This window comes from Silurus aristotelis (assembly GCF_946808225.1).
Source record: "Silurus aristotelis genome assembly, chromosome: 22".
Classification (NCBI taxonomy): domain Eukaryota; kingdom Metazoa; phylum Chordata; class Actinopteri; order Siluriformes; family Siluridae; genus Silurus; species Silurus aristotelis.
The window spans coordinates 15,887,164-16,031,342 of NC_139595.1; the positions used below are offsets into that span (position 1 = coordinate 15,887,164).

Sequence of the window (144,179 nt, forward strand, 5' to 3'; positions counted from 1 at the left end):
CTGCTGTCAGTGATTTATTTACACTGTCAACCTGCTCACACAGCATAACACACTCAATGCTTAGAAAGAGAACTGTGTACATGTGTGTGTGTGTGTGTGTGTGTGTGTGTGTGTGTGTTTGTGTGTGTGTGTGTATAAGTTGGGGGAATGTTATTTTTATATCTCTGTGAGGTCCAGGGTCCTAACAAGGAGTGAGATTATTGGACCACCTGACAGATTTGACCCTGTACCTGAAACTTATTTACCAGGAATTTACTTGTTTGTTTGTGTGTGTTAAACAAATTCTATTAAAAAAAGCTAGATTTTTTATTTTCGTTGCCAAAGTTATTGTTTGGTTTATTATTACGTAGCAGAAATTTGAATAATGTCACAAGGATAGAAAAAAGGTTTGTGTGTGTGTGGGCATGTGTAAAATGGATGGCATGCCAGCTTTAATTAGCAATCTCAGCACTGTATGATGTAAATATCACATACACATCATAATTAAAATAATACAACAAACTGATTAAGCTAATTAGACCAGCTAACAGACACACACACAAGAAAGCTCAGATCTCTGTCCTGTGTGTGTGTGTGTGTGTGTGTGTGTGTGTGTGTGTGTGTGGTCTGTAGTTTTTCATGAAAAAAAGGGAGTATAATCTCCTTAGCGAATGAAATACAGCTTGAAAAAAAGTCCCATTAAGTGACCCACATTCTTCTGATCTCCTCGTGTATAAGTGCATGTATAAGTGTGTGTGTGTGTGTGTGTGTGTGTGTGTGTGTGTGTGTGTTTGTGTGTGTGTGTGCGTGCGTGCGTGCGTGTGTGTATATGTGTACAAAACTTTAACGAAAAGTCCAGCTGTGGTTTCTCCTATAATTATTCCTATGCTGTTGGTCTCTCATCACACAAAATCTTCATCTTCAAAATCTCATCGTCTCCAAACCTTGTACACTTTAAAAGGACCTCACAGAGTGCACAAAAAAATCCCCCACACACTCTGACGTAGAAAAGCCCCCACTGACACACATCACTGGAAGACCGCACACACTCAACCCGACAAGCAGCAAGGAACCAGAGTTGTATTAAATGTCATAACCTGAGAATTTGTATCTACATTTACATCACATTTATTTGCTTAAAAATTAGATTGTCATTCATTCATTTTTATTCATCTTCGGGGGTTGCAATGGATCCTGGAAATAACAAGCATGAGGCAGGAATGCGCTTTGTGTGGGACAATATACAGTACATACATATATATAAAAAAGGATTTTAAATTAAATATTAAATACTTAAATTACAACATTCTCAAGTTTGTCAACCTCGTTTTTTATGATCCCATAGGGGTGGCAGGAACTTTTTTTTTCCTATTCTATGCATTTTCTATTTATTTTTGCAAAAATAATTTAAACATGGCTATTTATTCCATTCGGATCATTACACAAAGCTATTACAGCACCCTTAAAATGTAGCAGCCTTCCTTTACTGCTTTCATTTTGGACACTCCTTTGAAAAGGAAAAAAAAATGCAAAATATAAACCCCTTTTATCACTGATCTGGAAATAAGCAAAGAATGAAAAAGATAACAAAAGATCTCATCTCTAAGACACAAATAGTTTGTATGGAGTTGCTTTTTCTTTGACACGTGGAAAGAAATCAAAGAAAAACAACTCCATACAAATAATTTGTTGCGGACGTCTTGCAAACGGTTTTTGAACAAAGCAACAACAAAAAAATCAGTTTTCTCCCATTCAGTGATGATGAGCTTCACACAGTTGATAGACAGAAATATGTTGAATTTTACATAAAAAAAAAAAATCAAAAGTTCAAGTTTTATAATTGCACATAAAAACCATAGAATTTAAGTTTTTATACACTACAGCAAACGAAAACAAACAAATGGTGGCACAAGGACGTCTCAGGAGTGCATTTGTTTCATTTTTTCACATTTTTCTGACGAACAATTTCCTCTTAAGCCTATTAAAAGCTCCATATTTTGCATTATATGCTTTTAATTTGCCCAGGAATGTACACAGATGATGCTTATCAGGGCTGATAAAATGACAATCTCATAAACTGTTGTATGGCATCAAGCATCTCTATGGAACATACAGTATAAAACCAACACCACAGTTATCTACTGCAATTTAGATTTTTTAACGAACAAAAAAATTATTTTTAAAGCAGTAGAAACAAGTAAACACCCCAACTGTCTATTGCTTCTGAAATCAGCCATGAAAAAAACCACAAATGACAGTTATCCAGCCAATATCTGTAATTTACTTTCAAATTCACTATATCAAATAATGTTTGTAGACACCTGACCATAAGATCTGCATGTGCTTTTGAAACATCCCATTCCACATTTCATCTCCATTTAATAATAACCTCCACTTGATTTTGGAGTGTGCTTGAGATTTGTGCTCATCCAGTGTTTGTACAGTCAGCTACTGATGTAGGTGTGGCGAGGAGACCTGGAGTTCAGACGAAGTTCCAATTCATCCCAAAGTTATTTAAAATGCTTGAAGTCAGAGCTTCATCCACTCCAACCCATGTAAACCATATGATCATTAAGCTGGATTTGTGCACAGGGGCACTGTCTTGCTGAAACTGGTTTTGATCTCATAGTTCAAAACTGTGGAACTGTGGAAAACGGTCGGAGACTCACTTTGAGTCTCAGATCGAGGTACCTGTGAGGTTCCTCACAGTTAAGATTGTGTTCCAATTGGCTATCTCCTCTCTCAAGAGGAAGCCCTCTCTGTGGCCCCTTTCCTGGAGTTCACTTTAGGCTTGGCCAGCGCATTCCTCTACTCTAGATCAGGGTATGTTCCTAAAGTACCCATGGGGTAGTCGATCCTGCATATAATCCAATGCTAAGAATAAACTCAGTTAAACAAATTTGCTGAACCAAGTCAAGTAAAAGGATCTTTTATGCTACCTGATTTTAACTTGTATGCCTGAGCAACAAAGAAAGTTTTCCAAAATATGGACATATAAACTTAATCAAAAACACTTTCATAATTGGATTTGTGAGGATTAATGCACACATTAATAATAACGAATAAGAACTATTTCTTCTTCCCCTGCACAAGTCCCAATTTGCAGTTGTACAATAATTCTGGAAATTGTTCCACTTTTGAAGTGTGCTTTTAGAGATTTGTGCTCATTCATCTTACAAGAGTGTTAGTAAAGTTAGGTACTGATGTAGGTGAGGTGAGAAGATGTTCAGTAGGGTTGAAATCTGTTGAAAGCTATATAGCAGGCCACTCAATATCTTCCACTCCATCCCATGTAAAAAAAAAAAAATGTTCATGGAGCTGGCTTTGTGTACATAGGAACTGTCAATAGGAACAGGTTTGGGTCTCCTAGTTCAAGTGAAGAAAAAATGTAATGCTATCACATTCAAAAACAATCCTATACAATTCTGTTCCTCCAACTTTGCAGTAGGGACTACATATGACTGGAAATGTCAGGTGTCCCAATTGTCTTGTAGATAGATAGATAGATAGATAGATAGATAGATAGATAGATAGATAGATAGATAGATAGATAGATAGATAGATAGATAGATAGATAGATAGATAGATAGATAGATAGATAGATAGATAGATAGATAGATAGATAGATAGATAGATAGATATTTTACTGCACAATATAATTGCAGTGAAATTAAATTGTTACAATTTTATTTTAATTAAAATTTTATTAAAATAATTATTGTAATTTTTACATACAAGATTTGTCACAACAATGAAATGTCTTGCAAATATCTGAAATAGTACAATGACATAAAACATGTGGTTTTTCCATAAGGCCATGCAGACTTTTATTTAACTTTTTTCCATGTTGTTGTAAATGTAGTTTTGTGAAATTTAGGATTTTATTATTGTAGGTTTTTTTGCACAGTTAAAATAATGATGCATTGCATACTAGCAAGGTTTTGGGCTTCAGTTTCATTAGCGTGTGTTTAATCTGATTTGAACAGCCTCGCCGTGTGAGTGTGTATTTGATTCGGTGTAATTTAGCGTAACATGTCTGCGCTTAGTCCCTAAATTAACGCAAAGTCCCGCAGTGCAGTACTGCGGCGCTGTGTTCAGTCGTGTTCACTGAACCTCCTCTACGGATGCTTCTACTCTGCCGGAGTTCATTTAGTTTATTTACGTCTTAATGGAAAAACAGTGTCTATGTTTCATGGTCGGTAAGAGGGCCATCACCTGTATGAACCCTTTTTGATGGAGCTCCTTTGCCTCACTGTATGATTGTCCCTTTAAGACCCATTTATCAAGCTAACAATCTTATGATTAGCTTGTAGTGTTTTCATATGCTTTGCTAAATGAATTTTACTTCTGATTCGAACCAAACTTTCCTGTACATGCCAATTCTATACGGTAAAAAGCACTGTTTTGATACACGGTTATGCATTCGAAATTATTTCCTTCGTACTACCAAACATGAACTCCTGCGCTTCCCCTTCCAGCATCCTGAACCTAGCAAAGAGGTGGAGGAAGGGAGGACACAGGACAAACAGAGGGAATCGTGGGTAATTACTGTGTCCAATAATAGCCGCCGCGGTGGTCCAGGCTGCTGGGTGTGTGTATGATGAGAGCATGCATCAGGCGGCGTAATGGAGAGTAAAATGAGGCAGCAGCACCTATTAATCACCGCTGAGGAAGGGAAGTGTAATTAGACGAGGAAATTCAGGGGAAAAATCAGGGAAGGAAATAAAAGCCGGTGTGTATTTCACATCCAGTGGGTCTAATAACTCCTCGCCTCAACCCTCACACACACACTGGCGGAAGTCCACTTAACGACATGCTTAAAGAGACGGATCGCTGTATTTATCTCCTTGTTTATTTATTTAGTTGCTCAGTGGAATGTGGCTTCTGTTCGTCTTCATATCCGCTTCACTGAATGTCATCAGAAAGGGAGAAACTGTGACACGAGGCGACGTGTGTAAATCCACTCTGACGCTCACGTCCGTTAAACTCGGCGGCATTCTGTACATCAGCAGAGCTGCCAGAAAAGAACGACAGAAAAAAACAGAAAGAAGACCCAGCAAGAATGGAAAAAACAAGTGTCAAGAAGGGCCACCACTATAATGCCTCTGAACCTCAAGATACTCTAAATCATTCATCTACAAAATGGTCTTTTTTTCCCGACACTCAGTAGTACCTTCATTTATTTTGTTTATGATTCATAAATGAAAATGTGAACACAAAAGGCTTTTTTGGGAGCAGACTGAAACAGGATATTCAAATTATAGATAAAAAGATTCTCATATTTGTCTCAAATAGTTTCTATTTAAAAGGCAGATATGAAATTATGTAATCTGATTCTTATCTTGTTGCTATTCAGTGGTGTAAAAAATATCAAAGATATGAGAAACCTTGACCCTCTGTTCAACTATATCTATGTTTCAATAGATTTTTACTCCTATACTATATATAGATTTTTACTCCTTTACTATATTTTAATTGACAATGAGCGTTACCAATTACATTTTGCACCTCTGCTGAAGATGTCATTAACTACTCGCATCTGCTGCCTGTGAGGACATTTCAGTCCAAAAAGCTCTCAAATAAATTCCAAAAACTTTGAGAAGCAGCTTTTGTTAAACAAAAATATTGTCCCTCTCTGAGACTGAGAAGTGCATAAAATCTATTGGTTTTATTGTGTGACCTGATACTATAATTGTATTTCTTAATCGAAGATCCCTTTTTAAACTTTTAAATTTTTTTACTACGTTGTGTTTTTTTGTCCGATTTGTTTGATCTTTGTGTCATTTTGCGTGTTGAAGAAGCTTGATGCAGTGTTGAGGTGTAGTTTTAACTAAACCTCGACTGTTTTTGGCTTTTTGCTAAAATGTGTTTTGATGTTGAGGACTAGTGCGTCTTTGAGCCTATATTCAATATGAGACAAATACTCAAGTACTGTTCAAATCAGATACTCTAAGACGTTTACTCAAGTCATATTGAAATTGGTGACTATTAGCTTGTAATGGAGTGAGTTTTGCAGTAATGTATATATATATATATATATATATATATATATATACACACATTAACTCACTTATGAGTTGCAGGGCTGTTTCTTCTCCTTCTTTCAGCTTTTCCCATTAGGGGTCGCCACAGCGGATCATCCGTCTCCATACCCCCCTGTCCTCTACATTTGCCTCTTTCACCCCAACCCCCTGCATGTCTTCACTCACCACACCCATAAAACTCTTTTTGGTCTTCCTCTTTTCCTCCTTCATGGTTGCTCCATCCTCAGCATTCTCCTACCAATATTCCCCATGTCCCTCCTCTGCACATGTCCAAACCATCTCAATCTCACCTCCCTCACCTTGTCTCCAAAACGTCCTACATGCGCTGTCCCTTCCAATGAAAATATCAACATCTTTAACTCTGCTACCTCCAGCTCCAACTCCTGTCTTTTACTCAATGCCACTCTTTACACCTAGAATAAATATGCATAGCAGTGCATTTCTGCTTGAACACAATCAGCCTGGAAGTGGAACTTGTCTGTCCTACAGGCTGTTTTCTGATTCCAGCACCTGGAAAATCCTTCAAATGTAAATTATTTTCTCCTTTTATAATTACATTACTTTTTTACCCTTTACCAATCAATTTTTTGTTGCTATTAGCTAAACAGTAAGTGTGGATTCACCTCTATGGCTTTCCGGACTGCATCGGAAATTATTAAAAACAAGACAAAAAAAAGCCCTTTCATGTGATCATGTGCGTTTTGGTACTGTTCACATACTGTCTGGTTTGTCTCAACTACCAAATCAGATATTAGATGACCACAGAGGACAGACGGGATTGCTGAGAAGATTATCGGTGGTCCTCTTTCCACTCTTTATGAACTGTATGCCACCAGAGTGTGGAAACTGAGCATTCAGAATCAGCATGGACATCACACCCCCGGCTCACCAAATCTTTAAATTGCTGCCCTCTGGTCAGCGCTACCAAGCAAAAAGCACCAGATCTTCAAGGTATAAGAATAATATTTTCCCTCTAAACCATATATGATAAGCGTTCAGGTGCAATATATAATATATATTTTTTTATAATTATTATTTCTTACATTGCATGCAAGTTCACAATTACTATGCAGTAAATCTGTATTTTTTGAATTAACATTTCATTTACTGGAGTAGAATATTAAAGAAAAGTTTCACAGAGTTGACTCAATTGGAAATGACGCTCCTGCCTGATTTTAAACAAAACAAAACATTGTAAATAATTATATTATTGTCGAAAAAGTGTCTCTTTTTGATGTGTTAGCGAGAACAGCGTTGTGTCAGGAGACTCTCAGTCAGATGTCAGATTTTTCGTTCGGAATTTTGTTTGTGATTTGGTGATGACTTTGGAGACCTACTAAACTGAATGGTAGAGTAAAGCCCATACTCTGTGTGAAAGTGTGTGTGTTTGTGTGTGTGTGTGTGTGTGTGTGTGTGTGTGTGTGTGTGTGTGTGTGTGTGTGTGTGTGTGTGTGTGTGTGTGTGTGTGTTTGGAAGCTCTTATCTGTTTAGAAACTTTGATCACGTAAATGTAGGAAATCTACCCTCAGGCTTACACACTACCACAAGCCAACACACACAGATCATCAGAGAGCAAAACACACTTTTTACGCTGATGACACTGAATGAAGGCATTGAAGGCTTGTGTGTCACTTTTTTTATCTTTATGGCAGCAATGCACACATACAACCCCCCACCCTTGACTGAGAGTGAGAGTGAGAGACAGAGTGGGAGACAGAGAGAGAGAGAGAGAGAGAGAGAGAGAGAGAGAGAGAGAGAGAGAGAGAGAGAGAACATAAGATAACATTACAGAAGCAGCAAGTTCCATCCAGTCGTTTTATTAGGAATCCTATTATTCTCTTTTATGAAAAAAGTAAAAAAAATGTTTAATAAAATAATGCAAAATTAAACATACAGTTAATGGTGCGGTTTATTTCTCTATTTGTTTACCTGTCTTTCTCTGCTATATGGTACTTGGTTCTTTCGTAATGTTATGTTATGTCTCTCTCTCTCTCTCTCTCTCTCTCTCTCTCTCTCTCTCTCTCTCTCTCTCTCTCTCTCTCTCTCTCGCTCTCTTTCTTTTCTCTTTCTCTTTCTTTGTGACTCAGGATGTGTGTATATGCTGCTATAAAGATAAAAGGTGACACACATGCCTTCAGTCAGTGCCATGTGTTTAAGATAATATATATCGTACCTATAAAATTATATATATATATATATATATATATATATATATATATATATATATATATATATATATATATATATATAATAACAGATGTATTCAGGAGAATACACAGAAAATGGATCAGAGATCGCACATTTAATTCTCCAGATTTCATAATAATAATTCTGATACAAATATTAAATAATGTATTCAATAGTCAACTACTATTACTAAAACTGATGCTAATAATAATGGCATTAATTAGAGATTTTGTCACACCAGTCTGATATCCAAAATCTATATCAGTCTAAAACCAGCAAAAATGGTACATGGGATATTGGAGGAAATATTTGTGTACCTTTATTTTGTTTACATATAATTTAACATTATGTTATTTATAATTTTTTATATATATATTTGTATTTATTTATATTTATTTAATATTATTATTTATATGATTATGTAATCAAATTTATTCATTTTAGATTAAATAAATGATTTATTTTATGTATTTGATTCTAATGAATTTTATGTAATCTAATGTATCATTAATATACTTATTATTATTATCCTCACTTCAGAGTGATTTAAAAAATGGCATTGAAGTCTTTATTTAAAAATACCTCACCAGGTCATGGATTAAAAATATCATGTCTAAAAGGTTAGTTTTAGATGTAATACAATTAAAAACACACTGACTGTATTTGTTTTTTTATTAAGTGGATAATTTGAGTATTACAGGAAAAGTTCCTTAGTCTGAAGACTGTTAGTAACTTAGTTGTTCAGACATCTAGGGAACGTTTGCTCCACAGCTTACATGCCAGAACAGAGAACAGACTTTACTGAAGCATCATTAAAAATACATGTGTACTCTTACTCAGGATGTAATCTTGAGAAGTTGCCTGAATAATAATAATAATAATAATAATAATAATAATAATAATAATAATAATAATAATAATAATAATAAGAAGAAGAAGAAGAAGAAGAAGAAGGAATTATAATGATGAAAGAGACAGAGACAAAGCAACAGCAACTGCTTCAGCAACTAATCAAAACTCAAAGAAACACCAAAGTTCCATTAATAGAGACAGACAGGTAAGGAGACAGACAGACAGACAGACAGACAGACAGACAGACAGACAGACAGACAGACAGACAGACAGACAGACAGGGGCAGTTACTGTGTACATTTAATTTTGTATCTTTACATTTTTTCCTAAAATGTATTCATTTGAAACATCTTTTTGCAATTTTCCATCCATATTTGCATTAGTATGTATTTACTGTGCATGTGTGCTACTCCGAAATTTGCAGATGTCTTAATTGACTTAAGGATGTAAATTTTCCAGTGATTTACAGCAATGCAACATCCAAAAGCAGAATGTAAGAAACTATAGCTTTTTTTTTTCTTTTTTTTTACAACAAGTAACAACAACAACAATAATAGTAATAATAATAACTATTTACAACAACTACTATTAATACAAATAAAAGTATTTTGTGTACAATTGTTAATATTGCTAATGGTAATAATTAATGATGGCTACATGGTAAAAAAAAAAAAAAGAAGAATTACTAAAAATCACTGCATACCCAACGGTACTTTTTACTACCACTACTACTACTAATAATAATAATAAAATTAATAATAATATCATCATCTTTGTCATCATCAATCATCATAATCATTATACTACTACTACTAATATATTCATTATCATCATAATCATGTTACTACAACTACTAATTATCATCATCATAATCATTATATTACTACTACTACTAATAATAATACTCACCATCACCATTAACATCATCATCATCATCAATCATAATCATCGGATGCTGGGATGCAAAGTATATAGTGAGTAAGTTCTATATCACAATGAATGTGTGTTATATCATTATTTTCTATATTGTGTTTTATATCACCCTCAATGTGTGTGCTTGACAAGGACTGTCAATGCTGATTGACATGTGCGTGTGTGCGTTCGTGTAGGTGTGTGTGTGTGTGTGTGTGTGCGCCATTGTGAATGCACGAGTGATGTTTCCTCTCCCCTTGTCTTCACATTGCCACACGATGCCATCTGCTTTACATTTGTTCAACAAAGATTCATTGTGTTGTAGGACACTGATCCAAACACACACACACACACACACACACACACACACACACACACACACACACACACTTTGTGTCTCTCCTGTCAAGAGATGACGAGAGAGCTTGAGTTAGGAGGTGACGAACGCCAATTACTCTCAACGCAAGCACACACACACACACAGCTTACACAACCTCACACGCCATTAAAGTTCGAATTATACACGCTTTTATGTGTGTCAATGTGGATGAACTGATTGTGGTTTGTTGAATGATGTGAGATTTTAAGAGGTAGGTGTGCATGTATTTGTGTGTGTGTATGTGTGTGTGTGTGTGTGTGTGTGTGTGTGTGTGTGTGTGTGAGTGTCTGAGAGTGTGTTAGTGTGTGTGTGCGTAACGCTGTGTGTAAGACGGGTATAAGACAAGAGAGACACAAGCTCCTCTGGCAAAAATAAACAAACAGCAGTGTCGTATGAGACACAGCACTGATGGAATGTCAGCTCCACATACACACTGTGATATGATGTGTGTGGTAAGATTCGGCATGATGGTGGCAGCTCCACTGTCGCTCTGTATAGGGGGTGGCGGGGGTGGGGGTCGAGGATGAACACACAACTCGGTTCATCTGCAGGGGAGCATGGCCTTGTAGACCTCAACTGAGTAAGAGTCTGAGCTAAGTATAATGGAATGACACATAACTTCTTGAAGCACACAGGGAGCAACGTCTCTCGGATATGGTACAACAGTGTATCTGATATAATCTGGTACAGTTACGAAATTGTGTGACATAACAACCATGTTTATTGAGTATTACATAAGATATAGACTTCTTACTTTCAGCAACAAACTTAGCTTTGTTCGCTACGATCAATAGGTATTAGCTAAGCCCAAGACTTCCTACTTTTAACAGCAAACATAGCTTTCAGCCACTCACTCTGACCCTGCTCAATCAAGCCACGGTGCACGTGAAATGCAGATGCCAGAGGTGCAACTGTAGCCGTTGTATGAAATCATAAACCGCACGCAGCCTCGAGTGTGCGCACCAGCTAGCAGGTTTCTTAGTGGCGCAACCCTGGTGCAAAGCGTTCGCCTCGTTTGTCAGGAGTTCACGAAGTTGGAATGTTCTTGGCAAATGCCGCAATAAGCAAGATCCTGGGAGCCAAGGGAGCAAAACGGGTCATGGTCTGAGCAAAGGCATTACTGTCTCTGCTCTGTCAAACACAGTGACAAGCGCAAATCGCACGTGTCTCTGAGCACCTGTATGCAGAAGAGGGCGGAGAGCGTTTTCCTGCTCTGTTACACTCCAAGGCTAGTGGTTCAAAGAGACATAAAAATGAGAAAAAAAGAGAAAACACATTGTTTGCACCACCCTTTATGATGTCGTTGATGTCATATGATAGAGAAGAGTTAGCTAGTGGGATTTAAATACAATAATTGGAACTACAGTGAACTATCAAACCACTTTCTGGTTATCATTATTAATTACTTTGAATGAAGACATCATGCCATTTTCCTCTAATAATTCTACAGAACTGTCATAATTCCTCTCCTGTCTTTCAGCATGTCATTGGACTTCTTTTACATCTAAATTTTGGTTGGTGATCTTTAATGGATTACAAACTTGCATAGGATGTATGCTTATGAAACTCGTGCTACATAAAAATAACTCCATATGAAGCCATGTACAATATCTACTCGAAAAAAGTCTGGTTAGGAGCAAATGGAGTGACATGAAGTAGACATCAGTTCCATTATTTAGGTCAGTGTCAGTAAGCTATTAGGACGTATGGCAGTATTACAACTTTGTCATTTACAACCTAATTTTTCCTAATATATATATATATATGGGATGGTTGATGGATGATGTGATGTTGATGGTTGATGTGATGCGTCGATTTTAAAAAGAGTGAACTGGATAACATATTTAAATCGGAAAAAAACGCTAAACTGTTTGTCTGAACCAAAAATTTAAATGAACTATCTGTACCTTAATGAATTGCATAGCATCGTGTTTTTTACTAATGAATTGTATTTTGTTGAATCACATTGTGTTGAATCAAATAAAAATCGGATCGCATCGTATCGGTAGCTGCTTCATATATATCTTTTATGTATTGTTGGTAAATAGCGTCGGCTTCAATTATGGAGATACACATCCATAATTTATATATATATATATATGTACATATACACACACACACACAAACCTTTGCATCATCACATATGTACAGATACATTTGCAGTGCAGCTTCTTGTGACCTACTGACCTTGAGGGTAGAGCCTTGCCAATTCACCTGCCACTGCAGCGTAAGTGAGGCCAAAGGGTACAGACAAGTCCAAGGGCAAACTCACACTGCCGTTTGCTTTTGCCAAGCACACACACACACACACACACACACACACACACACACACACACACACACACACACACACACACACACACATATACACTTTTAATGCAAAGAAAGTAAAGAAGAAAAGGTGTTCAATGGATAGGAGGAAGGAACTGGGAACTGCAGGTGGTTGGTTGTGCTCTTATCATGAAATTCCCAGATTTCTACTACAGCGAAATTCTCTGGATTTACACCTAAGGTAAAACAGCATCTGGGATTTGGCGTTACATAATCAAATTAAACTATTATGCCAAAGTAACTGGTCAAGTGACCAATACCATATCCTTGAAAGGTGATATCAGTGGCACATTTAAGGGAGGTGGCAACATTTGTTGATGTGTTAGAAACAGGAAAAATGTGCAATCGTAAGGATTTGAGCGAGTTTGATAAGGGCCAAATTGTGATGGCTAGACGACTAAGTCAGAGAATCTCCAAAACTGCAGCTCTTGTGGGGTGTTCCCGGTCTGCAGTGGACTGTATCTATCAAAAATGGTCCAAGGAAAGCACAGTGGTGAACCGGCGAGAAGAAGGTAATGCTGTTGATGCTCGATGGGTCAGGACTGTTTCGGCAGCAAAAGGGGGACCAACACAATATTAGGCAGGAGGTCATGAGGTAATGTCTGATTGGTGACCATTAAGTTATACCTGATCGTATTGTGTCTTATCTACCTCTAGTCGCCCAGGAACTCCACGGTCAGTCGTGTGAAGTCAGGGAGGAGTGGATGGATAGAAATAAATAGATCCCAAACCTTTGGGGGAAAATGGGAGTCTACTTCCACTTTGTTCTATACTTTTTGTGTTTATATTCAATTTCCAGCCATACCAGGGAATACATCAGCAATTACATCCCTATAAATAAACTTAAATAGACTAATTCTTAAATAGCCAAGCAATTCTGGACGCAGTGGAAATCTTTTAAATAGCTAGTTTAATGAGGTTCTGGGTATAGGGATGAATGTGATCTTATTTGGTCCAAGAAAAAGAGTTGGACCCACTCTGCTTTGCCTGCTGGAAGTCAGGCAACAAATATTTGAGTATCTTCCTTTGAGAACATTCTCTGGCTACTTGGGTTCAAGCATCGCTATAGGATCTGCAGGAATCAAAGAAACTTACAGACAAAGACCTGATCCCCTTAATCTATAGTCCACTCCTTAATTCAAATGACCACCTCCAAGTTTTATGCCACAATTTTGTTAGCAGAAATGTGATTGGACAGTATGTGGAAACTGTTGAGCGAAGCAATGTCAGTGCCTATCCTTTTCCCTCCAAATATATTCTTTATGCAAAACTGTCAACAACGCTAGTTGGCACTTGAGTCATTAAAATTAACAAGGCTACATCTTGTAAACAATCTGAATTTGTGTATGAGTTGCTGTGAGACTTTGTGTGTCTCGCTTTTCTGAACGGTGACATTAAGGATCAAATGTTTCACTGACGCACAAACACACACTTACTGAGATTAAAGACATAGTGTGCTCTTCAGTGTGTGTTCCGGGCATCTGAAGCTGTGTGACACTTAGCTGGGATACCTGATGTTTGAAGTCTGATGTTTCTTTGAGCTACAAAAATTTTTTTCCCTGTTGTGTTTGACATAACTGTTGAAGGTTGATATGAAATGTGTGAGTGTGTCTGAGAGGGAAATGGAGAGCGAGTGCGAGAGCGATCGGAGGTTTGTTGTTTGCGTGATGGTGCGTCTCTAAAGATCTGTGACATAAAAAGATCCATTGTCTGATGTTTATATACCCTTACTAGGGAATTTATGGCGTTTTATTTCCTGTTGTGTGTGTGGGATTGCTGTAGGTTCGGATGTTTGATTGCTGCATCTCTGTTCTTTTGTTTCGGTCTCGGCAGACATGTGACATTAGAGATCAAATGTCTGATTTTCGCATGTTTATCTGAAGCACAAATACACACTTACTTGGATTAAAGGCATTTTGAAGGAAGAAGTTTTTCCACCCCTGTTGTGTTTGACAGCACGGTCATGGTTGTTGTTGTTTGAAGGATGTGTATGGTTCCCCAAAGCCATATTTAGTTCTGCGCTTGATTTTTAAATTGTGTGTAATGAAAAAAAAGTTTAAGATTATGACTCGACAGTCGTGGTTTAGCAAGCCATAATCCCATGCTTTCGCTGCTGTGGCCTGGGTTCAAACCAAACCAGGTGGGGGGTGCACAAGCTAGTTTGCTCTTGGTTCTGGATTTCAGCCCAGATGAAAAGGTCTGCATTGTTAAAAGCATCTGGGAAAAAATCTAAAATATGCTAAATGCCCACATCAAAATATCAATAAACAAACATTTGGGATGGTAAGATTCACTGATTCACTTCAGTGGATTGGCAAAAAAGTTAATGATGTGATGGATCGATTAAAATAAGTTTCTAAGTTTCTCAGTTTCTCAATAATGCCCCATAATGCAATAATTAAAAGGGCTCATTGTACCTTATTAGAACCCTCTTTTTCACCAGTTCTCTTCCATGTGTTTCTTAGTTTCGTTTTTTCCTGAAACACACTCCAATTCTATTTTTCAATGTTTAGGACTCGGCTTAAGTTAATGGCTGTTCTGCCCCCTGCAAGGATCGACTATAGTAGTAATACCATGAATGTACGTTAGAATTTTCTCAGTCTTGGACATTGCTGTCTTAAAGAATCCATTTTCCCATCTGTTTGCCTGGATTCAGTATGATCAATATGAACAACAGTGTTAGGTGCAGTTTAGGTTTATGTTTAGTTTAGGCTCCGGTTTATGCTTCGCGCACACATTTCCCAGTTTCCTAGCAACTGTGTAGGTGTGCATTAAAAATTTGTAGGGATCTGCACTCTTTATTTTCATTCAGGTGGCAGATTATGGTCAGAAACAAAAGCTGCTTTATTTACTCCTGATTTTCTGTTGGAATGGAGAGGATTGGTCTGAAAGTGGGCCGGGATTAGTTTTTTCAGGAGTTTGTGAGATTGGGTCAGAATTTGTATGGGAATAAGTGAGAAATGGTCAGGCTTTATGCAGGAGTGGTGCTATTGGTCAAAATTCCTGAGGAAGATGGTGAGATTGGTCAGAGTTTTTCAAAAATCTTTGAAGGTTTTTTGATTTTGTTATGGGAATAGGTAGGATATTGATCAGGCTTTCTGCAGGAGTTTTGGGATTGGTCAAAATTTCTAAGGAAGACATTGGATTGCTCAGAATAAAAAAAATAAAAAAAAGTATTCAGGATTTTTAGACTTTCTATGGAAATAGATAGGAATTGGTCAGTGTTCTGCAGGAATATTACATTGTGGATCTTATTTTTTCAGTATTGCTTGTGATTGGTTTGATTTTAAGGGAAATACAGTTTTGGGAAAAATTTTCTAACAATCCACATAACTATTTTAAAATTATAAGGTAATTGTGTTCAATGTCAAAAACACAAGTTCATGAGTTTCATTAAAAAAGATAGCAGCAGTGTGAGGTTTCATTAGGACACACTACTCTATGAGGTTCTATGTTTAGTTTTTAATTAAGAACCATAACCTAAAAAGTTTAGAACAGATTTACACTGTGTTCTCAGAGACAAACAGAACATATACAGAACTCAGAGGTACAAACAAACAAAAAAAGTGTCTTATTATTATCTTCTCATGGCCTTAGCATATTTCACGTTTGTATTACAAGCTGACGTGCTGCTCAGTGCTCCTATATTTCGAATCTCGATTTTTTTAATCATCAAACTGATCAGATTACGATTCAGAGAGCAAGTGAAAATAAGATATGTGTGAAAGAAAGCTGCGTTGGCCGTTTGCAGAAATTGCTGCAGGTGGAGATAGAAAGCTGCTGAGATGCATCTCTGTATGACTGACAGAGAGCAGCAGTTCATTCCCCTTCCATCACACACTCCTGTCATGTGACATGTTGGTGGCAGAGAGCTGCCAATCAAAAATCAGTGATCATCTCCAAATACGCGCACACACACACACACACACACACACACACACACACACACACACACACACACACACACTTGCAAAGACTGAGGAATAAAACCTGTATTCCTGTATTTACACTACTATAATTGAACAATTACTTTATTAAATATTCATGATGATAATTTAAAAAAATATATCATCATCATCATCATCATCCTTCATTATTAATCATTTATCATCACTATTATTAATGTGTACTATTAATTGCCAGCAAGAAAATGCACAATAACAAGAAATTATAGTATTGAATCTTATTAGATTTACAGTGATATAGATGTTATACAATACATGATACAGTACAGAGAGTCAAGATTTATATTAGTGATTTATTTTAGTTAAAAAATACATTATCAGCATATCAAAAAGGCAAACATATTTACAGACAAATGCAAATATTGTAGTCTTCTTTTTTTTTTTTAACATAAATTACACTGAATTCATGTTGTCCACTTTGGTCACATAAAATGACCTTTGTTATTCAACACCAGGGGGGAGGGGGGGGGGTCTTCACAATAGAATAATGGGGAATAATTACAAATAAAAAAGATTATTAAGCACAATCAGGAAATCATGGAAAAGTTGAACATCTATCTTCGAATATTGTTAGACAAAATCGCTCATAATATCACTCATATCATGATTTTTAATATTTAAAGTTTTATTCTGAAGTTTATTGTACAGCAACATACAGCTAAAAAAAAATCAGAAAGACAAGAAAAGGATAAGAAAGAAAAGAGATATTTGGACTGTAATTAATATAAACATGAACAGTACAGTTCAACATGAAGTGCCAATCACTGACACCTCAACAATACTAAAACTTTAATGAATGGGCATTTATTGTCACTCAGATGAGGATCATGTCCCTTTTTGAGTCTGGTTCCTCTCAAGTTTTCCTCCAGAATTTTCTCGCCGCTGTCACCAACCGCTTGCTCATTAGGGATTAACATACATTAATGGCAGATGTGCCTATCCAGAGACCTACAATTATCTCATTTATATAAATAAGCTTTTGAGGGTTAAGGGTCTTTGCTCAAGGGCCCAGCAGTGGCATCTTTGTTGTGTTTTGAACTCAAGACCAGTAGCTTAACCACTGAGCTACGACCTTCCTAAAAACTTATAAGGGTCAAACTTATAACTTATATCATTTTATTACAATTATTTCTCTGTAAAGCTGCTTAGGAACAATGTCCAAAAAAAAAAAAAAAAAGCGCTATACAAATAAAACAACTGAATTGAATAGTAAGTAACGCTCTATCGGTATTGTTGACTTTGCTGCCTCCTGCTGGTCTTGTGTGGATACTACAGGGTTTGTAAAAGTGCTCTCAGGTGAACTGTATAATTGTCTAATTGAATTATAAAAATAGGTGTATTTAAAGCAGTGTAGCAGATCATTTGTGACATACATCAATTAGTCCACTGCTCTCGCATATTAATTCTATTTGATTTCAATGTTGGATCAACCGGTAACGGACCACACAGTAAGAATTAAAAACCCTTTCATCTTAATTTTATTTTCATTTCATTTCATTGACATTCACATACACATATTGAAAGATTGTTTCAATCGCAGTTTTGTTCTATGCGTCGATAAATAAAGCTGCATTATAATGAGTCAAGCTACATTTTCATTATGTATGAAATTATTCAAGTGAATAATTAAATCATATGATATGTACAGAATTAGGTTGCAAAGGGGCTTTTACTTGGCACATGCACATTAAATTTTAAACTTTCTTCACATATCTTAGCAATGTTAGAATGTTGGGCACATAATACAGGACTTAAGAGTGGTTTAAGGACCAAGAGTGGCAGCTTGGTGATAATGGGGTTTAAGCTCTTGACTTTCGATCAATAACCCAGAAAACTTTACCACTGAGGCACTACTACTACTATGTGTGACCCCCACACACCCACCCCAACCTCTGGCCTATTAAAAATTGTCGTGAAACTGGTCCGTGGTGCAAAAAAAAAATTGTTATAGAGAGCAAAACACTTCATTATTACATAATCAGTTTTGGTTCATTAGTGGGCCTGAGGTCTAGTGTGGTCTAGGATAACCCATCCATGGAGTGTCTATACCAAGGATAATTACACTGATTACATTTACAGCATTTGACAGAATCCTTTGTCCGGTGATGATACACCTGAGGAGTTAGGAATAAAAAGGGGCCTTGCACAGAGGACCAAGAGCTTGGCTGGGATTTTAACTCATGACCTTCTGATCAGAAATCTTAAACTAACAAAAACAGTTTATCTGACTTTAAAAAAAAAAAATTATCCATTGATTGACTTGGATACAATCCTGATCCTCTTTACCCTTATACTGAAGAACTGCTCCCACAATTACTACAAATGTATATATTTTTTAATCAATATATATTTCCCTTTATGATTCAGTCCCAGTCTGGTGTATTAAAGTAACCCGAAACGCGGTATCCCGCGTTATAATGGTCTAAATACGTCTTTTTTTAAGTTCAAAGACTCCAAAATCTGCACAGAGTCTCTCCGAAGCGCGACAGTGACGAGCAGAAGCCGCCATTTTGAATGCGTTCACACTACACCTCGGCCAAAGCTGGAACTATGCCGCGGGGCCGGCCTCGGAAACACCGGGATAACACTGCCAAGGCAGGAGGTAAACCGCACCGCGACACGGCGGATAAAATCTACAGAGCGTTAGCCATCCGAAAACGTCCTCGTTGTACGAGTGAGCCAAGACATTGCGGAGAAAACTGCACTTGAACACCGTGTATATAGTCCCCGGATATGGTATTGCTGGTGTTCGTGTCTTTGTGCGCCAGACTGAGGCGGAATGATATTAATAACAATCCGCTGCTCGGTTCCTCGCTCAGTCGCCCTTCATCCCCCGGTCATGATTCGCCGTTCGTGCTGCGGCACATTCACTCTACACGAATTGATTATATTTATTTATTCATTTCTTTTTCGTGCTATCCTCTCATCTTCAATGTTCAACAACGCCTTTGTTTACGTGGAAACTCGCATTGCTAACGCTAAGCTAGCTGGCTAACTTTAGACTGGTTTTAATACCAGCTGCCGAACTAACTAACTTTTTGTGCTTCCTATTTAGCTTTAAAATAAAAATTGTTTGTGGTCAAAATGGTGGTTTGGAGCAGAATTGTGCTTTTGTTTAGGTTTCAAAATAGTTTAGACGATTAACAAAGTATAAAGGGGTTACAAATCTTTTTCAGGGTAAGATAGCCATTCGTGGTGAAGAAGTCGTCCAGTGACGTCATAAGGTCGTTTTTGCAGGTTTAATGAGGCCAGTATACAGTAATCTAATACATTAGGATACAAAGGCGTTTTCGCCTATAAACTATCTGTGGCCACATTATTGTTTTCAATCGGTCCACAATACGACGCTTTAAAAAACAAAACAAAAGTGAACTTAAAAAACATCTCAGTGTGAACAGAAGGTCAAAAACGTAGAGTAAAACATGGCCTGAGTCGTTAAACTGCAATGAAGATAAAGGTTTTCCTTCCATGCACTTGGAAGGCAATAGAGGGGAGATAATGGATAATAAAAAAAAACTATTAGAATCACCTTTTTTTCAGCCAGGTATCATGGGTTAGATGTACCAGGAATTTGTGATGATGTGCTGGTGCCATAAAATAAAATAAAAAAACTTGGAAAATAGTACAATATAGTAACGCATATGAAATAACAATGTGGCTTTTACAGTAATGTAATGTAACGAGATGATGGTGGGTCCTTGATGGTATTGTTTAGTGAAAAAACAAGTTTTCACGTTCAAGAACACAAACCCATTTAACCTCATCATAACGCATCATACTGTTCAAAACATTCCGCAAAAGTCTATTACTGGCATTTAACCCTTTTGGCCTTCGACTGTGATTGACATCACGCCCAATAATATAGTCCCGCCCCTTACATCTAATTGACAGTTTCAACGCACGGTATCGGAAATGCAAAACCTTGCAAGGTTTTGGAAATTGCGATTCCTTTTAAGTTTTAGCGGGCTACACACAGAGAAAGTGAAAAAACAAACGTGGTATTGCTATTTGAATATGACATGGTCATAACTCGTACAACACAGTTGCGAATAGACTTTGCTTTTCCATTGGAAATTTTAAGTCGAAACGCAAATGGTAGTGCAAGATTTGCGATTGCGTTTGAATTGTGTACGCATACGGAAAATGCAATTGCAAATACAATTTGCAATTTCTTTTGAATTTTGTCTGGAATATCCTTCCATATAAATATATGTACAGCAAATAAATATAACGGCTATAGCAGTGAAAAATATGCAGCTACTGTTAAAAAGGTGCAGCAAATAAATAGATATAGAGAGATATGACATGTTGCATTTTGCCTTTGTGGTATGAAGCTAATGTTCTTTTTATGCACTTGGAATGTAATAAAAGTGAGATTGAATAATAATAATAATAATAATAATAATAATAATAATAATAATAAAAATCAAGTAGGTAATTATGTTCGTTTTTGTTCATTTCGATTGTCGTAAATAACACCTTGGTCCTGGGGGAACGTTGTTTCGTTTTACTGTGTACTGTACTGCAGTGTATATGGTTGAATTGACAATAAAAGCCGACTTGAGATCCTATACAGTACAATAAACAGTGAAATGAGATAACGTTCCCTCAGGACCAAGGTGCTGTAATGCACTGGTCCCCCAAACTTTGTCATGCCCATAACTTAACACTATAAAGTGCATATTAAATGACTAATATACACGTTATATGGATTCTTTATTCATCGAATTATTACATTGAAATAACTCAACTTAACATAATGCAGAATCAGTGCAAGCTTAATTTATCGAAGCATCGAAAAAGAAAACGGCGACTAAACACGGGGAAGTTCATATGGGCAGAAATGGTCATTTAAAAAAAAAAAAACACTGCAGATCGCAAAGGCAAATTTGTTATTCTTTGCTGTAGTGTGTCCCCCTGCTTTAGTGTATTCGGTTTAAATGACAATAAAAGGCTCAAGGGTCTCATGTCAACCTTTATTGTCATTCCAGTCACAAAGTTAGTTTTGTGTAATTGGGTCTTGTGTTACTTTTTTATATTTATGTCTTCTTATATAGCACCTTGTTGCTGGGGGAATATTGTTTTGTTTCACTGTGTCCTGTACTCTAAATGGTTGGAATCAGAGAGACTTGAGATTTTATACAGTGGTGGTCCCCAACCTCCAGGCCAATCAGTACTGGGCTGCACAGAAATAATACATAACTTACATTATTTACATTTTATTTATTATCTGATTCTGAATGGTTTTATTTTGGAAAATGACCGGATTCTCTCCACCACATCTGTCTATGACTCACTCTTGATGCATGTGATGATGCCTCGGTCACATGTCTTACCTCCATCCGCTACCTTCTTAAAGGGGCTCCGGTCGCTAACACATAATACATTACTGCTAAATTGAAACCCCCAAGCGAGCAAAATGAACAAAAAACAAACAGTGGATTCATATTTATTATTATATTTAGAAAAAACAGTTTTTATGCCGGTTGTATTATTTTATTTTGTTGTATTTCTCCACCACACCTTAAAACCCGATCAGTGAAAATATTGTCTGACATTAATCCGGTCTGAGGCGCAAAAAAGGTTTGGCACCGCTGCTCTAAATGGTTGAAATCAGAGATCACAGTGAAACGAACGGTTTATTAGGACCAAGATACTACATATGAGTAAGAATAAACAAAATAACACAAGACACAACTACACAAAACTGACTATGGCTGGAATGATAAAAGCCGACATGAGATCCTTAAGACTATTAAGTCCTATTTCATGTCCATTTATTTGACTTTTGCAGTATTTATATACTGTAATTTCTTGGTGAAGAAATGGATATAGAATTAGATAAAAAATCTATACTTTGTAATAGATCATATTTTCTGACGTTCGCTAGTTTGACACAGTCAGTGTAAAATGAACTTTCATGAATAAACAAAATGACATGAATAGAATAATATTATGGGACATTCCTCTCAATCACAGGGAGCAATCAGTGAATAAAGCTGTGTCAATAAACTAGAAAGGTAATTGGAATAATTTCACACTCTATTCTTTCATTGAAGAAAACACTGCAGATGATTGCTTTAAATAAAATGCCCCCCTTTAAAAAAACAAAAAAACAATCACCATAAGAAAGTTTTGTTAAGTAAAATCCCCATTTTAAAAGTCCCAATAATTAATATAGAAATGATCACGAATAAGAACAGGTGCATTTAATATACTGTATTTCTACTTAACAAACCAAATTCAACAGTGCTGTGGTTTATAAAAATGGGTTATCAAACTTGGGCATATCAATAATGGTAGATAAGTGATTAAAGCATTGGACTTTGTTTCCAAAGGTCATAGGTTAAAATCCCAGCGACACCACTCTGCCCCTCTTGGGCCTCTGAGCCAGACCTTAACCCAATAGCTGTTCATTTATATAAATAAGATAAATGTAACTTGCTCTGTAAAAGGGCATCTGCCAAATTCTGTAAATGTGAAGCATTGTTAGAATTTATCCCTGGAATCGAGCACATTTTCCAGCACATTGTCCTCGACTGGCATTTTACCTTTGTCCCCTTTGTCTCTCTACAGACGTGGCAGAGGAGCTGAGGGTGGAGAATGCAAGCAGTGCTGAACATCGTTGCAGCATCTGCCCTCTTACCTACAGCACAGAGAACCAGCTGCTCAAACACCTCAGAGAGCATGAAGCGAACGACAAGGCAAGATACTAAACTAGCCATGTACAGATATATTGACAAAAGATTGTGGACACCTGACCATAAGACTGCTTTTGGAACATCCCATTCCACATTTGGTCTCCATTTGCTGTTCTAAAAACCTCCACTCTCCTGGGAAGATGTTCCACTAGATTTGTAGTGAGGTTGTGGAGATTTGTGTTCATTGATGTAGGATGAGGTGAGGAGGCCTGGGGTGGACTCAGTGTTCCAATTTATTCCAAAGATGTCCAAACCATGTAAAAGTATATCTTCATGGAGATCATATTGTGCATTGTCATGCTTGAACAGGTTTGGGTCATGTAGTTTAATTAAAGGGAAAAGTCAATGCTATAGTATCCAAAGACCTCCTATACAACTGTGTTTGCAAAAAGAGCCACATTTGGCTGGAAAAATCAGGTGTCCCAATACTTTTTCACACAGGTCATAAACAGAAGCAAACGTCAAATTGTCTATATTTGTGCTGAGTGTGTATTTACTGTATATGCTCTTCTTTGTATTTCTCTTTCACTCTCACTCTGTCTCTCGGCCCGTGTGTTGTAGCCTCACCGTTGCGACAAGTGTTCGCAGTCGTACAACATGGAGTTTAACCTCATGCTGCACAAGTCGACCCATAGCACAGCCGAGCCCACCTGCCCCGTGTGTGAGAAAAAGTTCACCCGTGTCGCCAGTCTCAAATCGCATGTCATGGTGCACGAGAAAGAGGAGGTGAGAAGTAAATGTAATTCGCTATCGTACATAAGTTGCTTTTTCCTGCGTTTGTACTTTACTGAATTATTTCCATTTTTTTTTTACTTTTTACTCAACTCCATTTTGCAAAATCAGTCGTTTCTTTTTATTTATGAGCGGATATGAATGTAACTGGTCAAACAATCAGCAAGCCACCAATCAGGGTCGAGCGCACGCTTTGTTTTAAACTTGTTTCGATTAGAGCTTGGTGTATCTACTGATCACCAGCATACAGTTCAGCGTCAGTTCAGGAAATTGTTTTAAGGGCATTGCGAGGTCTTAAAAAGTTAAGAAAAGTAAAAATCTAGATTTTAGGCTTTAAAAAGTTTTAAATTCGCTGTTCTAGGTCTTAAATCATTTTCGGGGCTCAGATAAGGTTAGTTGCTAACAATGTATTTGTGTGTGTGCTTTTGATGTGGTGATATAGTCCTTAAATTTCATTCTTAATGATCTTAAAAAGGTCTTAAAAAGACTTAAAATTCAAATTATTAAAACCTGCAGAAAACTGAGAGTAAAATTAGAGTCTTTTCACGTAAAATGAGTTGATTAAGCAAATAGTCTTGTGACAAAAATTATAATAGGAACATTATAGTTATAATAAATCATAGTACTTTATACTATGGAACATTTGGATGTTGGATGTACTATGGAACAACTATGGATACTTAAGAACATTTAAAAACAAATACTTTTATACTTATACTCAAATAAAAGTTTAAAGGGAGCAATTTTACTTTTACTGGAGTCGTATTTTAACCAGGCCTCTTTACCACATGGATCTCTATTTTATCTCAACTTTACTACGTCCAACACTGTGTGAGACTTGGTGTCCACTTGGTGTCCATGTCCACTGTCTCGGCACAGTCATGTCAAGTGGGAATTACAGAAAATACACACAACGGTCGCTACCGAAGGTTGAGTTGTAATAAATAGTTGTAATAAATAGAAAATAGATATAAATAGATATATATGTGCGTGTTTGTCAGAATCTGCTGTGCTCGGAGTGCGGCGATGAGTTCGTGCTGCACAACCAGCTTGCCCTGCACCTCGAGGAACACCGGAGAGAACTCACTGGAACCCGAGTTTTTACTTGCAGAACCTGCAGAGCTGAGTTCCCCTCAGCCAGTCAGCTGAAGGAGCACAACCGCACCCATGCAAAAATCAGGTGTGTGTGTGTGTGTGTGTGTGTGTGTGTGTGTGTGTGTGTGTGTGTATTCTGGGAATTTTCAAGACTGGGAACTTTCCATGGTAATTAACGGAAATATATGGAAATAAACTGTAAATGTACATGATTCCTACAACAGGAAAAAATCTTGTGCTTATGACCAAACAAAATTTTATATGTATGTTTGTTTATTTTGTTTATATAAATTTCTCAAAATTTCTAATTAATTCCCATAATTTCCTTGTAAGTATCCAACTTACAATATTTCCAAGATTTCCATAGAAAGTTTCCAAAAATGTTCAACCTCTTTGCAACCCAAGTAGGCATCTATCTACCTGTCTGTCCAACACTGTTAATATATCAATCTTTCTGTGTGTGTTTTTTAATTGTATACATTTTTGTGTACTGTATTATTGTCTGTCTGTCTGTCTGTCTGCTTTTTTGTTTATCTGTCTACCATTTTATCATTTTGACACTTGTCCATCTGTCCTCCTTTCAGTTTATTTAATAGTGTTGTAGTAAGAGTTAAGGTTAAGTAGTGTGTGCGTGTGTGCGTTTGTGTGTGTGTGTGTGTGTGTGTGCGAATGAAAGTAACAGACTAAATGTCTGCCTAATTCAATTCTGCTGTAAAGCTTTTTTTTCTGCTTAACTGAATTTAATATCCATGACTCTCCAGAAAACAAATGAAAAGTAAATGTGTGTTTGTGTGTGTGTGCGCGCATGCTAATCTTTCCAGGCCAGTCTTGAGCAGCTCTCGGAACTACAAGAAGAGCATTGATCGCAGCGGTTTCACCAACACCTGCCATCACTGTGGCAAGACGTTTAAAAAGCCCAGCCAGCTTGTCCGACACATCCGCATTCATACGGGTACCACCCCAACACACACACACACACACACACACACACACACACACACACACACACACACACACACACACACACACACACACACACAAGCAGCATGAGGTCTCACATTAAAGCTGCTATCTATAAACGATGTTATCATGTAATCATAATGGGTTTTCATCGCATCATTCTATACCGTTGTACAACCAGAGGTTTCCCGGAGGTTGTGTGGATTATTATCCATTAAGTGAATTAGTATTATATGCAGGTAAATGGTGAACAGGGAATTGCAAAAACCGTCGGACCCCAAGCACCATGTTGTCACATGAATGCAATTCATTTAATTTCAATAAATTCATCCTTAGTGTTTTTGTTGGACGTTGCTTGTAGCTTATATGATGTTAAGATTTGCTCATATCATATTATATACAATCTATCACATATCATATAGTAAAATTCTGTGCGTGTGTGTTTGTGTGTCTGTGTTTGTTTAGGAGAACGGCCGTTCAAGTGCACACACTGTGGTAAGGCTTTTAACCAGAAGGTGGTGCTGCAGACTCACATGGTGCGCCACACTGGCGAGAAGCCCCACCTCTGCATGCTTTGCCCCGCCTCCTTCTCTCAAAAAGGAAACCTGCAATCTCATGTCCAGCGTGTGCACTCTGAGGTGACTCCTCCGCCTAATCCAGTTTCTTTGTCTGTCTGTAACGCCGTATTTATGTCCCTCTGTGTCTCTGTACCAACAGACACACACACACACACACACACACACACACACACACACACACACACACACACACACACACACACACACAGAGTTTCCATTAACGTCTCCTGCCGAGGATTTTAATGCGTCTCTGAGGGCCACAGGGCGCCGGTCATTCAATTTTGTGACACAATGCACGTTCACATGCAGGCTATGAGGGCATCACAAATGTCCGAGAAGATAACGCTTCCCTGTTGTTAACAAACCAACTAATGGACTAAAGGCAGAAGCAGACAGATAGCAGGGGTATACAAGGCAACACTGGGGTTTTTAAAATGGCAGATATTCAAAAAGAAATGTTTAATTACGAAGGTAATGGCTGTTCAGCTGGTAGAAATATGATAGTAAAAAAAATCTAAACCACAGCAACCAAGGCTGGTGCTTAAAACTTGTAAATGACAGTTTGTGTCTGTGTACCGAAACATTATCAGGTCCGTTTATATTTGGATGTTCTGTCTAGCAGAGTATATGTCCTCTTATATAGTCTGATAGACAGAACTAAACAACTTCAACTAAAATATAATAAACAGAACAGCCTCAAAGCGCAGACTTCCAGCTTCATTTACTGGGTCATTATTTACAAGTATATGTTATTATATCTGAATATTATATATGTCTGAACATTAATCTGTAATTTCAAGTGCAGCCTGGTGTCCTTAAAAGCCAGACACATTGTGCTAATGCACTGTAGAGGTTTTGAAGTGTTTGTCATCTCTATGTGTGTATATTTATATCATCCTAATAGCATTCTTAGCTTTTTCAGTACTACTGGTAAGAAGGGGATTAACTCTACCGGACCTGGAACATTTTTAAACCCGCTATCATTAGAGCAGATGTAAACCCTTTTGTTTTTATCTTTTTTAAATAATTCAATTTGATTAAATTTGATTTGTATAGCAATTTTTGACAATGCATATAGTTTGTGAATATGATAGAATGTGGCATAAATGAGTCTCTATGAAAAACGTAAATGACATGATATGACTAAGAAACCTTGAGAGGATCCAGATTTACAGTTTTTCTCAGTTGAATTGGAGCATTTTCTCAAATCAGCCGTAATATTTGCAAAATAGTAAATGTATTTTGATTAGAGTCCTCAGTTCATTGTTTACAAACAAGATCGTAAAAATGTGTAGCCACGTTGTCGGTATGAAGGCGCACGGGTTCAGTATTTCCTGATGTAAAATACGGTTTGGATCACGATCATTGAAAATGCACAAGGCATTTTTTTCTGTATGGCATCTATGGATTTTAACAGCACAAATGTATTTATTTGATTGCTTGTTTGATTTATATTGATTACAAGAAACCAGACAGGATTCCCACATTTACGATACTGTACTAGTGTTTGTTTGTTTCTTGGTTGTTCATCCAATTTCAGAAATTGTAATTATTTTGCTCTATCGCCAATTAAAGCTTTACGAGATTCACCTTTGACCTATTTCAGAGAACTAGTCGATCATTGGTTGGTCTGATGCCGTTCAATCCAGTTCATTAGTGATATTCAAGACTCATCTGCACAATTTATCAATTCAAGAAACATTTATTAAAAGTAAAGTTGAATAGTAATGTAAGCTTGACAGCTTATGACAACTGATTTAACCATTTTGCATTCAGTGACATATGCAATGAACTGATGCCGAGATGTTTTGGGGGTTAAAACTATTCAGATGAGAACCAGTATAATAATAAAAAAATGCTATTTTGATCAACATGACAAAATATTATAATGTAGGAAAAAGCAGATAATTATACACGATCAGGGGGAGTGGTGGCTCCAGCGGTTATGGCGCTGGGTTGCCGATCGGAAGGTCGGGGGTTCAAGCCCCGGTATCGCCAAGCTGCCACTCTTGGGCCCTTGAGCAAGGCCCTTAACCCTCTATGCTCCAGGGGTCCCTTACGAGGGAAATATCAAGGTCCGTGACGTCGGAGTGACGTGGGGCCGCCTTCCCGTGGGCTCACCACCTGCAGGAGGGACCGTAAGGGACGGTGCTGTGATGATTGGGCAGCAGTCGAAGGCGGGGGCCTGCTTAGACTGCTGCCCCCGCGACCCGAATTACGGATAAGCGGGAGAAAATGAATGAATGAATGAATATACACGATCAATTAAATGAATGTACCGTAGCATTCGCAATTTGTGCAAAGCAACACGACTAAATGATGTGGAGGTTGAACAAGTAGTTTTGAGAATTTAATTTCTGATCTGAGAAACGGTTTAAAGCAACTGAGAAAAACTGTAACACTAAACATTGTCCCAAAGCAGCTTTATATAAATTAGTCTCTATAAAAAAAAGTCCCTGACATAATATGACAAAGAAACCTTAAGAGGACTCAAAAGGGTCCGTTCATTAGTCAGTCATCATTCCAGCATTGTGAAGGATATCAATTGTCCTGTTCACTGAGGGACACTTGAGTCCAAGACTGTTCATGGAAATGGTGGTCCTACTGTAAGCCATTGTAAAAAAAAACCTGTTCATATTATTCACAGTCCTAATCTATCTTCATGATTTTTCAGTTCCTCCACAGGAACCTAAATGAGACAATAAATACATGTTATCTCTTTCCTGAAGATGTGCCAGTTGTGGAAAATTCTTCATTACAAAGCACTCATTCGATAATTTGAGAACTTGATAGCGCGGTGGTCTACAGTAATAAAATTAGCATGCGGTCTAACAGCAATTTTATCTGCTCTGAAAGTTATTTAGAAAAACGAATGTCAGAAAGGTCGAAAGGAAATGCTGTGTACTTCTTAAGCCTGCTATATATCACTGCATTATAGAGCCTGATGGTGAGGTTTCTTCAGATCGTGAGAGCTCTTTCTCATGAACTCTCCTCATCTTTTTGGTTTATTTGATTTAACTCCAATCCTCTCTAGAAGAAGGCGTCTAACTCGCTCAGAGAGTGCGAGTACGGTTTACACCATTCGACTTGAATTTGATTTGCCCTGAAAGTCACGCTCTTGCTGTGGCGTCACGATTCTGATTCGCCTCCCAGAGCCTGAGTTTTAGGCTTTGCGATAATATTCTTATTCAGAAGGTTGAAGGACGTGCACACCGCTGCTTCTCCAGATCGATAAGCAGCAACTGTCTAGTATCTCTTAAATCTCAAGAAGGACCTTGTGTCTCAGAGGGGCTTGAAAAAATATAAATAATATTCAGTCTGGAAGATCCAGTTTCTCCATTTTGTATTTTATTTTTATAAAACTCTCCTCGAATGTATCAGCTCACCTAGCCACGACTATCTTTCACAAAAGATGCTGTGCTCCATCATTGTTGGTTGTTGAAAAATAATCCATTTGTGTTACTTTGAAGTACGTATTGTACAGACATACTTTGTATATGAGAGCGTTAAGACCGAATGAAGAGGTGTTACAGTTTTCCGCAGTTGCTTGGACCAACATTTCCATGAACAGACTTGCACTCAAGTGTCCCTCAGTGAACAGGACAGTTAATATCCTCACTAATGGTGGAATGATGAATGACTAATGAATAGACCCTTTTAAGTCCTCAAAGGTTTGTCATATCATGTCAGGGACTTTTTTTATTGGGAATAATTTATGTAAAGCTGCTTTGGAACAATGTTCATTGTTACAGTTTTTCTCAATTGCTTTGGAGCGTTTCTCAGATCAGAAATAAAATTCTCAAAACGACTTGTTCAACCTCCACATCTTGCAGTCACTTGTACACATCATAATTTTACAGGTTAAAAAGACAGTGGACTTGTGGACAGTGGTGTGTGTGTGTGTGTGTGTGTGTGTGTGTGTGTGTGTGTGTATATGTGTTTAATTGATGTGTTTAATTGATTGTGTACAATTGTCTGCTGTTTCCTACATTATCAATTGTCCAAATATACCGTAAGGACCGTAAGGACCGTAAGGGACAGTGCTGTGAGGATTGGGCAGCAGTCGAAGGCGGGGGCCTGCTTAGATTGCTGCCCCCGCGACCCGAATTACGGATAAGCGGGAGAAAATGAATGAATGAATGAATGGTTCTCACCTGAATAGTCTTAACCCCCAAAACATCTAGTCATCGAATGCAAAATGGTTAAACCAGTTGTCATAATCTGTCAAGCTAAAATTTCTGTTAAAATTTTTGTTTGTAAATTTGTCTTGAAATCATAAATTGTGCACAATCTCAAATTCACTAATGAAGGAAAGTGTATGCCAGATCAAACCATTATCAACTCAATCTCTAAAATAAGTCAAATTTAAAACTAAAGAGCTTTCAATTGGTGACAGAGCAAAACACAGAATAACAATAAAAATAAAAGAAATGAACATCCAGCAAACGAACAAACAAGAACAGTACAGTAAAAGTGTGAATCCTGTCCGGTCTCTTGCAATCGATATTCCACCTACAGTAATGTGTCCATTTGTGCTGTTGATCTAAATTCATAGATGCCAAACAGAAGAAATTCAGCCTTGTGCATTTTCAATCATTGTAATCCAAACATCAGGAAATACCAAAACCGTGCGCCATCATACTGACAACATGACTAAACATTTTCTTTGTGAACAATGACAAAAAGGACTTGAGATGTTTATTGACACAAATACTTACATTTGAGATTTACATACATTTTGAGAAAAGGACATCGTTTGGTTCGCAAATATTATCAAATCAATATTATCAAATAAAATTTTATCAAATCAAATTTGATTTGTCACATACACATACATACAGGGTACGACATGCAGTGAAATGCTTTGTACGGCTGTCCGGCATGAGGGAATAGGATGGGATGAAGAAATAAAACAAAGAAAAAGAAGGCAGATAAATAAAGACAATAAACTATGTAAAATATAAAATATATAAAGATAAAGCTATATATAGGAAAAATTGTATATACAGGGTATGTTTATGGATACAAGGTATGCTAATGTACAGTAAATAGTAATTACATAAGGTGGTTGATGTGATTGTGCTTTAAGTGAACGTGTGCGGTATGGTGTGGTATAAAGTGAACGTGTGCGGTGTGGTGTGGTATAAAGTGCACTGTGCTGTGCAAGAGTCAAGAAATTCGGCTATGAAAGATTCAAGAAATTCTTTAAAGCAACTGCGAAAAACTGTAAAGTGTTTAACATTGGTGGGACAAAGTTTTTTTACTCTCTTTCTTTTCACTATAAACTAATTTTTTTCTGTATGTTGTAGACTGCAGGTGTCCCTGTGTATCCATGTATGGATTGTAGCTGTGTGTATAAAAAGCTAGGCAGCCTGAATGCTCACATCAGTAAAATGCACATCTCAATCATGGAGGTGGAGGAGACGCCCAGCGCACAGGTAAACACCTACTCAAATAAAGACAGGGTCATTATAAGTTATACGCACCCAAGTGTGTTTATTGACTCTTCACTCACATCCTGTTTCCTGAAGGAGGTGCAGGAACCAGCGCAGACAGGAGGTGGGACAGAAGGACCGGAGGGCATGACCGACGTGATCCAGCAACTGCTGGAACTTTCAGAGCAGGCAACCAGTGACAACGCTCAGGCTCCACCTCCTGGACAGGTTATCACTATGGAGACGGCTATCAATCAAGATATCTTACAGGTGAGCCAAGCATTCAGATGGCGGATTAGAAATGGGCAGGCAGGCGAATATAAAATTGATATTGAAATGCTGTCGCTTAATGTGTATTAATAGGATCCATAATTAAAACCGTAGTTATGGTCCACTAGGCGACCGTTTGTTGGTTTATCTTGAGGCAGGATTTCTTTTGTTCTGCTTCCCGACTTCACACAAATTATTCTTCACATGAGGATTGAAGCAATCAGACATTGTATAAAGTAAAATTGTTTCCCCCTAGCTGAATGCAAAGCTTAAAAACACTGTGACGCTCTCAGTCCCCCATGTTCTCAGTGTTCCATGAATTCGATATTTTACTAATAACCTTATTTCAATTCAGCCAAGTACAACATTTATAATAGCATTACCTGGCAACTTTAAAACGTACTTAGTTTTTCTCGTTCTCTCTTTATGAAGGACAGTTCTTGGCTTTTCCGAGTTGAACAGGGCAACAGGACGGCCTACTGCCCCTGTTCAGATAGGAGTGCGGTTATTGAAATTAGGGCTCTCCTCCAAGCACGCTCAGCTGTGCAATTATATTAGGAGTGTTGGTTTGAAGAAAAGCACCTGTTAGACTTTGCCCTCCCAAATTGCTAGCTCTTGTGCGATAAGGGAGAACTAGTACATGCGTGGGATTTAGCAAAAATTAAATTGAGTGAATAAATTCACCAAAAAAACAGGCAGATACAGTTCTTTGTCACTAATCCATTATGTGTAGGTAGAATAAGTGAAACTTTTGATCCACAGCAGTTCTTGTACACAAACCCTAATGAATCCAGGGTCAATACAGTCAAGTACTCAACGTAGGACACTGGAACAGTGGAGAGAATTTAATTTTACAGGTTAAAAAGACAGTGTGTGTGTGTGTGTGTGTGTGTGTGTGTCTTTCTTTTTGAGAACAGCAAGCCCTGCAGAACAGCGGTCTCAGTTCAATCCCAGTTCAGCCGGAGGTTCAGGGCAACGCTGCAGTACCTCCACTTACCACAGAGGGCACTAACACCCACCCTGCTCACAGCCACAAACCCACTGGCACTTCACCACACAAACTGCTGAAAAAGGAAAAAAGGAACCTCTTAAAAAAGACTGTACAGATACCTGGTGTGTGTGCATGTGTATTTGTGATGTATCTGTAAAGATGAAAGCATGATAGAAAAAACAAAACAATTAAGGAGCCATTGGCTCCTATGAGAAAAACAACAGGCCCCAAATTCTATTTTAAGTGCCACACAAGAATGAAGTTTTCAAAAGCTAAAACATTTACTTCCAGTCATCCTGTCGTGTGCCATCTTTTTACAGCATGGCCTGGAAACTTAAGCGATTAAACAGGCGTGTTGGGTTTTATTTTTGTAGCTATTTCCATTCTTTATTTTGGCACGCAGTCCGAGACACTGCGAGCGCTGACGGTGTTTTCTGTGGCGCGCTCTTCCTGATTATGTGATCACGAGCATTTTTATGCTTTTGACTGTCGCCGTGTTTTCTTATAGTCTCTTTTTTAAATGATTGTTCCGGTAATGAAATCAGATTTCCCCACAATTTCTCTGCCTGCTTTAGAGCAGAAGTTACAAAACATTATCTGTGTCTCGTGATCAAACCTCAGCCATGAAAACTTTTGAATCCAAAAAGTTTTTAATGTCTATTTTCACTGACTGACATAGAAAGATGGTCCTCAGTGTGTCTGTCGATCTTTCTCTCTCCAACGCTGGCACAACTGCAGCCTGCTTTTTTGCTACAGGCGTGTCCTCAGCGGAAGAGTTTGGATAGAGATGGAGACTGTTTGAAAAAGTCTGATATTTTTAGTTCCGACATGTTTTTTTCTGATGTGGGAAGGTGAGCTTTGCTTTAACTGCTTGGTTATCTTGGCGCTTTAACGCGGCGCATGCGTCTTTGTTTATTACGTCAAGAAATTATGTGATAGGCCATTTCTTACAGAACATAAAAAGTCATAACACGCAGATTTAACGGTCATAACGTGTAGATTAAGGTGGTCACAGATGGCAAAAATATTACTCCCAAATGAATATTTTTGGTTGCAAATACGTCCGGAAGTCTGGATCCCTGATAACTGATTAGCTGAATGACTGATCGACTAACTGATAGATTTCATGAGTGCCTGACTAACGGATAAATTGACTGACTAATTGATTGACTGATTGATTAATGGATTGACTGACTGATTAACTGACTGATTAGTTGACTTAGTAACTGATTGACTGACTGACAGATTTATATATGATTTAATATATTATTTATATATTGACCTACTGAATAATTGACTGACTGATCAACTGACTAATTGACAGAAAGACTGACTGACATTGACTGACTGCCTCGCTGGTCGACTGGCTACTAAGACCGACTGACTGAATAACCGACAATTTAACTGACAAACAAAATATTTGATTAATTGATTGATTGACTGGCTAAATGATTGATTGATTGATTTATATTGTCTGTTCATGTTAAATGATGTATTGTGTGTGTGTGTTTTTCAGGCACTATCAGAGAGGAGTGCGGAGTACGCTGGCACGGTTGCCCATACTGCTGTAAAGAGTTTAAGAAGCCGAGCGATCTGGTGCGTCACATCCGCATACACACACACGAGAAGCCGTACAAGTGCGCGCAATGTTTCCGAGCATTCGCCGTGAAGAGCACGCTCACTGCACACACCAAAACGCACTCTGGCATCAAGGCCTTCCAGTGTAACCACTGCAGGAAGAGCTTCTCTACCTCAGGCAGCATGAAAGTGCATATGAGGCTGCACACGGGTGAGTGAGACACAAAGACACACACACACACAGCAATGTGGAAGTCTGCATGAGAGCACTCACACACAAACACACACTTAATCACTGGCATGGAGGATGAAAGTCTACATGAGACACACACCCATCCAGCAGCACAGAAGATGAAAGTCTGCATGAGAACACACACACACACACACACACACACACACACACACACACACACACACACACACACACACACACACACACACATGTCCAGCAGTGTGTAAGTCTGCATTGGAACACACATGCACACCCACGCACACACAAAAACATACATGGACAGATCAATCACTATCCAAGTATTAAACATACACACCTACACATTCAGAATGTGAATTAAAACAATTCTGTGCACGTAAATTAGATTGCCATTGTTTTTTCTAAAAAAAGCTTGAGTAACGGCACACATGCTTGTGAGTCTTGCTGAGTGCGAATTGAAAGCTCTCAGCACGTCATTGCTTTTGCCCCTTCATACTTTTGGTGTATCGTTGTGTCATTTTCTGTAACAGCAGCTCTTACAGAAGTGTCTGACGCAAGGCAAATCACATGTTCATATTCATTTACTCTTCACATCCTTTATTTCTTCTATACATTCATCGCCTTACAGAACGAGGCGTAATCATTCACATGGTGACATTTTCTGTAAGGAGATGTTAATTCAATATTTATAACTCTTACAATATATGAACAAAAGTTTATGGGGGCTTAACCATATGTGCATTTTGAATATCGCATTTCACATTTAGTCCCCATTTTGCATTAAGAATAATTTCCACTCTCAGGGGAAGATGTGACACTAGATTCGGGTTGTGGACATTTGTGCACATTCGGCTACAGTGTTAGTAACGTCAGGTACTGATGTAGAGAGTGGAAGTCTGGGGTGCAGTTCTAATTCATCCCAAATGTGTTTAATAGGGTTGAGGTCAGAGGTTTATAGATGGCCATTTAAGACTAGGGTTGCAAAATTTCAGAAATTTTCAAGACTGGAAAGTTTCCATGGGAATTAACAGGAATATATGGGAGTTAATGCAAACTGATGGGAGTAAACTGGGAATTTACAAAATTGCAGGCCAATAACCGGTAACTTAAATGTAGTTGAAAAAAAATATTGCAGGATCATTTTGGTTAAATTAACCAGATTGAATGCAATTTTCATCAATCACATGCACACAGCACACTTACTGCAGGGTGACTGAGGCCACACCCCCTACATTCACTGTGTATTCCTCTATGACATAACACACATCATTTCCTTAATCCTGCTCACAAAATAATATTGGCATCTCATGTAAATTACAGAAGTATTACATACATTTGTGTTTATAACTTCCTTGTGCTGTGTGTAAGCGATTGTAAATAAATTAAATTAAACAATGTATTAGTGTGCATGCATGTCAGCTTATGACTAAGCGAAATGAAATATACTTATGATACAGTTTATATAAATTTCCCCCAAACTTCTGATTAATTTCCATAAATTCCTGGCAAGTTTCCAACTTTAAATATTTCCAAAATTCCCCAGATGAAGTTTCCATGAAAATCTCCCCCCTCTTTGCAACCCTACTTAAGATCTTACACTCCACCCAATGTAAACCATACTGTATGTTCATGGAGCTGGATTTGTTCACAGGGGCATCCAAATATCGCTGGATAATTCTGGTCCTAATTACCAAAGAGACTGCAGCACCTACGCCACCATAATGACTCTAATAGCTTTTATAGTTTATAATATCTCTGAATTTCATGTGCACTTTATTTTTGTATTTTGCACATCTGCAGGTTTTTCATGAACAGCCTGGAAACCTGCTGAGCTTTTGTATAATTTGATTTATTAGATTGCGCTTGTGTGTTCCTGCAGGTGTTCGGCCGTTTCCGTGTCCACACTGCGATAAGATCTTCCGGACATCAGGACACAGGAAGACGCACATCGCCTCACACTTCAAAAATCTGCAGCAGAAGAAGCACAAATTTCCACGCAAACCAAACCGAGCACGGGTCTCCAAACACAGCATACCAATTCCTGAGATACAACTGCAGGAGCCTATCCTCATCTCTGACCTGGGTATATATATATATATATATATATATATATATATACACACACACACACACACACACACACACACACACACACACACACACACACACACACACACACTCTCTCTCTCTCTCTCAGGAAAATTATGTTCCTGCCTAAAATTACCTTTTAGTTTTTTTTATTTATTTCTTTTTTCCCCCAAAAAAAGCTGCAACCCAGATTTACCCACCACGGGTCACATTACAAACTGAAGAGAATGTCAAGATAATAAAACGCCCTAATTGGCCTAAAGATTTCTCTAGCTCTGGGTATTTCTCCCGTGAAGTCCTTTTTTTTCACAGCACTAATGAGGTTAACTCGACAGGTCAACAATAAGGTTTGAGACCTTTCGGGTTGCTCAGGTTGCACCAGATAAATAGCTATTCCAGCTGATAGTGTGTGTGTAAGTGTGTGTGTGTGTGTGTTTTTGAACTGTAGGTCTGCTGCAGAATCAGAACTCGCGTGCCGCACTTCAGCAGTATCTGGACATCGTGGAGAACGAGCGGCCGTACAAGTGCACGTTTTGCAGCAAAGCGTACAAGAAGTCGAGCCACCTCAAACAGCACGTCAGGTACAGACGTAAAAAAAAAAAAAAAATGCTTTGATAAAGTTTTTGTCTTCGAATGTACTTAAAGTATCCAAAGTACTATGTTTTATTATAACTATAATGTTCCTATTATTATCACCAGACTCTTTGCTTAATCAACTCATTCATTCATTCATTCATTCATTTTCTCCCGCTTATCCGTAATTCGGGTCGCGGGGGCAGCAGTCTAAGCAGGCCCCCGCCTTCGACTGCTGCCCAATCCTCACAGCACCGTCCCTTACGGTCCCTCCTGCAGGTGGTGAGCCCACGGGAAGGCGGCCCCACGTCACTCCGACATCACGGGCCTTGATAATTCCCTTGTAAGGGACCCGCGGAGCATAGAGGGTTAAGGGCCTTGCTCAAGGGCCCAAGAGTGGCAGCCTGGCGATACCGGGGCTTGAACCCCAGACCTTCCGATCGGCAACCCAGCGCCTTAACCGCTGGAGCCACCACTCCCCCCTGCATAATCAACTCATTTTATGTAAAAAAGACTCTTGTTACTCTTAGTACATCAATCTATTCATAAAATGATATTAATGAGTCAGGAGTTTCTTCATCATTTATTCCTTTCAACATGTTGTTCTTGCTGTTATTCTGATGCTAAACTGTATGTTAGTGTAAGTAGAATCCACCAAGTGCCAATTGAAAACAAGTTCAAAACAGAGTGCATGCTCGAACCCTGATTGGTGGATTGCTGCGTGTTCATTAGTTTTTATCCACTCAAATAAAAAGGAACGAGGGATTTCGCAAAATGTAGTTGAGTAAAAAGTGAGATATTTGATAAAAGAAAAATCTACTTCAGTACAGTAACGAATTACATTTACTTCCTTATTGTCCACCACTGATTATTCATAACTACTGAGAGAAAATAAATATGAACTTGAATATAATAAATAAACTTGAAAAAACCCCATAAAAAACCATTAATATTATTAGATAAATTAACTACGTTACTCTTACAGAATTCGTTTTTATCCATAAGCATTAAGAATTGGAAAACTGTATTAGCAGCTATCTGCTAAGAGTTCTTGGGGGGAAAAAATCGATAAAATCTATTTAATCTATCTCAGGTGTTCAGAATTTCTTAGTCTTGAAGAAAAAGGTCATGCATGCAGTAGAAATGAAACTCCCACATATATCGAACTTAATGAGACAAATGACCTTCAGGGGGCTAATTAGCCTCTTAGCGTACACTTTGTATGACGCTCATGGGAAAACTGTACAAAGGAATCCGACAGTGCAGTGAATCACGATGACACACACTGACTGCGGCATTTTAACAAGCTCTAATGTGCCTTTTAGACAATTATTTAAGCAAGCGGAGGTGTAAGTGATCAGTGTGTGTGTGTGTGTGTGTGTGTGTGTGTGTGTGTGTGTGTGTGTGTGTGTGTGTTTCCACAGATCGCACACAGGCGAGCGGCCGTATAAGTGCTTGCAGTGCAGTAAAGGCTTCGCGTCATCGGGTGTGTTGAAGGCTCACATCCGCACACACTCGGGCCTGAAGGCATATAAGTGCCTGCTGTGTGACACTACTTTCACCACCAACGGCAGCCTGAGGCGCCACATGACCACACACAGCGACCTCCGACCCTACATGTGCCCTTACTGCCAAAAAACCTTCAAATCCTCTCCAAATTGCAGAAAGCACATGAAGACGCACAGGTGAGATTAGGGGTTAGGGAGTAATGTAGAGATCAGGGGTTAGGAATATTTTAGAGATTAAAGGTTAGAGAGTAATTTAAATATATGGGGTTATGGCATAATTTAGAGATTAGGGTTAGAGAGTAATGTAGAGATAAGGGTTAGAGAGTAATGTAGAGATTATAGTTAGGGAGTAATTTAGATATTAGGGTTAGAGATAATTTAGAGATTATGGTTAAGGAGTCATTTAGAGATTATGGATAAAAAATAATTTAGAGATTAGGGTTAGGGAGTAATGTAGAGATTAGGGTTAGAGAGTAATGTAGAGATTAGGGTTAGAGAGTAATGTAGAGATTATGGATAAAAAATAATTTAGAGATTATGGTTAAGGAGTAATTTACAGATTATGGATAAAAAATAATTTAGAGATTAGGGTTAGGAAGTAATGTAGAGATTAGGGTTAGGGAGTAATGTAGAGATTATATATTAATCCATAAATTTTTTCATTTTGGATTAAGATTTAAAGGCTATGATTAAGATTTAAAGGCTATGATTAAACATTACTATGTTTCTGATATAATCAATACTGTGTGCAGGTATGAATTGGCCCAGCAGCTTCGACAGCAGCAGGGCTCATCGGAAGACCCATCTCTTGAAGATCCATTGGGAGGTGCCAGTACTGTGGTAGTACCAATGGGTGGAACCGGTGAAGTAGAGGACCCAGTTGGTGGTGGGGCTAACACGGTACCTCATGAGCTGCAGGTCGGAGCAACAGGACTGGCAGCTTCTAGTTCCATTATGGGGACAGGACCTCAGGCCATGATGCAAGTAGTGAGTGAAAACCAGGTGGTGGCACTTGGGGAAGAACCTATGGTACAGGATGCAGGTAAGACACACACACAGACACACACACACAGACACACACACAGACACACACACAGACACACACACACACACACACACATATAATGTTAGGTGTTTTATATTGTTATGTATCGTACAGACAAATAAACATTTGATTTCAGTAGCAATGAATATCAAAGTATGTCATTATGATAGTAATAATGCTCTTTTAATATGCCATATATCTTTTGAAAAGTAAACATTAACTTTCTTATGCATATGCATATAAGTGGTGGGTGAATCTAACAAAAAATTGCCTGCCTTGTCTATTAATAACTACAGATTGATCAAAATTAATTAATCAATTAATTAATTAATCAACCCGATTTTAAAATGGATACTGGATGAATAACATGTCAAATTAAACTGTACTTTATTACAAAAAAAAGGAACAAATCATGAAAATGTGCTAAATAATATATAATGAATAAATTCTATGTAATAAATATAATATAGAGCTCTCAGTGCAGCGCACAGTTGAGTGTAAAATCAAACAGCATGCGCTGTCATTGATTCGCCTCTAGAGGCCGCTCTCAACAATTTTCTGGACCGGAATCCGGAAAAACTATATATTTAGTAAAACTATATATGAGTAAAACATGTATTCCGAATAAAAATTTCTAAATATTTCTATGACATTGTTCAGTCTCATTCCAAATGTAAGAGTGTGGGCCATACCACTGTTTTACAATAAAATTTTAAACATTATTTCGATTCCAAAGCACTTTGTGTGTGATTTGTGAGGTTTCTGTGTGTCCAGTAGCATCTTGTAGCATTCTATACACACACACACTCTCTCTCTCTCTCTCTCTCTCTCTCTCTCTCTCTCTCTCTCTCTTTCTCTTTCTCTTTGTTTATCTATCCACCTATCTGGCCCCTCCCACAGAGTCATTTGTGACCACGCAGCACATCAGCCAATACGGGACACAGACCCTTCAACAGCCTGCATATGACCAACCTGCACTGACGCAAGGTCTGTCCTCACTAATTTACTTTTAACACACACTATGAAACTTTTTTATCACTTTTATCAGAGTGTTGATCTTAAAAATGTGTGTATGCAGGTTTCTCCATCTCGGAAGGGTATACCCAGCATACTACACTTTCCTCGGTGCAACAGTTGCAGGATTCGAGCACGCTTGAGTCGCAGGCACTAAACTCCACTTACACACAGAGCTTACTGAATGTGCACACCACTGAGGTACACGCAAACACACGCAAACACACGCACACAAACACGCACGCACACACACACACACACACACAATTGAATATTGGGTAAACGCAGGGTCAGCAGTGCCAGGTTCTGACCCTAACTGTTCCAAATACACAACAAATGTTGAGTTACAGTTAAGTATGTAGAAAGTACACTAATGTAGTAGTAATGTTTGGTTTCGGAAGTAATTGCCCAGTATTAGTTTTTCCGGTGCATTATAGTTTGGTGCTTGCAAGCTTGTGACAAATATGTTTAAGAAGTAGCTATTTTTATGGAAATCTAAAGATTTTGGTAATGTATGTGTTTGTGTGTAGACAACAGTTTTACTACAGGATTCAAATCGGACGGATTATCAGGATGAGGATGACGAGGAGGAGAACAGCAAGAGGAATTACAGGTTAGATACATTCCCCTACCTGCCCAGTCATCTGTGAATTAAAATCAAATCCAGATGGATGGATGGATAGAGTGATTGTGTATATATATATGTCTGTCACATGCAGGTGCAGCGTGTGTGATAAAGGCTTTAAGAAGTCGAGTCACCTGAAGCAGCACATTCGCTCACACACTGGCGAGAAGCCGTACGGCTGCAACCTCTGTGGGCGGAACTTCGTCTCCACCGGCGTTCTCAAATCGCACCTGAACACGCACACAGGTAACATGCAGTTAGATGTGTGGACGAAAAGTATGACTTCGATGTACTGGAGTATTTAGTGTATAGATTTGGAAGTCTGAAATTCTCAGTCTTATAACCTGTGTGTCTCTTTGAAGGTGTGAAGCCGTTTAAGTGTAACGTGTGCGACTCCTCGTTCACCACGAACGGCAGCTTGAATCGTCACTTGATCATCCACCAGAACACAAAGCCGTACCGGTGTACTGTGTGTGACCAGAGTTTCCGCACACACCTACTACGACGCAAGCACATGAAGCTGTTCCATGCTGTCGGGCCCAGAGGTACGACAGACAGACAGACAGACAGACAGACAGACAGACAGACAGACAGACAGACAGACAGACAGACAGACAGACAGACAGACAGAAATCAATCAATCAATCAATCAATCAATCAACAATGGGCTTGTGGAATGCTGCCCAACATGAAGCAGGGTTACTGTTACCAAGTATTAGACTATTTTCCAATAACAAACTTCCTGTTGGAATGACCATAAGATTCATACTGTATGTTGAAGATGTTATTCTTGATTCTGAAGTGCACATCTGAAGATTTGTGCTGATTCAGCCACAAGGGTGTTAGTAAAGTCAGGTACTGATGTGGGTGAGGTGAGGAGCCTGGGGTCCAGGCAGCGTTCACATTCATCCCAAAGGATGGATACTCATCTATTCAAGTCACTCAAAACTATGTAAAGCAGATCTTCATAGAGCTGGATTTGTCCACAGGGGCATTGCCATGCTGAAACAGGTTTGGGTCTTAAAGTTGTGTGCGATATTGTGGTAACAGTTTGGGGAATAACCACATATATTAATAGTTACATTTAATATGAAATGTTAGTGAAAGTTCTTGTTATTGCTAACATTATAACTGTTTCCTCATTCCTAATTCCTAATTGTACAATTGTTGCTGCGGTCACATTTTTCGAATAGACGTTTATCATATTCGCAAGGAGTCGCTATAATTTGTTACAGCTGTTTATTTACCTGTGTATGTGACGTCCTTGTGAATTAGTTGTTACTGTGGAAATATTGCAGAGAGTGCATTAACTTTTTCCGACTACTCAGATTCACGAATCCAGCGGCGCTTGGCTTGTTATTCTAGTTAACAAGCAACATTATCTTATTATGTCTGCCTTATATTAGTCTTAGCTTTTCATTGTGCAGCTCATTTTAATAATTTAGGAGCTTCTAGACATGTATGGGGTGTGATGTATTGCCAAATGAAAAACGTGGATTCTCTAAAAAAAAAAAAAAAAAAAAACCTCTAGAAGTCTTTTCAATTAATTTTTTTAACCAAGTTTTCACTTTGACTGATGGTGTTGTTGATCTTGGTGCACATGGTGTAATCAATAAAATTCCTCAATGCTGATCGATCAGATGTCTGCCAGGACACAAGGAGATCCGAGTCTAAAGGGGTTGGAATAAACCCCCCCTCTATTCAGACCTGGTTTGATGTATTGTAGTTGTGCAGGTGAACATAGATCTGCACTTCGACTTCGAAAGAAAGGAGAGAAAAGAACAATACATGTAAAGATAAAATGAAAAAGAAAGAGAGAAAGACAGCATATGATCTATTGCATATAATTGAGAATATATTGTGTGTGCAACTTTTATTCAGTAACTGATTTGGAATCAGGTAGGATTTTGTTAAGATTTTGCACTGTAATCTTTTACTGTTGAAAAACACCTAAGGCTCCAGTGGACCAGTTTAAATAGACATTTGCTGGTTTTGGCGAGATTTAGCAACACTTTCCTGTCAAAATGCACAAGTATTCTATTGAAATTAAATGTTAATATCTTGAACAGGACCTTTGAGTTCCACAGATTAGTATAATAAGTACTCTCTGCTGCTTTGCCGATCAAAAGCTTCTAACGAGACCTGACAGCGTAGTGATCTCGCGTGTCCTTGTTATTTTTGCCTCAGTCCTGGACGGAGATGAAGAGACTGTGGAGGTTGATGTCGGGGACCCCTCGCTGGCTAAGCGCATCAGGTCGGGCATCATCACATTCTCAGAGCAGCAGACGGCCGAGCTGGCGCAGAGCGACCCGGGGAATGACGCCTCAGTGTCTGAGAAGGTCCTGATCCAGTCTGCTGCAGAGAGAGATCGCATCAGTGAGATCAAAGATAAGAGCACGCTCGATCTCGAGCCCAAGTTCCCTAATCGCTGCCAGTTTTGCCCGAAGAGCTTTAAAAAGCCCAGCGACCTTGTTAGGTATACAAACACACACACCCACACACATTCAAACACACTTAACTAGTCCATCACTGATAATTAGTTGTTTTTTTAAGTACATAAGAGATGACTGTGTTTGTACAGACACGTCCGAATTCACACCGGAGAGAAGCCTTATAAATGCGATGATTGTGGGAAGAGTTTTACGGTGAAGTCCACGCTTGACTGCCACGTCAAGACACACACAGGTAGGCAAGAAGCCGAGGTGACAACTAGCCATCACATATACAGGGTGATACAGAAGTCCTGAGAGGCCATGCATTGTAATATTTTGTTCTTTCTTGTTTTCCCATTATCAGGATCAAATCTTCTCGTGATCTCGACACAACGATTTGTTTTCACGTTATCACAACTTAGTTTTCTACTGATTTTGACAAAAGTTTCTCATAATCACGATTGAATTTTTTTTCATGATCTCCTCACGATCATTACTTTATTTTCTTGTGTATTCAGGCATAAGAGCATGTTCTAAAGGCATCATCAGCCTTAGTTTAGCACAAGTTTCAAAATTGTTTTCCAAATGATACTGTTTGGAGGTCGACAGATTAAAAGGTTTTGACAATTAAGTCATAGTTGTTTGCTGGAACTATCGGGAATCGGCAGAAATCCATATCGCTAGTTTTTCCGGCTTCCAGTCTGCTGTCATTACAAGAGCGGCCTCTAGAGGCGAATGACTGATGTCACTTGTTGATTCTTTTTACACGTGAGATGGCATGCTGCACGGAGAGCGCTATGTTGTATTTATTATTTATCATTTATTAATTTTGTTCACTTACTAATTATTAATTTATTTATCATATTTACAAATTTATTCATTCATATTTTTTAAATACATATTTATTTAGCATATTTACACGATTTAGTGGGGGGGGTTTTTTGTTTGTTTTTTTGGAATAAAGTTCTGTACTATTTTACATGGAGTGTTTTTATCCAGTATTTATTTAAAAAACTATCGGTTGGTTAATAATCAACCGATCTATCGTACAATCGTCTAATACTGATTATATTAAACAAATTATTATTTTTTTTATTCAAAATCTAAATTTGGTAAATTATAAAATTTTGCATAATTCAGAAAGGACACATGTATGAAAGGTGCTGTGGTGAATTTGTTTGTTTGTATTTTTATTGTTCTGTATGTGCAGGCCAGAAGCTGTTCACATGCCACATGTGCAGCACAGCGTTTTCCACCAAAGGCAGTCTGAAAGTGCACATGCGTCTCCACACCGGCTCCAAACCCTTCAAATGTCCCTACTGCGATCAGCGATTCCGCACATCTGGCCATCGCAAAACGCACATGCAGTGCCATCTGAAGTCCGGCTCTGAGAACAGGAAGTCCAGACACTCAGCTCAGAGCCACATCACTGCCCAGAATGCACCTGGACAGCAGGCCCCGTCCACTGCACCCGAAACACTGCCTTCTGTCGGCCTTCTGCATAGTGCGGGCAATGACCCGAACATCTATATTCACGGAAACCCAGTCCTGACTGGACAGTATGATCCGAGCCTGCTGCAACAAGGCATTGTCGGACAGACTATCCTTCCAGCTACCATGTCAGGTAATGTGTGTGTGTGTGTGTGTGTGTGTGTGTGTGTGTGTGTGTGTGTGTGTGTGTGTGTGTGTGTGTGTGTGTGTGTGTATACACCTAACGTGCATAGCCGTATTGTCTAAAAGGGAACCACCCCCACCATTGCTTTAAGTTTCTTACACTGTATTTCAATCATCCACATTGCGCTTGACCAGTTTCTGAGTTCTTGCAGATACAAAGCAAAACCCCAAAAAAATGCTACCACCAACATGCTTTTTCTGGCATTGACATTCCAGGCTGATAAGCAGTTGAAGGCCCTTTAAGTTTGCCCAGAAACCTTTCATTACATACATATAATAAAGTGAACATCAACAGCAGCCCCACCAGTGACGCAACAGCCAGCATTGATAGCTGTTCCACACGTTTAATTACCGAAGTTTCAACAGCTATCGCACTGTATTGAAATGAAAGTGCAATGTTATTAATAAGCTGTGGCAGCCAAATCCCTTGGAGATCTAAGCAGCCTGGTTGATTCCTACACACAACTAATTGGTGTACTGCACACTTCACGGAGCCAGGATTCTTATTGCCTAGGAACGATACACATCAAGGCACGGGCTGGAATACCACAGGGGTTTGAAGCAATGACATTTCGAAGTCGGCCATTGTGCACGCGTAATTAATGATACTCCAAGGCCAAGATATGTCCTCTTGTAATTTCACTGTTTGACTCTAATCCGAACTCGAGATGCGATACGGTTCACTCCTGTTACGATGCAGTGCGATCACGATGCGTTTCAATGCAATACGACGCAAAGGAAAAAAATATGATGCTCTGCAATTCAATACAGTGCAGATGTTATTTCTTTGGTTCAGACAGACAGCAAATCATAAATTTACTCAAGTGCCTTCTAATTTTTTCCTGTTCTGTCTCCAGTAAGATGCAGCTCTACCTTTGCCATGTTAATCTATATTCTGTGTGACTCGGTCTCTGCAGTGTTGTGATATATTTATATTCATGTAGCAGCAGTGGTGCTGAGAAAACGTGCTCGAGAAATCAATCTAAATTATCGGTCACAAAATTGTTGGTCACTTACGAAATAGTAAAAGTACGGCACATCTGCTAGTAATTATATAAATAAATCCTTTTTTAATCGATGCATCACATCATTAGCTTTCATGCCGATCCTACCATCTCTACTAGATTCAGCTTCATTCGGCATTTCCGATTCACATTTTAAAATCTCATCCGACACGGATCTAAATAGAGGTGATTAAACGTTTTATTTCCATTTCAGTCTTTTATTATTTGCCCAACCTGCCTATGAGCTTCGCTTCATTACCTTGATTTCATATCTTACGGTTTCATTATTATGTCTGTGATTATCATTCCGTTGCAGACCCATTACAGTGAAAGGCTCAAAATATACGCACAATAAATATTTGAGGGAAAAGAAAGTATAAATAGGTCTGCAGTGCTTATTCAACCTGCTCATCTGCAGCTCCTTTCTGTTGTCTGAATAATCTTTTCTTTTTATAATAGCTCAGCACTTTACTTCAAAGTTTTTCGCTTACTTTAGGATATTTGTATTTATTTGAAGTTTGATTGCTGAAAGAAATGATCGTTGGCGACGCTCTAAATCGCAGTAGAATGCGGAGTCACATATTATTTTTTATTCAGTTTGTGGACCAAGCTGATGTACTGTTGTCTAAAACAGATCTGTGTGTGTGTGTTGTAGCAAGTGGTGACCTGACAGTGTCCCTAACAGAAGGTTTGGCCACATTCGAGGGGATTCAGCTGCAGCTCGCGCCATCGGGCCTGCTTTGTCCCAACGTCCAGATATCTGGCATTGACCCGACCAGTATTAACAACATCACACTGCAGGTAACACGAATCCAACACTACACCAAATACACACTATTTTGTACATTAGAACTTTGTAGAAGTTTCAAAAGGCTAAGCAAGGGAATGTGTGTGCTCTGTGTATTTGTATGTGTGTGTGTGTGTGTGTGTGTGTGTGTGTGTGTGTGTGTGTGTGTGTGTGTGTGTGTATAGATTGACCCCAGTATCCTGCAGCAGACTCTACAGAGCGGCTTATTGAGTATCGACTCCACTCTGTCGTCTCAGACCAGTGCACACCTGCTGACCAGTGATGCTGCAGGACACGCTAACGTCGTGATTCAGAATCCCAGCGTTGCCATCGGCAACCTCACAGAGCAGGAACACACAGGTTCTCTCTCTTTTTGTGTTTCAGTCTCACACACAATATTAAGTCTAATAAAGGGTTCGGACTTTGTGTCATGTGATTTCGCTAAACCGGTTTAATGGTGTGTGTGTGTGTGTGTGTGTGTGTGTGTGTGTGTGTGTGTGTGTGTGTGTGTGTGTGTGTGTGTAGCCTCAGAACAGTTGGCTCAGGTGGTCGGAGCAACGGCGCTGGTGGGAAACGGGACTTCAGGAGCACAAGAGATCACACTCACCATCAGCAACCAACATGCACACACTCTCCCTCATACACATCCAGACACACACACTCATACCACCAATACCAACACACTTTCCAATAGCAACCAGGAGATCACGCTTACTATATCAGGTACACGCACACACATTACACACAAACATTAGTTCATGAGTTTGAAGATGTCAAAACATTTCCTTAGATTTGTTTGCTTACATTTTCATGGGTTATTCCATATCGAGCGCATCTACAATGTGGCGTAACTCGAAAAAGATTTTTCTGAAATTATAATACAATAATAACAGTCTAACAAGTAATACTTTCTTAGAAACACACAAGAATTTAAATGTAGCTTGAAGTAACTGAGTTTTGGTTTGTTTGGTAGATAAAATGTTTATTAATTATACGAAAAAATCTTTAAATAAATTCCTCAGAAACGTTCATTCACTTAGTCGCTTAATAACTACTAATACCCAGTAATAACTTTTTAATATTAGCCCTATTACTGTTGCTACTATTACTTCTAATACTATTATTACAACCACTCTTATTACTACTACTGTTATAATACTGTTAGTACTACTGCTTTTAGTCTTAATACTACAACCAGTACTGCTGCTACTGTTACTACTCCTGTTTTTTGCTGTTTTTCTTTTGCAACTGTTTCTCTTTTTTTAAAGTTCTACCACTACTACTACCACTATACCACTATAATATATCTGGTATTTCTACTCTTCTTTCTTCTCCTCCTCATCCAAATGCTACTACTACCTAGTACTACCTAAGACTATTACTAGTCTTACCACTACTCTTCCTCCTCCTCCTAATTTTCCTCCTCCTCTTTCTCCTCCTCCTTCTTTTCCTAATGCTACTACTACCAATACTATTACTAATCTTCTTCTTCAATCTCCTCCTCCTCTTCCTAATGCTACCACTGCCATTACTATTACTCCTCCTCCTCCTCCTCCAAATGCTACTACTACTACTATTACTATTACCACTCTTCCTCCTTCTCCTCCTGCTCCTTTTCCTCCTCTTTCTAATGCTACTACCACTATTATTACCACTCTTCTTCCTCCTCCTCCTCCTCTTGCTACTAATACCACTAATACTACTTCTTTTACTACTACTTGTACTTCTAATAGTACTTTTACCTCTTTTTCTAGTACTCAGTTCAATCAAATTTGATTTCTTTAATGCATTTAACACGGCACAATGTCACAAAGCATCTTTGAAGAAATCCATATATAAATTCAGATAGTTTTCTATTCATTTCATTCCTACTACTATTGCAATCACGTCTGTTAATGTTTCTTATACCAATCCTGCTACAGTGATGCCTGCTGAGGCTGCAACGAATAATGATAATCTCTTACTAGGTCAGGACCTGTTGCCACCACCATGTGCAGGCACAGGAGTAGAAATGGGCGGGGCTTTAAGATTGACCACATCTCCCTCCAGCAGCAACTCTCTCACTCTCAGTTCCGAGCAGCTCCTCACACAAAGCAGCATAGCAGGTGAGAGCCGCACCCATAGATGTCCCTCCTTTCCATTATTACTTGTGTGTCATTAATTTGTGTGTTATTGCAGTGACCACTCTGGCTCCCAGCACCTCTCTTTCTCAAAACATATCAATGACATCAGGGAGTGTGTCCAGCGACAGTAGTGTCACACTTGCTCTGGCGGATACACAGATACTGGACACAGTCACAATGAACCTCAACGCTCAGGTGTGAACGCATACACACAGGACGATCCGAAATACACTCGGGAAGAACACGCACATCTTGAGAATGTATGTTTTGGGTGTGTACAGGGCCAGCAGTTCCAAGGTGTGGTGTGTGAGGAAGGATCATCGGTGCAGCCGGCAAACACGGCGCAACAGGATACGACTCAGACAGAAGAATCCAAGGTGTGTCTGTGTGTGTGTGTGTGTGTGTGTGTGTGTGTGTGTGTGTGATTACAATAATATAAATGTAACTAAGCAGTGTTGTGTTAATAAACATGTTTTGGGTGTTTTGGGTGCAGGAGGCAAATCAGTGTTTCTACTGCAGTATGGTGTTTCCCTCAACGGCCGTGCTTCGTCGCCACTGGAGGATCGCACACGGCAAAGAACGCTGCTACGTCTGCGGTGTGTGTAACAAGGCCTTCAAACGACAAACACACCTCAAGGTGACTATCCATCATTCAATCGCTCCATTATCCTTTCTTTCCCCCCCTTAATTACTGTTTCCTCCACTTATACAAAGGTACTATTTAAACTGTGGTCATGTTGATTATTAGCTGTTAAAATGTCAGTCTTGGGGCCCTTGAGTAAGGCCCTTAACCAGCCCCAGGGGCGCTGTATTATGACTGACCCTGCGCTCTGACCCCGGGTTCCTAACATCGCTGGGATACGCAAAGAAAGAATTTCATTTATGGCATTTGGCAGATGCCCTTATCCAGAGTGGTTAAGGGCCTTGCTCAGGGGCCCAGAAGTGGCAATTAGGTGTGGCTGGGATTTGAACTCATGACCTTCAGACCTCCAACCTCCTTCACTGCCTTAACCACTAAGCTACCACCTTTCACTGTTCTGTAATGTATATCTGACAAGTATAAAGCACTTTTCTTTCTTTCCTTTCGCTTTAACCTGAAAACTTTCTGGTGTTTTTACATCTGTGGCTTTGTGCCATCATGAAAACATTTTGCCAATTGTTTTTCCACCACCACTCCCTCGCAAAGGGCGTACTGGTGTGAGCTTTCTTTTTTGCCTTGTAGTCTAACGAAACATTGCACGGACTTTCATAAGTATCAGCCCACGTCACTCATAAACTACAGCCAGCACGATCAGTCCACCCCTACAGAGCGCAATCCCTGAAATGAAACAGATGTTGGACAGCTGTTAGCAAATACAATCCTGAATAAATTCGGTGATCTCATTGAGACCCTTCATCCTATGGTGCTTCCACATCCCCCCATCCCCACCACCACTTTTTAATAACCCCCAGGATGCCACTAATTAAAGCGCTGAGACAAACACATCACTAGGGTGAGTTGACAAAGGAGCGTCGGAAGCTGGTAATGAAATGCCGAGTGGAAGTGGCTCTCAGCACAAATAACCTTCTCCAGCACCTGCTCTGCACTCACGTACGAGTACTTAGTAGGAATGATACTTCAGGAGCGTGTGTACGGTGTGAATCAATTCATAGCCTAGATGTAAATGAGCTTTAGCAGATGCTTCCAGATGCTTCTACTCATCTTCATTATCATTACATTTCTTTTCCAAGCAGGTCAAATGTACACCTAACGGACCAAACTTTGTGGGACACCTGTCCATACGATTGTACTTCATAAACATCCCAGTTCACAATCGCTCATATTATAACCTCCATTTATCTGAGAAGATTTGCCACTAGATTGTTTGTGAAGAATTGTGCACATTCAAACACAAGGGCATTTGGTAAAGTCAGGTACTTATGTAGGTAAGGTGAGGAGGCCTGAGGTGCAGTAGGTGTTTGCATTCATCCCACATGATGTTTAATATAGTTGAGGTAAGAATTGTGTGCCTCGCTGGAGCTATTTGTGGTAAAACTACATGTATCTGTCCATATACTGTATCTTTTTTTTATAGATATAGTTATGGAGCAGGAACATAAAAGATCGAAACAGAAATATAAGATACTCTTCTGGAAGAATGACACATAATTAATAAAAACTGATAAAATGAGTCCTTTCAATAGAAGAAAACTTCACAAACATCAAAGCACATTTAATATCTCCTTTCTTTTTCAGCTGCTCCCCTTAGGGGACACCACAGCAGATCAATCATCTCTATATCACTCTGTCCTCTACATCTGCCTCTTCCAAACCAACCACCTGCAACATCCATAAACCTCCTCCGTGGTCTTCCTCTTTTCCTCCTGCCTGGCGGCTCCATCCTCAGCATTCTTCTACCCATATATACACCATGTCCCTTCTCTGCACATGTCCAAACCATCTCAATCACACCTCTCTCACCTTGTCTCCAAAACGTCCTACCTGCATAGACCCTCTAATAATCTCATTTCTAATCCTTTCCATTCTTGTAATTCCAATATTTAACTGCCACCTCCAGCTCCACCGCCTGTCTTTTGTCAAAAGATCATACTTTGGACTGTCATGTTGTCTTCTCTCATGATCCCCCCAAATACGCTCAACGTCCCAGTTTCTCACAGCGACTTTCCTTTTTGCTTCTGCTGCTTTCTACACTTTTTTGCATATCAAGCAGGTTGTTGTGTGTTCGAGTGGTGTATTTAAACCCAGAGCGAAAAAATCCTTGAGCATTAATTAGTGGGTTTGAAGAGCGATTGCAAACAGTATGCACAATGGCATGATGGGGATCAAAGCAACCGTGAAATGTTTTAATGCGACCAACATTTTCATTATCCACACGTTGTAAATGATCTTTCTAACTGTTTTTACTATTAAATACTTTTTTATAAATTAAATAATAAAGAAAAGAAAAACCTTTATTTAAGTTCATTACAATTCTTTTCTGTAAAAAGTTAAAAAATAAATATTTTTTTAACATTTTATGCCAGACATTTTCAGTGGTGCCCCCCCAACAAAGTGTGTGTGTGTGTGTGTGTGTTGCAGGAGCATGAGTTTGTCCACACCAACGGTCCATCCCTGAGCTCTCAAAAGCCGCGTCTTTTTAAGTGTTTTAACTGTGAAAAAGCATTCGCCAAGCCGAGCCAGCTGGAAAGACACATCCGAACACATACAGGTACACACACACACACACACACACACACACACACACACACACACACACACACACACACACACACACACACACACACACACATGCACACACATACACACAAAAAAACCCCCATAAAAACCCCATGTACAGTTGCTTATGCCACTATGGTTAGTATTACATTTATATATATATATATATATATATATATATATATATATATATATATATATATATATATAATACAAAATGTGCATATATATTTTAGTTTAATTATACTTTCTGTAGGGGGGAGTGGTGGCTCCAGCGGTTAAGGCGCTGGGTTGCCGATCGGAAGGTCTGGGGTTCAAGCCCCGGTATCGCCAAGCTGCCACTCTTGGGCCCTTGAGCAAGGCCCTTAACCCTCTATGCTCCGGGGGTCCCTTACAAGGGAAATGTCAAGGTCCGTGACGTTGGCGTGACGTGGGGCCGCCTTCCCGTGGGCTCACCACCTGCAGGAGGGACCGTAAGGGACGGTGCTGTGAGGATTGGGCAGCAGTCGAAGGCGGGGGCCTGCTTAGACTGCTGCCCCCGCGACCCGAATTACGGATAAGCTGGAGAAAATAAATGAATGAATGAATATACTTTCTGTGATTTTACTGTAGGCATTAGAGGATTAAAATTAACATTACTATCACAGAAAAGCAGCTTTTAAAAGTCCATCAGAATCACGGTTGCCGTCATCAACTTATTGACCGTAGAATAGGAACCAAAGACTGTGATTTGTTTTCAATCACCTTTAATTATTCTTTAATTATTCTTTAATTGTTCCTGCTCTGCAAAATGTAATTAAATTTAGTCTGTTCAAATGTGTGTGTGCGCGTGTGTGTGTGTGTGTGTGCGTGCGTGCGTGTGTGTGTGTGTCGAGCAGGTGAGCGGCCCTATAAGTGCGAGCAGTGTGATAAAGCGTTTAATCAGAAGAGTGCGCTGCACATCCACAACGTCAAACACACCGGCGAGAAGCCGTACAAGTGCGAGGTGTGTAGTATCAGCTTCACACAGAAGAGCAACATGAAGCTTCACATGAAAAGGTCTCATGGCTTTGGTGAGTAGCTCACATACACACACACCCACACATGTATGCAACTAGAAAATAAATTACCAAATGTTTTTGCTCTGCACAGTGTCACGAATAATGTAGAGTGTGTGTGTTGGAACTGGTCTTGGAAGTAAATAATTTTGTATAGCAATTATAACAATTGTCCCAAAGCAGCTTTACAGAAATAAATAGATTAAAAGTGTCAATTTCAGCATAATAAATTGATCCCTAATGAGCGTAGCCAGTGGAGACTGTGTCAGGAAAAAACTCCATGAGATGGTTCATGAAAGAAAGCCTGTGAGGAACAAGACTAAGAAGGTAACCCTTCTTAGGGGAGGTGGTAATTCAGTGGTTAAGGCTCTGGGTTACTGTTTGGAAGGTCAGGGGTTCAAGCCCCAAAATTTCCAAGCTGCCACTGTTGGGACCCTTGAGCAAGGCCCCTAACCCTCTGTGCTCTGGGGTGCTGTAACATGGCTAACCATGTGCTCTGACCCCAGCTTTCTAACATCGTTGGGTTGAAGAAATATCCCCTGTGGGATCAATAAAGTATTCTAAAATAAAAAAGAACCCATCCTCATTTGTGTAACGTGTAATAATACCACCACCAGTGTGATAATGTTGACAGGATACACTCGTGTTGAATTTGTACATGTGTGTATATGTCTCAGCTAAACCGTTGGAGGACGGAGCAGAGGCAGACCGAGAGCAGGAGTGTGTTTCTGAGGCAGCGCAGGCTCCGCCCCCTAGAGACGAAACCTCAGCCGGACTGCAACTGCACACGACAGACCAGGAAACAGAGCCACACTGGCAGGTCTTCCCCTAAGCTCTAACCACTCCACTACAACCCACTCACTCATTCCCTACTGAACCTGAATTCTAAAGCCCCGCCCCCTTCATCTGCAGGGTCATTCTCTAAACCCTAAAAACACTCATCTCTACTTCTTACGCATCACCCAGTAATTTGCAGCTTTAAAAGGCCCCCCCCCCCCCCACACACACACACATCTTCTCAATGTGATGTTTGCATGCTTTTTATCATCCAGAGATCAAAGTGATCAATGTTTCATTATAAGCCTGTTAAAGCTTCCACAATTAAATGCAACTATGCAGAAATATCAGTTAAAAGGTTTTTTTTTTCCTACACCCGACTGTATGCCAGTGTTTTTATTGAGAAGGAATTGAATTTCCTTAGAAAGGCATTATAATTGGTTATATTTGTATAAAGCAGTTTTTTCTTTTATTTTCATTCATGCATGTAAATAATTTATAGGAAAGACATGCGTATACCAGTGATGAAGCCTGATTTCGTTAATGGCTTTGCCTGGGTATAAACATGAAACTATATACTTTGTCCAATTTGCATTTTGTATCATTCAAAAGTATTTAAAAATAAATGTTTCTTTTTTTAAAAAAAAGCCCTGTGCACGTTTGGTTTTTAATGGTTAAATGGTTGAAATCCGGGCAACGAGGAAACACAAATTCTGATTTAATAATAATAAAAAACCTTAATGAATAATAAATTTTTTTTAAACAAAATGTGAATTACAATGCCTTCATTACATTTTTTGTACTCATATTAAAAGCAGAAAAAAAGAAGAAAAGGGATTTTTTTTTATTTGTATTAATAAAAAAACTAATTTTAATACAAAGAGTAGTAAACAAAATCACACAATAGTAAATATCATCCAATGGCTTAAATTGCTAAATATTTCCAACATCTAATCTGAACCTGTATGTAAAAGGGACTGTCATTGGTGGTCTTTTCCTAGGAATAAATGTCCACTCTGGAGCCATTTGTGCAAATGATAATTATTATGATACAAACTTTAATATAAAATGTGGTTTCAAAAACCCTTACGAGGGAAATATCAAGGTCCGTGACGTCGGAGTGACGTGGGGCCGCCTTCCCGTGGGCTCACCACCTGCAGGAGAGATCGTAAGGGACGGTGCTGTGAGGATTTGACAGCAGTCGAAGGCAGGGGCCTGCTTAGACTGCTGCCCCCGCGACCCGACTTACGGATAAGCGGGAGAAAATTAATGAATGAATGAATATACTTTCTGTGATTTTACTGTAGGCATTAGAGGATTAAAATTAACATTACTATCACAGAAAAGCAGCTTTTAAAAGTCCATCAGAATCACGGTTGCCGTCATCAACTTTTTGACCGTAGAATAGGAACCAAAGACTGTGATTTGTTTTCAATCACCTTTAATTATTCTTTAAAGTTTTGAGACTAGTTTTGTAACACGCCAACAGATGGCAGCACAAGGCTGCACGCACAGTCACAGGAAGCATCGACCTTCATAAGTCAAAAGACATCGTCCTTTGTACAACGGAAGGGTGTCCAACTGGTGCTATTCTGACCACGTGCACACTCTGTCACTGAGCTCTCCTCACGCGAGTTTTTTGCCGGAAACAACATGATCTCACTTCCACACCCACCCTACTCACCAGATTTGGCTCCTCTGGACTTCTTCTCCTCTGGACTTCTTTTTTGGTGCCCTCTTTCCGAAGATGAAGATCCAGCTCAAAGGTCTCGATTTTGACACATTCCGGAGATCCAGTGCAAATTGCAGAAGGTGCTTGACATGCTTAGAAAAAAAGTCTTCCGGGGCACATTCCAGAAGTAGCAGGAACGCTGGGAGTGCTGTATTGCTGTGCAAGGGGACTATTTTGAAGGTGATAAATGTAGATAAATAAAGTACTTTCTTGTAAACAGAGCTAATCTCTCGAAACCTTTTGATAAAACCTCATATTCAGAGATCACAGAAAATCTAGTAGAACATAATGCAGGCCATAACATTGTAAGAAGGGGACATGTGTGATCCATAATAATTTCTCAGAGTGAAGATAGAATGTTGGATGAACTCTTGATTGATAGATTATGTGCTGATGGCTGATCTGTTATTTTACGTCCAGGTTGTTCAAGAGTCTCACGAAACCTGAATAACCGAGAGAAATGAGGCATATTTTTTGTTATATTAAGTGTTGTAAAATGTTTTTAAAATGTAAGTGTTTTGTCCTGATCAAATAAATGCATAATACATAGACTAGAGACACTGGGGCGTCTGTTAAGGAGGTGTCTGACCATAGAGTTTCGAGATTTTGCTAAAAACCTGCCTGAAGAATCAGAAGTTTAATTTGCACAAAAGGATAAAGTCCCAGTCAGAGGCCAAAGAGATCAGATGCAGAGACTACACTAAACCGCATGATGGACTGTACTGCATAACCTAGAAGGTATTTGACATTACTAATCGAGTCCCAGAGTCTCACTCGGAGTCCACATGACACCTCTGTGAAGGATAGTCAAGGCTTGAATACTCAAGCACAGAAAATCCTGAGAGTCATTCTGACTTCTTTCCCCACTCTGTCCTGGATGCATCAGACCATAACTGCAGCACTGATAATTCAACGTCTTCGGCCAATAACCTGACAGAAAAAACCCACAAACAACTTTTCAGCAATGGCAGAACACAAAAAATCAATAACCGACTCTGACATTGTCTCGGACATTTTCAGTCAATATGATTGTAGGCCCTTATGGGTTCTCAGGGTTATGTTACAGAGAAGAATTTATAAGTGAACCTGTTTAACCGAGAATGGATTTAAAGTAAATGATTGCAAGGTTTAATTTCCAAGTAGAATAATAATAAAAAAGTGTGAAAGCAATATTGATTTACTTTACTGCCCTTTATGTGCATCCACTCAAAGTGATTTCATTACTCTGTCCTCCAGTTGCTTTATAGTACAAGGTTGGTCTTGGATAATTCCACCGTTTCTTGCAGTGAGGGTGAATTAAAAGCTTGGAGTCCCTGGTGTCAGTCACTGTACACACAATGAAACTATTGATATCAACAAGGCTCTCAGTGATGTGTTCAAGGAAGATAAATTACCTCACCATCACCGACTATGCGTTAGTGTTAATAATCAAGGCCTTCATGCAGTTAAGCTTGTCTCCAGCTAACGCCTGGAAATCATGTTTTGTTATATCTGCTCGAGCCGAGACAAGCTCGGAGAATACTTCTTCAAAATCCCTGTTTTTTTGCTGTCTGATAGAATTCAAACTTGATCTGTTCAGTCTGTAGACACATTCTTTTGTCTATTCAGCAAAATTTTGCCATGTTGTGCGCTTCGAGATGATTTTTCTGTGTACCATGATTATCACTACGAGTGATCTAGTGAGACTTCGTGGGCTCCTGGACTTTCCTGTGGCACTCCTTTTCCCTTTTAGAACTAAGATGTTTTTTGTTTTTTTGCACCATTCTATGTTAACTCTAGAGGCTCTGGAATCACCAGCAACCCCGAAAAGTATGTGAGATCACATTTTTCCAGAGGATGTTTGATGTGAACATTAACGGACCCTCTTGACATTATCTGCTTGATCTGACTGCATAATTATAGCAACAAAAGTACTTAGACAGCTGACTTTTCCAGCAATATGTGGTTTTTACAAAAACTGTTACCACAAAATTGGAGGTACACAATTATATAGGATGTTTTTGAATGTAGTAGCATGAAATTTTCCCTTCACTTTATTGAGCTCCGAACCCTTTTGAACACTTTGAACACAAATCTCCACTATTACATTGTAAAGATTGAGTGGAACATCTTCCCAGAAGAGTGGAGGTTATTATCACAGAACATTGGGAATAAATGTGGAATGGGGTTTTTATACAATTTATAATAAAGTGATTAGAATATAAATTTCTATCCTTCCTGTAGCTCTGTTTGGATGTTCTTAAGGTCTTTTTTAATGTCTCCTAGCAATAGAACTATAAATTCACCTGGGCCTCAGTATTTTCCAGCACATGTTGACAGTTATGATTGAATTATTGTGTCATGAATTTACCTTTATAACAAAACATGCAGTATATTTGGAAATATATTGGGGATTTAACAATCACCTAGAGCTGTCATTAGCCTGTAATTAGCCTACACTCTTTTATTTGTTTAACTTTATTCTCGATTTCCTTCTAACAAGCTCATAATGAGACAGCATCCGGATAAAGTACTATGACCCTCAGGAACAACAATTCTGTCTTTTTGTAATGGCCAGAAGCAGGGTATTTAGTGCTGAGCATGAAAACAGATAAATATGGGATGTGTAGCTGAAAGCAAATGTATTTGACAATGCATAATACTACAACGGCTTTTACAATCACAGAGTTGTTCATCCATACAGACTACACAAAGACTCCTCTTTTTCCTCACAGGAAAGTTCTTCAACCTCCTAAATGCCTAAATAAATTTTCCATCATAATGAATAATGTTTTAACCTAAAGCTTTTACCAATTCCTATGATATACAGCAATATGAGCTCATCTATAGCTTAGGACTTTGAGAAACTTATGAGGACAGAAGATCTGACTCATCTGATTAACCCTCTAACTATTTTTCTGTGTCGAAAATATTTTCCTTTAGAGAGCCACAATTATAACACTAAATTACAATTACATTAAAATGACTTAGAAATATATATCTAGCAAGTCATCATATATTTTAGTTTAAGATATAATTCAAAACATTAAATGTATCTATAAATTTTATCAGAGAATTACTGCCAATTAAGAAGAAAAACAGAGAAAATTAAGTAGCTAATCAACATTAGCGTTAGCACTGACGCATCAGTGAGTTAGCTGTTTTGCATTTCTTTTATTACAGGTTTCTTGCATTTTCCTGATTAGGATTTAGCCTTATTGGGGTTTTATTTTTTTGTTGTTTTGTAATGGCATTACAGTTATGTTTAAATGCACAAAATATATTCTTTTAAGAGTGCAGTTAGATTTTTTTTTGCCATCCTTGGGTATAATGTGCGATTATAAGTCGATTTTTTGTATAGAAAAGGTTGAGTACATTGAAGACAATATGTCAACCTTTGGCAACATAACTCACTAACAATAACTAAACTTAAGCGCTAACAAGCAAACACAATCCTAACTGGTCCCAGAAGTCACCTAGTATTGATCGCTACATACCGTCACAACTGATGATGGTCGATATTGTGTTTAGATTGAATGTGTACATATTTTCCAGTGTAAACAAATGAAGTGCCTGGTATTTAACATTAGCTGGCATTTTTCTTGGGCTCCATACCAGTGTACAGATAAAAAGTATGTGTGTGTGTGTGTGTGTGTGTGTGTGTGTGTGTGTGTGTGTGTGTGTGTATATATATATATGTATGTATATGTATATATATATTTCTTATTGACAAATTTAATTCGAAATTTAAATTCTATTTCAATTTATTGATATTTTTTATACTTCTTGTAATGTTGCTTTTTTGTGTAGCTGTATACTTTTTGTTTCCTTATTTTATTTAAACTTGTATGTTTACCCAATCTTTAATTTTATCCTATGCTACAACATCCTGTGTTATTTATATATATTCTTAACCTTATTTTTAAATTTTACTTATTTGTTTGTTTTAGCATAATTCACTGATTTCTCATAAACTCCCATTCATAAAACAATTGTGTAAAGAATAAGCCCATATTAACTCCTAATTACACTATCATATAGTAGAATAGATTAGAAAACGTATTTAAATACAATTTAATAAAATAGAATAGACAACCGAATAATAAAAATAAATAATATGTACTAATCTAAAGCTAGTATCTAAGCTACTGTCTAAAATATCCAACATTTATCTGAATCTGAACACTATTAGTTTTTTTATTACCACATAATGGGCATTTATTAAACATACAGTATAACTGTGTATTTATTTTACTTTACTCATGAGGGGTTTCTGAACCGAGTTTAGACCAACATAATAAATTTAGTTCACACACATCCAGACTGATGAGAATTTCTTTTCCATGTTTTTGAACACAAATATATGGACAACAAAGAAAAATAGACAGCCAGTGACACATATATATGTCTCCTTTATTTGTATTTTTAATGATTCCCATCACTCCATTAGCATTCTAACTGACAAATACATGCATAAAATCTATGGCTTTTTATATCCATGTCTTATTGGGGCATGGTTTTATTTGAAAAAGCTTAAAGAAGTAGTCGAAGGCCAAAGAGGCGAGAGAGAGAGAAAAAGTCAACAGCAAATGCAGTGACTAAACATGAACAAAGAATTTGGAAACCCTTTGACTAAAAATCAACAAGAGACGACTTTTGTGTTACGTAGCTCTACAGTTTGCGATCAGATCCACTGAGACAGCAAGGAAGAATAAGTTTAAGAGACGAGACCGTGTGAAGCCACATGAAAACAATTAGATGTTTAGATGCTAAATGCTAGTCACATTGACTTCTTAGACAAAGACAGTGCTACAAGACAAAGATTCAGTAATATAAATGTGCACTACAACCTTTTGAGGCAAATTTTTTTTTTACACTCGTATGCTTAATGATCTAACCTGCAAATAAATGCAGTCCTAGCTTCTGTGGATATGCTAAACTAGCAAGCTAGCTCCTTATCAAAGTTTTTTTTTTGGCAATTAGCTAGTAACATCACATTGTAATAGAACAACGATCGACTTTTTAAACACGTCACGGTTTATGCTCAGTGATATAAAGTGAAAAGTGTTAGTTTTCGAATCATGATCGGAACGATTTGCTCAAAAGGTCTTCAGTGCCTCATGTTTTCAAAAGACAAGGATGGACACGATGCGGGAGGGGGAGCGCAGGATCTGACCATGCTGAACTCAACAGACTGAGAAAACTGACATAAATAAATCTATAAACAGACAGAGCACAATGTTTGTTCGGGTTAATGCTTTTCCGGCAAGGAAAAAAGTGTAAGTGGTGAAAAAAAGCTTCCTTCTTCTTTTCTTTCTCTCCGTTCAGGGTCATCACGTTTAATGGAGAATGAGAAAAGGGCTGGAACTCAGCGTTTGGCTGGAGATGCTGCTCTGGTTCCTCCCTGTGTGTGTAAGATAAAAATAGAGAGAAAAAAACAATTAAAAAGGAGTGTAAAGGTTGGAGGAGAAGGGATGAACAAGCTTTCTTTGTTTTTGTGGTAAACAATTACGTGTCCATTAGCTTTTTTTTTTTTTCACACAGCAGTTTCTAGGGGAATTAGAATGCTGACAAATCTTTTCTCTCTCTACCTTAGTGTCTTTATGGAGGACTACTGATTCTAAATTGCGTTTCATTTCCCAACTTTCTCAAAAATATGTCCTAAATAGAAAAGCAAGTGTTTTTTTGCCCTCTGTCACATACATGACCTCACAGACACCCATAATTGGCTAGTGTTGCTGTAATTGACAGGAGACAGAGTGTATAATCCCTCCCACCTAAAGAGCATGGCAAGTTTAGCCCTCTTGGACCCGTATTTGTAGACAGTTGTGGCATTGTAAAGTTAGCGAAATCTAAAAATAATAAATATCAAAAGTATACATTTCTCAGGAATTTAAACCAATAAATAAACCATACATTGGTATACATTGCTTATGATATATTAACACATGATAGCATAATGAAAATAAATTAGACCCCTTTCTGAATGTATATTTAGATGTTTGTAATAAATATTGTATGATTTATGAATGGACTTGACAAATACCCTAGTCAAGAGGTCAAATGTGAACAAAACCATAAGAACCTATAAACAAATGAGGAAATATTTTTAAGATTTCTCAGTATATATTAGCTATAGTGCTAACCAAAGTATCATCAAAGTCTGATGTACAACTCAGAATGCTACTTTTGACCTTTTGACTTCATAACATATGCTTTTCCTATTGGGCTCTCTGTATTAGATCTCTGTATAGGGTACAACAAATGGATCACAAATTAAATTAAATGTTATAAATCAGTCTGTCAGTAAATTATTTCAATGAATGAATCATTCTTCAATATTTCTTTTTTTGCAATCATTCATTCTTTTTCTTTTTATGATTTCTGATCACATTCTTGGTGTCACCCAAATGCGGATGGGTTCCCCTTTGGTTCCATGTAAGGTTTCTTTCTCATTCCATCTAAGGGAATTTTTTTCTTGCCACAGTAAATAGTTCTATTATTTCAATCCTTACATTCTGTAAAGCATCTTTAGGCAATGTCCACTGAATAAAATGTAATTGAATCATTGCCATTTCTTTTATTGATTTGCTTGTCTTTCTAGATATTATGCAATCATCAAACATCACAATATTTTTTTTAAATAAGAATTGCGACAAACAGTAATTGAAACCCATTGGGGCAGGACTATGCAAACAGGGGCAAAGTGTACATTCAGACAAGGTGCCTCTGATGTCTCAACAGAACCATTTCTATTGTAGAATATATCTACAATCAGATTTTGGAGAAGGACAGGGGGGTTTCGGATTAGTTTCACACATTTTGACTAGGATTTGGGATTGTTTGCTGTTTGCCCTGCTGAAATATTGCTGCATGTATCCATCTCTCTGGCGCCTTCCTACATTTTTATCTGATGTACCAGAGCGTGAGCCGCATCTGAGCACACTGCACTGAGTGAACCGCACTCTACTAATAAACGCATCGCATGCAGGTCCGCTACACATGCACACACCGGTATAGTCGGCTTGCCGTGTTGCAACAGTAGACGTGTGAGATCTCGCTAATGGAAACGATACCTGGGTTCTCGCATTCACTTACACCTACACAGCAGAGCACTATAACCTGCAAGTGCCTTTAAAACTAGGCCGTACACTCAGAGGCCATTTTGCCACAAAACCTTTTGTAATTTTTTTATACTTAAATTCAGTCATGAACATTAACATATTTTTTTTTGGAATAATAGTTCAGCCTGCACTTTATTTTCTTCAGGAACTGCACTTTACATGAGCATTTTAGTGCTATGATGAACCACAATCATCCCAAAAGAAATGTAAATCATAATTGTGATCGTTTTTATGCAGAATGAACTAACAGTTTCTGAGTTTGCTTACAGTGCTTGTGTAGGAGGTCTGGAGGATGGTTGCGAGAAAAAAACAACAAATCCAGTGTATTATTTAAATGAAGGAAGTCTTTTGGGAAATGCTGCAAAACGCTGACGTTAATCCACATTTGATCGAAGTGTGCACTATGTACACTTTCGAAACACTGAGGAAAAAAGGACTGAAATTAGCGACAGAGGGACAGAAGTCCCATGCTCAGCAGCAGATTGACAGTTGAGTGAGCACTCTTGCTTCCGGAGACAAATAAGTGCGAGTAACGCCATTAAACCACACAGAGGGGGTGAAGCACAAGTACGTAGATTCCTTTTTTCACAGGCACGGGGGGGGAGGACACTTTTCAGGACACCTCATTTCTCCAGTCATATGTGGTTTTTCACCAATCACAAAATTGGAGAAAGATTTTAGGATGTCTCCATGAAGTTATGCCTAACATGGGTTAGAGATGAAATTAGAGTGCACCCCAGGCCTCCTCACCTCACCAACAAATCTCCACAGCACACGCCAAAATCTAGTGACTAATTTACCAAAAAGAGGTTACTATAACAGAAAATGGAGACTAAATGGCAAATGGGATGCTCAAAAAGTACATCTGCATCATATGGTTCAAGTTTCAAGTTTATTTCTATAGTGCTTTTCACAATGGACATTGTCTCAAAGCAGCTTTACAAAACTTAACAATTAAAGTGAATGATGTGTATTTATCCCTGATGAGCAGCCTTGGGCAACTGTGGCAAGGAAAAACTCAATTAGATGAATGGGGAAGAAACCTTGAGAGGAAATGGACTCAAAAGTAGAACCAATCCTCATCTGAGTAATATCAAGGGTACCATTATTATGGTCAGGTGTCCACAAACATTATTTTTTGAATATAGTGAAAGCTAAAAGACTCTGTGTTTACCATTTTGAAGATGCGGGTCAGCGTGCCCTGTCCTTCTCCTGCACGCCCTTTTTGCGCCTTCACTGAGCTCTTCTGATCCCCCTGAACAAGAAAAAGCAAATAAGTTAGTCATTTTTATATATTTTGTAGAGGGGGAAGTGTTAGTGAATATAAGTGGCTAACTGAGTCACACTGCACCACCATTCAGCACCCTGGGAAATGAGTTCTGCAGTTAGGGTTGGCAATATGGTTTCAACAGGATATAGCAATTCTACATAAATATATATTAAATACAGATAAATACAGATTAATACATATCGCAAAGCCATACTCTCCAGGAACAGCTCATCTGGAAAGCAATGAGCTGCAGAACCCGAACCAGATACGGTATCATTTCTAAATCCATACTCCATCTGCGCACTCCAGGACCAGATCAATGTTAGACTAAAAGGGGTTAGTCTTTTCATGAAAGCCACACCATGTATTAGAAGCTTAATGCATTACTGTGCGAATGAAATGTAAGCATTGTGCCAATAAAAATATTTTTAAATTGCGATATTACAAGAACATTTAAGTTAATTTATGTCACGATCGAGTATTAAGTGACATGTATTGTATGCTTTACTGATGTTGTTTTCACTGCTGTCAAGTAGAAACATGAATTCATTTATGGGAAAAAATAAATAAATCAGTTAGGGCATACACATCATAATTTTTCCGTAATTTGTAGAATCGGTCAACTCCAGTTTGAATTGGTTACTGTGGTATCGATTTCACCATGAAGCCCCCCCATATCGCAGCATCGCTGACGCAACAAAAAAACTAAAGTTTAATTTCCACGCAGCGGTGAAAGTGCATAAGACATGAAGCCAAACCAATCTAAGACGCGTACGTTATCATTCAACACACGCACACACATCTCAAGCATTTGAAAAATTTGGCAGAAAGTGGGTTTCCTTCAGAGTCTGCCAACACACTGAAGAGGAAAATGAAACCGATATCACTAAAGTGCCATTGTGTCCCTCATCCATGCCTCCTGAACACATATATGGGTTTATGAAACTACATTTCTCGAGTAGAGGAGAGGAGAGTAGAGTTAGTTTAGATTGAATTACTGTATAGCCACAGAAGGCAAAGAGAAATATTGAAGTGATCAGTGAGCACTGGGGCCCAAGCACTATTAAATACATTTTAAAGTGTATTTAACTTTCATGTCAATCAAGTCCCTTGAAATTAAAAATGTCCTTGTATGGCCTTAAGGCATTGGACTTTGAATCTGAAGTTCGTAGGTTTAAATCCCAGCCACACTAAGCTGCCACTCCTGGACCCCTGAGCAAGGCCCTTAACCTCATTACTGCTCAGTTGTATGAATGAGATAAACGTAAGCCGCTCTGTATAAGGGTGCCTAATGACAAAAATGTAAATTGCCTCATCTATCTGAGATTAATGCTATGTTCACAAATAGTGACTTGCAACAAAAAAAGTGTAGTTTTTAATAAGAGCTGCCAGTATGATCAACAACTGTTGGCGATCAGATGTGGAAGTGTCCAGCAACACAATAAAGGTGAAGAAAACGTATCAACTCATGTGTTTGACAAGTTCACCAACAGCCGGATAAAGGTCGTTGTGATTATTTTTTCCGCCGATACATTTCTGGCAGTTTCTGAAGATTTCACTTTCCTGCGCTACGACTCCTCCTACGATGACCCTGAAATCAAAAACCAATAAGAGCGCCGAACCTGATGATGCGATTAGTGTGACAACTTCAAATCACCTCAGGAAAAATGTCAGAACGGGTCAGATGGAAAAGTACAGCAAAAAAAGAAACTTATGGAGTTATGGATGAAAAAATTGTGTTTGTATGACATTTTTATCAAAGCATGCCACTAACAAAATAAACGCTACAGATTGTTTTTGCTTGCTGCCAGCTACCGTTATCGAGAGAATGCTTTTTTATCGTACAGTCTGACATTATGTGTGACTAAAGTGTGACATGGGGATCATGTTTGTACAGTCTGACAAGCAACAATCGCAAAGGACTATAAAAAATCGGATAGCACGTGCTGGGCATAACATTCTACCCAATTACCAAACATCTACAAGAAAAAAGCATGTCCTTCATTGGCTGGAGATACTGGACAAGCCAATGGACAACTATCTCCCATTTTTGATTGGCCAATGCAATTTTTAATTTATAGTTAATGCCTAAATGTATATTTTTTACTTTGGCCAACAGGTCAAATGATTGACCATCAAAACGTACCTACCCTGAGAATACTTGGACCAGTTTTGAGGTATTTGTACTTTTCTGTCTATTCTAGCGTTTCTGTCCTTTCTGTGATACTTAAAGTTTTTCTGACGAAGAACACAATGAGAAAGAAGAAAAAGAAGAAAAGGGATTGGTTAAATGGTCTGGGGGAAGAACTTATTTTGTAGCACCTTACATCAAAACCCTGGGCCAGAACAGCCTCCGGACAGTTAACAATTTCAAGCATAGGTGTTTGAATAATGGTTTACAAGCTCGGCATGAATGAACAACAGCACGACCGATTTGCACCCTGGCACCACATAATGTATTGTGGATTTTGCAGGAAATGGGGTGTTTTGGCATCATTCCAGACACAGGGTGAGTGTGTGTGTGTGTATGTATTTCTAAACAGCACCTACCATGCCTAGTTTAGTTTTGAGAGAATGCCACTGTGCAGAGAGACAGATAGAGAGACAGACAAAAAGACAAAAGAGAAAAGGTACAGTCGGGGTACAAAGAAACTACTTGAGTGCACCCTGAGGGCACTTCCAGCATCTGTTTTTATTTGATCAGTCCCCCAAAATGAGGCCCTCTGTTGCCATTTTGGGGCCTAAAAGTCTGAAATCGCCTTGAGTTATCCTGGGGTTTTTAGGGTCCAACTGATGCTACTTCAGCTCCAGAAGCTCCTACTGCTGAAATCCTAAGGCCTACAGGCTAATATAGATGCTCCCCTTATGTCTGAAAGGTCCTATTGCTCCCATCCTGAGGTCTACAGACTCCAATGGATGCTAACCTTAGGTCTGGAAGGTCCTATTGTTTCCTTTTGTTTGAAGGTCCTATTGCTGCCATCCTGAAGTCTATAGGCTCCTAAAGGTTCAACTCTTGTCATTCCTAGCCCCACAAGATTACATTTCATTTTGGACAACTGATGAAATAAAAACAGTGCTCGGGAGGATGCTCATCTTGACCGCGTACTCCCAAGCGAAGAGTATAGAACTCGACTGTATAGAACAGTAAAATAATATATTTGAATACACGATCTAGAAGCAGTATTTGTTATTAAAGTTGGATGTAAACAGTGACGTAAAGATATTAGAGATAAAGTTAAAGCTACAATCTCATTACGTAGATCTTAAAGAAGTGGCAGTGAGAAAGCTCAAAGTGCACTTACCCTAGATTTTTTAGGAGCAGGAGACACCTGAGGATTACAATAATTAAAAATATAAATATATATGTATATATTTAGCTAATAGGAAAGAGACAGACATGTATATGAGACAAAGACAGTACATTTAGGAAGAATTCAGATCGTTTGTTTCATGGTAGAAGCCTTTCAGTGATCTTTGGTTATTCCTCTGGAGAACCTCTCAAGCGATGCCAGATTGGATGGATTTAGCAGAGTAGGTATTGCCTGGGCCACTTTAGGACACCCAAAGATTTGTCCTCAAATCACTCCTACTTTAGTCAACATTGTACAACCTAGTAGAGACTCAACAGGCTGCTGTTATGGATCAGAAGGAGGCGAGTTTAAATCTCGAGCAATGCTAAAATGATACCTCTCTGCTTGGAGCTGCTTGTTTTTCAGCAATAATGGCAGTCCTTGGTTAGAGATCCACCTGCTCACAAACATCCTCACAGCATGATGTGTCCTACACCACGGGGATGGGATTGGACAGGTGATAATTGGTTTCATCGCACCATAGATGTATGTTTCTGAAGTGCCTATGTAGACTTTTCAAGACAACCATTTGTTGGATTTTTTTGTGTTGAGAAATCGGTTTCTGTCTGGCCACTTTGTCCTAGAAACATGATTGGTTGAGTGCTGCAGAGATGTTTGTCTTTTTTCTGAATTTCTGTCAGAATGATTGTTAGTTTCTTGGTCTTCCTTGCTCTCACTTTCCTCAGATTTGTTTGGTATCAGTGGGGGTAAACTTTTGATCTAGGAAGATACCTACTATTTTGGATCAATTTCTGGTTCACCTTTCCAATATCTGGGAGTCAACATTTAAGAAATCAGGGTTTTTTTGTGGAACTCATGGTTTGGGGAGTTGTAGCTCAGTGATTAAAATGTTATACTTCTGATTGAAAGGTTGTGAGTTAAAATCCCAGCATTACCAAGCTGCCACTGCTGGGCCATTGAGCAAGGCCCTTAAGCCCTCACCTGCTCAGTTGTATAAGTGAGATAATTGTATGATTCTCTGGTAACATCATATACCAATTTCCATTAATGCAAATGCCTTTTGTTTCAAAATGCATTATTAGCCTTGGGTCCCATATTTAGATTTAGAAACATGTATGAGATATTTCAAGTTTGAATACATTTTCAAAAAATGTTTATACTGATAAGGAAATAAAAGTAAATGGAATACTTTCTTAATGCAGTCCATGCATGTATATATCAAAAGAAAGAAAGACAGAAACACACACATACATTAGAGAGATAAAGCAAACACCAAGAGCAGACATATATCAACAGAAAGATACAGAGATGGATGAAAAAAAAAAAGACAGCTTGAGAATATGTTAATTTACTTTAAATTAATATTATTATAACGGTATCATGGTCAGAATAAGAGACAGGTGTGCATGCAGTAATTAGGTTTGTGTAGCTGGTTGTTAATATACAGGGACACACAGGGAAAAAGACAGAGACACTTACGATAGATCTGAAGAAGTGAACGACAGCATTGTCGCCACCAGTGCGGCGGCGAGAAGACGAGTGACTTGACCTCTGAGGAGAAACAGAGAGAGCGCCACGGAAAGAGCCCTGAAACGAGACAGGAGATTGTGTAGTGACCCGAAAGAGCCCAAAAATGAGATAGGGAGTGTGTAGTGAGCAGAAAGAGTCCAAAAATGAAGAACTGTGTAGTGACCCAAAAGAGTCCTAAAATAAAACAAGGAGTGTGTAGTGACCAGAAAGAGTCAAAAAATGAGACAGGAAGTGTGCAGAGGGCAGAAAGAGTCCAAACATGAAAGAGTGTGTATTGACCCAAAAGAGTCCTAAAATGAGACAGGGTTGGCGTAGTAACCAGAAAGAGTCCTAAAATGAGACAGGAAGTGAGTAGTGACCCGAAAGAGTCTAGACTAGAAAGAGCCAAAGAATGAAAGAGAAAGTTTGTAAAGACTAGAAAGAGACAACAAATTAAAGAGGAAGTGTGTTGTGACCCAGAAGAGTCCAAAAACATGACAGGGAGTGTGTAGTGCCCCCAAAAAGTCCAACAATTAGATAGAGAGTGTGTAGAGAACAGAGGTAAACAAAAGTCCGAAAAATGAGACAATAAATATGTGATAACTAGAAAGAGTTCCAGAAAAGAGCCATGAATTAAAACACAAAGTATGTATGTATGTATGATGTCCATAACAGCAAACAAAAAAACCCAGCAACAAACAGCAAAAGCAGTGAGGGGGTGGGGGGTCGGGGAAGATGGGTGAGACCAAAAAGACTTCTGAAACAAAATAGGAAAGAGTGTGTGTTGACTAGAAATAGCCTTGAAATGAAACAAAAAACGTGTGTAAATGTTCTAGAACAATGGAGGAAGTCAGTGAGACAAAAGTGTCCGAAATTAAGAATCTTAAAATAAGATAGAAAGTGTGTGTTAATTGAAAACATGAAATAAAGAAATAGAATAAAAAGAATTTAAACAAAGTATGGAAAGCTCCCTTAAAAATGGCAGGAAGTGAATGTGCTGAATGGAAACTCGAGACAAGACAGGACGTGTGTAAAAAAACAAAAACAAAAAAAAACCAAACCAGGAAGTATGTAAAGACAAGAAAGGAGGGAGTTTGTAATAAACAGAAAAAGAGCCATGAAACAAGTCAGGAAGTGTGTGTAGTGAACAGAAAAGCCTTTAAATAAGTCAGGTAGTGTGTAGTGAGCAGGAAAAGCCTTAAAATGATTCAGGAAGTGTGTAGTGAACAGAAAGAGCGCTTAAAACAAGTCAGCGGGTGTGTGTGGTTATTATAAAACATTTTAAACGAGTCAGGTGTGTGTGAGATGACCATAAAAAGCCATAAAACGAGTCAGGTGTGTGTGAGATGACCATAAAAAGCCATAAAACGAGTCAGGTGTGTGTGAGGTGACCCAAAAAACACCATAAAATGAGTCAGGAGGTGTGTGAGGTGACCAGAAAAAGCCATAAAACAACTCAGGTGTGTGTGTGGTGACCAGAACAAACCTTAAAATGAGTTAGGTGACTATAAAAAGCTTTGCAACAAGTCAGAAAGAGTGTGTAGTAAACAAAATAGGCCCTGAAAATATACAGGAAGTGTATGGTGAATGGACAAAGCAGTGAAATGAAACAGGAAAAGTATGAAATGACCATAAAACCTAAATCCAAATTAACGACGTATGCATGTAAACGCACATGTGTCCAGTCGCAACTGTGCGTGTATGTGTTTGTGAACGACAAGTGCCTTTAATGTAATAATCGTGTGGGCTATGTGATGCTGCCTTTAACAATCAGGCATTCGTGTCCTTTTCTCTCACACTGTTATTTCGCTGGTCAGGCTCTTATTAGCATTGAAGAGCGCATTAAAGCATCGGCAGTTTCACACTGATTCGCTCTAATTGCCTCACTCTAGAACTCACACCCATCCACCTCTTGCAAAATAACAGACATTAGAGGCCAATCAGAGGTGTATTTTGGGAGCGTGATGAAACAGCGAGGGCATCTCAGACCTGGCTGTTATGTTCAAACACAGCAAAGTTCAAATTTTTAAATCCTGTCTGCTCCTATGAAAAAGCAAAGTTAAAAATCACAGCTGAAATCCTTCCACACTACTTTTATTATTAATTTAAATCCAAAGCTAGCTAGTTTCTGTGTTAGCTTACTACAAAAAAAAGTCAAAGACTGCTTGCTCTTTCTTGGCCAAAATACAGCAAGCTATATATTGTAGTCACTTAGCGACTAACTCCTGATGTTACTACACTGCTCTGTGTAATTGTCCTTCCTGCTCCCAGCCAATCAAATAATGCTGTAGAGGAGTAAAGGATTGAACATTGATGAAATCTATTTTAAGAAATACAATTTGACAAACTGTATGAGGGTTTGATAACTGAAACTGGGGTTGGCAGCACGGTCAAAATCCCTTAGATAGAACTTTAATCTTCAGAGAATTTGATTTGAACCTTGGGTCAGCTGTAGAGTCAAAAAGATCGATGACTCCTGCTGATCCAAGTCCTGAGTCTACACACACACACACACACTGATGCAGACACCAGCCTCTAACAAATCTGCCCAGTGAATACTCATATTAGAGGAACAAGCTGGGCAAAAATAAACACTATGTCCTCTTAGGCCAAATGTTCTCAGTCAGTCAGGAGATGTCTGGTGTCTGAAGTTCACGTTTTTAGTTTTAGTTATTATGGGAAGAGAGCGAGGTCCAGGAATGCACCCATGACATGACACCAAACCAAACTGAAAGAAAACCTTGTAGAGATGCTTAGAAAATTCACTCTGACCTGCTGGTAGGATGTTCAAATAGAAACAGAGTCCCCTGATCAAGCTTTCAAACAAAGTTCCCCAACACTTGTACATGCAATGCCATAGTGTTTATAACAGGGTCTTCAACGTCAGGTCAAGGACCCCTTAGGTGATAGAGACATGGGGCAGGGACCCCTGATACAAAATGTGTATAACATGACCATTGGAATACTAATGGAAACCAATAAAATTACGCTAGTTATATTATGTTAAGGATAATTAGAACTCTGTTCTTGTTGTACGTGCATCATTGTCTGTGATTTATGCATCATACCAAACATATATTTTGCATTTTAAATCACAATTTTGTAAGTTGTTTACAATTGTCATATTTTAATAGATTTGCAGTTTCATACATTTTCATTTTACTGTCAGGTGGATAATTTTACATTTACATGAACTTCAGCTTTCATTTTTTTTATTTATTATATATATAAAAAAATCTAATATTTTATCTTTTTTTTTTAACCCATGAATATTTTTGTAACAAAAAATTATGTGATTCAACATTATTTAGCGAAAAATAAATCTGGATTTGTCTAAATCCACACAATTCTTAGCTTTAGTACAGGAGGAGCTCAAGTCCATCCTGGAAGCACTGGCCATGATGCGAGAATATACCTCTTTCAGTGCACCATGCACACACATTTACACATGGTTACGTATGGTTTTGGTAGGAGTGAAGACACTGGAGAGAGAAACTGGGAAGAATCCAAAACAGACACAAGGAGAGTAGAATGTCTGAAACTCAGGATTAAATCCTGGAACTGTGAGAGCAGTGATGCCCATCAAGGAATTGATTACATCATCATCATGTGATTATAATCAATTGTTTATGTATGTTATGTGCGATGTTAGATTATAAAGAGAGCATTTTGCTGTAATAATTGATGTATGAAGCAAAATATACCAAAAAAATCTATGCAAAATAGCACAACTGTTTATAGGTTGTTAACCTTTAAATGAAAAGAAATCAAACTGATGTACAAACTGTGCAGACAACTCAGTTGTCTAGACCTTCGTCTCTACAGGCACTGCTTCAGTTATAAGTTATGTTCGGTTTTTCACAGGTTGGGAGCTGCTTTTATGCCCTGAATATTTTCCTGATTGAAATTAATTTTCCATCTAAAATAGGAAAAAGTTCCTAAAGGAAAGCTGTCTAATTATTTAAGTTATTTAATTAGCTATCCAACGAATTACGGAAACTGTTTCAAAACAACACTTGCTAGCTGGGAAATGTCCCCAAATTCTAACCGAGCTAGTCAAGAGTGGAAATGTCCCAGAAACAAAAACTTTAGCTAGCTAAAACAAAAAAATGTTCTTAAACCAAAGCTAGCTAGTTATGAATTGAAAATGTCCCCACAACAAAACTAGCTGGCTAATTTTGGAAACTGTGTCAAAACAACACTAGCTAGCTTAGAGTGGAAAACGAAACGAAAAAAAAAAAACCTAGCAAAACAACAGTATTAAATCTCCCTGAAGAAAATCTCCACATTATATATACATTTCCTGTGAGCACTAGCTACATAGCACAGCTGCTTAGGTGGTAGCATTGTAATAGTGTTCTTTGCTATTTATAACTAGCATGGCTTGCTCTCTAAGATGTCCTCAGTGAGAGCACAAGCAAACAACTAGGCCAATTGGCTGTAGTTATATCCCAGTGTTATATAAACCACTTTACCTGTTAATCGCTGTACCTGTTTCCTGCTTTCTCAGTAATTACAAGAGAAGCAAAACTTGCTAAGGAAAATACTAGTGTTAGAGAGAACAATAAAACACACACACACACACACACACACACACACACACACACACACACACACACACACACACACACACACACACACACACATATAGACAAAAATGCACACACAATCTACAGCTGGTTTTGTTATATTGGTTTAATCAAGCAAAAATAACCGTAAAGCTCAGAACACAATGGCAATTAAAGACAGAAATCATTATAAGAATGAGGTTAATACTTAAAAAAAAAAAAAAAAAAAAAAAAAAAAAAAAAAAAAAAAAAGAAAGAAAGAAAGAAATTGTGCCACTAACACATGCTCCATGTAATTAATATTTATGTAACGTATGCTGGAGCACATAGTAATAAAGCCTCATACTTCCAAACACTGTCACCATCATCATTAGTCCACTCTGGACATGTCCCAAACCACATTCTCTTCCACCACACAGGGCATATAAATGACATGGTATGGCGCTTAAGATCAGAATCTAGTCAAAAAAGTTTGCATGGCATCTTCAAACACCACGCAGTGCATTATGGGTATGGTTTTTGATCTGCTAGGGCAATTGTACTTTGGGTGTTTTGCACTGAATTGTGCTTTCAGACAAGATTAGAAAAGAGTTCCTTGCTAAGAAGGGGGTTTTGGGGGTAATATGTGGTTTTAGACAGAGCCAGTGTGAAAGGCATTAGATCACAATAAAATTACAAGAAGAAAGAAAGAAAAAATAAAGATGAAATGAATTACAAAGGCAGTTGGATATTAAGTCTTACATGACACTTGTAGAAAAAAATATCCCATAATAATATATGAATCAAAGTGATGGTATTAAGGCGTTTGTGCTGCAGAGAACTGACTGTGATTTACAACACAAAAATAATAAGACATCTTGAGAGACTCATCGTTGTGTGTTTAGATCACAATGCTGTTCATGTCTCAGGTTCACATTTCCTGAGTGTCTTTGGGTTTTGGTTTCGGGTAAATATCCTGATTTACAGACAGAGTTTGGCAACAATGTGAAGAGAAAAAAGGAAACATGTGAAATCAAAACAATACGGCTAAGACGTGTTTGGTGGGTGACAAAACAAGCTTCAGATGCTAGTGTTAGCTCCATTAGCCTCTGGGCTTCAGTCTAAAACCAAACGTCTGGCACAAGACACTTCTCGGCTGAGTGACTACATCTGATATAAATCACTGTATTTTATTACATTTAAAAATGAAGACATGAATCCAGGTTGTCCAACACACTCACCATCACACACACTAATAACACTCATTAATGTCAGTTTTTCAAAGGCTGTTTGGAAACAAAAACCTTCCAAAGAAGAGTTCTTGGAATGTAAAAGCTCATGTAAAAGGTGAAAAAAAAAGGAATTTTACAACAGAAACAAATCAAGAAAATAAAAAGAACAAAATGTGAAAAAAGCAAAAATAATACTGAATAAATCTAAAAAACTCTATCTGAATTTCTGAACACACACATTTTTTTTTTTGCATATACAGGTATGATTTAATGAAAATTTCTTTTTTATTTCAATGTTTTAAAATCAATGTTGGTCAGATTTCATTCTTAAGAATAATATGACAGAAATCTTGTGTTCCTTATCGATTATTCCATTTTCTCTTAGTTAGTTTGGGTGGGTTTTTTTTGCCTCGTCGACTTGGTTTTATTAACACCTATACCATTACAAGCTCTGAAAAGCACTTGATCTAGGGAGGGTGAAAATAATGCCTACCCAGGCAGCATACTCCCCTACACCCACACCAAAATGGAACACTGGTGATAATATCGTATATGTATATATTTCTATACATTGCAACACCAATAATCAGCCCGTACCTGTTACTCACAATCTTTATCTGTAATCTTTATCGTAATTATTCCAAAATATACGTGATTTTTTTTGGATAAATGTAAAAGTAAGACTCTTTTGCTTGGTTTAAATCAGAAAAATATACACTCTACATATTTTCATTGTAGTATTGGGGTAGAAGTTGTACACCGTATAACTGTATATAGATTTGTATAAAGAAATCTGTAATCAAACAAAATAGTAGATAAAAATGGCACGTAAAAGCTGGTGTTTATTTGATACTAAATTATATCCTCTTCAATACAGTAGCAGCTCTGGAAGTTTCTTCAGCTATCCGTTTCTATTGCATGTAGGTGCCATGTGTTCAGAAAGATTTTTCTAGAACAATAATAGTTAAAAGTTTGTGTTCTTTGACGTGATGCTTTCTTATGAATAAACTTCTGGCATGTATTGAATTTTGGCCGTGTAATATTTTTTAAGCATATTATTGTATATTACAATCAAAAATTGGCAATTCCCGCCATTTGAATAAATACCCCCTTAATAACTAATGGAATAAAACAGCTCATGGTAGTGGCTGATATACACAATACTCACAAGAAATTGCATATTTAATAAACAACGCCATAAAACTGGAAACGGTCGTACCCTCTAGATTAAATTTCACCGACGTGGTTAGCGTACTAGGAATTGATCGTGACATTACTTCCTTAGCGTCACCGCGCAGCATAAAAAACATGAATGTTGCAGGGATAAAGGTTTAGATTCTGGAATATATAACTATTAATGTATATTAGGGTATTTTCCTAGTGATGAAAAATATATGTATTTGTCAAAAATGGTGAGATAGAAAATCATTTGCTTGTGGACTGGGGTTGAGAGTAAGCTAGCTTTTGGAAGGATTAGCATTTGTAAGGAAACTATAACTCAACACTATAGAATGTTTGCTATTCTAAAGAAAAAAAATTGGTCTGTGGGATTTTTGCATAAACCTATTGTTGTCTTTGCAGCTTTTTTTTTTTTTTTTTTAGAGCTTTTAATAAAAAACACTCCTGAACAACGGCACTAAATCGTCAAACCTCAAACTGAACACCTGAAGAATTTGCTGAAAACCGTACCATGTAACCCCAGGCGTGAGGTTTATAGTTTAAAATCTTATATGTTGTGTATTTAGTAACTGCTCTCATTTTAAACAACAAGCGAGGCAAGCTGTATAGCTCCTGAATACTTACTCTACCTTGACTGAGCTTCATACAACCGTAGAAACGACTTTTGGCAATTTGTACGACAACGGGGCTCATCGGAAAATTAAGAAAACGTTCGCCATGAGACAGACAGCTAACGGCTCACATTAGTAAACATGCTTCTCAAACGTAGCAACAGTTCTGGCAGCCGTGAAGGACCTGAGCGACCCTCGAATACAACGCACTTATGATATCGCATTATATTATCATCACCTGACAGGACACAAGGTCGAGCATTTGAAAAAATGATCGCAATAATAATATAAAGCGCAAACTCCAGCAGGCAAAAAATAAAATAAAAAAATTACCAAAAATGTAAACGATACTCAAGGATAATTTTTTGATTATGAATTACGTTAAAAAAACTAATAATTTTTGTTATTTGTCCAGAACATTTTTTCAAAGCTATGACACGATATCCTTAACATTTTTTTTATTTAGTCTGTTCTGTTTTGCACAACAGTGACTCCAGCTTTAGATCTCTAAACCACACCCAGTATGTACACCATGTACGAGTTCAACCATAAAGCAAAAAATATCTTTTTTTTATCTGATAATGGAGGGATAATTTAAGAATAGACAGAAAAACAATTCGGGATAGAGATATAAAATAGAGGTTGGAGAAATAAGTTGAATATGAAAAGGTAGAAGTACATGAGATAAGTTGAAAATAGAAGGATTCGAAAGAAATCTGGATGGAGAGATAAAAACCTGAACATGAAGAGAAAAAAGTTGACGATGCAGAGATTTTATAAATTAAGGACACAGAAAAAAAAAACAAGGATGAAATGATTAAAAGTTGAGAAGAGAAAAACATAGAGGATAGAGAGATTAAAAAGTAGAGGAGAGAGAGAGATAAGATGGAGAGAAAATGGAGAGAATGAAGAGATCAAATGTAGAGATGAAGAGATAAAATAATTGAGAATGGAGAGATAAACTGAAGATGGAACAATAAAATATTGAGAATAAATAATATAAAATAGGGTCAAATAAAATGTTGAGGAAGGAGAAAAATAAAGGAGTAAGAAGACAAGGATAGAGTGGTAAAACAATTAAGGACAAAGAGATAAAAGATAAAGATGGAGGGATAAAGTGCTGATGGAGAGGTAAAAAGTTGACTGATGATCTACACTGGTAATGTGATCAGCTTATTGTCACTGAGGAGCCAAAAGAGAACTGGCTGAATAAAAAAGGGCTGTTTTAAAGGTTTTTTCAAAAAAAGAAGATAAAATATTAAGTCTACACTTTACCCTAAGCATTAATAAAAAAAAAGGAAAAAAGAAAACAACATCAGATATGACCGATATGAAGCTATTGTAGCTTTTAGTCCCCTTAAACCACACCCAATGTGCACGTAGAACACCGACCTTTCAGATATACAACAAAAAATCTATTTTAGCAACAGCAGACATTAAAAGAAGAAAAAAAAAGAGAAATAATTTCAGCAGGACACAGCGGAGGAATTCCATCTTCGTAAAGAAATCCAACAAACCAACCAACCAACCAACCAACCAACCAAAAAAAAAAAAAAAAGTTGTTATGTGGAGTGTTATTAGTTTCTTAAATGCATTTTTCGGAACCAAAGCCCACGTCTCCTCACCTTGCTCTTCCGCTTCTTATCTCCTCCAAAGATTTTTCCAATCTGATCCATCACCCCGGGGCTTTTCTTTCCACGCCCGAGTCTGGACTGTCCCGCTGAGCCTGAAGATGCCATGTTTGGTGCGAAGAGCGAAAGAAGCGAGTGAACGAGTCGAGTTTATTTGGGCTTTCACTCTGAGTTTTCAGACGTGGCTCCTTCAGCCTCCTCGATGGTGTGAAGTTCGTCTGACTCTGATGGACGCTCTTTGAAGGTGTTGTCCTCTCGGCCTGGGGCATCACGGGAAAAGAGGCGGACCAGGTGTGGGCGTGGCCAATATCCCATGGCCTGGTTGGTCTGTCCGCTGCTGGGGTGGATGGCGGGGGCGGGGCTTGACGTCCTCTCACTTTTGTTTGAGCGGTTTTTGTTCTGGTTGACGTCCGAGTCGTTCATGCCTGCACAGAGATGACAAAAACTTGTTAGAGCCCACACACACACACACACACACACACACACACGTATACACACTCGGTGCGGCCCGGAGCCATCTCACACCATTCAATGACTTCCTTTGTTCTGTACAGAATCTCACATTTACTCAGCAACATGTAAAAGGAAAAATGTGTTACAGTGTGAGTGCAGCACTGAGGATCGGTGTCAACTGATTTTCTTTTATATTTGAATGTTTTGTGCTTCTAAGGTTATAAATCTCAAGCACAAAATGAAATCTCATTGGATCAAGGATAGATACTTATAATACATTTTTAATAATGACTCCAATTACGCTTCTTTTTTCTCAGTGTGAGATTTGAACATTATGCAGTGCTTAAAAAATATCTCCGTAATTCATATATGGGAGTCTATCAGTTTCACCTACGATCTACTATATCTATTGACTGTTCTGCACATGACTGGACAGGAACCACCATAAGACCACCACAAGACCACCACAGGACCAGAAATGAGTTCAGAAGTAGTGACACCGATGATAATGTGTGCTGTGCTGGTGTGATTGTAATACCACGCTGTCCCGTTAAATGTGACACATAACCGTCCTGTCTAAAGCTTCACCCTCTCACTGACCGGTCATGAGTCTTTGGTAATGCAAAATCACCCATGGAGTCTGAGAGCGTTTTCCAGAATGATCAAAAACAAGAATGAAACTGGAGTGGAAGGAGCACGGGGTGATAGAGGACTGAAATAATAGTGACATTTTTTTTTTTAGAAACAAATTACTTTGTTTCATGGAAAATTTGGGTAAAATGGGATCAAATCTGCTACTTTGGCAGTAAAAGTTTGATAATAAAGGTTTCCACACTTTAATGAATACCAGACGTGACGACTTTCAAGGACTTTTTAAAGCACCATTTCAAATCAGCACCATTTTATCAAATTTACACCCCAGCATATATATATATATAACAGTCTATACACCTTTGTTTAAAATAACAGGTTTTGCACTTGTGTAATCGGGGCTTTGTAAAGTGACCAGTCTTGGAATTCATCAACCAAAACTACACTCATGTTCATGCTCACACTCAAATATACCTATACACTTTACACATAGAGATCCCAGTAATGATCAGATGGAGATAGCTAAGTGGTTAAGGCATTGGACTTTGGATTTGAAGGTCGTGAGTTTAAATCCCAACCACACAAAGCTGCCACTTCTGGGCCTTTAAGCCCCACCGCTGCTCAGTTGTGTGAATGAGACAAATGTAAGTCGCTTTGGAAAAGACCTTCTGTCAAATGCCATAAATGTAAAACTATAAAGAGCTTACACAGCCAGGATCTCGCATTTTAAAAGTTATTCAATGCATTAGACGTACCCTATTACACCTAGAATATGAGCAAATGGAGAAAAGTTGGTGTCATGCTAACAACAGCAAGAACATGAGGTTCCTCCAGAATTGACAACAAGACAATTCCAGAGAGGCTGCTAATAGATATACTCCGACCAGGCATCATTTTATGGCCACCGATCAGGCGTAACATTATGACCGCCTCTGTTGGATCGGACCACACGGGCCAGCATTTGAGTTGTTTAGCCATCACAATTTGGCCCTTCTCAAACTCGCTCAAATCCTTACTAAAATGTCAACTTTGAGGACAAAATGTTCACTTGACATCTAATAAATCCCACCCACTAACAGGTGACATGATGAAGAGATAATCAGTGTATTCACTACACCGCTCCTAATGTTATAATGTCAATGTTATGCCTGATTGGTGTACAGCAACATTATAAGAGGTGCAGGAGGAAGAATACTAATCACTTTCTGCTTAAAATATTATAAAGTAGAAATAAATTCAAATATTCCAAAAATTGCAAAAAAAATACAACTGCAAATGCTAAACTTTGGCAAATGCTAATGTCAAATGCTAATGCATTGTCATTTCCAGGGATGGGTTAGAGAGAGCTGAACAGTGACCTCACAAAAAAAAAAAAGAAAAGAAAAAGGTTCAGCCATGCTACAGTGCCCCTGGAGCACAAAAGGTTAGGTGCCTTGCTCAAGGGCCCAAGATTGGCAGCTTGGAGATACCAAAGCTTGAGCTTCTGAGCTTCTCGGTAACCCAGAGCCTTAAAACACAATATAATTCAGATCATCAATGAGTTACAATACAAATAAACTGACAGCAGAGTGACACAAAACACTGTTGCTAACTGGATAGTTTTCAATCGCAGAATATTCCTCGAGTGACGAGGTTATAAAAAGTACGAGCTGGATCTCTACAGTGAGACCCCAAACAGTGAGAGTGGACATTTGCTTGCCTGTATTACATTAACATTCATTCCTCATACTGCTTATTTAAAAGTGACCTACCACTGGGACTCCAATACAGACCGGGTTTATAACAATGATTATAAAATGATTATGAAAACACGCTACCACAGAACCACACTACTGCAGTCAGAATGAAGACATGCTGACTCGAAGGAAATGTTTCATTGCACTGAAAAAACTAAAGGTTGGGAAATGGAAAAAAAAGCAATATAAAGAAGGGAAGTTTGAGAAAAATGATGGGAAGGGGCGGGCATGTGATATAAAGATATAAAGGAATATAGAAGAATAAAGAAAGGAAGTGTGATGAGATGGATGAAGGGAGGAGGAAAGAAAAGAAGGAAGGAAGAGAAGCAAGGAGACATAAAGGAAGGAAGCTAAAGAAGACAGTTGGAAAAAATGAAAGGAGGAAGAGAGGAAGACTAAAGGAACAAACAATAGTAGGAAGGAATAATGAATGATAAATTGAAATGGGGGAAGAGAATAAATGTGGATGGGAGGAAGAATGCTCGATTAGAAGCTAAGAAGAAAGGGAATCTATATAAAAAAAAGGAAGAATTAGAGAAGGAAAGAGGGAAAAACAAAGGAGCAAACAAAGGAAGGAAGAAAAAAAATTGAATGCAAAACTGGAATGAAGGAAAAACAAAAAAGGAAGGGCAGAAGGAAAAATGAAAACAAAAATGATAGTGTGGAAAAAAGGAAAGAAGGAAGGAAGAAATCCAAAAAGAAAAGGTGCTAGAGAAGGAAGAAGAAAGAAGGAGGAAAAAAGAAAAATATAAAGGCAGTAAATACAGTGTTGCTGTTACACCCCTCATCCTGATTAAACTTGACTACCGGATTCAGATCCTGAAATGTGATAAACAGCGTAAAAAATGAAGATCGGCATGACAATGTTGGATTAAACGCATCTTCAGGTACATCGTTCAAGCTGCTGATCGTCCTTATGATATCAATTTGTTTCATCTGCGAGTTTATTGGGAAAAGTTTTGCACTTTGATCCGAAAAAGTTGAGAAAGTTTCAGGAATTAGTACGGTGATTTGGACCTGAATGTTTGTATGACTGAACGGTGCTCATCAGGGCTGCAATTAGCAATATAGAACGTGCACGGGTGTACAGGAACGAGGATTTCTCTCGGCGTTGAGGAGGACAAAAGACCGTGCTATGTTCAGAGGAATGGTGTGAATCTGCATGCTAATCGTTTTTGCACAGTGGCGCGTTGTGTCGAGTGCACTGTTATTCCGGCTGAACAAAAAGCCTTGTGTGGCTGGAATAACTCCTCTGAGGATGGAGTTTGAACTCTGTGCCACTTATCTAATAGCGGACTGAGCACCACACGGGCGGGCAGGCACACACACACACACACACACACACACACACACACACACACAATGCTTGTCTGATATTTGATGTAGCTTGATAGCATAGGCTTATAAGCATAACCAAAATATCACAGTGCTGAATATTTAGAAAACTTTATCTAGTTCTCAAGCATCTGCCCACGTTATTTTTCCAGCTAAAAAACAAAACAAAAACAGAATAACAATTTAAACTAAAATGACCACCACTGTTCATTGACATTTTATTTATATCAGGTGTATGTTGCTGACCTCATAAAGCAGTCTTTAAGGCTTTTTAAGACCATTTTAAGACCATTGAGAATGAAATTTAACAGCTATATCAAGACATCAAATGCACGCACACACACACACAAATACATTGTTAGCAATTGCCCTTAACCAAGCCCTAAATAAAACCATTTTCAAGCCAAGTATCGCTAAACTTGCACTTCCCCATAGCTGAGAAATGAAATCCGTTTAACATCTGTGGTAAAGTCCAAGAGAGATTCGCTTCGATAACAGAAAGCTGACTGGTGGTTGCACGTTGGTCACATTTGTAGTCGTAAAACAGCTAATTATATTTGGACTTGCGAAAACAACAAGGAAACAACAACAAAAAAGTGCTGCGCGAGCATTTCGACGCGCATTAAAGGTAGCGTTACATGGACATCGGAAAATCAAGACCTGTTTGAAATTAGACCTACAACAGCCAATTTTTTATAACATAAAAAAATTAAAAAAATACAATTTTTTAGACTTTTTAAGACCCTGAGGAAAACCTGCAACTGCAACCTGTGCTTAGGATTAAACCAGGTGGCCTTTAGGACCCTGTGCCCACTGTTCTGGCCTCTTAAAACATTTTTAGAATAAACATTATTGTATGTAGACAAGAATAATTTCTTTAACACATTATTGTCTTGTGCAATAATGTCCTAACAGGAAGTGGAAAACTTGTCTTTGGAAAGGGACAAGATAACGAGAACAAACAGGATGCTCCCACATTCACAGCAATACAGGGGACAAGGAATGCAGAAAGTGGGCTCTATCTCTCTTTCACTCACTGCATCTCTCTCTATCTGTCTTGTGGGCTGGTGGAACGGCAAGCACGCCACCTCCCACCGCTCCAGTGCACACTTGCTCTCTGTTCTGCAGCCTTCAGACGGAGTCAGGGATGCGACCCGCTGACCTCCGCCTGCTTTCATTCTGTTAACTAAAATATAGCAGATTCCTGAAATGCCAACCTTTGGGGGCGAACGGCCGAACGGTACTGTAAATATTTAAATGATAGCATTCAGGAAATTTTACCAGATGTTTTTGGAATTGGAACTGATCTGATCCTGAATTCCAGAGTTGGACCTGCGATGGACCTGCAACCAGCGTCTGAAGTCGATCCACAGCGGTTTGTTTTTTTTAGACCATGAACAGAGACACATTGAATACAGGTTTTTTAATTATTATTATTGTACGTTATTAGAACTTTAGACTGTTGAAGATCAGACTGTTTTGTTCTTGTAGGGTCCTGGGGCTGGTCCCAGCAAATCTTTTTTTTTTTCTTTAATAAGCAAAAACTGCAACTTTTTTATTAGAAAACAGCCAAAAAGGTTCAACTGGGGTTAAGGTTAGAAAATGTATTACATTAGTTTATAATTGTCAGTGGACGGTACTTACAAAGATAGTAAAACGCGTGTGTGTGTGTGTGTGTGTGTGTGTGTGTGTGTGTGTGTGTGTAAAATAGTTTCTATGTTTCGGAATTCTTGAGCTCACATCATGGGTTTTGACAATCTGGAAGGGCAATTAGAATGTATCTGTGTGTGTTTGTGTGGGTGTGTGTGTGTGTGTGTGTGTGTGTGTGTGTGTGTGTGTGTACTTTCCAATACTACTGTATGACAAGTAAGAATACAGGAGTGGTCAGTGTAGAACTTTACACACACACACACACACACACACACACACACACACACACACACACACACGACACACAAAAATAATAATTACAAATTAACCCCAACCTTCCCCTCAGTAACCATAAGGACACAAATTGAATAAAAAAGTTATTTTATTTTCAAAAATGGTTTCAAAATGTTATTTATTAAATTTTTAAGGAAATACTTTTTTCTTTTACCCCTAATTAATTTTAATTAGTTAGTTAGACTGACTAGTTTTTTATTTTTTTTAGTTCAAAAAGCTGCTCACAGCCTCTGAAAGCGGTATCAGACCTCTTTAATACACCCACCTTCTGAACTCAACAGAAGTTTCAGTGCAAACACAACACAAACAGAACCTAAAACACTATTTGGACAAAAGTATTGGGACACCTGACTTCCAGCCTAAGTGGTTCTTCCCCAAACTGTTAACATGTTAATGTCTTTGGAGGCTGACTGCACTCCAGGCCTCCTCACCTCACCTACATCAGTACCTGACTTTACTAACACCCCTGTGGCTGAAAAATCACAAATCTCCAAAAGCACACTCTAGTATAACATCTTCCTGGAAGTGTGGCGCTTATTAAAAGACCAAATGGGGACTAAATGTGGAATCGGATGTTCAGAAAGCACATGCCAATCTTATACTCAAGTCAGGTGATCACAACCTTTTGTCCATATAATATAGACATAATAAACTCTATTACAATGTTTTATAATTAGAAATCTTTTTTTGAATATTACATTCAAATTTCACTAATTTTTTCTCTTCTTTTTTTTTGAAACCTTTTTAAATTAAAACTTCACTGAAGGCCATATTGAAATGATGAGGCCACTCAAGATCTTCCACTCCAACCTATGTAAACGTTTTGTGCTACAGCGTTCAAAGACATTCTATACAATAGTGTGGCTCTTAACTTTGTGGTAACAGTTTGGTGAAAAAAAAGCCTGGTGTCCCAGTAATTTTGTCTAAATAGTGTGTATGTGAAAAATAACCTCCTTTGGATTCTGACCTGAATCCAAAAGTGCCAAAAATCATGCTCCATGCTTCATCAGCTCTGCTTTAGTTTGGAGTCGCAGGTTTAAACCTCAGAACAGCGTGAATTTCAGAATGTTGCCTGCCGGGGTCCTTGTACACGTCCCACAAACACACACATACACTAAAAACACTCGGCTCTTCCTATTACACTTTCTAATAAACCTTACTGACAGTTGGTACCAAAATAAAAATAAGAAAGAAATAGAAAAACTCTACTCAATTATTATTATGATTAGTAACAGCTGAGCAACAGACAGAAAAACAGAATGGGAGAAAAAAAAAAACAATGGAGTGAAGGAGGAGCACACACGTATAAACACACACACACACACACACACACACACACACACACACTCTTCAACAATGTGAGCTTTTCATTAGTGAGGCCATAATCGGAGCTTGTACCCACTAGTGCCAGCCACACACGTACACGCACGCACGCACGCACACACACGTACGTACACACACACACACACACACACACACACACACACACACACACGTTAATTAGAAAAAGTTAACTTTTCTTTCAACTGGAACTTGCATCTTCTCTGTAAATGCTGACATCATTTGAATGATGTGAATGAGCAAACCCGCTCTGTGTGTGTGTGTGTGTGTGTGTGTGTGTGTGTGTGTGTGTGTGTGTGTGTGTGTGTATATATACTTTGCGAGCTTTCTATACTATACTAAAAGAGACACAAAATATAAATTCCCTGGCAACTTTTTTGTCTCACGATCCAAAACCCATAAAAAAGAAACATTTCTTTAGTTATTTCTTTGGATATATTTATTGATGCAGATTTATTTATTTATTATAGATTATGAGTTTCTGCTCTTATCTCCGTGTCTGGGACAATAACACCGCTGGCAATGTGATAATCCAGCTATCTGCCATCTGCAATAAATCGAAATTTTCGCAAGAATCATGAGCCTAAAACATTCTTTTCAACTACATAAAAAAAATCTCGTGTTGTGTTAAGTTTGTGTCAGGAGTTTCTTCCATCATTTATTACTTTCAAAATGTTCTGCTTGCTGTTAAACTGATGCTGAACTGTATGTTGGAGTTAATTAGATACGCCAATCAAAACAAGTTTAAACCAGAGCGCGTGCTCTGCCCTGATTGGTGGATTGCTGGGTGTTCAAGCAATTAAATTTTTATCCGCCCATAAATAAAAAGAAACAACTGATTCCGCAAAATGTAGTTAAGTAAAAAGTAAGATATTTGACTTTAAAATGTAGTGAAGTTAAAGTCTTACCAAATGAAAATATTTCACTAAAGTACAAATATGCAAAAAAGCTACCGTATTTTTCGGACTATAAGCCGCTCCTTTGTTTCCCACGTTTTGAACTCCGCGACTTAATCAACGAAGTGGCTAATTAATGGATTTTTCCTGGGTTTTTCCTGGTTTCACAAACTTCAATCCAAAAAACTGAGCGGCATAACATTAGACCAATGAAATTTTCGAACGGAAACGAAAAAACGCACCTCACCTGTGTTCTGAGCTGCACGGCATCGGGAGAAAAAACTTCCACCGGTGGTGATTTTTAAACGCACGGCGATGCCAAAAGATAAACTCCCGAGAGAAATAGTTGTAAAAGGAAGGAGAAAGACAGTGAACAATGACTTTCTTGGTCGGCTACTGTTTAGATACAAGCCGTTGTAACGTGTTGAGTCTGGGTGAAGGGATGGCTCGCTAACTCCAGTTGCAACAGAAATCATATAAGCACAGACAGGTTTCCAAAACTCGTGCTTTTTAATTTTTCTTGGCAACAGCATTACGGGTTAGTCAAAGAAACTTAGAAATGAGCATCAGACATATTCCTCGGTCTTGCACACATGCAGTAATACCAGAAAAATGCGGCAGCCTGTGTAAAGTTTGGTGTAAAGCCTGTGTAAAGTTCATTAGTTTCAGTGTAGACAGGCTTATAGACAGGTGCGGCTTATTTATGTTCAAAATAAAAATCTTTGTCAAATTCAGTGGGTGCGGCTTATATATGGGTGCGCTTAATAGTCCGGAAATTACGGTACTTAAGTACAGTAACAAATTACGTTACCGTCCACCACTCTGCAAAACCATACTCAAAAAGAGACCATCCTCATCTGGGTGGCACTGAATATTTATCAGTCAGTCCATGGACCAAACAGTATGCCAGGGAAATGCATCATGTATATGTCCTCAGAGACGGTAAATAAAGCATGACTTGATCCTTCACTCTGACAGTGACACGCTCACATCGCATAACTCGATCTCTCGTTCCGAAAGTGACATTCTCACACTGCATGACTCAATCCTCTAGTGTAACAATGACATGCTTATACCACACAACTCACACTGCACGGTCTCGACCCCTCATTCAGGCAGTGACACGTTCACACTGCAGGACTCTATACCACATTTCGACAACAAGGTGCGAAATCTTCAGTGACTTTAAATGACATCGTCCTGCACAACCATTCATACAAGTGCTCTTAGGAGTAGGACACTGAAGTGTGAGCAGGACAGTTCACCTACAACACTACCGTCCCCCCACCACAGTTACCAGGAGAGCCAGTTCAATAGAAAACCAATTTAGTTTTATTAAGAGAGAAAAACATAGAGACAGAAAGACATAGAAGTAGGGAACTGGTAAGATAAGTGAGACTGCGTTGCCAATCAATCTGTCATTAATGACATCAGACGGTCAATAAGACAGAGTCAAAAGGGACATTATTATGGTTTGGGAATATTGCGTCTGATACAAGTGAACCATTAAAGACAATTGGATTGAATTGAACTGACTTTATAAGAGGGGAAAAGAAAGAGATAGACAACAGAGAAAGTATGATAGTCCAGGTCCAGATGTTTGTGTGTGTATGTGCATGCGTGTTCATTCCCTCACACTAACCTTAAACACTCGTATACATTTTTGGGAATACCACTATAATAGCCACATCATAACTGGATTCAAAATTGTAAAGATCTATAATAAACCTGCGAAATGTATGTTTTAATAATGAAATCAGTGATGCATTTAAGTGTCATAACTAAACAGTTAGTAGTCACAGCTTAAGTTTCAGATTTCGGATATATACACAGATTCAAGTTTGATGTCTTCAGAGCGAAGGTGCAGTACAAGATGGCAGACGACAGTGCTGAAACAGCGTGTGGTGGTGATGAAGTTTCTTATTCGCGAAGGCGTAAATCTTTTTGTGCCGAATCTTTCCCGACGTTTGTTAAATGCTGTGATAAGTGTATAAATGTAGCAGGGGAGTGTGTTGAAAGAAAAAAAAAAAAAAAAACAGTTTCCACTATTTGAAATAGTAAGTTAAACCGGGACTTTTGAGTGTATAAAAATAGTTTTTGACTTGAATGTTTCTTGTACATTTCATACATTATATCGCACGATATTTATATCATTACCATGTTCCAAAAAAGAGCACCAGAACCACTACTATGACATAATTTATCCAAATTTATCCATACTTAATATCCCTTTGTCTGTTTTATTAAACCCATTTTTTTGGTTACAAGCTCTTATTAACCTACACTCTGAGCACAGTAGGGGTACACCGGTACACAAAATTGATAGTTCGGTACGTACCTCGGCTGTGTGTGTGTGTGTGTGTGTGTGTGTGTGTGTGTGTGTGTGTGTGTGTGTGTTTTACATTTATTATTTTATTTTTTAAAGATATGATTTACTTCATATCCAATATGATTTACCTCATATTTACTGTTCTACTTATTGCGACAGATTTTAACACGTCTTTATTCCTTCCATCCTTCATTCATTCACTCCCTCGATATGCGGAATTGTTTTCTCCTTTTAAGAGAAATTCTTGAAGCTGGACATAAACGTTTTCATGCATGCGCAAAACAAATCTTATTTCTGGTATGGAGTGAGTAGCCACAGTGACACTGCGCTAACTCTAGTTTCTTTTTTTATACCCCTGACATTGTTGTGTACGTTTTCAAGTTAAATAATAATAATAAAAAAAGCAAACGTCCACGTGTAAATAGACTATTGCATTCGATACACAGGTACTGAACCAGAAGCCCTGTACTGAAGAACTTCGGTACAATTATGTGTACCGTTACACCACTAGAGCACAGGGATATGATGTGACAGCAGAAGTAAAAGTAAAGTTTAGTTCTGATTTTATTACATAGGATGGAATTTTCCTCCTCTGACTAGCCTGCTATTTTAAACCATCACACATTCCGAAATATCGGTTCCCTGTGAGGAAACTGTTCTGATATTGTTGCTAGTTATTTTGTCATGTCTGTCTTCATGTTCGAGTTGCGATAATGCAGTGCTGTGGTGTAACATGTTTTCGATGTCTGGCTCTGATGTATAGGTCACTTTGGGCCACAGTCTCGACTTTAAATATCTAATAACTGATTAAAAGAAATTTTTAAAAAAGGCCATTAATCATGCTGAGGCAGATAAGGCATAAGGAAGACTCGAGCATTAATGGCTGAGCCACGTATTTACGCTGATGTCAGATTTGTTGTCCCTGTGTCAACAATTTTACACCATGTGTGTGTGCTCGTGCATGTGTTTGCATAGTTAGCAGCTCTGAGCAAACACACATCAGATCAAATGTCTTTAAACACTATTAAACGTCCATTAACCGCACTGTGTATCTCTCACTTACACACACACAGACACAAAGGCATTCAGCAGTTGTTACTAATGCATTAGGAAACAGATTTCTACCCGCATCCCCTTTTCACTTTATCTCTGCAAATTTCAGTTATAAAAAAGAGGGTTTGACCTACGAAGTAAAAATCCAGAAAAAATCTACCTAAATGAATCCACATTGTTACTTTACAGCAAGTTTAAAGCAACTTTATCTATTATAGATCTTATAAATTATATAACTAACATGCAAAGTGCTCCTGAGCCACCAGGGGGCAGCCTAACAAATGCTGAACGCATGTTTTTAAATGCATGTTTTATCATCACTATGTCCTATACAGACCACTATGCACCCTCTGCCCAATTATCAATGCCTACAATGGTGTTCTCTTTAGTGTTTAGTGCAGAGATTTGGGACGTAGCCCATACTTTGAAAATAAGTAAAAAAAAAATAATAATAAAAAAAAAAAAAAGAAAATGGGGTGAGAATAGAAAACCCACAGGAAATTTTTAGGTGATGTTATCAGTGACATTATGCCGTGTTTTTAAGAACCATTGCTTCGTGTTAGTGTAAACTCGTGACCATTCCCTGGCTTGATCTGTATTTTTCAATACTTTATTCCATACATGTAGTTCAAAGCTTGGGACATGTTCTTCCAGGTCAGTAATAGTCTTAAGAAGTCACAGTGAGACTGTATGGACTGGTTTTTGACACACCATATGGACAAAAGGTTGTGGATACCTGACCATTAGATTTGTATGTTGTTTTCGAAACATCCATTCCACATTTAATTCCAATTTGCTGTTAAAATAATCTCCACTTAGCTAGGAAGATGTTCCACTAGATTTTGGTGTGTGCTTTTGGAGGTTTGTGGTACTGGTGCAGGTGAGGTGAGAACTGGATTCTGCAGAGAGTGTTTCAATTCATGTCAAACGTATTCAGTAGGATTGAGGTCAGAGCTCTATAGCAGGCCAAGATCTTCCACTCTAACCCATGTGAAGCATATCTTCAAAGAGTTTGCTTTGTCTCTTTTGGACCAGGTGAAGGGAAAATTTCATGCTGCCACATCCAAAGATATTGTATACAATTGTGTGTTTGGAGGGAAAACCACATGTGGCTGGAAAACCAGGTGTCCCAATCCATTTTTCCATAATGTGTGTGTTAGTATATCTATATTACATACCATAATGGCCATAATTCAAACCCTGCTTACATTTTTTTTAAGCATGAGCTGACAATTGAGTGTTTTTTTTATATATTTTGTTTACCTTCATATCCATCCACCTGTCTAAAACTCATCGAGCTGTCGTTACCACGCCACATACTGTCACGCCGATATATTGTCACATCTAAAATCTCGTTTTGGATTTCAGAGCTGCGTGAAAATAACAGCCGAGCGACTCTTTCATCATGGTGAACAAAGCGCGTGTTAGCTTTGTTCTTCGAGTGGAGGGGATGACGCCCTGACAAACACGGTGGCGTGACTCAGAGTTGTGCGGATTCATTATGCCGCATCTTCAGAACTAAGGCCACCTTAAGAACATCTCGAAAAGTACAACGGAAAAAAAAAGACCCCTCCCCCAAAAGAAACAAAGAAAACTCTTACCAAAGACCTCGTCCTGAGAATCGCCGTCCGCTGCGGTCCTAGTAGCTGGGTCTGATAGAGCCTGGAAAAAACACACAAACAACATGACTTACTCGGTCCCATTATTATATGACACACATTAAGTAATCAACACCTGTGATTTGCACCTTGAGTGTCTCAGTAGTCAGAGAACTCAAGTGCTCTTCCCCTTACACATTAGTTTCCCACATCAGTCCTCACAAAATCAGGCAGCGTTTTTAATGACCACAACCAAAGATTAAGTTCGGCCATCTTTATTCTTTCTACTGAAGGACACGGTCAAAACGCAATAAAATGCGTTGAACAAAATTGGTTGCAATTTGATATGGTACAGATAGTTCACAGTCCTTTCTTTGTTTCAGACAGACAGCAAATCATAAATTTACTTACGCCTCCTTCAGGCCTGTAGTGCAAAAAAATTACATTTTTAAAAAAGGAAAAAAAAAGATGAAATAAAACCACTTTTCCTGTTCTGTCTGAAGGAAGTTACAGCTCTACCTCTGCCATGTTAATCTACATTCAATGTGACTCTCAGGACATGCCTCGATCTCCTTAGTGTTGTGATACGTCATATTTTGAGAAACAGTTTAGTGAGAAAAAATAAATATAAAATATCTGTCAAATTATTGGTCGCTTTCCAATTATAGCAAGTACCAGGTATAATTATAGCAAATACCAAGTATAGCGCATCTACTAAAAATCAAATAGAAATTAATCATTTTTTTTACAGATGCAAATGTGGTAAAAAAGGATGCATCGTGATAAAATTATGTTATCAGTTATATGTACATATTACTACACCTTCTGTATAACCTCATACCTTTATTTATTACACTGCACTGTAAATAAGCTATCTATGCACTTCTGGTTAGATGCTAACTGCATTTCAATGGCTCTGTACATGTACCCTGCACAATGACAAAGTTTAATCTAATCTAATCTAATCTAATCTAAAAATGCCAACTTGTATCAGATGCACAATTTATATGCCAATGCACAGATGCGAATCATGGAATCTTACCATCCCTAGCTTGTGTGATATTTCCACACAAAACATTTTGCAGTCTGTTTGTGCTTTAGTAGCCATCTGTAATTTGTGATAAACATCTACATTACAGCCAAAGCCAATCTATCATCGTATGACAAGTTTTGGCTGTTGGAATTTCACAGAACCACAGTATTGGGTTGATTCCTGATTTCATTATCCCACAATGGATGCATGCCTATACTGCATATAGGTAGAAATTACCAATGGATTTCCATTACCAATGGATTTTTTCACATAAGTGAGTAAGCATTGTGCTCCGTGATTAGATAATTGAATCTATTTGGCATTATTGAGGAGTGTCTCAATAGTTCTTTAACTCATCGAAAAAGGGAAAGAAAAATACAATTTCCCTGTTGCATTCTGTCACATTCATCCAAAAGTACAGAAGGTATGTATGAGTGTGTTTGTTTAGCCGTGTCAACACAAAGGAATGCTTTTCCTTTGTTTTTATACTTTTTGAACATCCATTCCACACTTAGTCTCCATTCGCTGTTATTATAATCTACACTCTCCTGGGAAGATGGGGCACTAGATTTTTGAGTGTGCATGTGGAGACTTGCGCTCATTCAGCCACAAGGGTGTAAGTAAAGTCAGGTATTGATATCGTTGAAGTGAAGCGACCTGGGGTGCAGTCAGCGTTCCAATTCATCCCAAATGTGTTCAACAGGGTTAAAGCTCTATAGAATAAAGGTCTTCCAGTCCAACCAATGTAAAGCAATATCTTCATGAAGCTGACTATATGCTTTGTCCTCAAGTGAAGAGACAATTAAACTCCTCATCCAAAGACATCTAATACAACTGTGCGCCTCCAACTTTGTGGTGACAGTTTGTGTGGAAAATTGGCTGCAAAAAAGTCAGGTGTCCCTATACATTTGTATGTATGTAATTTATGTAATATTTGATTGATGAGACATTGTAAGTTAGCTGGCTCCGCCATTGCTGGAAAAAAGACATAAAGGCGTCCATGTTTCTTTTCTAGCTTGAACGTGTTAAGATTCAAAATGGTATAATCATGGCTTTTGACCGCAGCATTGGATCAAATTGTGTTAGCATGTTGCTAAAATACTCAAATGGGTTAAAACCGGTTTATTAACTTTCCAATGTCAGATTTAAAGCTTTTCATGCCAATTCATGAGAATTTTCAGAACGCAATGATAACATTACAAACCTGAACTCATAGAAGATTGAATATGGTCTGTGCCTCCACACAAGACCAAACTGCCATGTGAAAAATGTCTTGCTAAAAGCGAGGGGCCGTTTCGCGTTTATATTTACCCTCTGAGATGACTTGACAACACTTGAGAACTGTTATATATTCGCTTATTAATATAATGTCTAGTGAGAAAAAAAATATGAAGCATCACAAATTTCCATGGCAACACAGAATACTGGAGCCAGGGTGATGTGTGTGTGTGTCCACAGACCAGGCTGACAAAAGTTCCCACAGCCCTTACACCGATCTCGGTAAATACACACACACATATACACACATACACACATATACACACACACACACACACACACACACACACACACACACACACACACACACACACACACACACACACACACACTAATAACACACTGCCTAGCAACATGGTGTCTCTCAGACTAGAGACGTCAACCTGAGTACCTGAGTGAATGAAAGAAACCCAGATCATTATCGCTCCACATGAGAGACAGAAATGAGAACTACAAAGTGTAAGGCATGAAGACACGGACAGATTAAAAAAAAAATAATAATAAGGTATAGAAAAAAAATCTGAAGATAGGAAGTAAGACAGAGAGGCAGACAGATGTGAAATAGCACTACATAATATTTCAGATGCAACTCCCCAACCCTTAAGTACACTCGATGGGGTATAAAATAATGGCTTCTGGCCTCTGTAGTACGCTACGCTTTCATTTAGGATACAGCTCTCCAGTGCACATAAAGTGTAAGTGCACTCTGTGCAAGTAAGTGCATTACAGAACTGTAAGAGAAGAAGTTTTTCCACTTTGAAAACCAACCAAAACCAATGAGTGGCTTCTCTTGCACTTCAGTCACAGAACTTTATGTATTCATCATTTGGGATACAGCCGCACGCTCATTATACACTGCAAGTGCACTTAATACGGTATCAATCATAATTAAGTGAACAATGAACATAAGCTATAAATCATCCTCCCACACTCTTTTAACAATCATATTTGCAAGAATATAGCGAGATGAATTTTGTGTAAATTCAAAGAAATATCACATTTATAGTGAGTACTGTAGTACAGTACTGTAGCGTAGCTGATGAATAGTTTCTCCGCTTGTCTATTGGTTGAAGGGTCCTATGATATCAAAAAAGGGGCTGAGTTAAAGATACAAGTCACTGCATTCTTTATTTTCATTGGCTAAATCTGGTGATGTAAGTCTTCAACTTCGCCCTTTTTCAACCAATAAATAAGCGGAAACCTACAGTTTCTTGTAGTGCTACTCATTTCTTATGATGAACTAAAATCGGGACCATTGGCAAAACAAAATAGTTATGTGCTAAATTGAAAAAGTGGATTGCGGAATTCGAAACTTGATAAATCGAGGGACGACTATATAAGACAAATAGTGTGTGTGTGTGCGTGTGTGCGTGTGTGTGTGTGTGTTGTACCTTGGACTCAGGCAACAATTCACGTTTTCCGAGGAGCTGTCCCATACTGCCCACAGCAACTGCAAAACACATACACACACAGAAAATGAGCCACATCTGACTAAAATTAGAAAAACAGTTTACTAAAACACACTTTTTCAGCACAATTTTTTCATCATTTATCTGAACAAATGATAGACAGGCAGGTAGGCAGACAGTCGGCGACAGACAGACAGACAGACAGACAGACAGACAGACAACAAAACAGACCGACAGATAGACCGATAAATAGACAGACAGACAGATAGACAGACTCAGACAGACAGGCAGATAGATCAATAGGCAGACAGACAAAGAAACGGATAAGGAGACAGACAGACAGACAGACAGACAGACAGACAGACAGACAGACAGACAGACAGACACAGACAGACAGACAGACAGACAGATAAAATAAAGAGACGACAGTTAGCTACAAATCAATTTAAATACAACAGTGCATGTGTTTATTTGTGTGTGTGTGTGTGTGTGTTGCCATGCTCTAATTTTACATTCTTACATTATAATTTTTTATCCTTGTATAATGACCTTCTGAACAAGATCTTTTCTTGCTGCCCAGAAATGTTTTAGACCTGAACTGATGCCTGCGGCTTTTCACTCGAATTAAATATTTTTTTTTACACTTAAATTCTTTCTAAATCCCTCTGGAACATTTTAAAAGATCACGTGCAACAATTTCACACCTCACAGAAAATATATTCACATCTCACAACGATATAAACATGTTACTTCATTTCACAGGTAGCTGATAAAATAAAATATATATCGAAAATCTGCTTACGGCTGACTGACTCGCAACAGAGAAATGAAACTGTGAGTAACATGCAAAAACACACCTCACACACACACCTCCAGGTCCACAATTCTGTATATGCCACCGAAATGTGTTATTTCCTCACATATCAAACACTAAATGTCACTGGATGTATTAAAATATTTGTCTGTCCCCTGCAAGATAAATCGTTTGCATCCAGACGACTATAACTAAATGTGGGACAGGGACGAGTACTTTAGCATCATCAATTTGTTTTTCTAACCCCGTTAATCACGTAATTGGATGGAAGCAGAGTGCGACATTTAACCACCAACTGCAGCAAAAACAGGCAAAATGTCAGCAGTGCAACAACGAAATGCAGTGCAATCAACACATCGATGCTAAGACCTTTAAGCAACATCAGCACGGCTGCAATTTCATCTGCATGTACAACAGCGAAACTGCAGTTTTGCTTTATATATATATATGGAACACCAGTCAGTACTTCACACCTCTGAGTATTTTCCACTCCTGGAACACCCATCAGTACTTCACACTTCTGAGGACTTTACACTCCTGGAACACCTGTCAGTACTTCAGCACTCATAGAACACCAGTCAGTACTTCAACACTTCTAGAACACCAGTCAGTACGTCACACTTTTGTGTACTTTACACTCCTGGAACACCAGTCAGTACTTCAACACTTCTAGAACACCAGTCAGTAAGTCACACTTCTGTGTACTTTACACTCCTGGAACACCTGTCAGTACTTCAGCACTTCTGAGTACTTTACACTCCAGGAACAGCTGTCAGTACATCAGTGGACCTGAACTACCTGTTTTATAATTTATAATAAAACCTTGAGGAAAAGTACTGCAGCAGAACTTCATCATCACGAATGAATCATGAACCAGCTCATCTTCTGTAGCAGATAGTTTAAGAAGTGTTGTGAACAAACATTAATATAAATGATTTAGCTAAACGAAGCTCAACAGGCCAGAGTCTAGCTACTGTAATCTTCTTCTCTTACACACCCTTTACTGTAGATGTTCTTTCTAGTGTAGATATGAAGGTCAGGCCCATTTTCGACAGAGGATAGTTTTGTTTCCTGATGCAAAGGATCAGGAAATGGGTGAGGAGAATGTGTTTAATCACTGAAGCTTTATCAGCATAAAAACAGGAGGAAAGAAGCTGCTTGTGCAACTTGACTAGCTGTAACAACAGTTCACAGCATGTACCAGATCCCAAAATTATTCAACCTGTTATTTTTAGTCACACTGCTGATCATGGAGGAGCAACAGAGAAACCTTTCCCTTGAACGCTATTTTTTTAATGCCTGCATTCCAACTACTTGCCTTAGCATGTCAAAAAATTAGCAACGCACTTCGAACTCACGTGGTTTATGAATATAGAGTATGGGAATGTCCGCGTGGCTGTCATTAGAACACCATGTTGAAACTGCCTGCATCATGGCAGCTTTCTGGCACAGAAAATCATTTCGTTCTCAGCCCATTGTTGGGAAAAATATCAAAATTTTATGCGTAAAAAGCTAATTCTTTCTAATGCAAGACATACCGCCCAAGTTAGTATGTTGGGATGGAATTTTCTCTGGGGCAGGAGAAAAATCCTGGCAATGTGGCCTGAAATAGTTGGCCAATAAATCACAGCAGTAGCCCCTTGAAGCAGAAATTAAAATCGTCCAAATATAACTTAATTCATACGGGAATATGTGTATGGGTGTTTAATTGAACAGTAGAGCTCAAAGTATTTCTTTTGGAAACAAAACTATATCCTTTTTGCCCATTTTTTTGCTGCATTTCAGACATGTAGTGCAAGGTCCGAATCTGAAACCATTAAAGCACCTGAAAGAAAATAACAACTGACTTCCCCAACCATTAATGGTTCTTTCCTTTATCTTATTCCAAAAAGCTCAAAGCTGAAAGCACACCATTGTATACAGCGTTTCTTAGATGCAGCAGCATGAAATTTTCCCTTCACTTGAACTAATAGACCCAAATCTGCTCAAGCATGACAATGTCTCTGTGCATAAAGATATGCTTTGCATGGTTTGGAGTGAAAGATCGTGCACTGACGTCAACCCTTTTGAACACCTTTGGGATGAATGTGATCGGTGGCCTCCTCCCCTCAACTACATCAGTACCTGATTTTACTAATGTCCTTGTAACTGAATGAACACAAATCTCCACAATCACACTCCAAAATCTAGTATCACATCTTCCCAGAAGAATGGAGATTATTATAACAGGAAATGGGAACTAAATTTGAAATAGGAGGTCCAAGAATCACATACCAATCTTAAGATCAGGTGTCCACAAGCTTATGTTAATATATAATATAATATTTACTGTATATAAAACTTTTTTTCGGCTTCTCCCATTAGGGGTCGCCACAGCGGATCATCCGCATGTTTGATTTGGCACATGTTTTTACGCTGCCCTTCCTAACGCAACCCTCCCCAATTTATCCGGGCTGGGGACCGACACTGAAAGTGGCTGGGGTTGGTTCCCTGACCGGGGATCGAACCCGGGCCACAGCAGTGAAAGCGCCGCATCCTAACCACTAGACCACCAGGGAATCAACCCCAGCTATTAGGGTTGCACAAGCCTTAGTGCCGGTCCCAAGCCCGGATAAATGGGGAGGGTTGCGTTAGGAAAGGCATCCAGCGTAAAAACATGTGCCAAATCAAACATGCGGATGGTCCGCTGTGGCGACCCCTAATGGGAGAAGCCGAAAGAAAGTTTTACTGTATATATTATTACATAAGTATCCCATTTATATTAGTGCTGAGCTAGCCAGATGAGCTAGCCAAGGGCTAGCTTGTTTTTTGGCCTTGTTTTTTAGCCCTTAGACAAATCCTGTTTTTTTCACATCTTTAAAACTGTTTTACACATTCCACTGTGCGATAAAGTAGAAGCAGTAAGACATAATGCAAGTGCTATAAAAAAAGTGACTGAACCTGATAAGCTTTCCTCTGATCTGTTGCCATGTGGGAGCAGACACATCAGAACATCTTAACATTAGTCACTGTTTACAAGCAGGTCAACAAGTTTAAACACTGCTGCTCTCGTCTCACAAGTAAAATAATCTTATTATTCACCAAGATGACGAGAGTCTTGTCTGAAGAAAGGGTGTGGGGTTTAAGAGAAGGAGATTTGGGGTGTTGAAAGTGACAAAAGAGCTCTGGGAAGTTTATCAGTAATCAGTCAATAATCAGTATGCAGACATTTTGTGTGGTTTCTGACTCTCTAAATGCAAACGTTGTCTATCTATACAGCAACCACATAGCTAAAAGCAGGCATATCAGCCATCTTGAAAGCAGAATCACTTTCCACCAAAAGTGTGTGTGTGTGTGTAGATATGTGACGTAATTTAGGTATTTCCAACAGTGCTAAACCAGAAGCTAAAAACATGTCTTGGCTTGATCAGTCTCTATCCGGTATCAATAGACATTAGTTTATTTATTTTTTGGTCCTACATAATGTTTTTATTGCTAGTTGAAAAGGACACAGAAATTAAATTGGACTTTGTTTCCAAATACAGATTAGCACACACACACACACACGCGCAATTAGTTACAACATTGCATAACAGCCTTCTGGATCATGCAAGGATTTGAAAGACAAGAGGGTTGTTTAAGAAATTCAAGAAAACACATGTGGTTTACAACAAACCCTCAATGGAGCAATAAACGCAATGATCAGTGAGACTAATACTAACACAAGAGCCTATTCTTCAATCAAACACACATAAACACACACAGAGCTTGGAATGCAGGTATGAACAAGATAACAATGCACTGATTTGAGAAATGTGAGGTTAATTAATACGAGCTCGGCCCATTTGGATCAAGTGGTTTTTAATTCACTGACTCCAAAATGTATTTAATTTCAGAGAAGCATCTTAGCTAGTATCTCTCTCTCTCTCTATATATATATCCCTCACACACAAACACACATTTCTTTAGTTCTTTACAGTAACACATTTTCAAACTCATCTTTAAATCCGTTGTCACAATGCTAGGTCATGAGTTAGCATGTTTACTCTGCCGCTAATTCGGGGGTTAGCCAGTTTATTGTTATGCTAGTTGTATTACAATGCTTATTAGCTTATTTACTACTAAACACATGGCAAACTGTTGTATCATGTATACTCCAATGCTAGTTTATGTTTGCCTCTGTATATGGCTAGGTCATGTGTTAAACTGTTTGAGAATCAGAAAGTCAGAAAGTCAATGTCTGCAAACAAATCCCAGCACCAAGCTACGCTCCGAGCTGCCACAGCTGGGCCCTTGAACAAGGCCCTTAACCCTCATCTTTCCAGGTGTATAAATGACAAATGAAAGTCACTCAGGAGAAGTGCATCTGCCTGATGCGAATTAGAAACTTAAGTGAGATTATAATTCCAACAATTATAGTTGTTTATCATATGTTTTTGTCTTACAATTTAATTAAATACTAATAAACATAGCGAAAGCACACATTGATGGTGTGATAGTAATAATTATAATTACAACAATACACACACACACACACATATATATATATATATATATATATATATATATATATATATATATATATATATATATATATATATATATATATATATAATTATTTTTATTAATACATGGTCAAAACATTTAATTTTCAGACATTTATTGCTGGGTTACAATTGCTGCCAGAGTCCAAAAAACCAAGCAGCAGGACATAATTCAGTACTTAAATTAAAGCAATTGTTTAAAACTTGTGTGCCAACAAGTAACAGGGATCAACAAGGAACCAAATCTAACACTACAACATTAAACATTATTTTTTACATTGTAAAAGTAACATTGTGATATCAAAGCATTGAAGAGTAATCAATTTGCACTTTCTCCTGATCTGGAACTTAAAAACTGCATTTGAATGATTGTCCAAAACTGTTGGAATAATGTCACTCCCAAAACTCACATATCTAAAAGTAAAAAAAAAGAGAGAGAAAACAAAACATCAACCCTTTTACAAAGAAATTACACAAGTCAAGTTTAATTAAACTTAAATTAATTAAAAAAAGAAAAAGAAAAAACAAAAGAAAAAATATATACCATAATTTTTTTAAAACATTTTTATTTTAAAAGCGGGAAATAGTTCACCCATAACTGCAATCATGGCAAACTAAGTTACAGTGAGGAAAATAAGTATTTGAACACCCTGCTATTTTGCTATTAAATCCAGAAATCACAATATATGATTTTTAAACTATTTATTTGTATAATACAGCTGCAAATAAGTATTTGAACACCTGAGAAAGTCAATGTTAATATTTGGTACAGTAGCCTTTGTTTGCAATTACAGGGTCAAATGTTTCCTGTAGATTTTCACCAGGTTTGCACACACTGCAGGAGGGATTTTGGCCCACTCCTCCACACAGATCTTCTCTAGATCAGTCAGGTTTCTGGCCTGTCGCTGAGAAACACGAAGTTTGAGCTCTCTCCAAAGATTCTCTATTGGGTTTAGGACTGGAGACTGGCTAGGCCATGCCAGAACCTTGATATGCTTCTTACAGAGCCACTCCTTGGTTATCCTGGCTGTGTGCTTCAGGTCATTGTAATGTTGGAGGACCCAGACTCAACCTATCTTCAATGCTCTAACTGACGAAAGGAGGTTGTTCCCCAAAATCTTGCAATACATGGCCCCGGTCATCCTCTCCTTAATACAGTGCAGTCGCCCTGTACCATGTGCAGAAAAACACCCCCAAAGCATGATGCTACCACCCCCATGCTTCACAGTAGGGACGTTGTTCTTGGGATGGTACTCATCATTCTTCTTCCTCCAAACATCTTTAGTGGAATTATGACCCAGAAGTTCTATTTTGGTCTCATCTGACCACATGACTTTCTCCCATGACTCCTCTGGATCATCCAAATGGTCATTCCCAAACTTAAGACGTGCCTGGACATGTGCTGGTTCAAGCAGGGGAACCTTCTGTGCCATGCATGATTTCAAACAATGACGTCTTAGTGTATTACCAACAGTAACCTTGGAAACGGTGGTCGCAGCTCTTTTCAGATCATTGACCAGCTCCTCCCGTGTAGTTCTGGGCTGATTTCTCACCTTCCTTAGGATCATTGAGACCTGACGAGGTGAGATCTTGCATGGAGCCCCAGTCCGAGGGAGATTGACAGTCATGTTTAGCTTCTTCCATTTTCTAATGATTGCTCCAACAGTGGACCTTTTTTCACCAAGCTGCTTGGCAATTTCCCCGTAGCCCTTTCCAGCCTTGTGGAGGTGTACAATTTTGTCTCTAGTGTCTTTGGACAGCTCTTTGGTCTTGGCCATGTTAGTAGTTGGATTCTTACTGATTGTATGGGGTGGACAGGTGTCTTTATGCAGCTAACGACCTCAAACAGGTGCATCTAATTTAGGATAATAAATGTAGTGGAGGTGGACATTTTAAAGGCAGACTAACAGGTCTTTGAGGGTCAGAATTCTAGCTGATAGACAGGTGTTCAAATACTTATTTGCAGCTGTATCATACAAATAAATAGTTTAAAAATCATATATTGTGATTTCTGGATTTTTTTTTTTAGATTATGTCTCTCACAGTGGACATGCACCTACGATGACAATTTCAGACCCCTCCATGATTTCTAAGTGGGAGAACTTGCAAAATAGCAGGGTGTTCAAATACTTATTTTCCTCACTGTATATATTAAATCAAAACTGATTAAGTCATAAAAATAGTTGATCTTTAAGTGTAAATCATTTATAAATATAAAAAATATCTTACCTTGTAAAATCTCCAAATTTTTTCATCCGAATGTTCCTTGTCGCTGAGTCTATATTGCAGGAAGTATTGCACCCGAACTTTATTATTTTATTTGTTTGTTTTTTTCGACTGTATGGTGGATGCGAAACATCTACATTCGCACCTTATGGCAGCAAATCAGGTATAGTGATGTAATTTGATCAGGTTGCTTTCATGTCCATTACATTCAAGTTATAAAAGAGTAATTTAGAATAATAATAGTTATTTTTTAGCATTTTAAATATATCTTATGTGAATTGTTTGTTTCTATTAAAGAAAGAGCTTGAATAATTTCATGCCCCTGCATTTACATTTATGGATTTGGTGGATCTACAGCCAACAGCAGAGATGCAGAGAAAAGAACAAGACTGACCTCTCAAATGACTCTCTAAGAGTAAATCAATGTTTTACTCTCAAATTCTACATTAACATCTATGTGGCACTAGTTTCACATAGTAATTAATTCCATAACTCAACATCTCATATTTTTTTGTACTTTAATATATTGTGTAACACCGTTCATGATGCATTAAAGTATATGCATCTGACGTTTTTTCCACGATTGTAAATATACTTTATTATATATGTCGCAAGCAACCAATAGAACTACAAATATGTTCATATACTGTACTGTATAATTTTATATACAGTACAGACCAAAAGTTTGGACACACCTTCTCATTCAAAGAGTTTTCTTTATTTTCATGACTATGAAAATTGTAGAGTCACACTGAAGGCATCAAGGGCTATTTGACCAAAAAGGAGCGTGATGGGGTGCTGCGCCAGATGACCTGGCCTCCACAGTCACCGCACCTGAACCCAATCGAGATGGTTTAGGGGTGAGCTGGACCGCAAAATGAAGGCAAAAGGGCCAACAAGTGCCAAGCATCTCTCGGGGAACTCCTTCAAGACTGTTGGAAGACCATTTCAGGTGACTACCTCTTGAAGCTCATCAAGAGAACGCCAAGAGTGTGCAAAGCAGTAATCTAAGCAAAAGGTGGCTACTTTGAAGAACCTAGAATATGACATTTTTCAGTTGTTTCACACTTTTTTGTTATGTATATAATTCCATATATAATTCCACATGTGTTAATTCATAGTTTTGATGCCTTCAGTGTGAATCTACAATTTTCATAGTCATGAAAATAAAGAAAACTCTTTGAATGAGAAGGTGTGTCCAAACTTTTGGTCTGTACTGTATGTGTTCATATATGGCCATATATTAGATTTCCGTATGGGTTTTGCCGTTGCTAGGATGCTAGTTTGTTAGATTTAGTTGAGTATAATGCTAATTTGTGTAGTTAGTATTTGCATTTTAATGCTAGTCCTATTTTTTTATTTCAATGCTTTTTCATGTGTTTCTGTTTACTCTGATCTTGGTTCATAAAGCTGCCTGATTCCAGAGAACGGAAAAAGGCGACCTTTAAGGCTCTCTCGAGACTTGACATATTGGAGGAAAATATTAATAGTTTGTTCGAAAACAAATGTACTAATGTGAACACGAAACGTTTAAACCGATTCAAAACACATTTAAATCAAGCACATCGGGGAGCCTTGGCAACCGAAGAGTTAGTGTAAGAAAAAAGCAAGAAAAAAAAAAAACAAGGGAAGGAAAAGTCAGAAATGTGTGAGAACAGTCAAAAGGAGAGAAAACCTCAAAGCAGCTGCACAGTTCATGCACTTGTACACTGCTTGAGCATAATACGAGTGTACTATCCCACATACCCTAAATTCTCTGCTTTCTGCGATGAGGCTCCGGGTTTCTCATTATTCAAAAGTGTGTTTCAGAAGTATGCGTATTTGAAAGTACGCTCATTTAAAACTGACCCTTGCTCATTGAAGCTGATTATGACTCTGTAACGGGGAACTCAAAACATATCTACAGAATTTCATTCTGATGCGTTCGGGTTCTTTTCATGCACAAATCATAAAAACAATACAGATATGCCGTCACACGCTGTTCAATGCTAATGAATATGCTAAACTGTTGTAGACTAAATGAATTCAATTTCTTGGGCTATATTTCATAAGCCGTTTTTCTTGCGCATTTATTTCTCAACTATGAAATAAGGGTAATTACAATGAATTACAGCTGCTGCTTTGTGCCAAGGATAATTAAAGCTAATACAACAAAATTATGGCTACATTAAACAAAATATGCTAATCGTGTTAAAGTTGATTAATGCTAACGCGTTCATACTGGGGAAAAAAAAAAAGAGGCACGAGTAAGCCTAATATGCTAACGCAAACACACAAATTGGCATTGCTGTATATGCAGAGAAAAACACATTTTACACGAGCAGGATAGACAATACTGATATTGTATAGTGACAATACTGATAGAGTTCGTTAAGATAGCAACTAAATGTATTTTCAATACACCATGCTAAACAGATTCCATACAGCTGGTAAAATATTTTAATAAAAAGTACATGTGATACATGTGATATGCCAAAAGAGTACAGTGGGGTATTTGACCAAGATTGTGATATCACAATACTTTGCCCTGATCCAAGTCAGATGGCCCAGTAGAAGGCCATCAAGTCGAGACATGGCCTAGCCAACACAGAAGTCTTAAAGAAAGGTGATCGGCATGGGAAAGTATATTATATATAACACAGAGCAATTTGCAGGCATGTGGACGAGCGACAATTCAGGTGTGGAGGGCTTTGCTACGTTTGCCTGCCCCGCAAACGAATACACTAACCAGGCATAACTTTATAGCCACTGATCAGGCATAACAATTATGACCACCTGCCTAATATTGTGTTGGTCCCCACCAATTTTGATAAATACTGACCACTGCAGACCGGGAACACCTCACAAGAGCTGCAGTTTTGGAGATGCTCTGACCAAGTCGTCTAGCCATAACAATTTGACCTTTGTCAAACTCGCTCACATCCTTACGCTTGTCCATTTTTCCTGCTTCTAACACACCAACTTTGAGGACAAAATGTTCACTTGCTGCCTAATAAATCCCACCTAATAACAGGTGGCATGATGAAGAGATAATCAGTGTTTATACGGTGTGTAAAATACGTATTAAACAAGTCACATTTGATCTTAGTAAATATATTTCTAAAGGTGCTATTGACGTGAAATCTTTAGCAGATGTTGATATCAACCCATTTAGTCCACACATACAAAGAAATAAACCATACATATCCATAAATGAAGTTATGTGTAATAATGTGTAATGACACAGAAAAAGAATTGAACACATGAAGAAAGGGAGGTGAAAAAAGGAATTAAAAGCCAAGACACCAGCTGAAATCAATCAGTAATTAGAAAGCAGTCCTGCCCCTTGACAGTGCAAATTAACATCAGCTGCTTCAGTCCCAACTAATAGCCTATATAAAGGTGTCCTATTACCAAGATGTCATACAAGGAACATCTCATGATGGGTAAAGCAAAAAGCTCTATCAAGACCTTCGCAACCTTATTATTGCAAAAACTTACTAATAGCATTGGTTACAGAAGGATTTCAAAACTTCTAAATGTTCTAGTAAGCACCGTTGGGGCCATAATCCAGAAGTGGAAAGAACATTTCACCATAAACCCACCATGACCAGGTGTTTTTCACATAATTTCTGCCAGATAGGAGCCAAGGACCACTTGTGGAGAGCTTCAGAAAGACCTGGAATTAGCAGGTACAATTGTTGAAGCTCGTTTAAAGTTTGATGCAGAACATTTTGGACTTCAATAGTCACCACAGACCAGCTGAAATACTGGTAAAATACAGTCTGGTCAGATGAGACCAAAATGTAACTCTTTGGATGCCATGATACACACCATGTTTGGAGAACTAATGGCACTGCACATCACCCCAAAAAAACACCATTCCAACAGTGAAGTTTGGAGGTGGGAACATCATGGTGTGGTGCCAAACAATAATGGCAAACTTTATATAATTGAAGGAAGGATGAATGGAAAAATGTACAGAGACATTCTTGATAAAAATCTGCTGCCATCCACCAGGATGATGAAGATGAAACAAGGGTGGACATTTCAGCAAGACAGATCCCAAACACACAGCCGAGGAAACTCTCAATTAGTTTTCAAAGAAAGAAAATAAAGCTGCTAGAATGGTTACCTGATTTGAATCCTATTAAACATTTATTGAAAGAACTAAAGAACAGAGTTCATAGAAGAAGCCACAGAAACTTAAAGGTTTCACGACTGATTCTTAAGAAAAAGCGCTAATCGTCTTATTAATAAATTATCAAAATAAAAAAATCTAAATACCGTTAGTTGCAGCCCTGATATAATATAAATAAATTTAAAACGAATCACACACTCCAGATAAAGGACATGCTATATTCCAGAAGGACACACACGCACACAAACATTCTTTCAACTGAGTGTGAGCTGAGTAGCTTGCGTGGAGGGTGTGTGTCTGTGTGAGGCAAGAAAGAAAAGAGAAAGAGAAAGAGAAACAGACAGAGAGAGAGAGAGAGAGAGAGAGAGAGAGAGAGAGAGAGAGAGAGAGAGAGAGAAAGAAAGTGTGAGAGATAGAGAGAAACTGAGAGAAACTCTCAAACCTTTCACCTTTACACACTTTACACACACACACACACACACACACACACACACACACACACACACACACACACACACACACACACACACAGAATCTATGCTTTTGAGACTGTGGGTAGAATCTGGCAGTAACTGTCCATTCCCTATTCAGTGTGTGTGTGTGTGTGTGTGTGTGTGTGTGTGTGTGTAAAGTGTGTAAAGGTGAAAGGTTTGAGAGTCGTATATAAACAGGAAGCAGATGAGACAGAAGTTAGTAACTTTCTGTGTATGCAAAGGTTTGGGGCTTGCGCACGCACGCACGCACGCACGCACGCACACGCACACGCGCACACGCGCACACGCGCACACGCGCACACGCGCACACGCACACACGCACACACACACACACACACACACCCCCAATAATGCACTAAATCCCATTACACCAACTCTGTCCTTAACCTCAGTGTTTTATATCTGAGCTCATTTGCTAATAGAGATACAGCTGCTACACAATTTATGTTTTATTAATAAGTTAATGATATTTTGTACAAAAAAAATAGGCAAAAGCCAGTAGAGTTTAAGGGTGATTTCTAATAGCGTTAAAAGGCGTCAATTTAAAACTAGCATTCAAATTGAATCAACAATTTGGGGACGGCCCGTTCTTGTTGCAACATGACTGCGCACCAGTGCACAAAGCAAGGTCCATAAAGACATGGATGAGTGAGTTTGGTGTGGAAGAACTTGACTGGCCTGCACAGAGTTCTGACCTCAACCCGATAAAAAACCTTTGGAATAAATTAGAGCGGAGACTACGATCCAGGTCTTTTTCTTCCAAAATCAGTGTCTGACCTCACAAAATGTGCTTCTGGAAACCTTGTGGAAAGCCAATTGAAGCTGTTATAGATGTTATAGATTAAGAATCAGATGTTACTTAAGGTCAAGGCAAACTAGCGAATACTTTTGGCAATATAGTTTGTGTGTGTATATATATATATATATATATATATATATATATATATATATATATATATATATATATATATATATATATATATAAATAAAGGTTTTCGATTTTAGTTTCTGAGCTAGAGAGCATGGAGAAAGTGCTCAATAGTGCATTATTCCTTATTTATGTAAATGCAAATTACTTTATTAAGCCACATTAATGGATACGTTAAAATCAAACATCTGGTTGGTATTAATATGTTCTAAAATATGATAAAAAGACTCTACACTTGTAACTTGAAAAGTCTTTAGTAAGAAATAACTGCTGTACACTACAATGAGTTGATTTATACGTTTCTGTCTGTTATTTTTTTATTTATTTATACCAGGGACTCCAAACTAAAGCAGATCTGATGAAGCATGGAGCATGATTTGAGCATTTTTGGATTCAGGTCAGAATCCAAAGGAGGCTATTAATCACATACACACTATTTAGACAAAATTACTGGGACACCAGGCTTTTCCAGCCAAAGTTGGAGGCACACAATTTTATAGAATGTCTTTGAACGCTGTAGCATATTATGTTCCCTTTATCTGAACTAGAAGACCCAAACTTGTTCCAGTATGCAATGCCAAAATTCACAAAGTCAGCTCCTTAAAGAGATATGGTTTACATGGATTTTAATGGATGATCTTGAGTGGCCTGCTCTGACCTCAACCCTATTAAACACCTTTAAGATGATAAGTTTACAAGTTTATAAGCGCTTTTCACAATGGACATTGTCTCAAAGCAGCTTTACAGAATTTTAGAATTAAGGTGAAAGATGTGGCCTAAGGATGAACCCTGGGGTGACCGTGGCAAGAAAAAACTCCCTTACATGTTATAAGGAAGAAACCTTGCGAGGAACCAGACTCAGAAGTGGAACCAATCCTCAATGGGGTGATATCAAGAGTGTGATTACAAATCTTGAAACCATACAAAACATACTCTGAAGCGTAAGAACTAACATGATCACTGGAGTGTGTAATTATGAATAATGTCCTTTCTACAGTCTTATACAGTCAGTTGACGTTATGGAACCAAGAGCTACTGAGCAACTCTTAATATAGCTCAACATCTGAGATCATCATAGATCCAACACAAACTCCTTCATGGCAGAGCCTTTAAACATTCAAAGAGGTCCAATGTCCAAATTCTATATAAAGTGGGATCCAAATGGCGCTGTAACATCTCTAGATGGTTTAGGATGTTTGCATCTACTTCTTTATAGGTCCAAAATCTTCATGAGGTGGGACACAACTGGAGCTGACGCAACCTCAGGATGCTTTGGGATGGGTAGAGAAAGAGTACATCAGTACCTGCCATTACTAACGTCCTCGTGGCTGAAGGAATCTCCACAAATCTCCACAAGCACACTCCAAAATCTAGTGGAACGTCTTGCCAGAAGAGTGAAGGTTATTATAATGCCATTTTTTCCGCTATTACTGCATGTGTGGAGACGGAGGATTATGTCTTTATTATTTTCTGATGCTCATTTCTAGGTTTCTTTGACTAACCCGTAACCCTGTTGCCAAGAAAAATAAAAAAACACGAGTTTTGGAAACCTGGCTGTGCTTATATATATTTCTGTTGCAACTGGAGAAGCTATCTGTGACTGAAGCTCTCCCTTCAACCAGACTCAACGCGTTACAACGGCTTGTATCTAAACAGTAGCTGACCAAGTAAGGCATTGTTCACTGTCTTCGTCCTTCCTTTCACAACTATTTCTCTGGAGAGTTTATCTTTTGGCATCTTCGTGCATTCAAAAATCACCCGATGGAAGTTTTTTCTCTCAATGCCGTGAAGCTCAGAACACAGGTGAGGTGCGTTTTTTTAGTTTCCGTTCGGAAATTTCATTGGTCTAATGTTATGTCTCTCAGTTTTTTGGCTTGAAGTTTGTGAAACCGAGAAAACCCCAGGAAAAATCCATAAATTAGCCGCTTCGTTGTTTAAGCCGCGGGCTACAAAACGTGGGAAAAAATCAGCGGCTAATAGTCCGAAAAATACGGTATGTATGTATGTATGTATGTATGTTCCATCATGTATATGATCATAATCAGAATGGAGTTTTTTTGTTAAATCGGTACTCACGCTTTATTGTATAACCTGAAATGAAGGACGCGTTAAAGAATATTCTAGAATTCTGGCTATTGAGATCATGTGGTGCAGTGTGGAATGTATTATTCTCTACTGGTCTCTGTAATCACATGGTGTAAAACCGGCTCCACACACACACACACACACACACACACACACACACACACACACACACACACACACACACACACACACAAAAACAATTCTCTGAGAAAACACTTAAGCACACCTGACCGTTAGACACACACACACACACACACACACACACACGAAATAGAACTAAACAGATGAATTACTTCCTCTTATACTATAGTAAAACTACAACTGAGCTATTTCAGGGGGAACTTATACCTTGGCTTCTGTATCATCTGAAAAGGTCAATCACTCACTGCACGCTACAGGAGATAAAAAAAAAAGAAAACTTGAGATACTCTAGACCCAAGGTTCTCAAAACATTTCATATGAAGAGCCAAAAATCTAATTTCAGGGCCGTGGGCTGAAAGCAATCGGCATTTCAATGAATCTCGTAGTACCATGAAAACAATCCCATTTATAGTACAATAGAATATGTCAATGCCATTTTCTTTTCCTTTTTTTTCTATTCTCATATATGGCATAGGAGGCCAAATCAATGGTCACCACAGACCAGGCACCTGGTTAAGGCTTTGGGTTACTGAGGCCACTCTTGGGGCCCTTAAGCAATGCCCTTAAACCTCTGTGCTCCAGGGGTGCTGTAACATGACTGACCCTGCGCTCTGACCCCAGCTTTCTAACATCGCTGGGACATGCAAAGAAATAACTATTTCCCTGTGGGATTAATAAAGTATTCAATAAAGTAGGTGAAAGACAAAATTGCTCAAATTCCATGTGGAGTCAATTTCCAAAATGGCTGCTCTCGAACCATGGAGGACATTTAGCTTCAAGTTTCTGGAGTGAAAACTTTGAACATACATGAAACAAATTGGCCAAATACCTAATAATATACTAAATGAATTCAATCAAACACATTTAAAAGATGATTGTGTTGTAATAACAAGATATCATACAGCTTATTACATCAGTATAATGAGACATTAATGCAAGCTGCCACTTACAAACACATTCAGTATGTTTATACTGAGAAATTTTCATATGAGATCAAAACCTTTCCCTTATTTTGTTAGAATTTTACTTTTGGGGGCTTCACATGAAGACATTTAACATAGTTTGATATGAAATAGTGTTGCCAATGGGTGACTGGAACAAAGTTCTGTGGACAGATGTGTCCACATTTTACATTGATGGCTAAAGATAGATTTTTAGCAGACTGCCTCACACTCACAGTTGAGCATGGAGGTGGAAGCTTAATGGTGTGGCAAATTGGAACTGACTTCAGCATACAACAAGACAAACCTATATCCAAGCTCTGAAAACATATTTATACTGTGTGTTTTCTATCCTGCCAAGTCACTGCACCTAAATCCTATTGAACTGCTCTGGGATGAACTGGTTCACAAAATCAGAAAGGAATCTAACCAACTAGTGAAGAACGGTTTTGGCAAGTTTGACCAGAACCATGGCAAAATATTTCAGCTGAATGTTCAGAGAAAAGAACTGTCCTGATTCCAAGATTGTATAAAGCCGTGCAAGGGAGGAATTTTTTAAAAAGGTAAAGCTGAACATCTGTTGGTTGGTGAAAGTAAATACCATTAAATGACCTAGATAGCTGCATAGAAACAAAAGGAACATGCACATGTCTCACAAACACCATAAAGTTCTAGGTGCTGCCACCAGAACTCTGCAAGAAACTTGGCTCTTAGCGACTCAGCCTCGTACAAGACGACGGGTGTGACCGTGGTGACGCAACTCTTAGGTGAAGCTTTGGAAGTCGATCTGTTTGAGAACTTCACGGGAAGAAAAAAAGACTCAAAGAATAAAGCTCTGCTGCATCGTTGTTGTTTTTTAAAGAAAGTGACATGATAGAAAGAAACGAACATCAAATCAAAAAAGACTACCAAAAGGTATTTGAAATGCATTGTGGGTAATCATTCAAAGTTCACCAAAGAGAACATATGAGCAGGTGTTGATATGATGAAAAGAGGGTTCACAAAACCGGATGTAATGTGTTTATTCTGTGACAGATTAATATGTAGGTGTACTATTGATGTGGATTTGACCAGTTGTTATATAATTCGTAGTAAACATGGGTATGCATCATGAAGTAAAACCACCCACCCACGCACACGCGCGCGACCTATGCCTGAAATAAATAACAAACAAACATAAGCAAGCAAATAAATAAATAATCCGTATCAGATATAGGCAGTCCGGTTTGTTTTTGCTGATTAGGAGTGTAAATTCAGTGTTAGCTATTTCAATTAGTTGCAAGGTCACATCCTGTACCATGTTACTTTCTTTTTTTTTTTTGCGTTCAAGGCTCGCGCTGGATTGCATACGTACGATGGAATTGCATATGTAATGTACGTACCCTTACGCGCTCAGCGGAATAAACACATGCACGCTCGGCTTCTGTACTGCAACCTGCTGAAAACAAGATCTTTTTTCTTTCCTGGGTTTTTTTCTCCTTTTTTTCCTTCGTTCCTTACTCCGTGTTTGTGTGTATATTTTGCTTCCTGGTTGAGGTGGCGTGTGTGTGTGCGTGTGTGCGTGTATGTGTGCGTGCGTGTGCACCGGGGCGGAGCGAGACCTGCCTGCGCGAGCCCGAACACGCCGCATCTCTCTATCGCGACCTTATCGCTGTCACGACACGCGCGCATGCGCAATCGGCGTTCACGTTGCATTCCAAAGGAAAGAAGGGGAAAATTAATAGGAGATTTTTTTTGGCAAACAATATAATTAGAATGTTTTATTTGCAGCAGTGCAAATATATATATATATTAAAAAAAAACCGTATGGAAAGTTTTTCACGTGTGTATGTTTTCTTGCTCCATGTGATTATTGGAGTTGGAGTCGTGCCCAGAAACACACTCATTTTTTCCCAGCAAAATGAGAGTTTACACAGGTTGCAACACCTTTCACACACACACACACACACACACACACACACACACACACACACACACACACACACACACACTTGCAGTAGCCACCAATACGGAAATGTGATGTATGTACACATATACATTTATTAAAAATATACACATAAAAAGTGAAAACATATATGTACACACACACACACACACACACACACACACACACACACACACACACACACATATATATATCTGCCTATATTTAAAAAAAATATTAGAAAATGGAACAATTTCATATACTGACATATAAAACTATCCTATATTTATGTATAATATTAATGTCTAATTATATATATATATATATATATATATATATATATATATATATATATATATATATATATATATATATATATATATATATATAATATATATATTATATATATTAATTTACGAGATATATGTGTATATTTATATATATCACGTAAAATAATTATCAATATATATGACATATTTCTTTGTATATATGTTTAATATAAAAATTACACATATTGCTTACATACATGTTACATATATATGTCTCTAATATATGTTTTTATATAGTTTTAGTATATATATTACATTTAAAATGATAAATATGCACAATACATTCTCAATAAATGTATATTGAATATATACATGCCATATATTAAAACATTGTGTGCACATATATTTGGAATATATGTTATGTTCTCATATTATATAGGAGTATATGAATTGCAAAATATTTAGCATTAATGTAAAAACCAAAGAATTGTAATAAGCATGCTTTTATAAATTTCTTAGGTATTTTTAAATATAGGTTCCGAACGTGTACATTGTAGCATTGAACACACAGACGTTTTTTATAATAAAATTAAATTTTTTTTAAAATGCACGATGCACACGATCCACATGCACAAATCTCCATAATAAGTGCGGCTTGATGACATGCACCCTGTTTAGGGACTCACGTTTCTATAGAAACCAAAGTAGTCCAAATGTCATGGAGCTGCCTGTGCTACAAAACACCCAGTGTATATGCTATAAAATTATGCCTTCTGAATCGTATGCTTAAAAGTATGATAAAGAAACAGTCACTGATATACACCATATGGCCAAAAGTATACGGACACCTGGTCATAAATATGGTGTGTGCTTTTTGAACATCTCATTCCACATTTAGTCCCAATTTGCTTTTATAGTTCTCTCTCTTTAGGGAAGATGTTCCACTAGATTTTGGAGTCTGCTTGTGGACTTTTGTGTTCATCAGCCACAAGGGTGTTAGTAAAGTCAGGTACAGATGTAGGTGAGGTGAGAAGAGATGCAGTCAATCTTTCAATTCATCCTAAAGTTGTTCAGTAGGGTTTTGAGATTAGAGCTCCACAAGCAGGCCACTCTAGAGCTTCTGCTCCAAAATATTTAAACCATACCTTCATGGAGTTGGCTTTGTGCACAGGGGCATTGCTTTACTAGTACATGTTTGGGTTTCCAAGTTCAGTTTTATTATACCGCATCCAAAGGCATCTCAATGCCTTCAACTTTGTGGTTACAGTTTGAAGAAGAACCACATATGCCAGAAAAGGTCAGATGCCCCAATACCTTTGTCCATATAGTGTAACTAAGTGACACTATGTCTGAGTAAATCTAGTTATAAACTGTCTACTGTGGATTCCAGCACTCGTGATGTTATTTACAGATCATTCCATGCTCCTGAAACACAAAAATGTAAAATCTTCTGTATAATTTTTATCATATCTAGCAGGGCTTAAGGCACCATTCAGATGGAGTTGCAGACATCATTTTTCCTGAACCTATGCTCAGCTGGAAGCCAACATCTGAGTGTTCATTTAAATCTATGAGGGTCAGCAACAAAAGTGCGCTGGCAGATCAAGATATCTGTATAATGCATATCTTTATAATGAGGACGCAATATCCCCCAATAAGTGTGATTTACAACCTATGAGGGTCAAATGAAATCTAAGCACAACAGAGGCATTTTTTTACTCACGACTGTGACCCATATTCTAATCGTGCAAAACCGGATCAGGATTTAGTCCCAAAGTCTGACATTTTGCAGAAACTACAGTATATCACGCTGAAATGTTTGGCCATTGTAAATACACTCAAGACAAAATATATAGAATGCCACACCAAAATTATATTCTGTGTAAGAGTAATGGGGTGGTAGATTAGTGGTTTAAGGGTCATGAGTTCAACTCCCAGCCACACCAAGCTGCCACTCCTGGGCCCCTGAGCAAGGCCCTTAACCCCATAATTACTCAGTTGTATGAATGAGATAAATGTATTTTGATCTGAATAAGGGTCTCTGCCAAATGTCTCAATGTAAACGTAAGCATAAACTTTTTTTTTAATGGTTGTACATTTTAAGGAAGAAATATGGAAAAAAGCAATAAAGGAAGGAAGGAAGGAAGGTAGGAAGCAAGGAGGGAAGGAAGGATGAAAGTGGTAGCTTAGCTTACTGCTGGGCCCTTGAGCAAGGCCCTTAACCCCATAGCTGCTCAGTTGTATGAATGAGATAAATGTATTTTGATCTGAATAAGGGTCTCTGCCAAATGTCTCAATGTAAACGTAAACATAAACTTTTTTTTTAATGGTTGTACATTTTAAGGAAGAAATATGGAAGAAAGCAATAAAGGAAGGTAGGAAGCAAGGAGGAAAGGAAGGATGAAAGTGGTAGCTTAGTTTACTGCTGGGCCCTTGAGCAAGGCCCCTAACCCCATAGCTGCTCAGTTGTCTGATTGAAGAAAGGAATAAAGGAAAGAAGGAACAAAAAAGGTGAGGAACGAACCAACAAATGAATGAACCAATGAACAAAGAAAGAAGGAATTGTAGTTGTAGCTCAGTGCAAGATACTATACTTCTGATTTGAAAGTCATGAAGGAATAAAGGAATGAATGAACAAACGAACGAATGAATGAACAAACAAATGAACAAATGAACTAAGGAAGGAAGGAAGAAAGAGGGAATAGAAGTTGTAATCCAGTGCTTAAGATGTTTAACTTTTTATGTGAAGGTCATGAAGGAAGGAAGGAAGGAAGGAAGGAAGGAAGGAAGGAAGGAAGGAAGGAAGGAAGTCATAGCTCAGTGGTTAATATGTTAAACTTCGCATCTTAAGGTCATAAAGGAATGAATAAAGGAGGTAAAGCATATCGTCCCATAGTGGACAAGAAAAAAAATCCAAAATACTTCCATTGCCTTACATTGTGGGAATAAACAGAGCATGGGTTGTAATGTCAGAGATTCTAACTCCAACTGCCAAAAATCATACAGGATTTCATACATCTCCTTATTGATCTCCTGGCATCTGTTTCTAACTAATAACACTCACTCCATGTATTTACTCGTCTCACTCCATCATTCCATCTGACATTCTATTTCATTATATTTGTTATCTATCTTTCTACAACTAGCTGTCGCTCTGTATTTCTGTTCGTTTGTCTTCTTTTCTTTCTTTCTTTCTTTCTTTCTTTCTTTCTTTCTTTCTTTCTTTCTTTCTTTCTTTCTTTCTTTCTTTCTTTCTTTCTTTCTTTCGTTCGTTCGTTCTTTCGTTCTCATTTTAACTTTAAACTATTACCAAGCTCCTACCAAACCTTCAAGCCAACATCTAAGTTTGTTGTGTGCTTATCTGTAAAAACCATCTACACCTATCAGGACATGACTCCAGAAGAACAAAAACGAGAACAAGAAAGGTTTTGATAAAAGTTTTTGATTTGTCTCAGGCAGGTGTGGAACCCATCTTTGAATACACTCAGATATTTTTGATGTAACTTTGATTAAAGAAACCCCTGGTATTGCTGACAATGATGTAGAGTTTTGCTTATTGCTTGCTAATTGTAATATGCAGAGGGTTTTAATGAGACCTTACATCAAACAGCACTTTTAACAGCAGGCATTAAAGTAGAAATTTTGAAAGGAACCAAATTCAGAAGAGAACATGAAAGGCAAATAGAGAATATAAGATGTAAGAACACTGTTTAAAAGTTGTAATACGACCATAGCATAAGATTACATGGCATATAACAACATATAATTGGCAGCTCTGACGAGTAGGGGCTTCACTTTCGGAAAAGAATGAACTCAAATAGGAAGCAAGGAGAGACCAAGGAAAAAAATGAAGAAGGAAGGAAAGAAGGAAGGAGTAAAGAAAGGAAGGAAGGAAGGAAGGAAGGAAGGAAGGAAGGAAGGAAGGAAGGAAGGAAGGAAGGAAGGAAGGAAGGAAGAAGGGATGGAAGTCTTAGCCCAGTGTTTAGCATGTTAAACCTGATCTAAAGGTCATGAAGGAAGGAAGGAAGGAAGGAAGGAAGGAAGGAAGGAAGGAAGGAAGGAAAGAAGGAAGGAAGGAAGGAAGGAAGGAAGGAAGGAAGGAAGGAAGGAAGGAAGGAAGGAAGGAAGGAAGTCAAAGCTCAATGTTTAAGATGTTAAACCCTTTTATGTAAAGGTCATCAAGGGTCCTGCCACTTCTGGGTCTTTGAGCAAGATCCCTTTGGATGGGGGGCAAGAAGGGAGAATGGAAATAAAGAACAAAGCAAGGAAAGCAGTAGGGAAGAATAGAAGAAAGAAAGACAAAAAGAAAGGACCTAAAAAAAGGAATGTATAAAGGACAAAGAAAGAAGGGAAACAAGGAATCTTAAACTGGCTTTGAATTGTATACTTATTTACCTGTGTGTGTGTGTGTGTGTGTGTGTGTGTGTGTCCAGGCAGGATATTGCATAGTAGAAAAACATTCTTCCTTACTATGTTTCTGCATGACTTTGTATATTATTGCTCAATTTTGAATCATGACTCATCAGTGCCAAAAAGTAGGACTTTTTGTCATCATTATGTTCTCGTGTTACCTGATCCAGATTAAAAAATTTTAGCTGAAACAGAGCTGTCGGTTTTGCCAGCGAGAATATTAAAAGCAATAACTCACAGCGTCGTCACTTTTTCCCCAGAAAACAGAGCTTCACTATTATAGAAAGACATCTTCAGATTAAATCAATAAACCATGAGGACCTTGAGGGCCATACGTGGCTTGATGATATGCTGAAAATAATCCGGTGAGTAGGTGGGGTACCTCAGTAATAAATGTAAATGTAGTAGCTACTATTGTATAATGAAAGAGCTTCTCAAGTTGTAGTAGGCGAAACCCCCACCTACACACACCTGCTATTTTAATTGCAGAGCTGCTCCAAGACTTTTTCCCAAAACATCCTGTTTTCACAGAAACTTGACAGGATCCAAGCTGTAAAAGTGCCACCTACTCAGACTGCATTTGAAAGCAGAAAGGTCAACAGCTCCGAAAACCAGTTGGCCAGTGGAGGGAAGGAGGCAGTGTAGCAGTTGGTTGGTGATGGAGAACCTAGAAAGGTTGAAAACAGCTTGTGGGGGTACTTGAATGTGAACTTTTGTTAAGTCCTATCTCAAACTCTCGAATACAGACCACTGAGTGCTGATCAATAATGACAAATGAAGCCCTGAGAGCAGGTGTGTGTGAGAAAAAAAACGAAACAACCGACTTCCCCTTTTACCTTTTTTATCTTGCTGTTTTATCAGATTCATGATTCCTGCCCTCCAGGTGCAGGTTCTGTTACTACTTACGGGCCAATTTCATTAAGTAGAGAACAAGAGGTCATGTGGGTCGAATTGGACGTTAAGGAAAAAGCACGCAGATGTTAATGTAAATGCAGCCTTCATTTAGGTCATGAAACTCTCTGGTCATTTCCCAGAGAACTGCTCTCTTATCAACAAGCCACAGTGTTTCCACCCACAGACCTTTTTTTGTTTGCTCGTACACACTGTCGGGTGTGAAAGTCCCAGAAGATCAGCTGCTTCTGAAATACTCACCCAAGCCCATCTGGCACCAACAACAAGTCACAGAGATCCGAGAACTAGCTCTTGACCTGTATGTTGCTGCAACATGATTTGCCAGTTGGATAACTGCATAAACAAGAGGGTGTAAAGGTCTGCCAATTAGAATGGATGGTAAAAATATATAAGTGGTAGTTCACTGGGTAAATTGTTGGATTTCGGATCAGGTCATGGGTTCAAATCCCAGCACCACCAAGCTGGGCCCTTGAGCAAGGCCCTAAACCCTTAATTGCTTGGATGATTAACTAAGATAACCGTAAATCGCTCTGTAAAAGGGCATCTGCCAAATGCCATAAATGGGTTTGTCCTGCCTTGATTATGGGCTAAGCTGAAGCAGTATCTTGGACCCAGCTAAGATTCCTGGATTGGAAACAATATCTATCTATCTATCTATCTATCTATCTATCTATCTATCTATCTATCTATCTATCTATCTATCTATCTATCTATCTATCTATCTATCTATCTATCTATCTATCTATCTATCTATCTATCTATCTATCTATCTAGATATAGGCTGTATGTTTGGGGTAATTTTTCTGCTACAGAATAAATTTGGGGCCAATCAAACGCCTTCCCGATGGTATTGCATGATAGATAAGTATCTGCATGTATTTCTCAGCATTGATTTCACCATTAATCCTGACAAAATCTCCAACTCCATTTGCAGAAATGCAGCCCCTAACTTGCAAGCAACTTGCAACCTCCAAGCTTCACTGTTGCCTGCAGACACTCATTATTGTATGAGTGTGTTCTTGGGTACAGTCACGAACATTTCACATTTCGACTCATCAGTCCAGAGCACCCGCTGCCATTTTTCTGCACCCAAGTTTATGTGCTTTTGTGCATAGTTTAGTGCCTTGTTTTTATGTTTTTTTCCAATGATTTTTGGTGCCAATTCTTCTGGCCAGACTTCTATTAAAAAAATGCATGATTTTAAAAAACAAAACTCATATAAAGTTATGTTTTAAAATAATCATATGAATATATAAAATGGTTAAACAGAAAATATCGCTTCTGTAAATTCTCGAAAGATCCAGGATTTTAGTTTGGCATGGCTCTCAAATGCAGTAATGGACCACAAATCACAAACCAAGCTTTAGTGATCTACAATGGACCAGGTAATAATTATTACAAAATGCCGTACCTTCAAAGGATGCGATTATTGCAGAAAAGAACAAAGCGAGTGTGTTTTCTTTGGAATATTGGACAATTCTTTGAATGATTTGTGCACCAGTCAGAACATTAAGGGGGCTTTGTCTTGCTGAGAGGGACCTGAATGTTTGAATTTTGTAAACCACATTTTAGCTTTCCATAAAGCCTCGCTGCACTCTGGGCACCATAGCAACAAGCTGCCCCAAAGGCCAAATGTTCAAAATGTTGCAGAAGTTTTTTTTTATCTGTAATTTTCTATAATTGATGCTTTTGTCTGTATCTCCAAAACAATGCCCCTGAGACTGAGGGATTATACAAATAATATCACCAACCTGACTCAGGGCTACTGTGTGTGTGTGTGTGTGTGTGTGTGTGTGTGTGTGTGTGTGTGTGTGTGTGTGTGTTTTTGTTTCCATCCATCTGCTTTAATGTGAATGTTGAATTTGTGCACAAAACAACCTGAGTGCAACGCAGATCCTCATGGTTACATGAAGCTCTACATAAAAGAACACAGACTCTAAAAGGACACAAGGACAACAATCATATGACATACTACACTATAGGGACAAAAGTATTGGGACACCTGACTTTTCCAGCCATATGTGGTTCTTCTTCAAAATGTTACCCCAATGTTACAGGCACAGAATTGTATAGGATGTTATTGAATACATTAGCATTACTTTCACTTGATCTGGGAGACCCAAACCTGCTCAACGTGTCAGGGAACCACCAGCCACGCCTCCTTTCAAAGCTCAACTCTCACTCAGCCTCTCCCTGCTCTAAATCACCTACACCTGTTTCCTATTACCTTTCCCCTTCATAAGGGCCCGATTCCACCTCACTCACTGTCCGATCTATTTGTTGCCATGAGAGATCTACCGGACTTCCTAAAACTGGTACTTCCATGCTCCTGGGAGGAAGCGCTCAAGATAGGTTTGCCTTTACAGGTTCACACTGGCGATCATCCCTGGACTAACCGCATTACGGATTCAACCCGCATTACGATTCTATCGACTCTCCAGTTTGTGCTTTTCATCAAGCCCCTCTGCCTTGTGTATTTAAACTAATAAAATGTCTAACCCTACTTCGGTTTCCGACTCTTGGTCCACGCATGACACAACGTGCGAATGCTCCTGTGTAAAAAGCCAGCTCCATGACGATTTGGTTTAGAGTGGAACATCATGAGTGGCCTGCTGTAGAGCTCTGACCTTAACCCTATTGAACACCTTTGGGATTAATTGGAATGCCGATTGCACTCCAGGCCTCCGAATGAGCACAAATCTTCACCATCACACTCCAAAATCTAGTGGAACATCTTTCCAAAAGAGTGAAATGATATTTTAACAGTAAATTGGGAATGGGATCAAAAAGCACATACCAAACATATGATCAGGTGTCCACAAACCTTTATCCATTTGTAGTGTATTTTTAATGTATGTTTCATGCTTTTCAGTGTTATATAAACATAAAATCAACTCGTTAACAATTCTTATTGTTCTTATCCACTGTGTGCTTGTAGTACATAACGGAGGATAAGTTCACATGGATGCTACATGGGATGACACAGTACTAAAACATCAGTGCAAAAGAAACCTTGTTAGAAAGGTTTGTTCTAATGTTTCATACAGAATTGAAACCATAAAATATCTAACGATAGCTTCTGAATTCTAGCAATTTGAATAAAGGCAAAATCATGGTTCTAATGCAAACACTAACTAGTCATGAATCGGGACAGAAAGTAAAATGGCTGACATTCTAACAAACCAATCAGACATGAATTCTAGCATTTAGGGCAAAGTCATGAAAATCCAGAAATTCTTAGTAAAGTATCTTATGAACACTAATTTTTGGGATGAAGCCAATATAGTGTTTGTTCTAGGAAGTGAAGCATTTGGGTCAGAGCCCAAGAAGACTAAAACTGTCGTAGATTGGTGATTACAAGAAGATTAAAAGACTCATAAAAAGCCTCTTCTTTATCATCTTCTTCCTCATATAAATGTACTGTACATCCACCATCCACTATCTCACACATCAGTGCCCCCTCTAGTGGTTAGACCTAAATAAAAAGTAAAAAAAGAAAAGAAAAGGAAAAAAAGAAAAATAATAGTCTTGCTTATTGCTTCACCCCTCGCCATGACATATTATTTCGGTTTAATGTCAGCACCCATCACTGCCCCTGTAATAGAACAGCTACTGAGAACAATGCTTTCAGATTTATTATAATTGATGAAACACATTTAATCCTTTATCCTTAAATCAATTATGGAGATCTGCTCTGGGTTTTGGTTTTTTAACTGTTCTTATGTCCCGGATTCTCTCTTCTTCCGAACATGCAGCGTCATCAGTGTAATGTTATTAGAGTGGTCCTGTTCAAATATCATTAGTGCAATTAAAGAAAAAAGTCCTAACGCTGTGCATGTTCTGTCATTGGTTCGTTGCTTAACTGTGTTCACCTGTATCATGTCCTTCAGTCCATGAGTTATAATGGTTCGACTTACAATTTTTCGATCTTACATTGACAATAGTGATACGACAAAATGTAAAAAAAATTATGGAAGTCAATCGATTACAATATTTAATTGTGATTAATCTCATTATTGTCATGAGTTGACTCGCAAATTAATCACACATTTTTTTCTGTTCGAAATTTATTACTCTAATCAACATGGGCATGGACACACATGGATGCTTTATGCAAATGTATGTTTATTTTTACACATTTAGATTGGGAAAATTCGCATTGAATTGCGAATTTTTCCATAGGAAATAATGTAAACTCAGATAATCCTATCCACACTATCCACATATTTATATACAAATAATTTTTAATGGTATTGTTCATGCACAAATTTTTGTCCCTAATGTATCTGAAACACATAACAATGATTAGTAAAGTCGTGGCTGGCATAAGAGAGAGGAGAGGGAGGAGAGGAGGAGGAGGAGGAGAGCTATTGTTTGAAAGGAGAATCACCTTCGATGAAAACACACGGTCACAATACTATGGTAAACAGTACGTTTGCACAAATGCTGCCTGTACGAGGGATACACACCGAATGAGGATGAATATGCGGAAAGCTGACCTGAGCTCTCATTGTTTTACACAGCATGAGAGAAAAAAACATTGTGATCGCGTGTTGTTAATGTGATGCTCGATGTTCGCAAAAAAGATCGCTCGTAATACAAATGGTTGCTTGTCCTGCAAAGCATTCGTAAAGCACGTTACTAGCAATCTCTAGTTCCATCTACATAAATCATCAGGACACCAAACGAAGGCTATGTTTCCACACGGACGGTTTTATTTGCTGTATGTGTGCATATTTTGGTGCTGATTTGAGACTTGGTTCTTTTTTATTGATTTGTTTAGTGAAATGTTTAGTGTTGGAGTTGATTTATTTTTTTTATATATCTGAGCAAAGAAAGGACGTCATAAACAAATCTGTTTTGCATTGAAGGCTTTAATTTCGCCTTTTATATTTATTTATTTATAATTATTTATAAAAATGGTCAAACAGAAATGCACGCTGCATTAATCGCACCCTAATACAATTAATTTAAATGAATTTGCGTTTTTGACAGCCCTAGTAAACATATTTGAAGTTTCTTGCACTCGATGCCACATACAGACATACTGTGAAGTTTACACAGTACGATAATGTAAATTAATAAATTTATTAAATTATTAACAAATTATTGTCCAAATTATAGTATACTCCAAATTATAGTATACTTATAGTATACTACCCCATACTACATACTACTCACCATTTGTTAAGACTTCTGGGTAGGCTAGGCCATATCGTGACTTACGACACTTTCAATTAATCGTAAGGCATCGCTATTGTAAGTAGGGGTTTACCTGTAGTAGTGTAAATGCAAGGATTCAAGGATCCACAATGTGGAAGTGATTAATCATGCATAACCGAGTGCGCTAAAATGGTGTAAAGTACACCTAGCTGTGTGTTATTTGTCGTTAACGTGGTCACATGCCTGCTTTGCAAAAACTGACTGAATGGCTTCGAATGGATGCTAATTTTTGAATTCTGCTTACTTTTTATCATAAACAGAGATCAAGTAGAAACAGATGTTAACGAATAATTATTAGACCAAGAAAGAGAGATGGTGTGAGTGTGTGTGTGTGTGTGTGTGTGTGTGTGTGATATGTAAAATAATGCTACTAATAATGCTAACGCTAATAACGCTAATAATGCTAATAATGTAAAAATTAACCATCAGTCTTATCCATTCGGTCAGTTGTGACCATGTGACCATGGTATAAGAAAGTCACTATGCTATAAACAGGATATTTCTTGGATATGTGTGCGTTAGACGATTTTAATGCATGACAGCAAGTTGAATACCCCCATCTGACATCCAGTAGAAGGTGGGTGTACCTGCTAAGTGAATTCAAATCCTGTTTCTCGCACCTAGCCATGGACTGTCCCTTACATTATATCCATATATTACTGTCCACTTTAATAGGAACACCTATCATGGTTGGAAAGAGTGATTATATGAGTTCCTGGCAGCTTGAACCAATCTGGGCAATTTTCTCAATACTTTCCTATCAACAAATCATTTCGTGTCAATCACGGGATATTTTTGTCAATGATGGATGAAGTCCCAGGAGATCAAGTTCAAGTTTATTTCTATAGCGCTTTTCACAATGGACAGTGTCTCAAAGCAGCTTTACAGAATTTAAGAATAAAAGTGATTGATGTGTGTTTATCCCTGATGATGAAGCCCGGGGCGACCGTGGCAAGGAAAAACTCTCTTAGATGTTATGAGGAAGAAACTTTGAGAGGAACCAGACTTAAAAGGGGAACCCATCCTCATTATAAATCTTAAAATAATACAAAACAGTGAGAACATACCGTGAATACCAGAGTGTGTGATTATGAGTTATGTACAGTCTTTTACAGTCGGGTGATGTTGTGGAGCCAGGAGCTACTGCGCAACTCATAAAATAGTTCAACATTTTGAGATCTTTATAGATCCAACACCAACTCCTCCATGCAAATGGCACTGGTAAGATGGTTTAGGGTGTTTGCAGGGTCGGCGTCTACTTCTTTGATGGTCAATAATCTTCATGAGGTGGGACACAACAGATCAGCTGTTTCTGAAATGAGCATCTGGAACCAATCACAGAGATCAGATTTATTCTAATAGATCTGTGTCATTTTCTACATTCTGCTGCTGCAACATGATTGGCCTGTTGGATGACTACAGAAATAACTGTGTGTACAGATGTTTCTATCAAAGTGAATGATGAACGGAAGAAAAATAGAATCTGACAGCGTTTGATACGGGGTTAAGCTGATACAGTGCTGTAGCTTGAAACCAGCTAAGATTCCTGGTTTGTAAATAATAATTATCTTGTCAAGACTTGTGTCCACCACCTGTCATTTCAATGAGGATTTCTTGCTACTAGTGGGTTGTGTATTAGCATTTAAAAAAAACAAAAAACAGATGTGAGGTGAAGACAGTGTTATTGTTGATGCTTTTTGCGCCTCAGGTGCTCGTTTCATCAGAGTTCACTAAATTTCCTGGGCTCACTTTCTTGTGTGCCGATCTGCCCCCAGGTTGCCCCTCTAACAGTGCTGTAGGGCACGTTTGGGACCTCCTGAGTGACGCTTGCCTCGGGTCCTTCTATCACATCTGTCACATTTTCCAGAAGTCCAGGATCTTTTGTCAATTTTTTTTCTTCCCTTTTCCTATTTCCCTTTTTTAATCCTTCTTCTTCAGCATCTTCCTCCTCTTCTTCCTCCTTTTATTGCCTTTTCTTGTTTTCTTCCTCCTTCTTCTCTTCATCCCTTTTTTCCTCCCTCAAGTTTTTATTCCACTTTAAGTTTTTGTCATTAGATCCCCACTTCAGGATGGTGGTTCCCATGGCAACGACCGCCAAGTGCTTATGTTTTGCTTTCTGTTCTTCTCCTCATCACACTCATATGTCTTTCTGTGCTTCTTCTTCTTCATCATCTACATATCCTACAACGTGTTCAACAATTCAATTTCCTTCTTCTTCATCTCTTCTTCTGTTTTCCTTCTTTTTCATCTACAAATATTTCATTTCCTTCTTCTCTTCTGTTTTCGTTCTTCTTCTCCTTATTTGAAAAAAAATCCTTTCCTCTTCTTCTTTTGTTTTTTCTCTTCTTCTCTTCTTTCACTTCTTAAAAAATTTAAGTTTCTTCTTTTTTCTTCTGTTTTCTTTTATTTTTATTATTCAGAAGATTAATTTCCTTCTTCTTTTCTGTTTTTCCTCTTCTCTGCTTCCTTGTTTTAGCCTTCTATACTTTGTCTCAATCATTCCTCCTTCTCAATCTCATTTGATTCTTATAATTTATTCCCTGATTTAATTTTATTTCTATCTCCCTTCTTCTTTGACTTCTTTTCCATTTCTTCCTTTTTTTTCCTTTCTTTTTTCTTTCTTCTCTTGGCTCTGCTCTTCTTATTTTTTCCTCTCCTTTTTCATCTTAATCCTCCCCTCGGCATCCTTTAACTTCGCCAAAAAATTTCTGCTCCACTTTTTTGTTTTTTGTTCATCCTTTTCTCCTCTTTTATTTCTTCAAATTTTTCATTCCTTCTTTCTTCTCCTCCAGTGCTTCTGTTTATCCCTCCATGTTTAATATTTTCTGCTTAATCTCCTCTTCCTTTTCATCTGTTGCAGCTTTCTTCCTTCTTTTCTTTCAACTTTCTTACCCCTTTGCATCCTCCTCTCATTTATCATTCTGTTTATCATTATCATCCTCCCCTTCTCCTCTTAATTCTTCCTTCTTTCTTTTCTTCTCTTATCCCTCCTATTCTTCTATACTGCTATTTTCAGATGTCCTATAAAAAATCACCACTTTATGCCTTTTTTTAATTAATTTTCTTTTTTTCATTAACTTCTTCTCCCTCTTCTTCTCCTCATCTTACTCTCTTCCATTTCTTCTCCTTCTGCTACTTTTTAGTTATGTCTCTTTTTCTCCTACTCCCTCATTCCATTTATCATTTCTTCTTCTGTTCTTCACTTTTACTCCCATTCTTCCCTATTTCCTTTACTTTTCTATCACTTCCAGCTCCCTTCCTTCATCATACCATCTTTTTGAATAGTTCCTTTTTTCTTTCCTTCACAAAAAAAATCTATCTCTTCCCCTCATAAAGGTTATTCTGTGTATCGTTCATCTTTTATTTAATTCCTGATTCACTTTCCTTCTTTCTTCTTCTGTTTCTTGTGTTCATCTATTTTTCTCTTCTGTTTATTTTCTCCTTTATTCTTTCCTCTTCAATCTTTTCTTGATGTCCCTCTCCCTTTTTATTTTTACTTCTCCAACATGTTCTGCTTCCTTCTTCCTCTTCTTTTCTTTTGTTTTTACTATTTCTATAAACTATAAATGTTCTGCTTCCTTCTTCATCTTCTTCTTAAACATTTTCTTCTTTCTCTTCTTCTTCTTCTTCTTTCTCTTCTTCATCTTCTTCTTCTTCTTAATTATCTTCTTCTTCTTCTTCTTCTTCTTTCTCTTCTTCTTCTTCTTCTTCTTCTTCTTCTTTCTCTTCTTCTTCTTTCTCTTCTTCTTCTTCTTCTTCTTCTGTCTCTTCTTCTTCTTCTTCTTCTTTCTCTTCTTCTTCTTCATCTTCTTCTTCCTAATCATCTTCTTTCTCTTCTTCTTCTTCTTCTTCTTCTTCTTCTTCTTCTTTCTCTTCTTCTTTCTCTTCTTCTTCTTCTTCCTCTTCTGTTCTTCCTATTTTCTGCATTCATTCGTTTTTTTTTAAACAAATTCAATCTATTTATTCGCTGCATTTTCTGTTCATTACTTTGTATCTTTTTACTGTTTTAATCCTTGTTTTACTTCCTGTTCTACTTCCTCGTTTCCTTTTCTTCAGCATTCTTCCTCTCCAGTTCGTCAGGTTTCTATTTTGTGCTTTTGTGCCCTTTTTAAAAATTCCGTAACCTTTTCATAAAAGTCCTATTTATTTACTTCCTGTTTTTTCTTTCTTTTTAATGTTTACTCCCTCCTCTTTTATATTCTTCTGAATCTAACCTTATCCTTTACTTCTCCATCCTATATTCTCCCCCATTTTTTTTTGTCTTTCATTCCACAGCTTCTCCATCTTCTTTTTTCCCTGCTTTCCTCAAGTTCCTCCTTTTCATTCTTCTGTTCTTATTTTCTGTTTATTTTTAATTTTTTAACCCCCCCTTAACTTTCCTGATCTGGAGCTCATGGGCACGATCTCCTTGTTGCCATAACGCTGGCACTCATTCACTTCATTACCCGGTCTGTTTTTTTTTCTCCTTTCCCTTTCTCCGCGACTTGGCTGTGCTGCATTCAAAAGCCTCGTGTTTATTACGATTCGTTGTAACAACAGGCTAATAAGAGCCTTGCCGGAGAAACCAGAGCCTCGTGCACACGTGAACTCTCAGCGTTTTTTTCTTCCTCTTCACTTTTCATACGCGGATGAATAGAGCATTGTAGAAGGCTATAAATATGGATTATGATTTTGTTTTTTTGTTTTTTTATGATTTATCTTTTTTTTTTTAAATGCTACAGGTTTATTTTTTCACATAAACACCTGACCTTCGGCGCGAGAGGACAATGAGTCTCTAAAGAAAGAATGAGCTGTTCCCTTTTTACGGCTCGTTTCGAGTCATTTAAATCCTGCTGTGAGAAAGAAAACGATTCCGATTATATCAATTATGATTGTGAGTTTCGATGATCAGTGACAAACAACTCAGGTCTAAAGTTTACTGTAAAAAAAGTAAATGGTAAACAACTGTAGAATACATTTACAGTAAAGTACCGTATTACCATAATCATGTATATAATTGAGGTCGTCGCACAATGGCGTAGACATAAATGTAAAAAAACACATGAGCACATTTTTCTTGTCTGATGATTGAAAAAAATGTATATGCTGAAGTTTATTCAAAGCAACCTGTATGGAATTTACACAGCCGAGCAGTTGAGGTTTAAGGGGGGTCCTTGCTCACGGGCTCAACAGTGGATCAGGTCATATGTTAAATGGCTTAACCACTTTAATTCCATCCCTTCTTTCTCCAATTCTACTCCTCAATTCTACTCCTCCTTACTTTCCTGGGAACTCCATCCAACATCCTATTAATAAATTCCCTCTGAGACTGGTTTATTAAAGGGCACAGACCAAGAATACTATCAATCTAAAACTCAGATGGGAGATCAAATACACTTTCTTCCCTTCCTTCTTTTCTTCCCTTTTTAACTTCTTGTTTTACGTTCTTTTTTTTATCCTTCTCCTTTTGTCATCATGTACTCAATTTCTGCTTAGTTTTTTTCTTTCTCCTCATCCTTCTATTTTTTCCTTTCAGTCCCCTCTTTTTGTATTCTTCCTATTCTAACCTCTCCTTCACTTCTCCTTCATGTTCTGGTCCCTTTTTTGTCTTTCATTCTTTCTTCTTTTCCTGATTTTCCAAACTTAGAGAGAAAATACATTTTTCTAGCGATTTGTGGTTTTTCCCCAAACAGTTACCACATTTCTTGGAGGCACACAATTGTAAAAGATTACTTTTAATGCTACAACATGGAATTTTCCTTTTACAAACTAGGAGACCCAAACATGTTCCAGCATGACAATGCCCCTGTGCACAACGCCATCTCCATGGAGATATGCTTAACATAGGTTGGAGCTCTGATCTTAAAGCTCAAAGCTCTGATCTCAACCCCATTAAACACTGTTTGGATGAATGTGAATGCTGACTGCACCCCAGGCCTCCTCACCTCGCCTACATCAGTACCTGGCTTTACTAACTTGTGGCTGAATGAGCGCAAATCTCCACAAGCACACTCCTAAATCTAGTGGAACATCTTCCCAGAAGAGTGGCGGTCATTAAACATGCAAATGGAGACTAAATTTAGAATGGGATAATCAAAAAGCATAAATCTTTTAGTCAGGTGTTCACAATTTGTTTGCCCATATAGAGTAGTTAAAACATTTGCAGCTTGGACCAAGAAGAAGAAAAGGAAGTAAAAGATGAGGAGTGATCAATAGATGATAGATTTATAAATCAGGAAATCAGAGGAATAACGGAAAGTTTACACAGAAGGGGGCGAAAACAGAAACGGGAAACTTTTGTGCAAGAGCTAACAGTCATCTGAAGTGTTATCTATCATTGCATGGACTGCCCAATCACCACACCTAAATGCTATTGAACTGCTAAGGGATGACCTGAATCGGAGGTTCAGAAAGAAATCTTCAACTTGTGAATAACACTTTTGAAAAGTCTCACAAAAAGCATGTCAAAGTATTTCAGCTAAATGTGTGGAGAAACTGGATTTTTTTATAAAAAATAAAGTGTTACATCTCATATATATATATATATATATATATATATATATATATATATATATATATATATATATATATATATATATATATATATATATATAAACTCTTGTGAATTCATAGTTTTGATGCCTTCAGTGTGAATCTACAATTTTCATAGTCATGAAAATAAAAAGAACTTTTTGAATGAGAAGGTGTGTCCAAACTTTTGGTCTGTACTGTATATATAATATATATAAACTTTTGGTCTGTACTGTATATATATTTGTTTGGTCAAAGTAAATCTTCATACTATTAAATGATTATTAAATGACCAAATTTGTTGCCTATAAATGAAAGGAGAATGAACGTGTCTCTCGTAAACTATAGAAAACTTGCTGTTTCCCATCTTTTTGACATACAATATACAAAACTCTTGTGAATACCTACTGTACAGTATATCAGTCAAGGATTTCAGCAATAAATAGTACAATATTTTCAAGTTTATATATAACTAAGAACAAGTGTTATCTTAGTGAACCAGTGAACACTTCCCCATGCTGCCACTGGCGTTATTTATTGCTGCCTTTGATGATTTTGTGAAGACATTTACAGACACGGATGCAAAAAAAAACATGAGTTATGAGTTGTTAACTGAGATGATAATAATAAAGCCCTGCTACAGGGGCACTTCTGGATATTTCATTCCTCTTTCTTACATTTATGATTACATGACATTTAACTGAAAATGTAACTAAAGCTAGAGTACTAAAGTGCTAATGGGCATTCTATAGGGTTCTTGCATTACAAATTCACCCAAAAAACATGCATATTAATTCTTAATTTATAATTAATATGTTAACATATTTTTTGGACTCTTTAATCGAGTGTATTCCACTAAATCGTTTTTGACATTTTCCCTGTGGGCTCAATAAGGTATTCTGATTTTGATTTTTGGTTCACCTGTACCAGAAAACGAGCAGTGCAGCGGTGCTTTAGTCCGTCTATCTGCCTGGTGTTTAAACTTCTTTATCTCTTTATCTAAAGAAAATAATAATCTTTCGAAAGATTTTTTGCTAATTCCACCGTCAAAGCCATCTCTCCCAGGATACATTTCAATTCCTGGGAAATCTCTGCCCCCTAAAAGAAAACACAGGACACAAGACTGTAATTGTTGAAAAAAAAAAAAAACACTTGGTCTTTTCCAGGGCTTTTTTATTCAAATCTCCAGTTTTGGTGCCTACTGTAATCTTAAATTACAGTTTTTCACTGTAATTAACAAGGAAACGTACTTAAAGGTAAAAGGCTATTGTTTTTTAGTGTGTGTGTGTGTGTGTGTGTGTGTGTGTGTGTGTGTGTGTGTGTGTGTGTGTGTGTGTGTGTGTGTGTGGGGTGCTGATCTGCTCAGTCAATGCGTCAATGAGATGGATGTTTCTTCTAAGTTCTTCTTCAGTTCAGAACAAAAGAATGGACAGAAAAGATTTATGCATGCTGTGTGAACAGAATCAGTAGATCTCGTGTCAGAGCCTACTGAAAATCACAACTCAAAGCTATATAGCAGCGAGAGGTCAGGAGCACAGTTAGTCGAGGAGAGCTTCCTCAAAGACCTGCCTAAGCTCACAGAGCCAGAGAGATAGACAAAGAGCTGACAATAGATGCACTTCATGAAGATCTCCAAAGCATGGGGGTGGTCACCTTGACATTTTGGATGTCTCCAGGCTATTAGGCTTAAAGACTGGTCTGATTTTCCTAGACCAGGAAAAGGCTTTTGACCGGGTTGAGCATGAATACTTGTGGAAGGTGCTGGAAAATTTTTGGGTTCAACCATGTTTTTAAAGCCATGATCAAGGTGCTGTACAGTGAATTCGAGAGTGTACTGAAGGTCCACTGTTCACTGTCAGGAATGCTGTACACTCTAGCAATTAAACCTCTTTTAATCAACCTAAGAAATCATCTCTCTGGTTTCCACACTTTACCTTTCAGCATACATATATATATGTATGCAGTCCCTGCGCATCGCTAACCAGCTCCAACATCGCTGAGACCGGTCCCGCAGAGGAAGAACATTTTACCAAGCACATCGCTCCTGACCTCCCCTATTGGAATGCAGGGGTGAAGCGGAGATGATCTTTGGGACAGTATCGGGGAAGCTGCTCTACTAGGCCTGAGTTTTTAAACAAGAACAAACTGAGTGGGAGTAACTGAGTAAACAGGTTCTGGCATGGAGAAGCTGGTGTTAGATCTGTGATGATTGCAGATGTTTTATGAGTTGCTCAGTAGCTCCTAGTTTTATAACCACGAATGACTGTATAAGACTGTAGAAAGAACATTACTTATAATCTTACATTCCAGTACTCATGTTAGTTCTCACTCTCCAGTGTTCTGTATTGTTTAAAGACTTCAATCACTCTTAATGTCACCCAAATGGGTTCCCCTTTTAAGTCTGGTTCCTCTCAAGGTTTTTTTTCTCATAACATCTTAGGGAGTTTTTCCTTGTCACAGCCACCATGGCTGCTCATCAGGGATAAATACACATCATTCACCTCAACGGTTGATTTCTGTAAAGCTGCTTTGAGACAATGTCTGTTGTGAAAAGACCTATACAAATAAACTTGACTTGACTTGACTTGACTAAGCAGTGGAGAAATGTTCTTGGTTTTAATTATGATTTTAAACAAGAGTGGAGGCAGTGTACAAACCACCGTCAACCCAAAAAAGGCTGCCGACCTCCAATGGACGATTTTACGTTGTATCATCTCTGTGAACTCTTTTATTTGTATTTTAAACCATGATATTTTACAAGACTGTCTGTTCCATTCACAGAGAGAAACAAATAAAGGATTGTAAATGTAAAAAGTTTTTTAAATTGCTGACAGAAAATACTTTTATGGTTAGGAGAGAACGTGTGTGTGTAAAAGAGAGAGCAACAGCGTCCGTGCGTGTCTATGTGTGTGTGTGTGTGTGTGTGTGTGTGAGAGAGAGTGAGTGAGTGAGTGAGTGAGTGAGTGAGAGAAAGAAAGAGAGAGAGAGAGAAAGAGAGAGAGAGAGTTTCGCGCGCTGAGACACTCTGGAGCCGAAATGAGCACATAACCAGCTTTGCGCGCACCGAGTCATTTGGGAAGTGCGCACAGAGAGTGTGTTTGTGTGTTTGTGTGTGTGGGAGATTGTGTGACGCCGTCGTGTTTCATGCAGTGTTTGTGGGACCTGGGAAACCTTATGGATCTAAAGGAAGGGATGAACCGCTCTGGTGTGAACGAGCCCAGCGCGGGATGGTGTGAGAACGGGACGCAGGACGCGGCGGCACCGGGGAACCTGGAACTCGACATCGGCGTGGACAATGTGGTCGCGCTGCTCGCGTTCGCGCTCATCTTCGCGTTGGGGGTTTTGGGCAACTCGGTGGTGATTGCGGTGCTCGCGCGCAGACGCCCCGGAGCTCCGCGCGGCACCACCAACATCTTCATCCTAAATCTGAGCGTGGCTGACCTGTCCTACCTGCTCTTCTGCGTGCCCTTCCAGGCCACCGTGTACGTGCTGCCCACCTGGGTGCTGGGCGCGTTTCTTTGCAAGTTTACGCACTACTTCTTCACCGTCTCCATGCTCGTGAGCATCTTCACGCTCTCTGCCATGTCCGTGGACCGCTACGTTGCCATCGTCCACTCACGCAGGTGCTCCGGGGTGCGCGTGGCGCGGCACGCCGTGCGCGCCATCGCTGTGATTTGGGCGCTTTCGCTGGCCATGGCGGCACCCGTGGCGCACCACCAGAACATCATCAGGCGCGAGGAGAACGCCACGTACTGTTGGGAACTGTGGCCGAGCGCGCGGGACCGGAAGATCTACGTGGTGTGCACGTTCGTTTTCGGCTACCTTCTGCCGCTGCTGCTAATCTGCTTCTGCTACGCCAGTGTGAGTGAACATCATCATCATCATCATCATCATCATCATCATCATCATCATCATTATCAAACTAATGCGTTTAGGAAAGAAATCTAAAGAGAGAATAATGAAGAGAATAGAAAAGAATTAAAAGTAAAAGTGAAAAAAAAAAAAAAAAAATATATATATATATATATATATATATATATATATATATATATATATATATATATATATATATATATATATATATATGTGTGTGTGTGTGTGTGTGTGTGTGTGTGTGTGTGTGTGTGTGTGTGTGTGTTAATATATATATTTATATAAAACAAAAAAGGAAAGAAAATAATGCAATGAACTTTAAAACTGAGTAAAAAAATAAATAAAATAATAATAGAGATCAGAACAGAAAACCAGAACAGAAAATTTATGCATATAATATACATAAATACATAAAAATTACTTAAGTGTTTTTCTTTGTTTACTTATATAAATAAAGTAATAAAAAAATTAAAAGGAAAAACAGAAAGAAAGAAAGAAAGAAAGAAAGAAAGAAAGAAAGAAAGAAAGAAAGAAAGAAAGAAAGAAAGAAAAAACAGGTGACAACAAAATAGAAAAACCAAGAAGAATTGTTTGAGTAATAAATACAAAAGACATTTAAGTAAAAGAAAGTAAGAAAAGGATAGAAATGGAGGGGAGAAAAACGAAAGAAAAACTGAACAAATACATCATAATCGAATGTTTCAGGTGTTTCACATACGTGCCACAAACACACACACACACACACACACACACACACACACACACACACACACACATATACACTAGCATGTCACTGTCACTGCTGCTCTGAGAATGAACCAGCATGAGTCATCAGCAGGGGTTTCGTGGTGGCCTCTGTCTACTGTTAGCTGGATTACAGGAGGACTAACATGTTTTTCAGTCAGAATCTTACTGTCAGGACACAACAGTTAGTATACAGTACACTAGAGCCAGTACAATATTTTCAGGACACTGCAGTCAGTTCAATACAGTCAGCAGACGAATGTCAGTAAAATACAGTCAGTACAATACAGTCAGTATACTACAGTAGGTGAACTACAGTCAGCACACTACAGTTGGTGTAAAACAGCCAGTGAAATACAGTCACTACACTACGGTCTGTACAATACAGTCAGTACACTACATCCTATATAATACAGTCAGTACACTACAGCCAGTAAAATACTGTCAGGACACTACAGTCAGTACCAAATGTCGGTAAAATACAGTCAGTACAATACAATCAGTATACTACTGTAGGTGAACTTCAGTCAGTATAATACAGCCAGTACAATACTGTCAGTACACAAGAGCCAGGACAATACAGTTAGTACAATAAAATCAGTATTCTACAGTAGGTGAACTACAGACAGTACTCTACAGTCAGTATAATAGAGCCAGTACAATACAGTCAGTACACTACAGTCAGTACACCACAGTCAGTACACTACAGACAGCACAATACAGTCAGTAAAACACAGTCAGTACAATACAATCAGTATCCTACAGTAGGTGAACTACAGTCAGTATAATACATCCGGTACAATACAGTCAGTACACTACAGTCAGTATAATACAGCCAGTACAACACTGTCAGTACACTAGAGCCAGGACAATACAGTCAGTACAATAAAATCAGTATTCTACAGTAGGTGAACTACAGTCAGTACTCTACAGTCAGTATAATAGAGCCAGTACAATACAGTTAGTACACCACAGTCAGTACACTACAGACAGGACAATACAGTCAGTAAAATACAGTCAGTACAATACAATCAGTATCCTACAGTAGGTGAAATACAGTCAGTATAATACAGCCGGTACAATACAGTCAGTACACTACAGTCAGTATAATACAGCCAGTACAATACAGTTAGTACACCACAGTCAGTACACTACAGACAGGACAATACAGTCAGTAAAATACAGTCAGTACAATACAATCAGTATCCTACAGTAGGTGAACTACAGTCAGTATAATACAGCCGGTACAATACAGTCAGTACACTACAGTCAGTACACTAGAGCCAGTGCACGAGAGCCAATATAATACTATCAGTACAATAAGGTCAGTACAATACAGTTAGTATACTACAAAAGGTGAACTACAGTCAGTACACTGCAGTCTTTATAATACCACCAGTACACTACAGTAAGTACACTACAGGCTGCACAATTTAGTCAGTATACTACATTAGATGCACTACAGTCAGTAAACTACAGTCAGTACACTACAGCCAGTACAATACTATAAGTATACAGTACTACAGTCAGTACACTAAAGCCAGTAAAATACTGTCAGGACACTACAGTCAGTACACTACAGTCAGTACACAAATGTCAGAAAAATACAGTCAGTACACTACAGTAGGTAAACTACAGTCAGTAAACTACAGTCAGTGCACCACTGTCAGAACACAGCAGTCAGTACAATACAGTCAGTAGACTATAGTCAGTACACTACAGCCAGTTTAATGCAGTCTCTAAAATACCGTTAGCATTTTTCAGCCAGTACAATGCAATCAGTACACTGGGGTCAATAAAATACAGTCAGTACAATAAAATCAGTATACTAGTCAGTACAATGCAATCAGTATACCACAGTAGGTGCAATATTGACAGTACAGTACAGTCAGTATACTAGTAAGTAAGGATACCTGTTGAATGGGGACTAAGCAAAGGTACAAGACTAGCAAGTGACTAAATAGAGATCAGTGTCCTTAGTCTGCTCCTATAAAAGTGTGCACCTCAAGCGTGAACTTTGTGAGGCACAACTTCTCTCTGAATGTTATGTATGTTGCTACTAAGGAACTGGAATGCATCAGAAAGATGCATAGAAGGCTGGATTGATAGATAGATTAGATTCACTTACTTCATCCTCTTCATTTGCTCTGCAGTTTGTTAAAGCAGGTTGATGTAAAAGCTGTGATTGTTGTCTGCTCATTTTGCAGGTTTTAAACCACTTACATAAAAAGCTGAAGAATATGTCAAAAAAATCAGAGGCATCTAAAAAGAAGGTAAGCATCTTTTTTTATTTCCTCTTTAAAGTTTGAATAATGTCCTTTAGCATCACAAATCACAGACTGAACTGCAAATGGAATCATTAGGGCTGCAACTTCAGGCTGTAAGCCCCAAAGGATTTTTCCAGCCGGGATTTATTAAATAACGCTTTTTCCTTACCCACTGCTCTCACTTTAAAAATTCAATTATGTTCTGTTAGGCCTGGCAGTGGGCCACTTCCTGAGACCTGCTGTGACTAGTGTGGATATATAAGTTACAGTTTTTTTTTGTTAGATATTGAATGCCATATATCATTTAGTTGACAATATACTGCAGATGTGGTATAAATGTAAAAAATGAACTGTAGCCAGTGGTAGTTTGCTGATGTTGACTAAGCACCTTGTAGTCTACTTGGTAAAGTAATGTTCCAGTGACTGGTGTGCAACAAGCCTGAGGCTGGAAAATCAAGATGTTCTTCAAACACAGGTCATTTAACTTCATGGTAATGTCTAAGGACCTACAGTAAATGTATGTGATGTGCAGTGGTTGACAGATGAATCAGGGTTTGTCCTCCTCAAGGCAAAAAATAAAATCTCATTTACCCAAAACCATGATGGCAATGAAGCTAAAAATCCTTCATAAAACTTTTGATAGCAGCAAGAAAACAACACTAAACTACATTAGATATGGTTTGTTCAAAGCCATATGTACATATATGCAATTATCAATGGCCTTAAGGCTTTATGAATATTTCTATAACAACAGATACGTTTTTTTTTTTATTTACAATTGACTATACGAAATGGCAGACTGATGAACATCTAGGCTATGAAACAAATGACTTGTGACTATTTGCAAGACAAACATAAACATAAAAACATGAATAAAATATATGCAAGTCACCACTAGTTCATATATAATATTTATTTTACACAAAAAAGCCAAAAAGTCACCTGTTTTTTAAACTATTCATCTTAACACAATGTAGCAGTACTTGCACATATTGTTATCTGTAAAAAATGTTTTTTAAATGTAATACTTTATTTTAACAGTCATTTTGTGATTGTAAACTGCATTCTACTGCTTTCTGAATTACTGTATCTGTAAATTTGACAAAAAACATTTTGTAAAAACTGCTGATTTGTTTGGTTTAGTACTTTACAATGTAATTTTTAAATTCTGTAAACCGAACACAGTTTTAATAGTTTTTCTCTTCACAAAAATCTGACTTTGGTTGTACAAAATTTCACAGTTAATTTGATAGACATATTTCTTAGGGAAAAAAGGAAAAAAAAAAGATGGAAAACAACATAGAAAAAGCAGGAACAAAATCAGGTATCTGTGTCAATTCTTTTTTCCAAAGTTACAATCTGGAGCACATCTCAAGCCCACAGTAAGGGGCGAAGCCTGTTTCCAATTGAACAGAATCAATCAGTGTACCAAGAGAGACGTACAAGCAATACAGTTGGTATTACTTTTTGAAAGACGGCTGTCGGAGGGTATGGGTGATTTTTTCCCAATAATTGTTTTCGAAATAAGTGACAGAAATTATTGACTAGTCAACAAACAGACTGGGACAAAACCAAAACATATAAACAAATGGGCAAACAAATTGGGGTCAGTAGAGGAGTACACAATTACCAACATGGCCTGAAGTCTTTGTACCATTTTAAATTGCAAGAAAATGTGTGTGGGGCACAAATAGAAGACCCATGAACTCTCGAGACACTCCTCGTCAGTCAGGCAAATATTAAGATCCAGGTGACGGCGAGTCTGTGTGTGTTAGTGGAAGTGGACAATAATGATGTATCAACCGATACAAGATTTGTACCTGGCTGGAAAAAGCAGGTTAATCAGATTTGGTTCAAAAAGAGATGGAAAAGAATAAGACACCTTGCAGATATGTGAAGCAATGAGTAAAAAAAATCTTTGAATGAAGATATGCTTCTTTTTTTTTTTTCCATAGCAAGGATACGGCCATTAAGGTGCTGCAGAAACCTGATCTTTTCTAGCTACAAATGAAACATAAGCTTTTTGAAATCTTTATATCCAAATCTGAATAGAAATCAATACTGTAGACTGAAACGAGTGAAAAAGACCAAGTGGTAAGAGTGAGAATAAATAGGCAAGCTGAGGATTCATCATGGATTCAATATTCATGGACCAAATGTAGTAAAAAAAAAAAAGGTCTCAAACTGCAAGCACAGTATTCTCACTGGAAATGCGAACAAGTCTTAGACAAATCGCCTTGGGTTTTCTTTTTTAAGGAGAAAAAACAAGCATATTTTAGATTCTAGGGCTGTTTGTGCAGTCTAAACTTAAATTTAGACTGCATTTCATTTTAAAATTGTTATACTCTCCTCAGGCAGAAGTCCTGGATTTAATCCCATTGTTGTTTTCCAACGTAAAAAGTTACTGAAAAAAGTTAGCATGCATATTTTTTGCTTTAATACGCTGAATACCAGCATTCTGTCATAAGCACACACACACTACATGGCATAGTAAGCCATCAAATTTTAAATTAAATACATTTTTTCAGTAAAGTATTTTTCCCAAGCGCACAAATTTGTAATTTGTATTTGCAAAACGCCCTGTTTCAAAGGACTGCCCTCGATCACATTTTCTTTCAAATTTTGTGTAGCATCTGCAATGAACAAGTCTGCATAGGAACAAGGAATTGTATCCTCCTTAGAGACATAAACAACAAAGTGTTGAGGTAACATTGAAAACTGACAAAGATATATATAATGATCTTGGTAGCAACTCTTCTATGACCTGTATTGGGTTGTGTTATGTTGGGAATCTCTGGTCTAATTTCCTGTTCCATTAGAAGTAATGTTAATAGTAAAAAATAGGTAGCATGTAATTTTATTGTCATTAAATCTTATAATTCCTTATAACATCTTATAAATTAATGATAACACCTTTAAAACATTTTTACTTTTAACTTTCCAAGTATCACATACAATTCACTTCATGCATAAAGTTTCCAAGATTTATAATTTAAATTGATCTGCTCATGGAACATCTTTTTAAAATATAGGGAACTTTCAGAATGCGTACAGTTTTAGGATGTAAATTTGGGAACTAGTTGATATAATTTAACTTTAGCTAACATTGCAGAACCGAACACTGTTGCCTTGTCTATATATTATTTCCGAAGAATTTATCTATTTGCTATTTGGTTCATTACCCTCCAAAATCTAGAGAAAAATGTTTTTATTTTACATGCACATGTATGTTGTTATACATGAATCATTTTGGTCTTTATCATTATCGTCTTCTTGTCTTTTTTGTCGCAATACGAGGGGCTTAAATCATTTTAGGGCTCTGGTTAACAACATTTAGGTATACTCTGGGTTACTTCAATATTTCTTAATATTTATATACAGTCTTAATGTTGGGATTGTAAAATAACCGTAAGATAAAACACTCGCACTTTTAGAGGATTGAACCGCTTTAGTGTTTCCTCATGCCATAAATCACTGAACTTAGACTATTGTAATAAATGTCTAGAAAAACACACACTCAAAGATTCATTTAAGGAGAGTAATAAATCAATGGTGAATCTCAAGGAATAGAACAAACCTGCTATAGAGCACAAATAAGACAAGTTGCAAGAAAGTCTAGTGCGGTCATGTAGGGTTCAACATTGATCTTGTGGCAGAAATGAAGCTGGCATGAATGTACTACCAGGGCTCAGTACAGACTCAGGTTACTATGCTCAGTACAGGTGTATTTCAACGATAATGTTAAATCTTTAGCATTAATTGTCCATTTTTTAAAGCTAATTGATTTTGTGGAATAAATCACAAGTATCAAAAAAAGCCGCATAATCAGCTGACTGCGCAAACTGTCATGCACCCTAGAACTGAACTCTATTTCTGCTTATTTAATCCAAAACAAATGTAATTTTATTTGTATATCTCTTTTAAAAATGGACCTTGTCAAAAGACAGCTTTAACAGAAATAAATAGGCTGAAGATATACATCCATAAAGAGCAAGCCAAGGGCCAGAGTGCAAGAAATATAGTTCTTTAGATTCTGCTATTTCATGCGCGTGAAATAAAGTTTAGACAAATCCTGACATATTACTACAATTTGTTAGATCTGTCTACACTGAAACAAATCAGATTTTTTGTTACTGTGAAAGTGTGAAAATCCAATTTCCTAATTCTTTACAGATCTTTCTTTCTTCTCTAAACATGGATATAATCATATTAATTAAGATGCTCAAAGCGGTTTTCCATTTACAGTGTTGATTTAACAGGCAGAACGCGACAGATCCAAACACTGTCAGATATGAAACCAAACGGCAAAGCAGCTCACATTAACATGATAAAGTGCTGCTCTAAATGGTTACATAAGATAATGATGAAGCGTCTCTTTTGGGTTTGTTTATTAAGGCGTGTGCCGGATTTGCCACGGTCCAGTCGTGTGCGGCCACCGTGAGCCGGGGCAAAGTGGAGCCTGTCTCTTATCAGTGTGACTGATGAAGGTTAAAAGCGGCGTTCAGATGGACATTACTCAGTTCGCTTTCTGAGAACAGTGCCGTTAAATACAGCTGAGGAAACGGCACTATCGCCACGGTTACGAAACGACAGCTCCTATCTGAATACACACACACACACACACACACATTGTGTGTCTGATGAATCAGTAATTCACTTACATGAGTTTAGATATGGTCAGTATTTTGTATATGATCTACATGGTGTTAATTTTGAAAGGAAAGGAAAGTTCAAGGTCAGGACTCAAACCAGGGTGAATGTGTGAACCCTCTCAGGATGTGCCACAATGCAGAAACAAACTCAGACATGTTGAAAATTTCATGTTTTTGTTACTGAAAATCCATACACGGAAAACAGAGAAAGGAAAAAAAATGCCAATATAACAAAAAAAAAATCCACAGGGGCAAAGGTAGAAATCGACACAAACTTCTTCTCAAAATGAAGGCAAATACTGTCAAACAAAGTCTTCTCAGTAACAAAGGAGAAACTAAAGAAAAAGGGAACAAAATCTTAGACAGGCATCAGTCAGACACCTCAGATCCTAACAAAACAACTGGATCACCAAAGCATTTTATTTTCCTGAGGCAATGCTCCAAGCTATGTCATTTGCACAGCTGGGACACATGGGAAATTTCATACTGAAATTCATATGGTGGCTCAACAGGGAGCTCCATGTATTACACAACATGACCATGTTGTGTACCAAGTTTCTTTCCCCAAGTTTCCTTCCCCCAGGCAATCACCCTCATTAAAAACTTACCATAATTATATTCCCTGCTTTATATCTATAAGTACTGCATTATCAGAACTGTCAGTCATCACATCATCCGTATATGTTACACACACTATTGCTGCTGTATATTGTACAAGTTCTGAAGTAACTCTTTATCATACCTGACGCACAATACTGTTATTTACACTATCATGCACTCTCACACTTTATGTACATTACTGATGTCATATACTCTGTATCCCTATTTAATACTCGTACTGTCTATATTGTCGCACAAATTCCTTGTGTGTTACTTGGCTAATTAACCTGAATCTGAT

The 144,179-nt window shown here is 38.1% G+C and overlaps 4 protein-coding genes across 5 annotated transcripts in view; 2 read left to right on the forward strand and 2 right to left on the reverse strand.

Annotated features, from left to right (window-relative positions):
- Nucleotides 1-19,184: 19,184 nt before the first annotated feature.
- On the forward strand, nucleotides 19,185-55,751 carry znf236 (zinc finger protein 236). The gene is made up of 32 exons (XM_083525475.1): nucleotides 19,185-19,251; nucleotides 23,226-23,353; nucleotides 23,912-24,076; nucleotides 25,084-25,262; nucleotides 25,999-26,129; nucleotides 26,603-26,775; nucleotides 32,025-32,153; nucleotides 32,247-32,420; nucleotides 33,338-33,533; nucleotides 34,928-35,200; nucleotides 37,080-37,283; nucleotides 37,737-37,869; nucleotides 39,286-39,546; nucleotides 40,122-40,411; nucleotides 41,315-41,401; nucleotides 41,493-41,629; nucleotides 41,959-42,041; nucleotides 42,148-42,299; nucleotides 42,416-42,598; nucleotides 44,241-44,529; nucleotides 44,635-44,738; nucleotides 45,696-46,109; nucleotides 47,819-47,964; nucleotides 48,136-48,310; nucleotides 48,476-48,673; nucleotides 49,918-50,055; nucleotides 50,129-50,268; nucleotides 50,355-50,450; nucleotides 50,567-50,710; nucleotides 53,153-53,282; nucleotides 54,169-54,342; nucleotides 55,005-55,751. Exons 1-32 carry the CDS (start codon nucleotides 19,200-19,202, stop codon nucleotides 55,157-55,159), a joined length of 5,433 nt encoding a protein of 1,810 aa, XP_083381601.1. The 5' UTR covers nucleotides 19,185-19,199; the 3' UTR covers nucleotides 55,160-55,751.
- Nucleotides 55,752-61,207: 5,456 nt separating this feature from the next.
- LOC310717758 (myelin basic protein-like) lies at nucleotides 61,208-79,482 on the reverse strand. Of its 2 annotated transcripts, XM_083526206.1 has the most exons (6): nucleotides 79,224-79,482; nucleotides 70,000-70,107; nucleotides 68,512-68,538; nucleotides 67,760-67,789; nucleotides 65,114-65,194; nucleotides 61,208-62,219 (listed from the first exon to the last, which is right to left on the reverse strand). In XM_083526206.1, the coding sequence occupies exons 1-6, from the start codon at nucleotides 79,335-79,337 to the stop codon at nucleotides 62,184-62,186; spliced, it is 396 nt and encodes a 131-aa protein (XP_083382332.1). In that variant the 5' UTR covers nucleotides 79,338-79,482; the 3' UTR covers nucleotides 61,208-62,183. The 2 variants fall into 2 exon arrangements, with proteins under 2 accessions (XP_083382332.1, XP_083382333.1); XM_083526207.1 differs by lacking the exon at nucleotides 67,760-67,789.
- On the reverse strand, nucleotides 79,392-114,125 carry LOC310717763 (myelin basic protein-like; the record flags this gene model as incomplete). The annotated part of the gene is made up of 4 exons (XM_083526213.1): nucleotides 113,880-114,125; nucleotides 96,208-96,266; nucleotides 92,509-92,569; nucleotides 79,392-79,654 (listed from the first exon to the last, which is right to left on the reverse strand). The coding sequence occupies exons 2-4, from the start codon at nucleotides 96,250-96,252 to the stop codon at nucleotides 79,392-79,394; spliced, it is 369 nt and encodes a 122-aa protein (XP_083382339.1). The 5' UTR covers nucleotides 96,253-96,266; nucleotides 113,880-114,125.
- A 20,559-nt stretch (nucleotides 114,126-134,684) lies between these two features.
- Nucleotides 134,685-144,179, forward strand: part of LOC310717109 (galanin receptor type 1-like) — a 12,973-nt gene continuing 3,478 nt past the window's right edge. The window contains exons 1-2 of the mRNA XM_083524783.1: nucleotides 134,685-135,606; nucleotides 138,570-138,635. Coding sequence (XP_083380909.1) covers nucleotides 134,890-135,606; nucleotides 138,570-138,635 — 783 coding nt within the window. The 5' untranslated portion in view covers nucleotides 134,685-134,889. The remainder of the gene's footprint in view (nucleotides 135,607-138,569; nucleotides 138,636-144,179) is intronic.

Excerpts from the sequence above, each read along its gene's own strand:
- znf236 (XM_083525475.1), top strand. The coding sequence starts at position 19,200 with ATGCCGCGGGGCCGGCCTCGGAAACACCGGGATAACACTGCCAAGGCA. Across the intron at positions 48,311-48,475 it reads CACAGAGCAGGAACACACAG|CCTCAGAACAGTTGGCTCAG; the intron begins GTTCTCTCTCTT and ends GTGTGTGTGTAG. Across the intron at positions 54,343-55,004 it reads GAAAAGGTCTCATGGCTTTG|CTAAACCGTTGGAGGACGGA; the intron begins GTGAGTAGCTCA and ends TATATGTCTCAG.
- LOC310717758 (XM_083526206.1), bottom strand. The coding sequence starts at position 79,337 with ATGGCATCTTCAGGCTCAGCGGGACAGTCCAGACTCGGGCGTGGAAAG. Across the intron at positions 70,108-79,223 it reads ATAAGAAGCGGAAGAGCAAG|GGCTCTTTCCGTGGCGCTCT; the intron begins GTGAGGAGACGT and ends GTCTCGTTTCAG. Across the intron at positions 65,195-67,759 it reads TCAAAACTAAACTAGGCATG|GGGGATCAGAAGAGCTCAGT; the intron begins GTAGGTGCTGTT and ends TTTCTTGTTCAG.